Consider the following 144,179-nt stretch of genomic DNA (forward strand, 5'->3'; position numbering starts at 1 on the left):
ATATTTATTTATTTATATCAAAAGTGAATGCATGACTAAAATCTCTATGAAACAACAGTACAATATTTTCTATATCGTAATTAGTATCACATATCCTATGTTTTTTTTTTGTTTAAATATATATTTTGGTATATACCTATCATTTTGTATAAATCAAAAGGAAAGCCCGTCTGTAAAAGACATGTCTTCCCCAGAGGTTGTCATCATTTATACAATTTTTGTTCTATACTTTGGTTTAGGGTTTGGCACATATTTTTTGAGGGAGGGGTAGTTTTTGGTTATATGGATCAACGAAAACTCCATACATGGAACGTGTACTCTTTTCCTCCTTTTTTTTTTGACCAACTAATGGCGATTTTTGTAGAGTAAAATAGTCATTTTGATATTTTACTCTACAAAAATCGCCACTCCCAGACTATCTTGGTGATATGATTTATTTTTAAAATGAATTACATATATATCATAATGTTAAATCCTACATTGTATTTTTTTCGATACCGTATTATAAAGTGCTTAGTAATATTTGTATTAAAAACGTATCTATACATTTGTATATGATAGCTAAAATTTCTTCATAGAAATATTAAAAAGAGCAATATATGTATTATACAAGTTATAACTTGTATTTTCAAATTGTACTAGTTACAACAAGCAAAAATTACAAGAATGATTTCAAATAAAGTATTTACTGTACTTGGGATGAGGAAGATGCAATAATCGAATACACCATGGACATATTATTGATCTAACTTTTCACTATTTTAATAAAAATTACCAAAATTTTCGTATTCTGTAGCACATTATAAAGTGCAAATAATGCCAAGGGGTATATGACTAATAAATCCATAATAACGATGTAATTAGAATAGATCAAAATGAAATGTTCGTATCAATTAATAGTTGATAATTAGAATGGCCATTGTTGTTATTAAATAATCCATTATAAGAAGACAATATTGAAACTTTTACAATATGCTTATACAAGTTGGAACTTGAACACAATATATTTATATACAACGAGGGATCCACAAGGACTTGTATTCTTACCCTTTTGGCAACAGAGCATATGTATATACTTATTACTTCGTTAAATTTATGAAAAATAGATATTGTAATAGCCATGACGTATCAACTGAGAGTAGGGAATTTACAGCGGACAACAAAATACTCAGGGTATTTGCCATGAGCGTTGCTCGCTTATTGGTAGTTTGTTTATATGCTCGAGGATAGTGGCGCCACCTTGCGTTTATTACAAGATGTATACTTATTTGTTTATTATGACAACTTAGTACGTCTGTGCAATTCTGCGGAGATTGATGTTTTTTAAATTTCCTTATACCCTATGGCTTATATTTAATTTTTTTTTTTGAATTATTTCCCTATTTTACTAATTAAAAAAAATGCTTTTAATTGGTAAAAAGAATGGGATGAAAAAAGAGTGCACGTTTCATGTTTGAGTATTTCTCGGATAGATCAAATCCTTTCATATTAAAATATTCATTTGCTATGGGAATAGGGTATTAATAGAATTGATCTAAAGTTTAACAGTTTCATAAATGTTAAATAACAATGCCTCTAAATTTTGAAGTTCACATACTGTATAGATATATATATAGGTATATAAATGAATTAGGCAGTTAACGGATAGAGAATGAAATAATTTAGAATCTAATTAAATGCAAAGTATACAAAAAAAGAACAAAAAATCAAAATCATATCTATGGCACAATTAGTGTAGTTTTAAATAGAGAGGTTTTGTAGAAAAAGAAAAGAATATTTTTTTATATCGTTGGACGAAAAAGAGAGTGAGAAAGAGCACACAGGAAGGAGTAGAATCTAAATCCAAGGGCCATACTCCTTTTCAAGAACTTCTGCGAGATCGTCTCGCCCTGTGTTCCGCAAAAAGTTCATGAGTTTACTCACTTTACCCTCACGACTTACAGCATCATCCTCTAGACACTCCCAAAGACTCAGAACCGTTTCACCAGGTGAAGGGGATCGACTTGAAAAAAATCGATCAAATTTATCAAGGCCCAACTCTTTGGTTAGATTTTTCCATGACTCTGAGGCATCAAGAGCTGAAGAAAGGCGGCGCTTGATCCCAGAAGGAAGACGGAAACTAGGTCTTTGACTCTTGATCGTATTTTCAGTTGAGGAAATAGGACTAGGGTATCGAGAGTCCGCCTCAAAATGAATAGGTATGAGGAGCTCTTCACTCTCTTGTTTTAAAATAATGTTGAAGGAAACGGTTTTGATGAGGGGATCGAGTCGATTGAGAGAGTAGGACATGCAAATTTTATCATCACGACTCATGTTATTGGACCAGAGAGAATCGAATGAGAGCGTTGAACTTGATTTGCACTTAAAGGACCATCCCATGCTCAAATCATTAATATGAAGACGAAGTCCCTTTCCACAGTCATGAAATAAAAATGAATCGGATTTAAGAAGTCCGTAATTTCTTTTGCGGGCCCACTGGAGGCGACTTGCAAGGGAAGCTCGATTCTTATCAACAAAAAATATGACTAGAGAATAGTCCAGATTACTCGACACGGGCTTGCACAGAACAAATACATCAAATTTCTTTGATGCACTTCGTGGGGCGGAAAGTGCTGATTGGCCGACTATACAGAACCTTGTGAGGAAGTCTGTCATGATGTGAACAGTTTCTGACTCCACCACGGTTATAATTGGAGAGGAGATTGACTCTCTTCCAAGAGTAGCTAGTTTCACCCATGGATACTTGGGCTCACCGCTCGAAGAGTCCTCATTATCATCTGAGAAAAGAGAGTCGCAGTGATACACTCCAAGCTCCCATGTGTTAATGTCTTTTCGCCTATTTGCACAATGTCCAAATGAAAGTATAACCGGTTTTTTGAAAGAAAGCCTTGGAGGACCAGTGAGAATGACAGGACTCAGGAGTGTTTGACAGGATGAGAGTCTTGGACGATCCCGCCCTTCACTCATGAGTGTCAAGAATATTTCTTCGTTGTAACCCTTGTCTAGTGCTCCTTCAGGGATAGTGAGGGTTATTCCTAAAGGGACAAAAAAAAAGCATCATAGATCAAAAGTAGAGGAAAAAATATTAATACGTACCTAGATTCTCCAGAGAGATGACACTTCCATTGCTCGTTACTGAGGAGAAAGTAAATAAATCTGGATCCAACATCCCGGAGGAACTAATTGAAGATCGTCCATTTATTGAAAATGACTCTAAATTTCGACTATTGGACAAGGAGCATGGAGATGAACTGGACGAACTTATTATAGGACTCTCATCAAGGGCCTCATCATCCTCAAAACCTTGAACAATACGAGGTTGTAATAAGGATGGATCTTGATTCCAAAGGAGTGATGTATCTCCGGGGGCAGGTGGGGGAGGCATCTCTGGTGGAGGTCTTAAGTTGCTGTTGTTAATGTGCCCAAACGGAATATCATATTGATGTTCATCCTCTAATTGCTGCTGTAAGTGCAGGAATCGCGGATTAACTCTCGTGTTGATGACTGGAGATGCTTTAGGAGTTCCAAGGCTCCCATCTCCAGGAAGGATTTTGTTGTTTCCCTGAAGAAGTAGTTTCTTATCTGAATAGGGTGTACTTTGTATTGAGTCATAGCAGAGTTTTGTTAAATGAGTTGTTTCATCATCCGTGATGGAAAAGGCATTCGATGAGGATCCTCTTGTGGGACAACGAAACTCTGAAAACTTTCCCTTGTCAGATGCCTTAAAAGTAACTACGACATCTGGATCCTCGGAATATGCACAGTCGGAATGATCTTTCTTCATGAACTCACTTTTGACTGTTCCTCCATAGCCTGAAAAAGTGAAGAATTTGTCGTCAATTTTTATCTGAACACCAATGTTCTTAATATACGGAACATCAAAACATAAACAGTCTTGCAGAAAAATCATTAAAACTAATTTGATATAGGAATAAATATAAGCGGCTCAATCTTTTATGGACATATCAATTATAATTATGGTCAATTCAAAATTTATAGGATGGATTTAGGTACCTTAGAATGTTAGTTAGAGTTAGAGTATTTTGATTTATGATACATTAATTAACTTATACATATATGTGATCCGTTAACACAAAAGCAAGCTAGAATATTTTTTCTTAAAATTAAGTTTGGAATACGTTTGTATTCCTCCACAAATTATCCTTTATTTCTATCAACAAATTATTCTGATTTCCCCATAGGAGGCACTGCAAATTAAAGTTAAATATTACAAATTTTATTGACAAATAAATTATTAGAAATAGATGGATTTTACATGAAATTCTAATATTAGTATCATACATCAAATGAAAGGTTAAAACCTCTTAACGAAAAATTATTTAAAGAGAAACAAAATTAATGAAAAAATTAGCGGAAATTTGTCTTATTCAACAATGGAGAACTTCAACTATCTGATATGATTTCCATAACCGTGTAAAACAAAACTTTTTTGATTTATAAAACTTTTTTATTGCCTTTTGATAAAGGAAGTTATGTTGTATTATAAAAATGGCCTTTTAACAGATTTGAGATTGAGGACAGAGCTAGAAGTCAACCATCTTGTTTCTGCTAAAGTTTTGTAATATGTCGAATAGATTCGCAGATTTTGATGATGAAGGCCATTTCCATGGCGTGTCACACTGTCGATATTCTCGAACCGAATCCAAATTTGGAAATTGACATTCCGACATTTTTACACTTAGAGACATGGGATAAATTTGTGATTTGTTTATTTTTGTTTCACCTGTCTTTTCGTTCCGTGATGAAACTTTGTATTTGAAAATATTCAGGATAAAATTGTAATTGAATGCTCATGCAAGTTTTGTGTCCCCACTTGACAACTTGTACAGACCATACATATATCTGATCCTGTTCCAATAATTGGGCTGTTATATTATTACTGAGATATTATAAATACATTATTAATAATAAGATATGTTTGAGGTATCTTATATAAAATGAGTCTCATATTCACAGATGGTTGTGAATGTTCATTCTTAATTCATTTATATTATATTTATACTCCGAAAGAGGCTCAACTCTAACCACTTTATTTAACCAACACTTTATTAAAATACATACATTCACACATGTTCTTATAAACATGAACCACCTTCTTTTCAAATATATTCACAAGTGCTTTCATATTATATATCTTTACTTTTTATTATTGTCTTTGAAGATGGTTTAACAAAGAAAAAAAAAATTCTTTATACCAAATGGTTCTTAATGTTCACACATACATACATATGTACAGTTTATGTGAAAACAAGTAGAAAAGGATAGAAAAAGGTAGGGAAAAAAAAGCAAAAAAAAAACTGGTAAAAGAATAATATAAAGTATATTTTCATATGTTACTGCATAAAGTAAGTTTCTTGATGCCCCGATTCCCCTTGGATCCTGTAATTTAGGGGTAAAACAGTCTTTAATAAACTTATTTCTTCTCAAAACTTACTTTCTATTGGATATTCTTAAACTTTTGATAAGAACTCATTAAGAATGAAGATGAACATGAACTGGTACACAACTGATTTATGATTTGATACGCAGCCTCTTTGGTAAAAATGAGTGACGTAATATGAAATAAAAAATCGTCTTGAATTATGAACACGACGTTAACTTTATTGCATCTATCAACTTTTCATCCATAAGATGAAAGATAGGACACAAAACCTAATAATACTTATTCTTCAATAATTACTAAAGAAATATGAAAATGTGTCCCATTTGATTTTGATTTCTAATCAAAAACTGCAAAATACTATATTGGAATCCTCAAATATTTATCTATTAAAAGTACAACTCTATGTTTTACTTATAATCCTTCTTTCAAAGTGCAAATTAAGCAATGATCTGAGAAATACTTCAATTTTAAGAAGTTGTAAATACTTTAAAAATGCTGGCTAACACAAAAAAACTAAATCAGATTTAAATTCAATGTAAAAATCACTACGTCTTTTTAAAGGCGGTAACTACAGTCAATTCTGATCTTTGAATCATTTTCTGAATTTACAACCTCAGAGTAATTTTTTGGATGGGCATTAATTTTCTTCTAAAACTCAAGTATAAAATTACCTTCTTAAGCACGTTTTATTTTATAAAAGTTTATTTGATTGTGGCTTGCTAGTAGTTAAATTGAGTCCATCGATTCAGGGAGGTAATGGGTATTTGAAGTCAAAGAGTACTTCAAGAGCAACTTGAGACATATTAAGGGCTATGCACAAAGTATTTATGCAAGGTTTTGGCCTTTTTTGCCACCCCTTCTGCCCATGTTTGCATTTGGTACACATTTATTTAACACCCTTTCCTTATAAAATACACAATTTCATACCCCCTTCTTACCTTACGTCATTACATTTATTAAATCACGAACCTTTTCACTAAAAAAAAAGGTAGAAAGGCCCGAAATCATCTGCTAGTTAGCCAAGTAAGTCAATCATACAAACTGTTTTTTACCTCTGATATACTCCCGGAATATCATTGTCATATCATTACTCCAAATTTTTTAGAATGAATTACATTTTTGTATACATATATTTCATAATATTAGAATCGATACTGTATTATAATATCGCTAAGTAATATTTTACTCAAAGCGTATCTATACATTTGTATTTGTATAAGAAATAATAAGATGCTATTTGTAAAGATAGGGTCCACGGAAAATTCTTTTAAATGTTTATTAAAGTACTAATAATATAACTAATTACATAATTTGCATAAAATTAGAAACATAGGTCGAGACAAGTTTCAAAACATGTGAAATAACTTTCGTTTGAAATCGTCACCCTTAGCCTTCACCACAGCCCGAAGTATATCTGGAAAGGGCTTGTATACTGAACGCAACATGCCCACGGGGACGGAGTCCCAGGCAGCCACCAGTCGAGGCCATGAAAACATGCACTTCAGAAACCCCTTTATAAGTAAAAAGGAGAAATGGAGACCTCTTTATTATTCACCAATAAATCTTAGAAAGAGAAATATATGAAAAGTTGATCCCTTTGTGGTGTGAAGGAAGAAACCTCTCTTTATATATTTTATGAATGTCGTCCAAAAGTATGCCACGTGGTATACATGACTATGGGGATATTAGAGCCTTCGTTTCAAAAATTGATCTCCATGACTGATTGGTTGATGATGTCATCCCCTTCTTATAAAAACTTGAACAAAATCGAACTAACGATTTCTTAATTACTTCTTGTCCTCTACTCTGTACGTAAAATAAGTCCATGATTCCTACATGACCCGATAAGTTGGTAGGAAAGGAGATTTATCTTTTGGATAACTTTGGAGAAAAGGGAACCCTTGTTTTTTCTGCAGATGGCCTCAATGATCAACCTGTTGCATAGTCCTCGCTTCTACTTAGGGTAAGAGGTTTTACCTAGTTTTTATGCATTATCTACTATTAATCAAGTTCTCATTCTATGGTATTATTTTTAAAGAAACGATGTTCAGACGTATGTTTTTAAGCTTTCAAGTAATTATTATTGATTAAAAAAAATTAAAAAAATAATAATAATATTTTGGTAAAGTACCATAAAAGTGCATTTTGTTTTGAACTTTGCGAAAGGATAATTCACGTCTCAATATAGACTCTCCAAGCTGATTGATTTGACAAAATGTGATTTTTTATGTCAACTAATTCATTTTTCCTTAGTATACAAAGAATGCCCATAGACATAAATGGCTATGCATATAAATATCTAATTAAATGAAAATATGTACAAAATTTGAATATCAATTAACAGAGAAATAATAAACTTACTCAAATTCGTCATAGAGAACATGGAACTCCCTCCGCGTCCAGTTCCTTTTCGCCGTAGAAACTTGATGGAGATGAGTGTAATCACAAGAAATACAACAATGGCAACCGAAAGTCCAACCAAAAGGGATAAATCCGTCTCTACAATCTCTTGTGCTGTAATATTAAGTAAAGAAACAAAAATTAACCTTTAAATTGAAACTTTATTTGAAAATTGAAATGACATATTAAAATATTCGTTGCAGTAATTAAAAATATGAATGGGCTTGAAAGTTAAATGTTAAGCATGAAGAAAGTTTGATTTACTTTTTATTTAAATCAATGTTTTAATCAATTATATATATTTAAATAATATAACAAAAGTTTATCTTTTCAATCAAAGAATACATACACTCTGATCTTTTTTTATATATTTTTTATAGTGTATATCGAAATTCGATATGCTCAGAGCTAGAACTTCAACGTGTTTGAGTTGAGTCTATTGTTATTGAGTTGTGTGAGTCAAGTCTGATGCGTAAATATGAGTCCTTAGGTTTGATTTAGCCCTCGTCTATATTTAAAATTAATAAGAACTAAAAAAAATGGCAATTAAAATATGATAGTAAATTGAAACAAATAATATTTTAATATTTGTCAGAGTATTACTTCAATAACATAATAATTGGCATTGTATTTTATAATCTGCTGACGATTTATCTCTTTCTTTTCCTCTTATCAATGTTCTAAACGTTTCTTTTTGGACGAAAGGTTGCAAGATACAAGAAAAGTAACAACGTATAGTATGTCTCAAGTCATAATTAACTTTTTTGAATATTTTAATATCGATTTTGAGTCAAGTCCCGAGTTTTTCAGATGGAATCAAATGTCGTAGACTTACAAGTCCGAATCCTCAGTTAGATAAGTAAGATCACCATTCAATTTGTTCATCAAAATCTTATGTAGCATATAATAATTTTCTATTGCTTTATTTTAACGCATTGAATTTGCAAAATTAGTATACATTAATGCAATATGTAGTTATAAAGATAATTAGTAGAGTTTGGAAGTTTACTTTAATGGTGTATACTAAGGAGAGGGGAAAGCCATAATTTTATTATTGTTATAATAATACTGTAGTAGGGAGGCTTTAATTTACTATATATATTGGCTATTACAATATTTATTATTGTTGTCTTTTACAATTGTGAATTACTTCGTAAATATATATTTACAAAAAATACAGAACGAAAATCTTCAAATAATTGCTCCTTTCTAATAGAAAAGGATCTCTTTCAATTCCTTTCCTAAACCATCTCCCTCCCAAACAAAGCTATAAGAAAAAATAATTCTAAGCTAAACATTTTATGGACTAAGACAGACTTAGATTTGAAATATAATGGACTTGTACTTGACTCGAAACCGTAAAAACTCAGGAGTTAGATCTGTATTTGAGTCCACATTTTCTGAGGCCGAGTCCTTTTGGTTGCAAATTTAAATCCTTTAGTTTATTTAGTCTTGAATCTGAGCTCATAAAAAAATTATTTAGTACTAATCCAGACATGAACTACTATGATCTCAGAGAATTATGACTAAGACTCAGAAAAAGTTAGATTAAAATCAGAGGCATAGATATGATACTCAAACTGGGAATGAGGACCTTTATGGAATTATATGTGGGTATAGTCTCATAAATGTACTAAATTTTGGGTGGATACGAAGGGGTATTACAAAAAGTATAAAAGAGACATACCCTCACCCCCCTCCCCCTTTTTTTTCTCACTTCCCCTACAAACTGCGTCTTTGATTCAAATACAGCACTCTCCCAAAGTCAATTATATACCATTAACGAATACGTTTGATTTCAAATAATCCTTCTCAAAACTTTTCTAATTTTGATAATTTTTTGACTTTTCATATGGGCAATGGGATAACGTTTTGCAGATATTCTTAATAGGCGGCCCGCAGGCCAAGTCCAGTCAGCGAAAATTATTTAATAAAAATATTAAAATAAAATTACAAAAGCTGAATAAATGATATTCTTGAGAGACCAGAGAATTTGTTGAAAGATTTCAAAACTTAAAAAATTGTGACGGTGTACATATTTCAACTGCTGAAGTACACATTTCTTACTTGCCCTATGGTTTATGGAATTGACAGGTTCTTTAATTTGTAAAAAGTGCAAGTTGATTGACCTGAAATCAAATCATGAATTGAGTAATGTTTTGAGTACTAAATTTAGTAATGTGTTCAAATAATCACTTTCTTGTTTGGATCAACATTGTTCTAAGAGTCTTTTGTGAAACATAAATACTGTATTAAACTTAGTCATGAATACATAGATAAGATAACGAGGATTGTTACAACCAGTCTTGATGCGAACTTTAAAAAATAGGTCAGAATTCAACAACCAATTAGATTTATAATATGTGTAATAAAAAATATTCAAATGTATATTGATTTTATTATGTTAATATTATTTACTTTCTATTAGAATTAAAGACAAATTTTCATTTATGAAGCCAGCCAGATTATCTATTCATCTCATATTGGCTAACTCACAGAAACTATTGAGAATCCCAGAGATAAAATTTCTTTCAAAGATAACATTTGTCGTCAATAGAGAGAGTCATTTAGTATTGACAGAAAAAAAAACTCTGAGTTTAAGCATCATCATTGATCCGAATTTTTAATCCACCTCCTTATGGTAACTACATACATATAGGGCTGGGCAACAAAATTATTATATAATAACTCTTAGATATTGGATAGTAAAAATCCAGTTAATATGTAGTTAAAAAGTAAAGATTCTTCACTATATAGAGAAATTTAGTCTATTTACAATAGTGTTGTTATATGAGGACCCTAATGAAATTTAATTCAATTAATAAGAACCGACTCTACCGTAATCATAATTTTGGTCACCAAGGAAAACAAAATATCCAACAAGGAGATATCTAATCTCACATATGTAGACTTGAAAACTATACGGAAGCTAAGAAAGGCCTTGGGGAACACCAAATGTCCATACAAATAAATCAAGTGGCTTAATTTGTAACTACATGATTTGGCAGGAGATATGACCACCTATTAGTCAAGATCTAAATTTTATGGCCTATTTTGTGAGGAGATATCTTACAAAGGTATATCTAGTCAACTTCATCAAACAAAATATCACCAAAATGAACAAGATCAACTTGTACTTTCTTCTGATATAAAATTGAGATAATTATTGAGGTTGAAGGAAATTATTTCAACTTAATTGATGTAAGACATCCTTAACTGTTTTTTTAAAATTTTTAATTTAAATTATAAAAAAAAAATCAATATAAAACATAGTTATCTAAAGTTATTTAAAAAAGAATAAGGATTCCAAGGTTATTAAAAGGATGGTATAACAATCCCCTTTAGAAACTAAAATATAAAATTTGTCTTGTTTGAAAGTCCATTGTTTCAATATATCTTGTGAATGTTTTGTTTAAACCTGCAGGAACAGGATACTTTTTTGTTCTACAAGTATAAATAATCGCGAGTGTCTTTGCAACTATTGCTTCGACTTTAAAGTCATTCTTCCCTCTCAATTTATGAGCAATAAGCCAGTCTGACGCCCTTAAAGTTATGTTAAACCTATCGGTAATTATACTCTCCACCATCAACAATAGATAAACGATAAAATGAAAGAAGAGGAGAACAAAAAAATGTAAGTAAATTCACCACGATGTTTTAAAAACAATCTGATGCCATTTTTGAACAAAAAATATAACAGTAAACAAACAAAAAGAGATATAAAAAACTAATCAAACTTCGATTTAGGAGAAAAATATATTAATACATCTCGGTAGTCTGTATATTAAATAAAAAAGTTTTTTCTTCTGCTTAAAGATCTTTGTTCTTTTAGTAAATAATATATATTAGTGATAGCATGTACTATACTTTTTTTTTTTTTTTCGACCAGTGGTGATAAACAAAGTCTATCAAGGTTGACCAATATTTAATGCTTATAAAATACAAAAATTATCATTCCTAATAAAAGTGAACCATTTAAATACAAAAATCAAAACTTTTAAAATAACGTAACAGTGGAAAGAAAAAAACACACACAAAAACAACAACATAATAAAATAAACCACAAAAGTAAATATATATACACAAGTGTTCGGCTACGGTCTGAAAATCCTTGATTGGTCTAAGACCATTATCATTCTAACTAATTCTGGTGTGACTGGATCACGATGTTATTCAGTTGAACAACGCTGCAAAACCATTTTCTTGAACTCAATGTGTGTAGATGCGATTCCCAGTTGCATACAGGGCTCGAACATGAAATCTGCTCCATCTCTCGTATTAAAAAAACCAGCTAAAACTCCTTAATTATTAATATTTTTATTTCAAATAAAAATCAAAGTCAATTTAGGTCATTAATCTTGAGGCTTACTCGATATAATTTCCTTCAGCCTCGATCACAGTCTCAATATGGCCTCTGAAGCATGAACAAGCCTTGATGACGAGGTCCCTGATTAAGGATGTGGAGTGATCCTTAACGGCAGCCACCAGACTTGCCTTAGTTGTGTGGGAACGCCTATAAGTGTGTCCTTCAAGGTAGGGAAGAGACTTGATGGACAACTGTCAGAGTGAAGGGGGCTGCTGCCACACCCATTCCGCTCCATCACTTACAACTTCCATCAATTTTTCATTGAGCTCCGCGTCCTTGACCTTTTCAGAGTCCTTCTATGACCTGTACGACCTCAAAATAGTCCTCCAAGGGTTTTTCAAATCTTCCAGTTTCTTCTTGGTTTCTCTAGATGTAACACATTGTCAGTCCAGTGGTGTTAAAGGCATCACAGTTGCTGATTTGTACTTGATTATTCCTTAGACACAACGATGGAGCATTTCCGTTCCTCCTCTGTGAACCTAATCTCCGGCAGACCCAAGTATTGTTCTTCCGTTGAGACGAAATTAGATTGAATGAATGTATTTTGTCTGCATATTAGGCGGGATTAAAAAATGAATATACAGGGTTCGAAAACAAAACGTGGACTGTTAAGAAATGCTAATTATGTAATTAAAATAGGGAGGTTTTTTAAATTTTTCTTGCATATTCCGAATCTCCTGTCCTTTTCTGCATAAGTAAACAATAATAAACATTTCTCATTCTTTTCATCATTAGTGAGCAAGAAGCAAGAAGGCAAAGGATCTCATACCTTCTTGACGCTAAAATTGAGATGATTATGGACATTGTGAAGTGGTCCAGGAGCCTCATTTTCAAGATGGCCTAGTGCCCAAAATGAAAAAGGATGGAAAGAACCTCTCAAGGAAAGAAGGAAGTGGGGGAAACTTCTTGAAATAGGATTCTGAGTTTCTAGCGGCCCTGAAGAAGAAGATCAAGGAGGACCCCAAAAAATCAATGAATCGGCACTCAAACTAGTTTGACGTGGACGAGAGGACGATCAGGAGGCTGTGAAGGAGGACTCGGGGTTGTCCTCTTACACAAGGATCCCACGCCACCTTTTTACGGATACTCCAGAGTTACAAGAAAGTTCGTGCGTGGATCAAGCCAAATGGATCCACGGTAAAAAATTTCTCTGACAAGAAGTTTTTCACTTCTTACACCCGTCGGAACGACTGTTGGCTTGGAAGATCACCAGAGGAGGTCAGGGAGGTGTTCCGTACAAAATATCTGGCCAAAACAATGTTCCTGGGGGTTGTGGCGTCCGAAAGCAAGAATATGCCTCCCTTCTTTTTTTAGGCTTGGGAGAAAATCGGCCAGGAGGCCTACTACAAGTTGCTGAGGTTCATCGTACTGCCATGGCTATAGGCCACCTATCTAGAAGAATATGTGTGTACCCAAGATGGTGCACCCTCATACAGATCGGCCAAATACCAGATGTTTTGCGGCGACAACATGACTGATTTTTGGCACAAGGACATGGGTCCATCATCTTCGCCGGGTTTGGACCCGTTGTACTTTGGGGTGTGGGGCACTTTGGAGAGGGATACCAACTGGACATCTCATCCGAACGTGGACTCCCTGAAGGCTGCCATTGTGAAGGAGTGGAACAACTTCTCCGAGAAGTTCATCATCAACTCCGGCAAAGATTTTCCCCACCGTGTGGAGGCTGTAATTGCTGCTGAGGGTGGCCATATTGAGTAACCATTTTCACAAAGGTCGTGTCTCGAAATTTTGTAAAAAAAAATTCAAAATTATTTATAAAAAAATAAAATTATTGACATTTTTCTAAAATCAGTCATTCAGTCCACATTTTGCTTCCGAACCCTGTAGATGACTATGGTATTGGGTTCCAGGGCGCCACAAAGAGGGCGTGGATATAGATATCGACCAGATACATATAATATATATATTGATTTCAATTTCTTAGATAAGCTGTATTTCTCTGTGTACTAACATGTCTACGTGTACTTAATCGGTACAACCGAAACGCCCCAACAATATAAATTTAAATTTACAGTTTGAATTTTAGTCAGTACTGAAATATCCGCCCAGGTCAATCAAGAAAGCAATCACTTAAGACCGAAGCAGAAAAAGACTCGGTCTCGGACCAAGTCTCAACACCAATGTATATGTAGACAAGCTTATATATTATTTATTTAACTCTTGCGTTGGAGAGACAGCGTCAAAAGTTTTTTGATATTACACGCTGATGGCTTATTCTCTCTCTTCCCCCTCTAAATAACCATCTCGTATTTTAAAATCCATTGTTCGTGTATCCAAAGATGTGTATATCTCATCTACATATGGATGGAAGTAGGGGGGGGGATAAAAGAGAAAGCAATTTGGGAAAAAACACCTGCTATATGATTATGTATTGAGTAGGAAATTCAATACTGCGTATATACATACATGTGTCTTAGGGCGGCTTGTTTGTAAATTTTTCGAATTTCAATTATGGGTAGTGCAAAAAAGTTGTCATGCGGTATGAAAACAACCTATGCAAAAATTTGATTGTTATAGGATGTCATCTACAAGGTTGCACATCTTGGCATAATTTGAAAAAAAGGGAAAAGCTATTTATTTAGTCAATTAAAATCAAACATTATTCTTTATTTTGAGTTATGTACATTTTCTAACCAATAAAAATATTAAAAAGTACCGAACTGCATATATCTACCTGAAAAAATTAAAAATAATTTTAGTTTTGTTACATTTATAGAGATTTTTTTTTATGCTAAAGAGCCTTATCTTCTATTACAGATCCTGAAAAATTAACTCCATCAATACTCATTCAATCCAAAGAGGAGAAGAGATTGGGACCTCTTCAAAGTTGCCGCATCAACTATCGGGTTCAACATCTCTTGGAGCGACCACATATATAAATTTCAGAAGGCTGTGAGGGAGACAGATAGAGTACAATACTTTCTCAAGCCTGTTTGGGATCCCAACATCACACCAAAACAGATGTGCTCGAAATATGGTATCTCATCTAGAGTCTTTTTAAAAGTGGGGGTTTTCAAGGTCGAGATGGCAATCTGCAAAGGATGTTATGAAAAAACGAAAAGAAACGGCAACATCTCCCTGAAGTGTATACCACAATAAATGATCGTGGGTGTGGATTCCAAATTGGGTAGGAAGCCATTGCAGGAGCTAGTGATCTCGAGCGAGGGGGTTCAAAAGTTAAAATAAACCATCGTGTTTACAATCAAGAGCACAAAATGAAAATGTTAATGTCACGAGGAATTTTGGATGTCCTCCTCTAAATGAGTTTGTATCTCCACAAAGTGGGTCGAGGAGGGAGATCAAAATAAAATAAATAATCTTTACAGGTGTAAACACTTAATTATTATATTCAAGAAATGTGAGAAATGAGTAGCTTATTGTTAGTTAATGTTTTTCACATGATCCTTTCATGTTTATTACAAATTCTAAATATACATATATAAAAAATGTTTGAATATATATTCGGACCTCTGCTTTCTAAAAATGAAAAGCTCTATATGTGGTTTTAGCCTTTATTTTAATCTAAATTGACTTCTTTTTTTTTCAAACATACAACGAGAAGTGCGACCTAAAGATGAAATTTGCATAGGCTATATTTTTACCAGATGACAACTTGTAGTTATCGAAATTCAAGAAAAGTAAAAAAAAAAAAAAACCTAAAATGTATGCCTTATTCATAATATTCTCCATTATTAATATTATATCATGATGATTAAATTGACAGGGAATTTATCACATTTATGAAGGGTGTCCTTAATGCATCATGTAACTTGATCCAAACAGGGGAGGAGGATGTCAAAAATATTGATGGTTGTCCTTTTAAGAGTGAGAAAATATAAGATAGAAGAAGTGGTTCTTTAAGTAGGTACTATATATAAATATGGAAATATGATTAGATTATGGATATACGACGTTGGTTTGAGGATTTGTAATCTAATTTTGCTATAAGAAGGCATTATTTGAAAGGTAAACATTTGATTGATTCAGTATCCATTCCTTTTGACAATAAATATTTTGTATTTTTTTTCTTAAAAGTACTTTTTAAAAAAGGAAGAAAAATGTATATAGCTTGTCAAAAAGTGTCGTTTGCAGCCTCCGTTTTTGTTTTGAGTCCCTCTGTCTCGAACAATGATCGAAGGAGGGGGGTTCTATCAACTTTCTGTATGTCTAGTTGTCCAATAAATAATGATAATAACAATAACAAAAGGCAAATGGGATGATTCCACATGAGTAATCCTATCATGTCAATCTTCTTCCTTATATTTTTCGGACCTTCATATATCAGTATTTATTCGCTTGGCTTCATATCGAAATGGAATTATAATCTATTTTAGCTTGAATAGTTATGTGTACAACCCTTTTTTTTCAAACATACAAAATGAAAAAAATTGAAATGAGACTGTCACTCAAGGAGATAGCTTTTTAAGAAGGGGAAAAGATAGGAGGCCAAATTTGTCAGCTGGTAAGAAAAGGCATAGCTATTTCAGTGCTCAAAACTTTATTTAATCTAAATAATATTTTTATTAAACATCTTCTGAATTTTATTCCTACTGGGCAAAATTGTAAGTAAATTTACATAATATGTAGACATGATCCTTTCTTGGGTTAACTGTGAAATTCATGGCCCTAGTTGTTATATAAACCTAGGGATAAAAGTGGTGTGATTTCCAAAGGGAATGGGCTCATCGAAATATGCACGGCTCATCTCTTTCATGTTTCGTGCATTTACAAAAACAAGATAGCCTCTTTGATGATCCCGAGAATTAGTGACGCAGGAAATAATAATTCCCTCATCTTCACTGGAACGGCTGGGATTAGGGACAAAAATAATCTCGGAGGGATGCTCAAACTCATCCCCAGTTCTCCACATAGATTTCATCCCTGTTTCCATGTCCACTTTTGTGATAGAGTTGGCATAAGGATTACGTTGATCGAGTCCATGGATCCAGCTTACGACATAGGTGAAGTTGTATTTTCGATAGCTGAAAAATGGGTTGATTTTTGGACACTCCATTCCTGTTTCTTGTGTAATGAATTTGGGGTAGATACTGATGATGTCTTTATTACGTAAAGCAGTGGCCTCTTGCCATTGTCCATGATTAAGGTCCATATCTTCATCAACAAAGACCAAAGGTAGAACAAAGCGTATGACTCTTGAATTGGAACAGTTTTTGTAAAAGTCCTGAGATGACTTTAATCGTTCTATCCACATGGAATCCAGGACTTCAGGGCCGTCGTAGGTCAGCATATCAACCACAATGTGATCTCCATCCTCATAGCAGTTTACAAAGTTGAAGAAGAAGTAGGAGCGATCAGTGATGTAGTTGATCTCAATATTACGACCTGTGTTCTTGTCCACGATGTAGAAATGGTTACGCTCTCCAGGCATCCACTCCAAACAATCCTTGAACGAATTTCCTTGGCTACGATGATGTTTAAGTTTATTTACATCATAGGCCATGGGCTGTTCACAAAATATCAAATAGTTGTCTGTCATGCCAAAGGAATGGAAGTATCCAATGTGATGGGGGAATCGAGAAGGAATTGTAGCCACAAACTTTATTTCGGTGGGGAAATTGTCTCGTCTATATGTCATATCATTTGAAGGTTTCTTGAACCTGATGAAATGATATTTGTTTCCAGTCACAAAAGAGGCTGCCAAATTGAAATAATCGCCATTATGGTCCTTGAGAGGACGTCCACTCTTCATTTTGAAAAGATGAGACATATCAATGAGATCTCCTGTCTCAAGGGAATCAGGATCAACAATGCGATCATAGGCCGTTTCGTTGGTGGCCATAATCAAATTACCAAATTGATAAAACGAACAGTTGCAGTTATCAGTTGCCTCAAAGTTTCTCACATTTTCCCTGCTCATGGAACGATGTTTCATCAATGAAAAAGACCCTTCATTATGGAATCGACCGTATCTTCTTCTTGGAGCATTTGATCTGCTAACAGAATAGTAATCTACCATTTCACCAGGAGTTCCAAATTCTGTTCGTATGGGACGTCCCTGCTCCATGGCATCTTGAAAGGCATCGGATTTGAGATACTTCTTTGTGAAGGAAATATAACGCCCCTTGTCCTCAATTTTAAAGGAACTCATCACAGAGAGTCCGTCCATCCAATGATTAACAGTTTTATGCTTATAGTCGAATATTCCTGCAGGACTATTATATAGAACAATTCCTTGGAGCCAACCAGGCAACTGCTGTCCCGTTAAACGACCTTGGACATCATTGCATGTTGAGGAATTGTGGAAAATAGTTCTATTGAAATCAATGGACATGTTGACAGAAGACAAAGAGGTAAACGGAACAAGAAAGACTCTTTAACTTGATTAAAATAAAGGGTCTGATACTTCTTTACACCTTTGTCATTCTTTATATATGTGGAAATGTCTCTTTTTGATTTCCTGTCTCCTCTCTTTCTTTCTATCAGGGTCTTCGTATTATTTTGCTCCAATTCATTTCAGAATTTGTAAAAATTCATTAGATGATACTTATTCAAACTTCGACAAGGCGTGAAAAGGGCTTCCACTCAACTCATACTCTGTTTTTTCCCCCTACATATATGTAAAGTCCATAATCATTTATGACTTATTTACACTTTACACATTCATAAATCATATTTTTCATCATCGATGATTGCATACCCAATCCAAATTTTATATTTATAAGTGATTTATATATGGGGCAACTGTTGGTTGTCTATGACATCCCCAAAAATGATTTACTGTTTATTTTCATTGATAATCCTATATTTTAATACAAATCAACCTCAATATTTGCACAACCTTTTTCATTTGTTATATACATATATCAATTCCATTCGATCTTGCACGTGACGCGCAAATTAAATTAATGTGTTGACAAACAAAAATATTTTACATAAGTTTAAAACATTGTCATTATTTGCAAACAAAAATACACAATTTAAATGCAAATAGTTAAAACATCCCTGCTTACACAAATACATGTTGACAAAAGTTGAATGGATACAAATTGAGTTTCTATTTCAGAGTAATAAATTATGATTAAACTATTTTGAGCAAAGAAAAAATAATTTAAAAATTGGCTTTTCTTTTTTTGATTGTGGAGATGTACTCAAAAAATAATTTCATCTATTAATGGCTGCCCAGGTACCTACTATTAGGTTAAATGGCAGGGCCTTGGCCAAAACATCTGAACTTCTCTCTTAAAGCTTGCAGTCCATGATCTCCAAAGAACATTAAGGACCAGGTACACCTATTCGACTCATATTTACGTCGAAGTTTAAGTCAATTCAAAAACAGTGATATCACAAGTTCCTAGTTTAAATTTAAGTAAAGTTTGTGTAAATGGGCCTTTGTTATTTATGATTAAAGTATTACATATATCTTTACATGTAATTTTATGATTCCGGATCAAGTCTCTGAGTTTGATTCCAAGTCAAGGAGAGAGTCTTTTAGCTTCGAGTCAAAGTCAAGCACGAAGTCACATTTCAATAATACAATTGTATAACTCGAGCCCGATTTGTAAGTAAGAGACATCATCTTTACATACGGCTCATTCTCTGAGAATTGGATAAAAATTAACGATCATTTTATTTTTGTCCCAGCGAACTTCAAACCTTAAGTATCTTTGAAATACGGTGTTTTCTGTTCAAAACTATAAGCCAAATTGTGAAACAATGACTACGTGATTAATTTATTCTTAATTAGCCTGTCTACGAGAGTACTTTTTTCATCCACTAGGAGTACTGATGTTGCCGTGAATGCATAGATTAGTATATGTATATTGTTTGAGGGCGCTGGTGTCGTGTAAGATCAGTGCACTGTTGTATGCCCCTGTAGTATGATGTACGAGTACTTATATATATTTTTTAAATTGATGAAAAAACGAATGAGAAATACATATAAATATAGCATGAATATCCCGACAACAGCTGACGTCAACTTCAGTTGATAAGATCCTTCTCAAGAAAAACTTCGTTGCTTTATATATTTTCTATGCATGAATATTAATTTATTAATAACTACACGGTCTCCATGAAATATACCTTTTAAGTGAATAGAAATTATACCAAGGAAAAAATAACTTGCGTACGTTACGAGGAAACGCAATAAAGCAGCACGGTATCTCCAAAACGACATCTAGCGAATGAAAAAGTTTTCACACAGGCAAGGAAATCTCTTCAAGCATCCATAGATGACAAAAATTTGTGTACTACTTATTAGTATAGAATAACGAAAATAAGTGGATGAAATTTTTTCTCCAGTAAAAGAATAACATTACAATTAAACTTTGTGTAAAGAATTCATATTGTTTCATATTTAACATAGCGATTCAATTAAATAATCATTACATAATTATACTCCATTGACATAATAATTTCAATCTTTGCTGTTAATATTTGAAGTACGGGTTGATCTTTCAGTTGTATACATTTGATAAATATAAAGTCAAAATTACAAATTCCTGAACTGTTGCTGATAATATTGTGTCGGGCCTTATTTAGAATCGATGACTGTGCCCCAGTCTCACTTGATGTCCTTTAAAGAATGTAAACCCGATCCCCGTGCAAAATAAAGTAAAATAGAATACGTGGTCGTTCACTACAATTAGAACAAAATTTAATCTCATGTAGATCCCGTATGATTGCATCTCGTCCGAGTTGTTCCTGCTCATACAAAAGGTTATTTGAATAATAAATAAAATTCCGTATCTATTCATTTTGAGTCAGATGTTGAGATGGATCTGTTTACAAGAAGCACGACCACTGATGTATTCAACTAGGGCCAGGAGTAAAGAACTTCCGGCAAAATTCATTGTCTACCCCAGAAACACACCCTGGAGGGTCGTTAAGAAGCTGGAGACCTCGTACAACATCACCAAGGAAGTGCAGGACAGGTCTTAGGTAAAAAAAACAAAACAAAATCTTTTCTTCAAGACAGAATAAATCCATCAAGGTCAATCAGGGACACCAAGTCTTCACTGGCGAAAAAGTGATCCTTGCATTGCTCCACTATCAGTAAGGCTGTCAAAAGTATGGCGCTGTACTCATATAAGAGGGACAATGTCCACCTATTGGTATCGGCTATGAAGGAGGTAAGGTTGTAGCTGTGCACTAATATCTGAAAAAGCTTGACGTTGATGTCAACGCTGTTGGCTGGACAACAAGGAGACAAACGTTCCAGCCGCCTTCATATGTTCGTGTTTTATAGTATTATAATGAAAACAGCTATTTTTTTTTTTGCAAGAGATGTACGTGCAATTCTCAATTATTTATTTTAGTAAAATCTGTTCATCTTGATAAATTCTTCAGATAAATGTCAAATGGGTAAAAAACTGATTTTATGACTATATGTTATCATATTATCATAAGAGATTAAATTCTGCATACTTTTTGTAATGCCTTTATTGTTCGTCTTTTACTAGTGTCAGTAGTAATTGATTTCCCTATTTATACTTAATATGTGCATTGTGCAGTTATCTTAATATGTATCTGATATATCTTTCTTGACTTCATAAACCAATGATATTTCTTTGAAAAGTTTAAGGACCGATAGGACAGGTCATAATACTAGATTGGACCGAATAAATAAGTACTCACACAACACTAGTTTCTTTGTACTGAAATACAGAACCTTAAAATGATGGATAAAACAGTGCAACTATACCAGAAAATGATACATAATAATTCTTCTACACCTGTATTTGCAGACAATCTAAATATGTCGAAATAAAATAAATAGTGTTCATTGTATCATTCCGATCTATTTCATACTTGTGTTAAGAAGTCAGGCAATGCCAATAGAAAAAGTGACCGCCTAGTGGTGGTGACCTCTTACATCAACCAAGTTTCTATGTTGTAACTCTTCTAGATTTGGAAACTGGATATGGTCACTTAGTGCAATGACAAAACTAAAGCAAGTAGCCGTTAAACCAGGTTTCACTGTATACATAAACATAAAAACAAGGCAAAAATTTTTTTTCCCAAAAATAAGTTGTATTTCATTTGTATTCGGTCACGAATTATTAATAATTTATGTCAACATATTGTTACTGATTAATCCTTAAAAATATATTTAAAGTAGATAAAATTAATGGTCGTAATTACTAACTTAGGCATTTATAAATATTATTTAAAAAACTATATTGAAGCCTAAATAAACTTTTAATAAATTAATGGAAGGCTCTAAGCTATAGTTAAGACTCTTGGGTATCGTAAATCATGCCAAAAATTTGAATACAATGCCTACAACTGACTGAGATATGTCTAAGAAATATGAGGCCGTATGTAGAATATGATATAAAAAACAAATTGGACATTTGCTCTTTTTCTTGATTTCTGCTTATTTTTGTGTTAGTTCATATGTACATATGTAGCAACAATTATGTTTATCAGTAGCCCTAGTAGAAATGTATCAATATTTATGATAGTTGCTTGCAGGTAATTTATATTTCATACTAAGTTTATGACATTAACATTACATTAAAATGAGAGTTAAAAGTATCTTTGAACAAAGTGAGTATGAGAGCCAAATGGAATGGGCTCATCAAAATTGGCTCTAGCAATTTCGCGCATATTGCGTGCATTGAGGAAGACCAAGTAGCTTCCTTGGCGATCTCCAGAGTTGCTCACACATGAAATAATGACACCATCATCTTCAGAGGATCCAGAGGGATTGGGAAGAAAGACAATCTCACTTGGATGCTCAAACTCATTCCCAGTTTTCCAGATGGTAGTCATTCCGGTCTCCATATCAATTTTGGTGATGGAATTGGCGTAAGTGTTTCTTGGGTTGAGTCCATGCATCCATCCGACAACATAGGTGAAGTTGTATTTACGGAAGTTAAAAAAAGGATTGATCTTTGGGTTCTCCATTCCTGTTTCACGGGTAATGATTTTTGGACGGATATTAATAATATCATTTTTACGAATAGCAGTGGCTTCATTCCAATGCCCAAAGTTCAAGTCAATTCCTTGTTCCATGTAATGAAGAGGCAAGACAAAGCGCATGAGGCGAGAGTTGGAATTGTCACTATAAAAGCCAGAGCAAGATTTTAACTTTTCAACCCACATAGAATCCATGATCTCAGGGCCGTCATAGGTAAGCATGTCCACAATGATGTGTTTACCAGATTCGTAGCAGTTCACAAAGTTGAAAAAGAAATAGGATCGGTCAGTGACGTAGTTGATTTCAATGTTGCGCCCCGTCTTTTTGTCTACAATGTAAAAATGATTACGCTCTCCGGCCATCCACTCCAAACAGTCTCTGTAGGACTTTCCTTGATTTTTATTATGCTTGAGTTTGTTTACGTCATAGGCCATAGGTTGTTCGCAGAAGATCAAGTAGTTGTCTGTCATACCAAAGGTGTGAAAGTATCCGATGTGATGTGGGAATCGAGATGGAATAGTGGAGACAAAATTCGTTTCAGTGGGGAAGTTATCGCCTTTATAATTGACTTCAGGAGATGGTCTCTTGAATTTGATGAAATGATACTTGTTGCCTGTCACAACAGAGGCTGCCAAATTATAGTAATCACCATTGTGGTCCTTGAGAGGACGAACACTCTTCATGTTAAAAAGGTGAGACATGTCAATGAGATCCCCAGTCGCAAGGGAGTCAGGATCAACAATGCGTTCAAATGATGTTTCATTGGTGGCCAAGACAAGATCACCGAATTGATAGAATGAGGAATTGCAATTATCATTTTGTTCATTTTCAAAGTTGATTCTTTCCGTGTTGGAGGACCTATAATTTTCCATAGAGGATCCTTCTCTATGGGAATTTTCAAATCTTCTTCTAGAAATTTGTGTTTTATAAATAGAGAGTTGATAGTTGTTGGACTCATTCATTTGAGGACCATATTCCATATTGGTAGTAGATCTTCCTTGTATTTCGGCATTGTAGGTTTCAGATCGCAGATGTCTCTTAGTGAAAGATATTTGTCGGCCTCTCTCTTGGATTTTGAATGAGCTCATCATAGAGAGTCCATCCATCCAATGCTGTTTGGAGGATGAAGGAATGGAGTAATCCTTACTTTTATGAAGATCACCAGATGGACCATTGTAAAGAAGTACTCCTTGGACCCATGGAGGGAGTTGTTGACCACTCAAATGACCACGAACATCAGAACAGGTAGTGGCGTTATTAAATAGATTTTTATTGAATTCCTTGTTCATGGTTGATATTTTGTTGTTGAAGTGTGTTGTTTCGTTAACTGTGAAGGTATAAATTGATGAATCCTCTCGGTGTGGAGAGTGTTTTTATAGTCAAAATAAGATTCAAGTAAGTAATTGACATACGCACTTAATTTATTCAATTGTCACGTCCCTAAAGGAAGTAGTAGGTTCATAAAACCGTGAAAGGGGCTTCTCAATAATATAAGGCCATATATTTCTTATTTAATATGATAGTGTATAAAATTGCAAAAGAACGTTTTTAATGTACTGAGATTTTTTTCTAATGACAATAAATTTAATTGGGAATATTTTTATCTTATAATCATTATATCACCTTATGAGCGATTGTAAGACCTTCCTGAATGATTTGCCCCCCCAAGACAACAATAATGTGTGTACTCACACAGTAAAAAAATCTTTTTAAAAGTAAAACCAATTTCTTTGGATTCAAAATATATTTAACTGTTGAACAAGTCTAAAAAAACAATTTTACATTTATTTCTTAACTTTTTTTTGCAATATTTTCATTACTATAAAATTTAGAAAAAGAGTCTCAATATTCTTTGTCTAAATACCTAAATTTTTATATAACTCTTAATGCAATCTTTCATTTATTCCTAAAATATCGACTCATCCAATTCACAAATGTTTATTCGAAATAGAAATTACATTCATATTCGTGTCATATTTTTTTTATTTTTTACTGTCCTAAATAACCCTATGTACAGCGTATTTATGAACATGGACGTCAAAAATTTAGCTTAAGGTGAGATGAAAAGAAAAATCGTAGATACATCAAACTTAATTAGTAAAAACAAAGAAAATATTATAAAACATGTGACTCTCAGAACAATAAGGCCGTTGACAGTTGAGTAGTTCTGTACAAAAATCACGTATTTAATAACGTCATACCGTCAAAAAAAATCCTGGATTATACAGAATGGGTTCCCAAAACATGCAGCCTAAATGACAAAAAGCTTGATTTTTATGGAATCAAGAAAATACAACTCAAAATCAATTTGGAATATTTAGCTATATATGTATATATTTTTTATACGTCCTCTTTTACAAGCTATAACAGGCTCGACACCCTCGCTAACAAATTGACAGTTCTTGCAGACCATACTTGGAGCGAATACAAATATGCATGAGAAGTGCGGAAGATTTTATTCTCTAAGATATCATTTATATATATTTTTGGAGAGCCCCCCGGCTCTTTTTTTGGATTTCTTTAGGAAATATTTCAATGATTTTTTGTCTTTTTGATTTTTGTCTGATAGCACAAGTGATGTGTCTATCCTCAGTGGATGTGATAGTGGGGGTGGGGGGGTGCATTTGACGCCAAATGGAATATATGTGTCGCAATAAATGGGATGTCATTAAAAAAAATTTGGTTATTTATGAAGTAACTAGTAATTGAAATGTCTAGTTTATCTTAAAAAAAATGAGTTGGTTGTGAACCATAAAAATTGAAAAAATGACATTGGCCTTTACTTATAAAAGACCATTTTAGAAATATAAAGAAATAATACTTGAAAAACAAAACAAAAAAAACACCATAATTTATTGAAATCTGTACACAATGTATTAAAAAAAGCCATAAGATGGCTAGCTTTTTTTCTAAAAAAGGTAAGTTTAAAAACGAAACAGTATTGTCTTTAAAAAAACGACATTTGATAAATTTTACAAAACATTTTATGAAGAAAGGCTGAAACATATAATTACATTATTTCCATGTTTACAAACATAATCTATTCCGTACTGTTAAATAATTTGATGATCATAGTGTGTTTTAAAGAAAAAAAGACTGAGGGTAACACATGGTAGTGATGTACTACTTGCCTTTGTGTTAAATCATTTGAATTAAATAGTAATAATACTGATGGAAATTAATGTACTTTTTCATGAAATAAAATTTTTACCGGCATGTTATCTGGAATTGGAAATAATTATACGTAGTTTATTCCAAAATTAATAAAAAAAAACAATTTAAGAAAAGAAAAAAAGGCCTCCAAAATATATTTTTTTTTCCTTTAATATCAGAGTCATTTCATGAAGACGGAAAAAGTGAGATTTCGGACAGGAAATCTGAGACAATTAATCCCCTCTCCCCCAAAAAAAAAATTATAGCTTTGATCCTTATCTAGTAATGTAGTTCAGACGTATCTGTCGGTCCTTAAAAAAAAAGGTAAAATCTATCCTTCGTGACGTCGTTAAAAGATATTTTTTTAATTTTTTATAGGGAAAAAGACCGATCCAATGTCTGGACTAAATAAATTGGAATCAACACAATACTAGATATAAGACATAAATATTTTCATAGTTTCTCACAACTTTACCTACTAATGGAAGGAAGGAAAATCCCACAAATTATACAACCGCTCACTAATGGTACTTAAGTCATTCTATCAAACGTTTGGACGATTCTTTACTGAGCGGGAGCCGTTATGATATTTACAAGATAATATAGTTGTATTACATTTCAACAAATCAACGTATCGATCCCTCATAAGAAGCATGGGTATATACTTCAACAGATGAAGAAAAAAATTTATAGTTTTTTTTTTTAAATATAAATAAATATATTTCATACTTTTAATGATTATGAACATTACATGTTACACCATAATTATTCTGATATTGTGAATCATTTTAACTAATCTATAATAATAATAAGAAAAACATCTTTTAGCACTTAAATAATTAATTGCAATAAAATACGATCAACAATCTAGTTCCACAACTTCTAAATAATTGTTTTTCTTTTCCTGCCCCTCAAAGGGGATCACAAACAAGAAAATCTCCCATTAAAAATTATCAGAGATAGAGAAGCAGTTCAAGACATAACAAACACCACTCCTTGGTTAGACGCTATTCGTCAACAGTGTGATTAACAAAAACTATTATGTGGTTAGATGTGTGGCTCCATCTTAGAAGGAGTCCATGATTTTAATTAAGGAAGATATGCAGTTGTTGAAGTTTTGGATACACTAATATGATATGGGGGAAATGAAAGAAAAACAATTAAGAATCATTGGAAAAAATGTTATGTAAAATATTATTTTTTGGCTTGCCGTGTTTTAGGCCTCTAAATCCCTGCTCTAATAATAAATAACCTGTTTCAATTCTCGACAGTCTTGTAATAGACTTTGATTCAATTGGTATTTCTCAAAGTTATATAACAAAATGGTGAAATGCGCCTGTTAGCTTCTAAATGGTTCCGTGGCTGCAAGAATACATTTCCTCTCCAAGATGTTATTCTTGGCATTACTTAATCTTTTTCCCTCTTATGCATGTTATTTTTACTGTCCTTTGCAGAATTTAGTTCAACTAAAAGGCTGAACTCTGGGAGCTTGTAATTCCTTAAACTTAACACTAGAACGACGGTTGTATAGTACCTCGTTTCCTTTCAAGGGCTGCTGATAATATATATAACCCAGTTTTAAAAAATGCAAATTTGCATTTAAAAACTATTTTAAAATAAAAAATAAGTAATGAACCTTCTAAATTTCTTATTAGCAAATAATAGTAGATAAACACTAGAACAAAAGACTAGAGTATGAATATTCGCTGATGATCTATGGCAAAGTAAAAATGATAAATACTATCGTCGTTTTAATGCTAGCAGACAAAAAGCATTAAGTCTTCTGATCATTAACCCTTGTGTATCCTAATTTTGAAGGATAGGGAATGAATGACGCTTCTACATAAATTCCCTTTAAAGCTCTTTCTTCTGTGTTTCTTTGAGTGTTTATGTCGTAAAGTTTTAAATGAAAAATGTTAATGTATAGAATATGCATTTACCATGATCAAAACACTGTATTCAATAGTTAGGTTTTATTACTTTGTTGATTAATGATCCTCTGTTTTAGAGCAACACTTAACTCTAGGTCAAGTGAAGTATATAGGAATAACGAATGAAATAGGCATAAATAAAAGCATGTATTTTAATGGGACGTATAAACGTATTTATTTCAGTATTAATAGAATTAATAGTCATAATGATTTCACTGATATAACTAATAAAAAGTAATTCCAAAGCATTCCAGTTAAATTAGGAAACTTTTATGCTTTGGAGTCAAGTGCAAACACTACCTACTACAATGTTAATTTTTATTGTTTTGTTTATTTAAATTTATGTTAGCTTACAATGGGAACATCAATAAAATGACGCGTGCTCGGGTAAAAAGCGGCTGGGATACTAATGAATAACCATTAACCAATAAGGATGGTTCTTAGGCATCTAAAAAAATTTCTGGATAAAGGTTGTGTGAGATCCAAAGGGAATGGGTGTGTCAAAGTAAGCACGAGAAATCTCTTGCATGTTTCTTGCATTGATGAAAACAATGTATCCTCTGTTTTGATCGCGTGAATTACTCACACATGAAACTAGGACTCCATCATCCTCTGAGATTCCAGCTGGGTTTGGAACAAAAACAGCCTCAGAAGGATGAGCACAGTCATCTCCAGCTCTCCAGGTGCAGGTTTCTCCGTTTTGCATGTCGACTTTAGTAATGGCATTGGCATAGCTGTTACTGGAGTTCAATCCGTGAAACCATCCTACAACATAGGTAAAGTTGTATTTGCGGAACTTGAAGTTGGGGTTAACGACGGGGAGTTCACTCCCAGTCTCTTTTGAAATGAATCGTGGAGTCAATTTTATTTTTTCCCCTTCTTTACAGGCTGTGGCGCCATTCCAGACACCATGGTTTAAGTCTATTCCTTGTTCCTTAGCTTCCAAGGGAAGAACAAAACGAAGAATCCTGGAGTCGGATTCGTTCAGAGTGACCTCGACGTTGGAGTCACGAAGTTTATTCATGTACATGGAGTTCATGACATCAGGGCTATCATAGGTGAGAATATCAATGACGATATGGTTACCATACTCGTAACAGTTGACAAAGTTTAGGAAGAAGTAAGCTTTGTCAGTGATGTAGTTGAACTGGATTTGCTGTCCATTGACCTTATCCACGATGTAAAAACGGTTCAACTCTCCAGGCATCCAGTCCAAACAGTCCTTGTAGCATTTGCCGTCTGTTTTACAGGATTTGTATTTGTTTATGTCGTAAGCAATAGGCTGTTCACAAAGGATCAAGTAGTTGTCGGTCATGCCAAAGGAGTGGTTGTAGGCCAAATGGTTGGGGAATCTTGATGGAATGGTGGCAATTATCTTTGATTCCTTCATGAAGCTATCCCGGGAGAAGTGAGAGTTCTCAGCGGGTCTAGGGATCTTCATAAAGTGATAATTGTTGCTGTTGGTATAAGAAGAAGTCAAATTGTAGGTATCTCCATTGTGATCTCTCAATGGACGACCAGTCTTGAAATTGACCATACTGGACATATCAATTGTATCGCGGGTTTCGAGGGAGTCAAGATCCACAATTCTGTCAAAAGCTCCTTCGTTGGTTGCCATGAGCAAATTTCCGTATTGATAGAAGGAAATATTACAGTTGTCAGAAGCATTCGAAGGAGTGGATGGTGAAGAAGAGGACCGATAGGAGGAGCAAGAGGAAACATTGGTGTTTGATACGTTTTCTGTCATTCCAGGAGTACCAAACTCCGTACGAACAAGCTTTCCTTGATCTGTTCCTTCATTGAAAGCATCGGATCGGAGGAATTTCTTAGTGAGAGAAATGTACTTTCCACGTTCCTCAATCCTGAATGCACTCAACATGGCAAGACCATCTCTCCAGTGATTGACAGACATGTTCTTCAAGTCAAAAATACCGGAGGGACCATTGTAGAGGATCACTCCTTGGAGCCATACGGGTAGGAGTTTTCCAGAAAGGTAGCCCTTGACTTCAGAGCAGGGAGATGAGTTCTTAAAGAGGTTCTTATTTTGTTCTCTTGCCATTTTGGGAGTATTATAGTGGATGAAGTGTTGTAGTTGGATGTAAGCTGTGAATTGCAGATGAAGAACTGATGATTTGACTTGGAGATATTCTTGCTATTTATATGTCTTAACGTTGTATCTCTGGGTGGATTATTAAATTAGAAGAAGGTTCATTGAGCATATTGAGGGCAGAAGAAGAGGGGCTTCTTCTTCTTCATAATGATTTTTTTCATGCCTTAAATGACTTATCTTTACGTTGTCCTTGAATGAACTTTTCATTCATTTTCTTTTAAATCCCTGAGTATTGATCTCGTTTTTTTAACAACTTTTTTTATTAATAATATACTTTATCTTTTTTACATTTCTATGAAATTGATGATATAAATCTACTTGAAGAAAATACACACACTATAAGAAATAAAGTTTTTTTTTCAAAGAAATTACTTTTCTTTCAGCCCCCCTTTTACCTTCTTATTTATTTTTATCATTATTATTTGCCTTTCATCACATTGTTTTCTAGGACGAAAACTCTTTTCGAAAAGTAACAAATACTATAAGGTGAATATAAATTATTGTTTGTTAGTTTTTAGTTTCTCTTTAAAATATAGGAACTGTGAGTCTTAAAAATATGCCTATCATAGAAGATCCATTTTTAAAATCAAAAAATCAAAAATCAACATGGTAACCTTGGGAATTTGAAGAGTGCTTGGAGGAGGAGAGCTATCAATACGTTTCATTAGATCCAGGACAATCAGTTGTGACGAGGAGGGAATAAACAAAGACACACATAAGAATTACTCTGATGTGGATCCTCTATTCTACTCTGAGTCTAACAAGGATGAACTATTCTAGCTCTGGAACAAATCTTCAAGGAAACTCTCCGTCTTATATGAGCACACATGAATGGTCAATCAGGTTTGGAATATAATTGAATATAGTAGAAAAAGTGTTAAAATTAATTTAGCTATTACCAACTCAAACCAGAAAAAAACCCCCAAAAAAAACCAAAAAAAAAAACCAGGCATGCTAAAAAACACACCGAATTTTTATCACTACTTATATCTACTTATATAGCATAATATGTAATTTCTTGAACTATTTCAAACCTGTGATCCTTGAAATATAATATATAACTATATAATAGTTAAAATGATTTTTCTCAAAATTAAGTCTGGGTTTTATTTGTATTTTTGAACGAATTATGGCGTACTTCTATGAGCAAATTATTGTGAAATGGCACTTAGAGTAGTACAAATGAATGATCCTAATAAAATAAATTGGAAATTGATTTTTTTTTTAAATATAAAATTTCTTTAATTATAGAGATTTAGAGATTTCCATTCACGTATTCTATTCACAAAATAGTTTATATAATATAATAATAATTTTTTCTTCCAGAAAAAAGGATTTTAAAAAATTAGGAGAGACTAAGTATCGCGAGGTTAAAAGCATGAAGTTTATATTAGTATAGGGTACAATGGACTAAATTTTATCTTTTTATCATATGATATAACTCACAGCCAGAATAAATTAGTAATATCTTTCACAACCATTATTGGTACATATTCATATTGAATCTTAATTTATCCAAGATCCTCCTTTTCTTCGAATAGGGGAAATAAAGACGTTGGAGACTGGCTTGAGCTTCTTTTCCCTGAATACTTCTTACGAAGTAGAAATCCATTAAATGATTTTGAATGAGTTAAAGGAGAAGATCCCTTTGAAGGAGGATCCATTTGAGATTTTTACATTTTTGTCGACTACCCGATGAGTTGTTGTTGCTTTTGGCTAAGACAAAGAGCTCCCTTGTACGCTTAGGCTGTGGTTAAGACTTGGATCAAATCCTTCTCTCTTCCTTTGCCGACGTTTTTTAAATAGGTCCTTAGAGTTCTAAGTATTTCTACAACACACGTGAATTAAGGATCATGCTCTTAGTAGTGGGTGTGGCTATTAATTTATTTTTACGCCATTTAGATCTGGCAAACTAATTCGGTGATGACTCCCTCCTTTAAAGTCCCATAAACAAACACGGGAAGTTGATAGATTTTTGTATGAAAGGTAACAAATCAGAGTCGAATAATATCTCATAAATCAAATATAGGTTTTAAACTATACTATTACAATCCACACCGGACAAGACTATACAAAGATTGCAAATTTCTTAAACCTAGACAAGTTCTTTCTCTGGAGAGTCATGAAGGAATTGGAAGAGTCTGGGGTTGGTTATTAAGTAAAGTGTGCTGATCACAAGATGATGCACGACTTCCAAAGGGACGGTTTGTTGGACACTGTGTCTTGTCCTCCAAGGTTACCGGTCCTCCATCCTGTTTACTTTTTTTCTGTAGAGCACAGTTCAGAAACATAGCAATAGATCCTCTTAAAATACAAAATCTGAGCTGTTGAACGAATTCTGCAATCTGCCAAAGGAGACAGTCATGAAGACCTACTCGATTTTATTGAATATTAATATAAAAAAAACACACTAAAAAAAGAACAAATGCCATAAAATAGACATTTGTTTGATATAAATTGAATTACTCGTGTATATGGACAGCTTTCTACAAACCCCAATAACATTACTCGTAAGTTGAAAAAAACAACTCTTGCTATTAATGCAAGGGATCTATACAAGCAAATACATAATATATACTTAAAAGATACATTCCCCAAAGTAAGAAAAGACAAAAAAACAGGGGAGGGAAAGCAATCAAAGGGGAGACGAATGCTGAGGATGAAAATTAATTATCTTATAGAATTGATAAAACCATTTAAAAGAAGTAGAAAAAAATAGTAGATGACACAAACTCCTTAATAAATTGATAAAATTATCTGCCAAAAAAAAAAAAAAATAATAATAACCTAAGAATGGGTTCCCATATAAATGAACAAATAACAATAATTTTATCGTCTAATTCCAAGTTAGAGATAATTTATGCCATCCAATAAAAGAATGTTATTTTTTTTTTCCTTTCTTTACTTAACTCAGTCCATTTATAGATTTATATTGGTTACATCCAATTAAATTCCCCCTACTTTTAATATAGTATATATTTATGTTGTCCCTATCATTATTTGTAAGTAATTAGAAAGGATAAAGTAGGTAGATTAAATAATACTCATAGTAATAACTCAATCGGTACACTTTAACGAAATATAAATTGAATTACAAATTAAGGAAATGATTATAATACATTATTTATTTTAAATCTTTGAATCCACTAATCATTATGGAAAATGACATATAATCGTCTTCAAAACAGAGCATTCTTCTTAATGGACCACCATTATATATATAAAAAAAACCCTAAGTTTTACAAACCAGAACACTCATTATGAAGGATATAATGGGTGCTATTTTTGGTGGATCTGTTTTGCTTATTTTTATACTTTTACAAATGAAAGCTCTTCATTATTAATGTGCCGTAGTTGATCATTTGTTTTTATTTCAAATGTTCATTTTTCATTATGTACTTCTGTTTTGTGTTTGGATTCTAAACAAAAGTTTTTTTAGGATGACATACGTGGCAGCTTTGAAAAAAAGTGGTCCAAAACTTTAGTTATAGAAGAAAGATAATGAAGCAAAAAAGAGAAAATGTCCAGAGTATTAAGTGAAGCTGTGCAAAATATTGTCATGTTGGTTAATCAATAATTTTAGTTAAAAAAAAAAAAAGAATTACAAAAGCAAATCAATGTTCAAATCAACTGTTTCTTGTATTTAAATGTGTATGTAATAAAAAAAAGAACGATAAATAAAATTATGTGAAATTAATCCTCAGACGTTACTTTCCATTCAAATCCTAACGTGATTTTTTTTCCTTTTCCAACACAAAAAATTAAATAATGATAATTTTAGGAAAAAACTTAAAATGTATTCCAGATCAAAATACTGCATGCTACGTTCAAATCAAATATATTTAAATTGTCACCAAGGCCTCATTTTTTCGCAGATTTATTTGAAAATTGGTTTGAATTGTAATTATGAATGTTGATCTATCCGCCTTCAACATCATTCAAGGCCTGGATCTAGGCTAGGAAGAAGAAACAAGAGTTGACAAGGTAGATCCTTGGAATGTTGCCATTATCTTCTTGATGGTGGCAATCAAATAGTCTTTTGTTCGATTCAAAGTAGCCCCAGACAAAATAATGTAGGTTGTGCCCGGTTCTGGTTCAGCAGTTCTATCGGTCCCGGTCTCAGTTCTCTCATTTCAACGGTTGTGGCCTCGGTTCAGCTTTATCGCTCTCGGTTCTTTTTTATACAGGGTCAGTTTGGTTAAAAGCACTTAAAACAAGGGGCGTCGATAGAAAATTCGTGCCCCGGAAATGATATTGGATACAAACAGGGCCTTAGCTACCTTATAAACAGTGTGTGTAGTGCCCAGGTTCCAACAGGGGTGCCGAAAGTTAAGGCTACTTAAGGCAATGGTTTTCAAAGTGGGGGCTGTGAGGGGAGGGGGTGCAGGAAAATGGAGAATTGAGGATTGCTTTCAGTCTACACATCCATGATACAAATGTTTCGTATAAAGGGATCCTTGACAAAAATATATTAGTTTAGGGGCATTGGTATAATAAAGTTTGGGAAAACATGGCTTAAGAAATATTATATTTATCATATTATAGGCCCAAATAAGCTAAGTAACGTACCTGGATTTTTTTAGTTTCTTTTTGGAGAAAAGATTGCGTTATACAATAAAATTAATAACATATCTCATTTACATAAAATTATGCAGATGGAATATTAAATGCATTTTAAATATATCAAAAATACATCAAACGGAAATAAATACTAGAACCGAGACCGATAAGCAATATTTTGTGGTCTCGGTTCGACTTTGTTGGTTCCGGTTCTAGCGGTTCAAGAACCTGGAATCGCTTGAAATGCTAGAACTGCTTGACTGATGAGGGCACAACCTTGAAAGTAATCCATCAGAATAAGATCCGGACTGATACTGATGGGAGGGGGGTCATTTTTTCTTCACAATAAAGTAATTGGGAATGGTCACTTAGCCATCTCAGCGACCTGTCTGAAATGACAAGTTGCTGAGTCTTTTTTTAAGGTCTGGCGTAAGAGGACTGTCTGATTTTAGGACTCTCGATTTAAAATCTCCATGTTGGTGTGGACAAAAATTATCATTAAGGTGCATCACCATTCCATCTTTGTAAATTCAATCATCTTTATATCTGAAGCAGCTGTCGCCATGGTGCACAAAACTTGCTTATTGTTTATGCCTGCAATAAAGAGTTGCCACCAGAAAGCTGCTTCAGATATAAAGATGAGACGGTTGGAAAGAGCATAGAAGATACTAAATTTTCTACAGTCCAACAAAAATTTGGTATAAAGTTTTAATTTATTCTGATGAAAATTTTTTCCCAATTTTTCACTTCGGTGAGAAATGTCTTCAGAACAAAAAAATCCAGCAGGAAACATAATCTTAGGGGTTGTGGAGTCTGCATTCCCATATTTGTGGACAGGAAGGAGGGGCTTCTGGATAAGAAATTGCTACCTTTGGCAAGAGAAAAGTTGGGAGACAACTTTGTTTTCACTCACGAGGGATCTCCATGTCATGAACACTCTAAGACCCAGGCCTTTCTAAGAGACAACTTTCCTGATTTTTGGGACCTCAGCATGTGTGACGCTAACCCTTTGGACTACTCTATCTAGGCACATCTGGAGGAGAGGGTGTGTGCTACTCATCATAGGAGTGGAACAAGCTTGAGTCTGGCTACATAGTCAAGGTCTGACAGGGATTTGTACCTCTTATTGAGATAGTTATTACAGCTGAGGGCTTACATTTTGTATAAAAAGTTTTGTGGACCACTTTTTTCAAATGACTTTGTAAAAAAGTGTCCTCACAAAACCTCTCATTTTAATTTTACACCGCGTGATCAGATAAAACCCTCTAAATGACGTAAAACAAAGGTATTTTTTCATTTACTTGATTTTTGTTCAAGATTGTTTTTATGTCGACGCAACACATATAAGTTGTTGGTCTTTGTTTGACAAAATAAAATATGATAAGTGAAGATGCAAAAAAATCCAGGATTTCCAGGGACAGGTATACAAATTTAGGGAAATTTGCCACACTAAAAAACATCCAAACCCTGATTCTTTTTAAATCCGTAAAAATAGGGCAAAATCCATGTAAAAAGCCTTAAGAAGGGAAACTGACACTTTTACTTTCTCCCAAACAATGCCTACCTTCTACTCACCTATTCATAGCATCTCCTTTTCAATTGTTACTCACAATAGATTTTATATTTTTCCCTGATGGAGGGTAAAGGATAAACGAGGGAAAGTGTTTAAGTTTCTTTCCTTTTCTTGAAAGACATTCAGTTTATATCTTTTATATTATATGTATATATAGATACATTGAGAAGGGATGATGTGAAATGAGGTCAAAAAATATTTCATTGAGAAAAGACATCAAGCTATCTATCATTGATTTGATTTATTTTCATAGGAATGTATCACAAATCCTGAAATTTTATCCATTGAAATTATGTACTTTATATATTCAATGACAATAAATCTACATATATAGCATACTTATGAGTGAATATTCTTATTTTCTCATATATATTTTTCAACAGGCTCTCTCCTACCCGCCCCATAAATCAAGCAATCTCTCGAAAAATTATATATATTCTACTCTCAAAATTTATATACTTCATACATAGTAGATGACTCTATATTTTCATACATTTTTTCACTTGCTTTCTAGAGTCCCATCATAAATTATGAATCTCAATATATGTATATAACAACTGCTGAAGGGCCCTTCCTATGAAAACCATGTGTAAATATGTACATGTGCCATATAAAGCGTATTTTTTATTATTTTTTTCCCTTACATAAAAAAAAGAGCAATAACGGAATTAAAAAATGGTTAAATAATGAGTCTGAATATCTGTGACATAAATTTTCCAGTGCTTCTCAAATTTTTTCTTATTATCTCTGGGCGAGTTATCAGGAATGGGAAATAGTTCCTTGAATATTTTTACCAATGTCTTAGACTTTTTTTTGTGTTCATTTAAGTTCATTATTATAATACAGTGTCCTCCATAGCAAGTGGAACAAAATTTGAGCTTATATAGATCCTGAAGAATAGCATTATGACAAATTGCATTTAATAGGGTATATACTAACAGCATATTAATTTTCAATATGACCCCCATGGACCTCAATAATTACCTTAACAAAAATATTTATCTTGCATAAGCGGTGCACGAGTGGATAATATTGATTTAATAGTACAATTATGGTTATAACATAAGGAGATATTTTAAATATACACAGTTTTGAATTTAAAAAAAAATAAATCATTTGGCCCAGCTTTCCATTTGCTGTGTTTTTTTCTTCAGGGAATGAAAGATTAATAGAAAGCTTTAAGAGTTTCAAAAGATCAAAACTGTATTACGCCGTATGGTGCTCTTTGAAATTGTTGGTATTTTTAACATTTTAACCTGTTTCAACTCTTACATATTCATATTTGCCGTTATATTTATTAAAGGAGTACACACAGCCTTAAAGTTTTCTTTTTATGGAAGAAAATTTTGAATCTTCCATCAACGGTCTCACAATTGGTTTCAATTAATGGATCTGGAATAACTGGACGAATTTTGAATTCTTGAACAGCGAAGGATTACATGACACTAATTATAGCACTAGCATAATTAACTATGGAAATATTCGCAATTAAATAATTTTTAACATTTCAAATTGCAAAACACTACTTGATGAGTGATTGTGTTTCTCCATCTCGATAATAAACATGAAAGAAAATTCATTATATTAGTTACTTAACCTCGGGCATGACCAGGAAAAACTCAGCCGTGATGAACTCATACAGGATCTGGATGAGGTCACAGTTTTTTCCTATTGTAGTACACGGCCCTGTATATGGTCCACAGTGTTAAGGCTTTTGTGGAGTTCAATATAAATTAGCTTTCGACTCTAAGTCGAGTCTCGAAATATAGCTATCGAGTTCAAGCCCTGTCGCGACTCTTTGACTATGAGATCAAGTCGAGTCGCAATTTTTTATGAAAAAGTTTTGCCAAACATTTTTTTAAATTTCATTATTCGGATATAGATTATCATCTCACGTGTTTGGCACGTATCCAAAAGTTGTGGTCTGTAACTTTAAACTTTTCATAAAAAGTTAAAAGATACAGTTGAAAAATGTCCTAGTCCAAATTTGAGTAAAAAATTCCAACACATCTTAAAGATAAATGCTTTTAAACTTACAAAAACCTACTATTAAAAAAACCGTGCTGGTCCTCACATGTTTATAATCAGGAAACAACATCGTCTACTTATTAATCCTTAATTTTCCTTACTCTTAATATCTACACCAGGAGGGGTGAATTCTTAATTGTACGAATGCATTGACATATTAAAGGTTGCATGTCTGCTTTTGTTAAAACCCTCATGTTGCAATTCCTTTGGCTTTCACAAATTACATATTTTTGTCAAATATTATACAGAAACACACACAAAAAAACAAACAACATTCTAATAAAAATTACATTTTTTTTAATGAACAGATACAATGGCTTCAGATCAACACTCTTTTGATCGAATAAGCAATTTTTGATTTAATAGTTCTTAACACACAAACTACTTGAATGGATATACATTTTTTAAATATAAAATATATTTTACATATTTTAGCCTTGTTATTCTAATGATATTTTTTAAGCAAAAATTTAATATAGGAATAACTCTCAAATTTTGAACATATATCCCTTGACTACGCTAATATAAAATGTAATAAGATATAAAAAAGTATCTCAAAAAATTTACGGTTTTATGTGCACCATATTTTTTAATTAAATCCTATGAATAGAGCTACATGTATGAACGTTAAAAATACTTTATATCTAAGTAAGAATAAAGTACAATACTATCTAGATTATCATGAGCGTCGTTAGCAAAAAAAAATATATATATTCATAGAGGTATTTTATGCTTGAACTAGTTTGATTACTGTTTTGGCTTTAATTAAAAATAATGGGATCGATCAACAAACTATTTTTTACACAATCGTAGAAAAGGTAGAGTGTCCTTGTTGTAAACTGCCCATAGGACACGGTGTTGAGATTTCAAATTTTTTAAATCTGCACTGGTTCTTTGTCTGGAGAGTCAGGAAGGAATTGATAGAGTCTGGAGGATTAGAAATTCACAGCAAATCATGCTGATCAAAAGTCAAGATGAGACTGCCGGAGGGATCAGGATTCCATTGCAAATTTGCAAAAATCATTTATCATGAGCCATCCATATTTGCTAGGGATCTAAACAGTTCTGAAAGGCTGATTAGGAAGTATGTGGCATATGATTTTGTGATACAAATCATACAAGATGCAAAGAGCTCAACTTCTGACAGAAAAGACAAAAGGTTGTTTGAATTTTTTTACTTTGAGAAACTCACCAGAACTCAGCCCCATGGACTTCTTTGTGTGGGGCACCAACATATCCTCCTACAGTAAATAAATCCTGGCGGATTTACATGATTCTAGGAGGAATTCCGGAATCTTCCAAAGGAGACTGTCGTAAAGACCCTGCTCCTGTTTTCGAGGCACTTATTGATGCCAAAAGCCATGATATTGAATAATAATATTTTTTTGTGAGATTCAGCTTTCATTTGGGATTAGTTTTTATTAAAATCGGCTTATTAGTTTAGGTGGAAATACATTTATCACATAATGTGTTGCTTGTTAAATAAAGATCCTACTCGGTACGTATATGTAGGATTTGAGAGGATTTCAATTTTATTAATTAACTTTATGTCTATAACTATGAAGCCCCCCTATGCAAATTGGGTATTTCTCCCTACCTTATAAAAAGGGCTCATTAAGCCCTTTAATCCCCTTTCACCCCCCCCTTTCCCGACACCCTCCTTGAGAAGGGCTAAAGTCATCATAATTTATAACTCTATTACCTATATTTTCTTCTCATTTCTTTAATATTTATTTTCCATTGATGAAGTATACTCAGGCAGTACTATATATAAAGGTAAAAAAATGAAATTATAATAACCCTATATTAGAGGGGAAAAAAATATATTGTATTTTTGAAAAGTATAATCCCTTGAGGGTAAAATTTTCCTTTTCTATATATCTCTCTCAATCAGTGAAGACCCGGTGGGCTTACTCAGTAAAAAATAAAAACCAAACAAGAACGATTAATCAGCCATTGATTTTCATCACTCATTTTTGTTTTCTTGTTCCCTTCATATTTCATTTATATTATTTGTAAGTGGATGTTTTGAACAGCTCTTGAATGGCTTTCTAATGAGTGTTTTTCGTTTTGGCCCCCCTCCTTTTTTCTCTTTAAAGGGTGGAAAACGGTCATTAAAATTAAAACTTGAAAACTGTTTTTTTATTCCTTACTTAAACGTATTTTGTACAATGTTCCTTTAATTTGTCATATAGAGTTGCTTTAATTCAGTATAAGCAAACAGTATAGTAAGTAAAGTAAATCAGATTTGTTTTTTTTATGTGCCCCACTTTTTTTTTGGAATTGGTAATCTGAAGAATAATTTTTCTCCTGAGTAGTTAATTTTTCCTTTTCTGCTATTTTCAATTACATTCCAAACCTAATTGAACATTCATATGTGCTCATGTTGCCATGTTGATTTTCGGTTTCTTTTTTGTAATATGCCCAAAATACACAATATTTTTATCACTAATTATAATTACTCCATCAGACATAAAATTGTCTTTGAAGTCCATATAAATAATGCATAAATTATTTCTCTAGGAACGACTGTGAATCGAACTTACACACATTCAATTCAAGTTTTTTTTTTCTGAGCACGTTGCCTATTTATCCACGTTGCCCCATCACCTAATTATAAGAAATTTCGTCTCTGTTTTCGAAAATCAGACAAAATCGAAGATTTTTTATTGTTAAGCAATAAATATTGAGCTAATGGTTATCAATTGAGATTAGTTTTTCAAAGTAACTGACTGATTATTTTTGATGATGTTTACTTAAAAAAAATCCATGTAGAACCTCAAAAACTATATTTGTAATTGAGCAAAACAAATGGTTTTAGCACTTTTTTGAGCACTGGCTCAACATTGGTAGATAATAAGACAGAAATTCCCATTTCTTCAGTTTAATGATCCATTTAAATATAGTTCGCAATCACATTCAATAAGATTTTGAGGCAAAAAAAAAAAAAAAAAAAAAAATAGACAAACTGCTCAAATGGATGACTCGAAAATTCACGTATCAAATATAATCAGGAGATAAAATACTCAAGGTTGCGTGACTTATTCCATAAAATACCTGAGTTGATCCTCCTCCTATATTGAATATCGAAATTTTAAATGTGGATCCCTTTCGAGCCACCCTCATTTATCCATATATTAAAGGATTAACATATATTCTATGATATGCTCAGTCCCCTTTTGGTTCTTGTTATATTTGCCCCCTCCCCCCCAGATTCCCCTCCTTAAAAGATAATATTAATTAATAATTCAACATACACAGAAATATTAAAAGAAAAGGAATCAAATTTTTTGTCTAGGTACTCTGCATGTGACTGTCCCCGTTTTCGGGTTATTACTTTCCTCTTCCTGAAAAAGTTCGAGGTTTCAGGTCCTTATTGACTTTGTACATGCCATTTCAATTTGAAAAATAGTCTTTTTGGGTCAAAATAGGCAATATTTAGTTCTCATGTACTGGTCCCAAATGCGTTGTTATAATTAAAAAATTGTAATTTAAAAAAAAAAATCAAACATAACATCTCCGAGCTTATGTGATAGGTGTTGAAGAACAAGGAGAAATATTATCTTGTATTAAGGTGGGTTACCACATTCATTGTACGTGTACGTATATATCTTGTTAGCTTATTAAAATAAGTCTCCGTGAGAGCAACTCTTCTCCCCAATATCAAATATTCATATGCAGTGATGGCAATGGGGAGCATTTTAGGAATGTTAAAAAAGAGATAGTTGAAAATCAAAATGGTAAAACTTATGTTTGGAAGAGAGTAATTTAGCTGTCATGACATTTCATTAATTCAGGAACAAGCAGTTGTGACGAGGGGCAATACACAAAGACATAGGCATGAATTATACCCATGTCGATTCTTAATTATACTCTGAGCCCATCAGGGAGTAACAATTATAATTCTATAACAAATCCTCATGGTTACTGTTGTTACCAAATTAGGGCTTTATTCAACTATATCTACAATCTATAATGATTTAATAATATTAACAATTAATTAAAAACAAACATAATTAATATGAACAAGTTCAATCTCTATCTTATAACTAGTGCATGGTCCCCCTATCTTTAATACTCTTCTTCTATCTAGGTAATATTATAAATAACAAACAAAACAATTCCAATATTTATCATAGTTACTTTCCGGCTTTTATTAGCCGGAGACAAATGTTGAATTCCGTTTCATATAGATCAATGGTATGTTGTATGTAGTAGATAAAAAAGTTCATTCCTCAGGAATGAAATAATTATGACAGTAGTTTAGAGAAAGAAAATTAATTCTTCAGTTTGCCTATTCCAAAAAAAGGGCAAGCTAAAAAATACAGCCGGGGTACAGGGGGGTCTGCGAGATTATATATGTATTTTTTTAAAGGGGCTTGGTTTTTTAATCTTTTTTTTTGAAAATAATTTAAATATTACATTCTTTGGACAAAAACTTAAAAAATCCACACCTGTGTACAAAAAATTAAATTTTCTGTAAAAGTTTTCAAAATTATAATTTATATATAAAAATTTTTGGAGACAAATTTCAATAATTCATATCTATTGTTATAAATTTAAAAAAAAAAAAAAGCATAAATTCTTTTTTCTTTTTTTTTGGATGGGCTGGATACCGCCTGAGAAGCTTTAAACTTTGGCAAAGTCAGTTACTTGATGATCCCCGGTAGAATATGTCTTTGTGCAGGGGGAGATGTATATTATCCCGAAAACGGAGCAGTCTAGTACACAATGTACACCCATATTTAAACATCCTGGAAAGGCCATTTATTGAAGGATACTTTCATTGTTTGATATAACATACATAATATATAAGTACAAGATAAGTGTAAAGGAAGAAAATTCAAACTGAATGAGTCAGCAAAAAAGTTGTCTTATATAAGATTTGAAAAATCTTGTGTTCTTATATAATTTTTTTCGTATAAATCATCAAAAAATTTTTGCTTTAAAAAAAGAAAATAAATGTTTGTTTCAGCAAAAGTCTTTTTCCATGTTTACTTATTTTTATACTTTTAAAGCACTTTAAAGTTAAACGGATTTGTTATAACAAGGCTCTACTTGGATATATTTTTTGTCCTCGTCAAGTCAAACAAACAAAAAACAGACAGAATACTTGAATATTTGGAACTTCTTCTTGTTACCTAATACGTTTTTTTTTTATTTGTATAATCCTTTTATTTTTATCTCAAGTGTTTGACTAAAACAAACCAACAAAGAATGAAATAAAAATAGCAGATGGCTTAAATAAATATTTGCTCCCACATACATGCGTACATATGTAGGTACTTGAAAATTTATCTTCAAGTCATGTGGATATTTTATTATTAATGTAAATTATTCATTAATTACCTGAGTCATTGGCAGTGGAAGAAGCTCCAAAAAACGTTCGTTTATCTATATACAAATAAAAAAATGAATTATCAAAAAATATGATAAAATTAAGTGTGTATGAAAAGTTCACACCACTCCTTTAATTGTAAGAAAATATAAAAGTGAAAGAACCCATATCGAGTGATTAAAATCGCGTGTATTTCGCTATGTTAAAAAAACCGAAAAACAACATGGTAACCCTGACAATATACATAATTTTTTGAAGGAGAGCAGCTTAGCTGTTATGACGTTTCATTAGATCAGGAAGGAAGGACATACACAATCAAATGGGCAAGAATTTGAATATGTTTGAAAATAGTAGAAAATGAAATTAATTACTCAGGAGTGAAATAATAACGACAACCTTTGAGGAAAAGAAATTTCATTATTATGAATCACAGTATATATGTTTCAAACATATTTTCCAAATATTACTTTTTTCAATATAAACTTTCCACTAATCAAAAGTATGTGGTGAAATTGCTTTTACTCAATCCTTTGACTGGTTGGAATCCCAGCAAACTAAATTTAAGTTTATTTTAAATTTGGATTAATAACTATTTTTGAAAATATAAAAAATATGTTTGCAACTTTTTAGTATTTGAGTTTGGGACACATTTCTATAACTTAAAATCCTTATGCAGCACCCCATTCAAAACGCCCTTCCCCCTCCTACCTGCACACATAAATAGATCCTAAGAACATATATTTGTCCAATCATGAATTCATACGTTTTTTTTTAATGAAAAATCTTTGCTCAACTTTTACAAATTATCTCTCAAGTAATTAACACAATACTACTTAAAATATAAATAACCTGTTTTTGTAAAATATGGGCTAAAAAAATTTCAGGCCGGAAGAAAGTGAAAGCCCCTACCTCGACATTTCCCCTCGTTACATCCCACAAAGACACGATCCTTTCCACCACGACAGCTTTCCTCTGAACCAGAACATTTTCTTGTACGTACACGAATACAATCTGGACTACAGGCACTCCAAATGCTCCAAGAGCCCCAACTTGGCTCTATGACTACATTAAAGAAAAAGAGGGAAATTATTAGAATTATTATAAAAACACAAAACCTTTCATTGTCTAATTAATATATTAAAATATATATATCTATATATAAAACCAATTAAGAGAAAGGATTTATCCATCCTTTCCCCACCTTGTTTTTGTAAGACCTTCAGAATAAGAAATAAATATTTTATTATATAGAGCATACACAATAATATTTTTTCATTATTTTTCTCTTTTTCACAGATTTTTTTTTGATTAAAATACCCAAATATATATATATGTTACGGCGTTACCTCACAAACACAAAACTGTACACTGTACTTATGTTTGCCAGATGCCATTTTTTTTTGCTTTTCCCTCCCATTTTTAGTGTTTTGAAAGCTGATTGGTTGAATTTGGATAGACTCTTATTAAGGTTTGTGAACAATTAATAACCATTTATGTACAATAATTCCATAGGTAGGAAAAATGGCTAGATAAAAAATACTAGAGTTTGTCATCTCCCTGGAAATCGTCTATAAATGGGATTCCCGAAAATAATTTCTAAATAAAGAGATAACAAGAAATAAATGAATCCCGTTATTAAATAATAAATGCTGGGAAATGTGACATTTTTTTATATTTAGGAAGAAATATTAAACTTTAAGCTAGTATTATTTATTAATATTAGTGTACAGGACATGTTTTTAGAGACTTTTTTTAAAATTTCGTAACTTAATCCAACCCGTAAAAAAAGTTAAATAGATAGCTGATTGTTCTAAATGATTAAATGTCTAGGTAATTAGTTATTGGAGATTTCGTAAAGGTTTTAAAAATGTTGGGTTTTCCAGCATAAATCAGGTTTAAATTACTAGATTTGAAGAAAATGCATCAATGTATAGTTTTTGCATGACACCGTATTTGATGGATCCAATTTTAGCATTTCTAGCATCATTATCATTGGAGTTATTTGCGTACAACAAATTTTTCAAATTTCAAATTATGAAAACCATTTTTGTCTATTAGAAATGGAATAAATTAATTGATTTTCATATATCGACTAATGAAAACTCAATAGTTAAATTGCAGTAAGTTTTATGAAATATTATCTCAAATAATTTTTTGTCAATATTTATTTTCGTCAGCAGACGCACGTTCTTCACTACTACAGCGTATGATGGCACCCTATTATATTTTTAAGAAAACTTTAGAAGAATCCCACCCAATTTATTTTTGAAATTTTTTTCCAAAAATTTAATATTTGATATTTTTCTACAAAAATTTACAGTTTGAAATTTAATTTTTTTCTTAATTTTGAAATCTAAAAAAAAAAAAAAGTTCCGAGAAATTAAATTTTCTGTAAATAGCTATGATTTTTTTTAATTTTCTCCAAAAATTTAAAATTTGAAATTTAATTTTTCAAAATTTTTCTCAAAAATAGCTTTGAATTGTTGATATTTAAAAAAAAAAAAAATTGTTATTGTACTTTAAAAAAAAAAAACCCACAACAATCCCCTCTCCCCCCCCCACAAAAAAAAAACAACAAAAAACCATACCCTTTAGACTCCCCCTCCCCGAGTGCTATAGTATAAAACATCGTCAATCCCAATATTACTTTTACAGCGTGATTCCTACTCATTACACAAACGGAAGCATTGATGCGGCCCCCTGAAATATATACTTTGGAACTTTCCATCGGTGTAAAACCCCAGAATCCCGAGAAAGAAACACTTATTACTAATACATACTGATTTTCACTCATTTTTTCTGTTTTTTATGGGTGAAAAGTCTGCAAGAGACAATACAGAGAACAACATGATAAATATAGAACAAAAAAATTCCAATTATTTTGATTTATTTTACATCTATACTTATTAATGATATATCATAAAAAAAAAAGTGCATTATAAACCATAGAAATCTTTCATTATAGAGGGAAATTTATAAAAGTTTGAAATACAAAACTTTGAAGTTGCACACTTTGTACTAATAAGAATATCTTCTATGTAGGGCAGCTTTGTTATTGAATTATCTACAACTTGATTATATAAGGAGTGAGGCCCGAAATAGACAAAAAATAATAATAAAGTTACTAATAACAAATAAAATTTGTAAAATAAAAATATATTCTTTTGAAAGTAGGTAAAAAATGTAGATTGAGAGAAAGGAAGAAAAAGCAACTCCCGAATTTATTATTGTAACTAAATGCAAAATTTGAATTAATTTATGATCACTGCTTTTTCTCCTGCAGCCTTTTCCAAAGATTTTTGAAGACATTTATATGTATGTAGTTTAAATAACACATTCCTTATAATATTTGAGCTTATTTCTATATTTGATTTTAAAGACTTCCGTTCCCTTCTTTTTATTTATTTTTTTCCCCTCCAAGGAAAGATATATAATAATAATAATAAAAATGAGAAAAGATAAAAAAGAAGAAAAAAACAGCTTCATCCATGTATGAACTAAAGAAAAACTTTTAATTGGATCCTGTCTAGTGAATACATACAGATGTATTCTCATTTCTAAGACAGGACGTCGCAGTTAAATGATACCCCTTCCCCCCTCATTCATTCTGCTGAAATGTCTTCTGAGTCATAAATTACCAAATATTATCTATATATACGTTACTTGACGTATAATAATTTGAGATATATATTTATTGTTTTCTTAAACATAAATAAAAAATAGTTATTTGTAATTTTGCTTTTCAATAATCCAATCTCTTAATTTCTTTTATGTATGAGTCATCATTTCATCGAATAATCGATGTTAAATATCATGGAGCTTTTGTTAAGTATTATATTTGTGTATTGTACAAATAAGGCCTTAAAATATATAGTTTAGTACAAAATCCTTGCAAAAGAAGGATTGACCTGTCTTGGTTAAATATTGTTCCAAGAAGTGTTAAATGAAATTGAAAAATTCCACGTAAATTAATTTAAATAGTAAATGCGAATGTCAGTGTATTTGGGTGTGTTTATCCAGGAATCACGCAAAAACCAAAAAATGGATTTTGCTAAAATATTTATTGTAGGTTTTAAGGCTCAAGGGGTGGTAATGATAATTTTTTGGGCCTTCAAAGCCATGTCACCTTTTAAATAGCATTTTTCTAAAAATGATTTTTGACTAACAAACGACTATTACATTTATTAAAAAAAGTAACGAACGTTAAATTTAAAGAAATATTTTCCCTGCATGATGGTATAGGTCTTTGCAATGAGTTCCCAATTTATTTTAATTTTTTAATTTCTTGGGCACCGCGGGGAAAACCTACTCATGGGAACTACAAATTTCTAAGCAACATATACAGATCTGATCCCTTGTCCAATACTTAGTTTGACTTTTGTTTGGTTCAATTAAAATTTGAGCAGAGTAGTTTGATTTTAACAAAGTTTCATTTCAGTTTTTACATTAATAGAAAAAGGCTTTTCAAGATGATTCTTGATCCTGGGGATCTAGGAGGCCAAATATCCCTGGATACCCAGTCATAGCAGTTGTCTTGGAGACAATCCCGAGTCGTTTTGGAGGAGTAGTAGCTTGCAAAGTCCTTCTTCTGTCTACTGTAGATCCCTGTCATCTTTGAGGCATCATCATTGCCATTATTTAGATCCATGTTCCGCCAAATCTTCACAACAACCCACCAGTGTTCTACTCCTGAAGGTGTAATTGGCTATAAGTCTTCTGTTGTTGACTCCGGAATGTTTTTTTGGTTCTGGCCAATAAATCAATATAATAATACTTTTTAAAATGTTACCTTCCAACGACCTGCAAGGCAGCTATTTCTGTGAGTAATATGAACTTATATTTTACATTGATCAAATGTAAAAGGCCCACAGGTAGAAGTGCTACTTTGAATAATCCCAACTATTGTTTAGCCAAGTCAAAGTAATTACCTACAAGTCCCCTCATTATTCTTCAAATTGAAAATGGACAGTATCTGTAGTATGCTACTTAGCCCTCTACAAACATAGTGTCTCGTAATTGGAAGAATTACTGTACTATATTGGCCCATCATTCCTTATTGTTCATAGTTACTAATAACGGGTATTTTTTGTCCTAGTCTTTTACATAAACGGTTATGGGAGAGCATAAAAATTCTTAGATTCATTGAATGACAAGGCTTTTATATATATACAAAGAAAAAAAAGATATGAAAACACTTCTATTTTTCTTTCTTGGCTCAAGACTCTCCCTTTATTTTCACTTCTTATTCCTTCATTCTAACATTCAATAAGATTAAATAGAAAAAAATTAAATAAAACAGAAAATCGGGAAACGGTTTTTATCTTTTTTTTTTTTGTTAAAGCACTACTACCTACGCTATACATACATGTGTATTATATATATAGCATACACACCAAGCATCACACAATTTTAAGTATGGAATAATCATTGTATTAGCATATTATATATGCTAATATTCAAAAAAATGGGGCCACCCTGTACCTATTCCTGTTATTATTTTTTTACATCTATGTACCTACATATTGTACATTAAAAAAAAACTAGCTACAATCTAATATTGAAATTCGATAATTATCCGTTATTTGGTGGAACATTATTATTTGGTTTTTTTTTTCTTGCTTTAATACATACATTGAAACAAGAAGCCCTTTGTTTTACATACAGTGTTGGTAAGCACAGTTTTGGTTAGTATGATTAATATTTCTCAAAAATGTCCTTCTTTTGCACCCACCATGGCCTCCATGGATGGCCAAAAGGTCTTACACTAGTGTTCTGTCGATCTTTATTTATTCAATCCAGTCCAATCTTAGGACCGGTGCTTAGGACTGTTGGTCCTTGGAACCAATCCTTAACTAATTGATAATTGCACATATCTGGCTAAAAAAATAAATATCTACTTCATTATATTACGAAGATAATATATTAATAGTTAATTATATAATTTAGCGTATTATATAACATAGTTATTAAAAAAGGAAAACACACTTATTGAGGTAACGAGAGACCGATTTAACCATCTGTAAGGATTGACAAATAGACTTAATTTACTAGATGGTACCAGACTGGAGTGGACCGCGGTCTTTCATCCTAAAAAGGACCGACACAACACTATCTTACACACCTTGATGACGTTGTGACTGGACATATCAGCCCAATACTCCTCAAAGGAATCATTCAGGGAATCACTATTACGGTAGTGGGTACCTTACAGTCCTTCCTCTTCACGGAGACCCATATTCCATAGATGAAGCCTTGTAGCTGACATGAATCTCCTGATGGATAAGTGGCATAAAACCCTGGCTTCATAATCCTTTTATCACCTCCGAGCTGTCCAGACTTGAATTTGAAAGGCCAAAATTGTCAAGAAGTCTTCATTGACAATCCTTTTGTGTCCTCCACTTCCTGGACAAGCTGCTGTTAATGAACCTCCAGACCTTGCAAACCAGCTCAAAAGAACAGTTCACAATATTTACAACATCCTGTTGTAGAGTGATTGTCAGGGAGAAGATCTGTAATCTGTTGTCTTTATGTCTCCATTGTCATTGTTTGTTGACGTATTGTAACCAATAATACAGCATATGAAATCCGATAAATTGCAAAACAATTTTTTTTAATAAACCAATATCAATTAGGAGTAATAATGGCTTTATGGAGCTATAGCTGACCCGGTATGATATACTTATACACTCTGTTCATATGTTTTGCTTTCACTTTTAGAAAGCTACCTCGTGTGTATTTGTGCGTTATTTGGAGGTAACCCTCATATTTTTAAATAGAAAAAAACAAATTTTTTAAAGAATATCGTATTTTTCGGCATTAAAAAATACTATGAATAAATTATGGTTCCACGAAAGAGACGCAACGATTAATAGACAGGTAACAGAGAAACACCTGTTACTAACGTCTTTTTTATGGGAGCATGCACATAATTAAATATTAAATATGCATAAAAATGTAAATTACTTGAGAAATCATTACCTGGACAGAGGACATGATGCGTACATTTATTTTTTTGAATGTAGAGGCCGTTACACTCTGGGCCTCCCCAACGAGGAGATGGATTGTCACATTTCCGTGTTCGACCGATGAAACTAGAGCCACATTTTCCACTACAAGAGCTCCATGAGGACCAGTCCGACCAGCCTCCCGATACTGCAAATTAAAATTATTCATTTGTTATAAAAATAAGTGTATATATATTTTTTTTTTGTGCAAATTTGCAAATATATTAGTTATATGTACATACTTATTATATCTATTTCCGATACATTTTTTATTTTTGTACTCATATTACAAAATATTTATTTTTCCCTTAAGGTGTAGATTGAAAGATTTTCATTCATATTGATTAGAAATTCAATCAGTAAATCTTTTTATGAAAAAAATTATATCATTTTCTTACAGAAGGAGATTCTTTTTATTTCGAAATCTCCGCAAAAATTTGGGGAAAAAATTGCATGTTTAGTCAATATCCGATATAGCTCATATTAGTTTTTTTTAAAGACTAAGAACATGTACAACAATCTTGAAGTACTTTTCGCAAAATACTTATAACGTTTTCAAAAGTCCAAGAAGAAATCAATTAGCATGATCTGATTGACTAAAAGCCATTGAGAATAGTTAACAAATTGCTGTTCTGAGATGTTCAATAAATAAATATATATATATTTAAATGACAAATTACACAATTATTTCTTCTGTCCAATTATAGAACAAATAGATAAACGTATTCATAGGAATTATAAATAATAAAAATCGTTTTTGCAATTAGTTGCATTTCTATGAGGGAATTAAGTTTTGCAGAGTATTATTAAACCTATAATTAGGTAAATACATGATTATAACTTTTCTGGTGTTTTGAAATTATAATCCTTGCTCCTTTCTTAACGCAAAAATGTTTTTGTTTTTTGAAAATCGGTCAAATTCAATTATTTCTGATTTTTTTTAAATCGAGATTTTGAGTTACTTGTAAGAAATTGAGATTTAAAAAAATTCAAATTAACAAAGTGACGGTTTTTTCACATAACATCTATAAAATAAGATTTGTAATTCGTCAAATAAACACATATTTTATGTTCATAAAACTGAAACGTCATAAGTAAAGATTTGGCACAATTTCTCTTTACGAATCCATTAATTATATATTTTAAATTGAAAACATGACGTCCTTTTCAAATTGTTCAAAGTAAGGATGTCAAAACTCATGTATCAAATGAGATACGTCTGGCGTGCACAAATATTTTAGGATATTACCTAATAGGGACCAATTAACATAACTAAATTATGAAAAACATGATTTTTATTGAATTAAGACAAAACAACACCAAACCAATTTATGATATGTTTCAATACTATATTTAGCTATATTTTTCATTCAAATGTTCTGCTTCATAAGGAATACCAGCCTTGACACGTTGGTGAATAGATTCACATTTCTTGACAATCAAGGTAGTGTCTACCTCTTACCACGCTGCCATGATAGCAACGAATGCAAATTTATATGGCGAGGCCGACATTTTTCTTCAAGATGCCCCAAACTGCAAATCCCAAGGGATTGAAGTAAGGGATTGAGGGGGGTGGGGGAACATGGATGCCATATTTTTGTTCAGAAGTTTTATTTCTCCTTGTTTGTATAGGGGAGTAATGAACTCCTTGATGTTCTAAACAATCAGGGGGGGGGGGAGATGCCAACGGTATCTGCAGCCTTCTCGGGACAGACCCTGGACATTGCTCACACTTAGCCTTTTTGGTTCTCACTCCAACATTCTACACTTTGAGACATGGGATATAGACAAAACTTTTGTATTTTTCTTGCAGCTATCGTTTCTTTGACCATTGTAACCTTGTACTAAAAAATAATGGGGACATAATCAAAGTTAAATGTATTGCATGTTTTGGCTCGAAAAAGTGTAAACCTTCACAACCCATTTGCAATGTATATGAATATTATTCCATTTGTAATAGAGGTACAGCAGAGAATACAATTACAAAACAATGGGGGATAATCTATGCAAATGTCCAAGACAAAAAATATGGAGTAATATTATAATGATTTTTGCATATATGTATGTCTGCAAACAGATTTGAGCGTAAAAAAATGTAAAAACCTTCAAACCCTCTGAAATGTGCTGTGCAAAAAATATTAATGAAGTAGAAAAAATATATTTATTTTCACATACATATGTAGACATAAAAACCCAATCTGGGTTTTTTTTTTTTGGGTTATCGAAATTTTTTTTTTTTTTTTTGTATCATTTTGTGGTTTCAATTTTTTTCCTCTAATATTTAAAATAGAAATGCTATTAACTGGAATTCAACAAAACCTAATCTTTAATGAAGCAGTGCGTCTCAAACGGTGGCAGTAGTGTGTGAATAAGAGATTTGAAAATATATTTATCAATTAATTAATTAAGAACAATGAAATTTTAAAAATAATGTAATAATACAAAAAAGAAGTAACAAGATAAAATAATCCTAAAATATAAAATATGTCTCACAACAAAAGAATTTATTAAAAATTACATGATGTTGGTCTTGTTTTCCTGATGAAAGTATCATTGGTGTTGAATTCCAATCACCAGCCGATCTATAATAAAAACTATGCTTAAAAATGTCTATATTTTTTTTTGGGAGGTAGATCGTGTTTGATCAAAGAGTCTCGTTTGGTGGAAGATATGTCCTTTATATAATATACAGGATGGGGAGGATAAACAAAAAACAACGGCACAAACCTGGCTTGTAACTTTTCCAACGACTTAATCAGGTAGTTTCTTGAAGGATTCTAAATCTAAGATCCGTACATTAAGATCAGGGGGCCATAAAATTGATAAAGTTTCACCATGACCGAAGGGTTACGATCAACAATAAAAAAATTAAAATTTTTATTTAGAAATATTTAAATAATTTTTTTTTTCAACTAAAGAAGGAAAAGGCATATATATCCCCAGATATTTTATCAGTTAACTAAAAAACTCCATAACTAATTTGGAAAAAGACTATAATGTTAGATTTTTTTGGGAGATTAGACCTTGTTATCAGTTCGACAAATCTAACATGTTTATACAAAAAAATAAAATAATGCTTAACTACGACATAAATACTAGTTTTACTTTATACTTTATTTAGAATAATTTAAATTAAACTTTAGTAATGTTTCAATTTGTAACCCTCACAACAATAAAAAAAATACAAGTTAGATGCTATGTCAATATTTTTTAAGCATATTTTATTTGTTATAAATCAACTTTAACTTAATCTTCATATGAGTACAATTGAAAATTAAAGTGGCATGTCTTTCCCTAATTATTGGTCTTTTTTATAGAGTAGACATAATAGATAATTTACAAACTTATATAAAAGTCTATATAATTATAAAATTGCAAAGAAAGGGGATACATTTGCTCAAAGGATTTGTGAGTCGTAATAAAAAGGGCCTAGAAGAAAAAGGCTCAGATAAACACTGCATGGGAATCGTTTTTATTTGACCTTGGGGTTACTGGTGCTGATTTCACTACCAAAGTAGTGAACTTCGCAATTTGAAACACTAAATTGTCAAATTAATCACAAAGTATGCCCCTATCTAGTTGTTGGAATTAAAAACGGTACACCTGTCGGCAGCAGCAAGATATGCTGCCTTAACCCCAAAAATATATTCTCTAAAGGAATATATCAAGGACAAATACGGCCAATGGAATAAAATGTTCTCAATTTACCGTTTGTAATGGGATATTTTAAATTACATATTGGCATATTTCAGATTGACATTTTAGGTTATTGCACTTTCTTTGAGTTCTACTCAAAGCTGAAATTTTAAACTCGAACGTTTATATATGTATTTGATTGACGCGCATTGGATTTGTTTTATATTTATGTGAATGAAAAAAAATATACTAGGTGAAGACTCAAAAACTAGAATCCTGCAATTTTGTACTTTCGACATTCAAAAGAGCTGACAAAAAGCTACAATTTGATGTTTTGATGTGGACACACTCGTCCAAGAAGGTGCAGCATTATACAGAGAGAACATGGCTGCCTTCTGGCCTTCAGCATCCCCTGACGTGAACCCCACGGACTTCGCTGTTTGGTGTGTCTTGGAGGGAAACACAAATAGGATTTCTTACCCAAATATCTATGCTCTGAAGGCCGTGATCACAGAGGAGTGGAACAACCTGTCTTTGGACCTTATCAACGCCATTTTTTTTTCTGTTTGTCTCCGTATGTACGCCATCATTCAGAATGAAGGCGGACATTGTTGAATTAACAGCTTTTGATTTTAAAAATTTCACATAAAAATGGCACAAAATAAAAATCTGTAGAAATGAAAACGGGTTTTTAATTTTTGAGTCCTCACTCTGTACATCCTAATAAACACCAAAATCTAATAAAGGTGAGAATTTTTTGAAAAGCAAGGAATTATCTAACAATAACAAGCTATAAATATTGATAAATATTCATCAAGACAACATTTGCTTACTTTTATTTGCCGACACACCTTGGAACAATGGTAATAGTGCGAAAAAAAGAATACAAGAAGGAAGGAAGAGGGAATCAAAATGCACATTTTCATAGCCATCTAACATTACTTTTTTTTGCACTTTTTCTTCGCTAATGGCTTCTTTGTGCATACAATATGCCGTATAAATGAGGGTAGAAAACTTGGGTGCTTTTTAATATATCATCAATATATTTAAACAAAATCTGGAAATATGTTCCATATTTCCACACATTTACTTATGACTATATTTTTTCTTATCGATATAAGACCTCTTCTACAGATATTCGCTCAACCTCTATTAAATTTTTGTTTGAATTTGTTTCGAATGACAAATTTATTTCAGTTATCTACAAAAATAGTGGAGCTTCCACATTCGAATTTTTCTAAATCAAAAACTAAAGTCGAACCAAATAGTTCGATTTGGAATTCGTAAAAAGACCAAATAGTCGAATCCACTGTTAATACCTATTGGGTCGTAAACAAAATTAATTCACCAGTTAACTGCAGATCTTTTTTTAACAAATACAAATGATCTACATGCATAGTTAAAGTTGTAAAAAGATGTATTCCCAGCCAGCACTCAAAAATCTTGATATTTTGTAACTTGTAATATTTCATGCAAATATATATTTTGAAAAACAGGCATATTTTCCCCTTCTTGTTTTAATGTTGTGAAGCCATATTGGCACAATTTTTATGACTGTATTGTGTATAATAAAATCACTTAGGGGCAATTTCCTTACACTTCTAACGCATATTCTAAAGCAAAAGTTAATCTCCCAGTCTAACTGTAGAGCTTATTTTCACAAAAACTAGAAATCTACAATGTAACATCAAATCATGTGCAATTTTGGTTTTGTTGATTCCGTTCTTTTAATTTTGATTTCAAAGATGCAACAATTCTGTGAAAGGCTAACTGTCGGAAATGTGGATTAAATTATGCATGTCTAAGTGTAACTGTTATATAAGTCCTTGATTAATTTAAAAAAAAAAATCCCTACAAAAATAATGGATTTCTTTTTACTATACCTATGGTAATCAAAAAAACAATTTTTTTACAAGCCAGTTTGGTTTATATTTATAGTCAAAATGTATTAAAATACAGACACGAAAATATCGGTACCGTGACAAAATTATTAGATACAATTTTCGAATAAACTTTTAATAAGTAAATGTAATAATATAAAATTGGCATATATTTTTTTCGGTATTTCAAAATTGATGCATTTTGGTAGAAACAAAAACAAACTATATATTCTTTTTTCTCTTTGTTCCTAACATTTTCCTATATATATATTTATGTATATAGTACAAACATTAAAAATAAAACTTCTTCATTCAAATAAGTAAATAAAATAATAATATTGCAGAACGAGCTAAAATTAGAGACTAAAGGGGAAAACTATCCATGGGATTATTCTGCATCACAACCCAATTAAACTCTGAGTGAGAACAGATAGTATAAGTATCCTTTTCTTTGCATCACCCATTAAGTTTGAACATAATGCTAAATGTTTTGCCGAGACAAATAGTCTTTGTTTGGTCATGTACACACGCATTAAGCGAGGAAGGGATTGCAAATTTTTTGTTTTTGGAAAAAAAAAAAGTTAAGAAAATATTAGTCAAAAGTGCATCCTTTTTATACTTAGTGTCTAATTAGACATTTTGTAATTTCTCAAAAAGGCGGGAGGGGGAACCAAAGGAGAGACAGTAAGTAATTTTATTGTACTTTTTTTGCTCTGTAGTTATTAGTTATGCGAATGGCATCGAGACTGAACTTATTTTCGGGTTCTGTATATATTAATAGAGAATATTTTGTCTGTCTGTCTGCCTGAATATATGGAAAAGAGTCAGCGGGTGCACTGTATATAGTACTCCATTATGTATATGTGCTCCCTGATGTTAATCAAATACTTATTTATCAGAATTTACATAAAAAAAAGTTACACTGTTTATGGACCCAATACAGCATCGAATGCTCAAGTGTATCGTGGTAATATGGACGTCTAATATTTCGATAGAATAATGGAAATCACCAAGTTGGACCGGCATATGAACACTTAATCTATTGCCCAGGAACAAAAGATTAGCCAGAAAACCTTTTGGAATCATCTAAATTGGATAATCCTAACTATGTTAGTTTTATTGTCAAAATAAAGAGAGAAAACTCTGAGAACTTTGTACTTTACCTATTCAAATGAATATTGATTAATAATTTACGAATTGAACGAACTAGACCATTATCATCTGACTATGGGGCTTTTTCTGTTGCTTTTTTGAGGAGAGATTGTTTGACACAATTAATGTAATGATGTGTCAAATGTTACTATAATAATAAATAATCATCATGTTCTAATAATATTGGGTTATTTATTGTATGGGCATCAGTAATGAGTAAACATTTTTACAAGTCCTGGATATATTTTAGTTTAATTACAAACTTTGGATAAAATGTTTCTAAAATTTGAGATAATTATCTGTTTAATTTTAGTTTCGGATCTGGATGTTAAAGTTTAGGTATCCAAAATTTACTCAAATATTTACGTCTACAGATCCGAACTGACTCAGATCCGAGAAAATGTAGATCCATCCTATATTTACTCAAGATCCGATACCAATACTTTGGACTCTACTTTGAATTGCAATAAAAAGACTTTCTACCGCGTGTTCTGTATACTATTATGTGTGTTCTTGGTTGGAATATCTGGAATTCCTTCTTTCGTGGAAGGTATAAACATAATATAACACATACCTTGCTATATCATGAAGTATCACTCGTTCAAAACTATGTAGAGGGACGTCTATTTCACACTCCCTCCCTATCTTCACGTTAAAAAAAAATAAGGAATTCGTTTTCTGAATATAAATGACTTATTCATAAAATATTGCACTTCTTTCCCAAAGTAATAATGCTATCCTGTCCTTATTCTTCCCTTTTGCTCCTCTCAAGGACCCTTCTCAGAAGAGGGTAAGGGGGAGTGATCAAGATTATGGTACACTTTTTTTTTCCACATTCTTGTATGTAAATCTATATATTTTAAATCAAAGGAATTTGAAATCTACGTTTGAAAGATTTAACAAAAAAAGAAAGAAAAAAAGCTATAAATAAAACCATCAAGGATTTATGACCTTTTTGTTATTTGCTGTCGTCCATGGCTTACATATATATCAACATATTCATGTTTGATTTTTCTAACAAAGAGAGAGGAGGATTGGAGAAGAAGTGATGTGAATCTGTAATATACTTAGGTTGGAAAATTAGATAAAGGACGTTGCATTCATCTTGAGAAATCTATGATTTTGCTAAGGTTAAATATTTGTAAGGGTAATTCCATGATAAATTTTTACAATCAAACCTATTTGATTTTGAGTAGCCTTACTTGGAAAGATAATGTTGAATCAATAACTCAATCCACCTTTAGCATTTAATGATATTTTATTTATGATTTAATGACATTTATATTAATTTTGAGAGATATATCGTCAGCAAAAGTAAAGAAAGATAAGTATTAATCATAATTAAAAGTCTATTATATAGTGAATAAAAATTTATTTGACAAATTTGTCTTTGGTTTAAGTTATGCAAAAAATGTTAACCATGAGGTAAAATGATACAGTCATGGAATTAGCAGGAATAATGGTTCTATATGGAAAATTTAATAATTTCTCCAAATGATTGCCTTTATATTTTGACATACTTTTTTCTATAATAACTTAAATCTAATTTCAATTTGTTTATGCAACTTGTAATAAGTGTATTATCAGAAAAATGAATATTTAAGTGTATAAATTATAATTTCACTTTTTAATACTTGATTATTAAATGACGTTGAGAAAAATAATACAAAAAAAAAATTACTCAACTAAAATTATTCAAAAATACTTTTTTATCTGTAGACTACGTATGACAAGTAAAGTAGTCAAGCCTATTGAGTGGGGACACAAAACTGCAAGAAGCTTGACTAAATTATGAAAAACGTTATTTTTATGGATTCAAGAAAAGACAGCGTAATAACAATTTTTGATATGTTTCAATACTATATTTAGCAGCTACATTTTTTATTCAATAAGTCCTACTTCACAAGCAAAACCCGCTGTGACACGCTGGGTAATAGATTGACATCTCTTAATGATGAAGCCCTTGTCTATGGTGTACCATACTGTCATGATGGAAACTTTAAGTGAATTCAAATTTTGATGAAAGTTGAGGCAGATATTCTTTGACATGCCACCCTAAGCTGCATGGTCCAGGGGGTTGAGATCAAAGCTGAATTATGTCCACATGAAGGCATGCCAGAAGTAAGTCATATTCTTGCTGCATCATTTTTGGTTCTTATTGCCTCGTTGGACCTGTAATAGAGTTCTTGATGTTGTAAACAATCTGGATGGTGATGCCAACGGTCTCTACGGTCTTCTCAGCACTGACAACGCTGCTGAGGAGATTGTACACTCATTCCTTTTTTTGTTGTTGCACCGACATTTGTAAACTTTGAGACATGGGATAAAAACAGAACTTGTTTATTTTTGCTTCAGCTGTCATTTAGTTGCTTAATAAAACATCACAATTAAAAATAATGAGGACAAGGTCGTAATTAACTATTCGAGAAATACCTATTACGATTATTCTTGTGACAATTATTGTGTGGAATTTTTTTTGAGCTAGCTAGCTTCACCCATGGGGAAAGTTTGGTTTTATAGTAAATAGTGAATAGTTGTGTTTTTTTTTCCACCCTACCATTATCCGTGATGAAACAACTTGTCCCCCCCCCCCTCCACCAGCTGTTCTTTGGCTTAAACAAATAATATTTATACTTAATAGATAATAGATTTTTTGATTATTATTTAAAAATTTATCCCAGCACTTGAGCTTTGAAAAATAACTCCATTGGTTTCCTTTATAAATACTGATAGCAAATGGAACATTTTCTATATCAGGAACAATTTATTTAGAGCGTCTGTAGAGATTCTTCACCTCAATTTCCTAGATGTAGTCAGTCTACTTATACATCACTACCAACATGTCAATATGATGATGAGTGGATTACCATGCGTCTCCAATTTAAAAGTAATTAAGAACTTTTTTTGAATTTTAAACAGGGGAGAAGAAAAATAAAATTATACATAACAAATTTTTTTTTTTTAAATTGAGGAATAGTTTTTTTTACATAAATAATGTTATAAAAAAAAGTAGGTATAATTAAAAAATATGCAAATGTGGTGAGCATCATCACTCATTATCATAAAAGAATGTTCTCTTAAAGTATTAGTCAGGTAAAATAAATAAACAAAAGGTAATGAAAGCAGTTGAAGTTAAAAATGAAGAAAGGAAAATAAACTTTACAAAGCTTCATAATGAGGCTTTCAAAAAATATATACATATAAAAATTGTAAATATAATCCTGGCAATATGTTTAGTTGTATTTGGACTTGATTTAAGCTTTACAGATCCCTCTCCATTTCGTTTCAGTCGTTAAGAGGGAAAGTAGATTAAGCTACCGGGTGTAAATTTTATTTTGACACAAAGAAGAAATTGAATTTTGCTTATGCTGTAAATCAACATAAGAACAATTTTGAAAAAAAAGTTGTGAAAATTAGAAAATCCCTTTTAATTTTTTTTACTTTATAAGGTACATACATCCCAATATTCCATAAACATACTTAAAGTCAGTAATTGACCTTGTAATCAAATTTGAAGGATGAGTTAAAGTACTCCAGAATGTTATGTGATGATGGTTTTTGAATACATTAAATTCAATTTGCGTCGCGTCCAAAGGGTTAAGAAGAATAATTAGTGCTAAAAATGGAAGATAATTTGTCAGAAAATAAAAATGTAATCCGCACGCAATTTTGACAAAATTCATTATGGCTTACTTGTGCATGGACGGGCTGCATATTGAATGCTCAAAATTAGGAAGAGTTTACAATTTTTAGACAATCATAAAGATGTAAAAAAATGTATATTCCTCCGTTAATAATCATTTCCACTCTTTCTCTAGAGTATTTTGCATTAATCCACATAAAGTGGTTCATAATTAAACTGACACCAAGAGAACAGATATTGAGTATATCAGGGCACTAATAAATATGCTCAAAATGGCGAATAATCTCAGTCGACTATTTTAAACCAATCAAATAGGAGAAAAAAATAATGACTCATTGGTTGATACTCATGTACACTCTTTCCCTAGAGTAATTTACATACAGTGTGTCATAATTAAACTGACACTCAGAGAACAGATATTGGTTATCTCAGGGTAAGTATTGAATATACTCAAAATGGCGAATAATCTACAGAAGACAATTTTAAACCAATCAAAGAAGAGAGAAAAGGATGACTCATTGGTTGATAATCATGGTCAATCTTTCCTCAGAGTCCTTTACATTAATCTATATAAAGTGTGTCATAATTAAACTTACACCCGGTACAGATATTTTGTATCTTAAGGATGCTTTCAAATTGTTTTGTACTTTGTACTTATATGGATGGTGATTACGAATGAGTGAGCGAAGGAAGGAAAGAAATGAGAAAGGTACGTCGGTATAACTATCATCATGATTTATGTGTTTTCCTACTTTATGTTATGTACGCATTTATGGATATGGAAGAAAGGATCATGTAATGTACGCAATTTGTTTTATATGTACCTATATACATATATATTTATTTATTTAGATTATTATTAATAACAACTACATAATACAAAACTCATAACTCTGCATCCATTCATTCCATAATGGTAAGGAATGAATGGATACAATCCGCTTTACTTGGGTCACTTTATATATATATACTGTATCCCATCATTATTCCAAGGTATATTCTGTAGTGTCTGTAAAAGTAAATCTAATAAGGCTTAAAATAATTATTGGTAAATGCTTTCTTCTACAATATAAAACCTTCCTTCATTTTCGTACATTTATTTGAAATTAAAAGATCAACACAAATGAGCTTCTTACAATAATATAGAAAAACTCGGGGTTTAATCATGCTTAAAAAAAAAGTATATTAGAAAAAAAAAAAATATATAGAATACCCAGAACTGGATAATATTGATTTTTGGTTCAGTAGGTAATAGTAGGGAGGGATGTGATTCTATGAAAGTAAGGAAATTCAATTTTAGTCCTACTTTTCTAATGACTACATATCTTAATCATTAATTTAGCTGCTCTAAGCGGCACTGATGGCTTCCAGGCTACAATGGAAGGACTGACACCCACGGTGGATGTTGTCCTACGTCATGGCGTGGCAGTGGTGGCTGACAGTAGCTTTGAGGGCCTCGGTGTTTGGATGAAGGACACAGCAAGCTTTCCCCAAAGGTGTAGTTAAGGGGGTTCTCATGGACTTAAAAGGATTAGTCTGTGCTGTTTTCTTTAACTCCTCCAGACCCAGTTTGACCCTTTTGACAGAGCCATTCTTCCTCTCCTACGTTTTGGACTTGCTGACAGCCTAGACGGTGGTCCTCGATACGTCCAACTTCATAGAGTGGTCGAATGAAAATTCTTTGATCAAGTTCAAGTGTTATTTTCTCTTCTTATTCGTAAGCTAGAGAGTTCCGGTTTCGTTTATTTTTTAACTAATTGTCTATACTTTAATATCTCGAAATATAGATTAATTTCAATCTTAATTAATGATTGAATTAGTAAGTTTTCAAATTTCAATGAATCCCCCGGTAGAGTGTGAATACAACTTGGTGAATTTCTGGGTTTGGTCAGTGTGACTCCCGTCCTCATTATACTGCAGCTCACTTGACTATAGGATCTGTGATGCCTTCGAAGAGAGAGCCTTTGTTACCCATCATATGAATATGGATACTGGCTGCTCAGAAAGAAGTGGGCTGCCATATCGAAGGAATACGTGAAAAATACCTGTAAGGTTTCAGGTCTAGGATCTAGTCCATGGTAGAGACCAAGGGTAGCCACTTTGAGATTTATGTAAAATAAAATAAATATTTAAAGTATAATTGTCTTACTATTTATACTTTTTATGAATCTTAATAAATTTGAGCTTGAGAAAAATTCGTACATTAATTATACTCATACGAAATATTCTCGAGGGTATTTGTTAACTAGAAACGGGAAGGAACAATTATCACTGCCATATTTTTATTAATAAATATACAAATTGTTTATAATTAATGTGTTTTTACCTAACTTTTTTGGCGTTTTGATTCCCGAGTTTGAAAAACCCAACTATAGCACTGCTCTCAAACTAATAAAATCTCATAAAGTTTGTCAAAAATTACGAACAATATTTAGAAAAAACTCTTATTAAAATACCCATTAGTATTTAAGACATTTAAAAACTTAAGATATGTCTGCCAGTTATATCAATGTCGCATTATAAGTATTGGTAAGCGCTCTTAAACACCTACTGAACTAATTTTTATATATACTCAAGATTAGAGAAGTAAAAAAATAAAATTTTTTGTTGAGTTTCAACCATTATGAAATCATGTCAATTTAGAGGCTCTCATATTTTGATATCTACATAAATTCACATCTAATGAAGCTGTCATCATTCTTTTATGATTACCTTGAGGAAATATCTGATATAATAGATATACCAAAATGTTGTGACATCTGAAATGTCTGAATTATATTCTTTTTCATTGAACAAAAAAAACAAACAAACACACACATTTATAGGAAATGACTTCGTATTTCCTTGACGATATGAATGTGCCTAAACTTCCTTCTTTTGACGTCTATACTCAAACGTCATTATATTATGTGTTGTCACACAATTTTTTCATTATAAAATTTCTTACAAGAACATTGCTTTTTCTATTCATAGTATCATTTGGTAGTTTTCTTTGTGGTACACATTGAAAACTACTCTTTATAATTTTGTAATGAAGTTTACAACTGTTTATTTCTATTAATAAATACATTAGACTGGTTCTCATATGATTTATTTTGAAATCTTAGGTGGGCATAGCCCAAAGAGAAGAAATATAAAGTTTGAGACGTATTCATCAATGCTTGGAGTTTTCTCTCAGCCTAGGAAACTGTAGATATCACAAATATACATAAAAGTAGAATTCAAGCCTTCAAAAAGATGAACATTAGTGAAAATAGAGCATTTATATAAAATAAGTATTTTGGATTAATTTACAATTTTACAAAAGTTTTAATATAGTTTCTCTCAAACATGATTATTTTAGCTAAATACCGTGTATAGCGCGCACTTTTTTTTTGTTCTGTATCTTTAGCAGAATTTTTTTTTTTTTTTTTTTAAAGTGTTTTTCAAAGCGAAAGAATGCGAATTTTACCAAAAGAAACATTCTGAGACTTGTGAACGCTCAACATTTCGAAAAAGAAAAAAATAAGAGCCAGTCTTATAAGTATATTTATTCACTGTTAATGTTTCTTGGCGTACAAATAGTTGAGAAGGGGAGAAGGATAACCTTTCTAATCGGATTAGTGGCCCCTTTCTTAAGATAAGTTGTTGTTTTTCATTAGTCTGAGACGTCAAGCATCACACAAAACGTGTGTTTTTCTTTTTTTTTTATACAAAGATTTTGAAATATACTTAAACTACTTAAAACAAATTGAATAGTTTTAATGATTTTTTTTTTTGTTCTAATCTCTCCCTCCCCAATTTTCTAATTCTTTTTTTTCTAATTTTCTTCCACACTTTTTGAGGGTCTGATGTAATATTTCTTTTGTATATTCTTATACAATTTCATAAATATGGAAATATATGAAGTTACATAAAAATAAAATCCGTATGTCTCTAAGTGTGACAATTGAATTTGGTCGATATAATAGTTTTCCATGCAAACAAAATACAAACAGAATATCTTTTGTATGAAGCTATGAATGAAATATTTTCAATCAAAGAATTGAAAAATAATACTTATAGTTAGAAATGCAAAAATCTGCATGATTTTCATAAGAGCAAATTAAAAAAAAAAGAGTGTGTTGGTAACTTTCTAAACAACTCATCTAACTACGGAAATCACATCTTAGTGAGGACTCCCAATTTGCAGTAGTATGAATAAATTACAAATAATGTATTTTTTTTGCAATATTGAAAAGAACACTCGAAATCCGTAAGTGTATCCGTATGAATACTATTTTTAGCTATATTTTTTATTTAATCTGCCTTCCTTCAAAAGTAATATCAGTATCGAAATGCCTTTCAATAAATTGAAATCTCTTGATGATGGAGGCCGTGTTTACAATCTAGAACCGCTCTTGATGATAAAGGATACCATGGCGTACTACCCTGTCATGATGGCAGCTCGGAGTAAATCGAATTTGTACGATATGTACGGTAGACAATCTTCTCCATGACAACCAAAACTACAAAGTAAGGAAGGTTGAGGTAAGGGCTGGTAGAGGGCAACATTGAGGGTTGCAAGAAGTCAGCCATATTGTTGTTGCAGAAGTTTTAATTCTTCTTGGCTGTATGGGGCTGTAATGGCCTTCTTGATGTTGTAGGCAGTCGAGAACATCAAGTGTCAACAGTCACTGGAGCTTTCTGGCACATCAGGTACACTTAGTAACACGGGATAAAGAGAAAAGTCGTTTATTTTTGGTTCAGCTGTCGTTTGAGTGCATAAGGAAATCTTGTAATGAAAAAATACTGCGATAAAATTACAATTACTTGATGCTGCAAGTTTTGGATCCCCACTCTCTATATAAACTATAATTTTCTCCTTTTTGTCTAATACATTTAAATATACAAAATAGGGATGAATGGTTAATAAAATCACTAATGTCTTGCAGAATACCAATATACACTTTAAAAAAAATCTAAAATCGCAATAATTTTGGCAGTTACAAGTCCAACGAAGACTTATAGCTCAAAAAGTACTCCTTATTGTTACTCTCCGTCATTCATGATCATACAGACTAGTGATTAATTTATACTAAGATGTTCTCTCTTCTAGATTTAAAGAACAGGGAACAGTGTCAGATAATGTAAAGCACTGCTCATGTTAAAACACTAAAAAGTATCACAATCTTTTTGGTCATATTTTCTTCAACTCTAAAGATAGAATTATCATCTCAAGGCGTCCTTAAGGCCATTAATATATATACAAATATAAAAGGAAGGCAATGAAATGAAGATGCTTTGTTTGGTAAATAAAAAAAATCGAGTGAGAATGAAATTGGCATCATTCCACATCTTGGTATGTAGTAACCATGTTCATAATAACAATTTGATAAAAGCCCCCATTTTTGATACCTTTCCAATAATAAAAGAAAGAGAGAAAAAAGGGAGCCCCCCCTCTCTCTTCCTCACTGATATTTTGATCATAATATTTATATATAAAAACACTTAGCTTTAACAGACAGAGTACAATATGTAGATTAGAGTTGTTTTATATTCTACTTTTTTCGAATTTCGATTATGACTAGGGTAGAAAAGTTGTTTTATGTTATGCAAATTATATATGCAAGATGGTGTTGTTCTATCAGGTCATCATTAGGTCGCATATCCCCATCAAATTACGAAAAAGGGCAAACACCTTTTACTTAGTAAATAAATATACTAAAAAAGACATTTTTAGTCATTTCGTATAATATAATTTTGATAAACATTTCTAAAAAAATTAATTTATTGGAACAAAAAAATTTCGTAGAAAAGTAACGAAAAATTTATGATATACATATAATGCACATCCTTTTTTTACATTTTCAGAAAGGAAAGATTAAAACTTCCTTCTGTTATTTTTTTCTCTTTTTGCTCTATAGCGTAGCTTTAAAAAAAATATATTAATGTTTTTTATAGGTTAGAATAATACTTATCATAATTAATATAGTATTAAAACTATTTTGTTTCTAAGTTGACGAAATAAACAACTTGAGTCCCCTTTCAAAAATTGGACTAGATGTGCTACCTAAATATTAGATCGGTGTTTTTTTTTGTTTTTTTTTTTGCATAGATTATTTCCATACGATATCACAACTTTTTCAAACTATTCATAATCGAAATTTAAAAAAATTGGAAAAAAAACCCGCCCTAATGTACACACATTAGACAGTTCCGTTTTCAGTAAAATATGTTAGTTAAAAAAAAAAAAAACAGACATTGCAAAAGTTTGAGACCTCCAAACTATTTTTGGAATGGTACATACAATTTTACTTATTAGTATGAGTAGATATCTATTTATTAAATGCAAATGTCTGTGTGTATGTGAGACCTGGAATAACGGCCCAACCAATGAATGGATTTTCCAAAAAAAAAAAAAAAAAAAAATGTAGGTTCTTAAGGCTCAAAAATGGTTCTATTAACAATATTTTTGGACTTCAAGGCCATAGTGCCCTTAAAATAGCATTTTTCTAAATACTATTTTTTTTAAAATAACGAACAACTTTTAATATATCAACGAAGAAGAAGAAAAAAAAAGACTTTAAAATTTAAAAAATATTTCTTGCTGCATGGTAAACAGTACTCTAGCACATTTTAAAAAAAAAGAAGAAAATTATAAGATTTAGAGAAGGAAAAAAAAGGAGAGAATAAGACAGATGATTTTTGACAATAATATGAAAAATGAACCAACAAAAGTTGAGCTTGAATATTTTTTCATCCCGAAACCTTATCTTCCCCTTTAAAAAAACTGAACAGCTCATAATTAATTTTAATCTTTTATCATCCCAGAAAATGTCGGCCAAACCCATTCTATCTCGTTGTAAAAAAAGGGTGCAATGATACATACCAACACCAACATACATCGAGAATCATTTAAAATTTTAAGGGCTTTATTTTTTGTTTTTTATTAAGCAAAAGAGTTCATAATTAATTTTAATTTCTATATGTACCAGGTAACGCCGGGCAAACCTACTTTAGTTAGTATGATTTGACATTGTAAAACACACTAAGTTTGTAATTATCAAATAGTATTTAAAAAAAAAAAACCAACAAACAAATACTTTTTCGCTAAATTTGCTTGATAAAATTATTAAACAGTAAAAAAGATTAAGAGTATCACAAAGTTTTTGCAGTTTTTTATGAAAAATAATTTTGCTCCTGTATGTTTAACAACTATTACTTCAACTAAGATTGATTTTTGCACCGTTTTATTTGATGTAACAGGAAACTCACACATCATTGAACATATATTAAACCCCGTAAATGGTACAAAAACAAATTTTATAATCATTTTACTTATGAACCACATGCTCAACAGCTTTAAAAAGTACTTTTTTTTACTCATATAGATTTGAAACGGTACAAAAACCCTTTAAATGACCATCTTCGACACAAAAAAATCATTTTTTTTACATTAAAATGGCCTGTACCATGCTAAAAGTCTTAAAAGGCCTCAAACTTTATATATATGTTAGTTTTTTGATTGACTTATTACCTCGAAAACGGGACAGTCTAACGTACATTAAATAAAATAATTGAATTTTGAATTCGTTAAATACTCGTGTTTGTAAATTTACATACATAGATACAAATATCCATGTAATATCATGTAGAATTAAAACTTGGTAAATGAAAATAAACAACCCATTAATGTTTTTCTTTTTTATACATGTACGTATTTTCCTGTTTTTTCTTCCTGTGTTGTCTCTAAAAAAAGGGAATCCTTTTTTCTTTTCTGTTCTACATATAATAGTATTTTTGAAATATAAGAAAATAAAATTTGGAAAATTTATAGCAGTTTTTTGTTCTTCTGTTATTTCTTTTAATGTCTTTTTTCCCTTCTTGCCATATATATGAGGATAAGAAAAGGAAAGAAGAAAATACATTAAGAAAAGAGAAAAATATAACATTTTATTCCAATTAATTCTGCTGCTATAATTGACTTATTGACAAATTACATTTGTTGTTTATTTTCTCTTTCCTCCAAATTAATTGTGTTGTTCTTCTAATTTTTGGGGAAGAGAGTTGTTTTCTTAAATAAATAAAAACTAGTTTGCATTTTGATCAATTCCCATTCTAATGAAAGTTTTTATATGACTTTAAGCAAGAATACACTTTGAAAACTACGCTATTTGACACTTCATTTTAAGCAAACAATCTGTTATGTCAGCTACAGACATATAATGTTTGGGATCCTTTTCTGGGCAGTTTTGTGTTGTATACATTACATACGACTTAGTAAAAGGAAATCAATTATTTTATATTGATTGTTTTTGGTATATTAATCAAAATTCATCTCCTTGGCAATCAAAACAGTACTTGTATGACGGTCAGACAATTTCCATTATTTCTTCCACATTTTCGACCATCAGCCTTACAATTCGTGCCGTAGATCAAAATTACTCTAATAGAATCGATTAAAGCAATATTGAAAAGAATGGACCGTGACAGTATCAGCAAAATCAATCCTGTTCACATGTTTAGCTGCCTGGCTTGCGTTTTCGCCTCTATTGAAGAAAAACTTTAAGATATGACGTTTTTTCATTTTGATGTACCATCAAACAATACTGAATCAAACAATCAGAGGACTGTCTAAAATGTTTTTTATTAAGTAATCTTATCTTTCTTATGTCATCTAGTGTAAACCCATCACACTTCAAGTGTGCCTGTTAGTTACAAAATTTAAGGAAAATTTAGAAATTTAATTCTTTTAGTATTTACACAATCTGCTGGGCTTCGTTGGGAAATATTTCGTTTTTTTAAATAATTTTGGAAGGGCAGAAGAGAAGGAGTTTTGGAAGAGTTCCTTAGGAAGGCCGTTGAAATTCATGAAATTCTCAACTTGAAAGACACAATTGGTCTTGGGAGATTCACATAAAAGCCGAAGATCGAAGATAGGCGGTTAGAGATTGATCAAGCACTTAGCTGATATGATATCCCCTAAGGTATTTGAGCATATGGTTGTTATGTTAATTTTACCTTATTGGCATCTCCCATTTAAATGACAGTTCATTTTTCACCAGAATGCTTCTAGATCCTCCACAAAAACTTTTTATTCGAGCTGAAAATCTTGACAATATTGATAATATTTTTGAGAAACCATACTAAACTGGTTATCTAAAAAACCACTACTTTTCCCTAATCCTAAAATATGATTAAGATGTTCCTGCCAAAAATATTCCTTGTGCCATAGTTTATGAATCCAGACACTATTGAGAGACTTCCAAAAATCAAATTTAGAATGCATAGGCCTCCATAATCTAAATGGTTATAGATTCATTTCCACGATGCTGTCTCCAATCCAAGAGCCCAAAATTATGTCTTCTAGAGCAATTTCGAGTCTGGCCACTGTTTTTTTCAATTAAGCCGTGATAGGGACTTATCAGTTCTGTTTTTTCATGATTTATTGATAGTCCTTTTTTTTGTGGAAAATAAACTTAACGCATCCAAGGTATTCTTAATCGATTTAGGAGTTTTAAAAGCTGTTTTGGAATAGAGCATTATTAAGTCGTCGGCATAGCACAAGCTCTTCAGTTGGCAATGGTTCAAGTTGAAACCTTTGATTAGGTTTAATTATGCAGTAGCTCATCAATTCATATAATTTAAGCAATGATGACACAGGATCACCTTAACAAACTCTCCTCCTAGTATAAAAATATTCGTGGCTATTCCTTTACTGAATTAAGGTTCGTGATTTTGATAAGATAATACCAACCATGTAAACCATTTAATCACAAAACCATTTTCTGTTGAGGGTTCGTATTATATGTTGATGCGATACAGTTGCAAAAGCCTTAGTGAAATCGAGGGTCATAACTGAAGTGTGGGCGTCCGATTCTAAAAAAGTGTGCAGTGTAACAAGAACATAATCCATAAATTTTGTTTCTACAAAGAAACCACATGGTGAAGAATGTATGATTGTATTTTACACTTTTTAATACGATTTTCGAGGATATATGAATAAATTTTATAAGCGGAATTTTGCATCACAAAGGGACGTAAATTCTTAGGATACCTTGGATCTTATTGGAATTAAAAAAATTTTGTTTTTTGAAAACGAAGTCGGGAAAAATCCTAGAGCCATTACTTTTTCATAAAAAAGTAGTAAAATTGGAGCCAAATAAATTGCAAACTTTTAATAAAATTCAAACGTAAGCCCAAATTGACCAGGTGCCTTGTTCATTTTAGCATCCTTGATAGCTGACTTGATTTTTTCAATCGATATACGAGTTTCAATTTGATTGTTGTTCTCATGACCGATCACACGCTCGTTGTCCAATTCACATCTCGATTTCTCGCAAAAATTAGTATTGTATATTTTACATCTTATGGACAGAGTAGAGTTTTTACGGTCAAAACATCTGTAGATTTTCGAATAAATGGATAAAATTTAATAAGATACATATGTAAGATCACTGGATGTCACACAAGATTCCCTTGTTAAGGACCAATCAATGTTTGAGTTTCTTTTAATCTCTTGTTTTAAACAATGCAACCTGTATCTATATCCTATTTTGAGTTTGACACAATGAAGAGGATAAGCTTTGCAGTACATTTGATTTATTTTAGAATTTTTTTCTTTAGGAGATATTTCATCCTCATTGATATTGTCAATTTGATTAAGACTTTTCCGTCTAATTTCGGCTTTTTTTTTTTTTTATCCAGCGCTACGCCAAACATTTTTGATTAACTTAAGCATCTTCTTTGCACAATCGTCATCACCATTTTTTACATCAGATTTGCCTGTTTCAATTATTGAAATAGTCCTATTATAAACCTCAGGATCGTCAATTCAGGTAGGGGTGAGTTTCTAAGATGATTCATATGTTGGTATAGTTGAATTGGATTTCAAGCCTCAGTGGTATGATACCCTAGTGTCTATTACTTTATATAGCTCAAATGCATCTTTACAAAATCCATTCAAAAGAACCAGATCGATCCTAGAAGATACAGGTCTCATTTGTATGTCAACAAAAAAGAATGTATGATAAAATTTTCCTGCTACTTCCCGAGCATCAACAATTTGAAGGAAGAGATAATAAACAAGATAACTTTTGTAGCTCGAGGCATGGAAATAGCTGAGTTATTTTTATAATGGCGGCTTGATTTTAACTTGATGTTTAAATCTCCTCCTCGAACAAACACTCTGTGAGATAATATTGAGACAAGCTTGGTATTTACAAACTTTGGATCATCAATATTAGGGCCATACAGCCCGATTACATCAAAATTATCTTAAACTACTTCACATCGTGTTTTTATAAGATTTCCTTGTGAAGATTCAAACTCAAGTTTGGGATTTAGTGATTTTTTAATACACGTCTTTTAGGATTTAAAAGGTTTTTATTTGATTTTCTAGGTGAAAAGGGCCTGCCAATTTATTATTCTTCCCGCAATTCATTCTCAATATAACTGTTTTTTTTTTTCAATTGCATGTTTCTTGATCATCCTTTGATGCAAGTTTTTCTGTATACCCTTTTTTACATGTGAGTATTTAGTCGTTTCAGTCGCTTTAACGACGAGTGGGGAATCAAATTATGATCCCGGCAAACTTTATATTTCTTTCTTTTTTTTTACCAAGAGGAAATTTTTTGGACTATCCCCCCCCCTAAACATTTGCAAATAAAAACTAATTCAAGAAACATATCTATTATACAATAAAAACTCTTCTTACGAGTGCTTCGAAATACGGGTTGTGAAACAAGCCTAATTTTACCTCTAGATACAAGAAAATATTTGACATTTGGGTATAGTAGCGTCCTGACGCTATTGCCACTACTCCTGTTTCTATGTAGGTCTGTCTTAGTATACGTGTACCTAAACAAGAGATACGAGTACAGCTCTGGAAGGAACTAAACTCTCAAGTGGAGGTACGACCGTATATATTTGTATATCTAGTATTTATTTATGAAGAAGGAGTTATATATTTTTATATATGTTGTATGTTTTCTTGTCAAGAAAATAAGTGGAATCAATTGAGAAAAACCATCAAGAGGAAAGGAAGAACTCATTCCCTCATATTTGACTACTATGTACTTGACCTTCTTGTTCTATGGTATATCGAGAAAAATGTTTGTACATACATTGATAGTGACACGTCAACAAACTATTTATGTGGAAAGTTGAAGAAAAGTGAAATTGCTTTTGTTCTTAGTATCCCCTTGACTATAGCTGTTCCATATAGTATTATAAAGTATTTCTCAATATCGCTTGGACCCTTTTTGAGGTAACAATAACTTCTTTATCCTTTCACTTATTTACAATCAAACATTTGAAGATATTTGTTGGTCTCAAAAGCTTTAATAATTTACTTTAGTTATTATTCTATGACAATAAACGTCAAAGTTCTTTTATAATTTCTGAATTACAGAAGGAAGTGTACGCGTAGAATATTTACTGCTTATTGTATATATATTTATATAATTACTGTCGACTGTATGGACAATTCCACGATCATCAGATACAAAGGGTGTGTTCTCAAATGTTAAATATATCCTAAGATCAAAATACCCTCAATTTACCATGATGTTGGTAGTAATAGCCACTTATAACTGATGTAAAACAGTCTAATGCCAATGACAAAATGGATCCCATACAATCAAAAAGTATTTTGCCCTACAATGTTTTTCCACTCTTAACAGTTCCTATTTGGTTGGAAATTGGATATGGAATCAATCTTGCTTAAAAAGAAAATTTTGGATAAAAGTATATTGGTCAAAGAAACTTCGGCCTCCGACATCACCAAACTGAATCCACTTGAGTACTATGTGTAGAGCATAATTTAGAAAAAGGTCTGCACTACCTACCACGAAAGTATTACTAGCCTAAAAACCTCTGTGGAGGATCCCTTGGACAAAACGTCAACGTGGACCGTAAAGTTATGGAATCAAAAGTCTAGAAAAAGGGTGGATAGGTGTATTGCTGGTGAGGGCAAAATTTTGGAATTAATAATATCTCTCACATATAGCTTAACTAATTACAGTTAAAAAAATTGAGTATAGTTAGCATTAAAAAAGTTATTTAATTTTCTTTACGCAATACAAGTGTCCAAGAAATATTGAGGCATATTGTACGTATCATATTTATTGGCAGAAAATGCTTGAAGAACCCATCAAATATGGTTGTAGTCTTATGGTTTTGATTTACGCACTCTCAAAATGTAAAGAAAAAAAGAAAAATCTCATATGAATCAATTTTTTCCTATTTATGTTTAATTTATATTAAAAACTGTTAACACAATACGAAATTTTGAAAATTATTGCAATCAAGGGTGTCCATTTCATATATAACTTGCTATGTTTATTTGTATAATTTCAAAGTTAAAAAAAAAAGATTTCTTATACTAGAAGACGAAGAATGCTTACTTAAAAACATCACATCAAGTTTTTACTTGTTATTGAATATATAATAAGTGATATGTAATAAAAACGGTAAAATTTTAGTTTGGTAGTTACTAGATAAAGTTTATTTAATGTTTGTTACTTATTATCCTTTGACATATTATTTATAAAAGCATTATTTCTAAAACATAATGACTTGATTTTAGATAAAAATATATATTAGTACTTACAAGTATTTGCAGAATAAACTATGAAAAAAAAGTGTTGTTAGTAGCTTAAAATTAGCAAGTCAGTTTTGTTACACTTGTATTAAAAATAGGCAAAAGCACAAAGTTAAATCACTCATAAAAAAACCATTTTTCAAATTACTCAAGGATAATCAAAATATAAAATTGAGGGACTATATATTTCTGTATTAGTGTACAAGAATCATCTAAATAATATACATTTTTAGCTAGAACTGTTTGATTTATAAATGTATATCTTTAAATTAATTTAATTTTATTCATAACTTTTACAGCAGGATTTTTCGATGATTGTGAATTATGGGACATCGGAGGGTGAAAAGTAACTATAATAAATCATAAAAGTGAGGAAATTAATTACAGGTATAATTCAATTTATATTGCTACATAATTGGGGAGGGGGACAAGTGGGTTGTCTTAAGTGAAAGGGTGAACAGAGGTAGGAAGAAAAATGGAGAATTTCCTTTTTCTTAATCAAAAATAAAAAACAAAACGATGGAAATGTTGAAGAATAACGAAAAAGTGAGATTTGGTGGAAATCCTCTATAGGTACATACATAACCCCGAACAATATTTTGTTGATATATATAGCTATGTGGAAACATGTAGGCAGCTATATGCAAGCATTATTTAGACATTAGTTGACTTTTATTTCTACTATAATTATATATATGATCGACACTCATTCTCAGCAAATACAAGTAGTTTGTAGTTTTTTGATCAGCGTTTTAGCATTAACAAGGTACATGTCAGTAAATTAATTTTGAAAAGCTCAGTATATTTACAATTGCTGTGTGTCAGCGTTGAAATGTTTGTATTGTTATAAAAAATAAAGTAGATCTAACATCGCAATACTATTTTAAAGATTGAAAATGTTTAGTTTTTACGACGATAGATAAAAAAATCAGGTCAAAGTCATTGATACTTCCCCCTCTTCTCTGCTTCCTGCTTTTCCTTTCACCATATATGAAAATAATACAAGGAAATAAAAGTAAAAACATCAATAATATTTATCTGTGCAGTCAAACTTGATTAAGTCTGTTTCAACTTGTTGGTCTCTCAGTCATCATAAATAATAATCGAGTCCAAATCTGATATGTTCAACCAATAAGTTTACCAGATTTGTATCATACAAGCCTTATTCTGAGAAATACACATTTGTCTATATAGAACATTGGTATTCTTTAATTGAAAATAAAACTTGTAAATTCACAAAATTTATCAAGGAAATTTATTTCTGTAGTTAAGATTCAACACGAACTTCGGTGGAAAAGGCTTATCGATGAGCTTATTATTTTCTTTTATTTTGCTTGTTTAACTATAGAACCATAGTAAAAAAATAGATTTCATTGAGTTTATTTCAACTTCTTGGTCTCTGAGCTATCAGTGATAATTGAGCTATGTTTCTCAATGGGTATAAACAACATTAGTGATCCATTAATAGAAGGCAAAAACAATTACAGAAAAGTGTACCTAGATTGTTAAGATACCAATCTTGTTCTTAGACATATTGTTTGTATATAACATAATCTGAGATATATTAGATAATTTGGGAGAAAGCAGTTTTATGCCCTCGATCATAAAGCATTAAAAAAATATTACCACAAAATTGGGGCACTCTAGTACACACGTAACTGGTATTCTAGTGCTCATTTAATGTTCATTTAAATGAACAGATTGAGTAGACCTGATTAAGTATTAGTAAAATTTGTAGTTTTACAATGACTCTATCTGACCGAGTAATTGTCTTTGAAACCCATATACAATACGTATATGTCCTTCTCAAGGAACAACCGAGACGCAAACCTAGACACATTGAGCACAAGAAAATATCTTTATCTGAGCACATTGAGCTACGTCGTTCCACAATGTTTGAAAAATTGAGGTGGAAATGTTTTACTCGCGTCACTAGGAAAAAATGAGATATTAGTCGGAAAAGTTGATGCAATGAAATTTTTCATATTTTGTGCATAAGACAGCAATTATTCTTAAAATGTAGAATATTTAATGACATATTTTTTTAAATATTTAAAATGATGGAAAATATGAAGTTAATGTTACAACCATGCCTTTTATAAAAAAGGTCATACAACTGTTTTTTGTTTTTTTTGCATAAGATAAATTAAAAAAAAAAAAAAAAATTCCGTTCTACGAAGGAAAAATCGTAGACACAACCCTGAGTCCATACTTTTATCAAGTGTTCCGAACGAAAGCTTTTACCTCTAAACGTGAAAGCCTTACATAATTTGTAATTGAAAATAAGATGAAAATTTATTATATCTTACTTACAAGCACTAGAATAATATATTTCCCAGGACCGGAAGCATACAAATATATATCATTTATATACAAGTCTACTGCCCCTAATTTTCACTACCTTTCTCCCTAAAACTCTGTAAAGTGTAATTAATTACATTGTTTTTATTAATTACATTACCTAGGAAATTCTAACCCATAACTTTTTTCCTTCTCAAAACAAATAAATTATATACAAACAGAGGAAACGATGAACTACAATGGCACACATAATAATTAGAGCTTAAGCAGTTACACTTATTGGATCTCTCTATGTAAATTAAACTCTCCATTTTCAAAAACTGTACTTTTATATTCTTTAGTATGTGGTATATCAGTTCAAAATGTTGCGTTCCTTGTGTCTGATAATATAAGGGCTTTAAAATGTACTCAATGATTTGTAGTTGTCCTGATTTATCAAAAATAATCTTCCTCCTTTTTGTTCAACAGCTATCATTCCAACTAGTATAGGGCAAGGAGTACTAGACAGAAGGAGAATGCACATAAATAGCGAGTATACACACTAAAGATAAACCATATAAATCTATCATTTTTTATAAGATAGTTTTAAAAAATTAAAACAGTTTCATGTATCATATTGGCTGACTGGGCAACATAATTTCATTTGTAAGTATGAAGTAAATAAAAGGGCAGAATGCAATACAATAAATATTTTTTGTTTGACAGCCTGGAACCTACAAAGATTTCCGAACCTGAATGTACTGAACTGATATAACCCCATTTTCATATTAAATTATTAAATCACGTGCCTCCCTGAATAGTGAACTAATTTCGCTGTTATAAATATATTATAATTGGGAGTGCAATGCCATGCCCCTCCACGTAGAAATGTCTGATTCCGGCTGAGCCAAGGTGTTAGGAGTAAAACTTCATATTTTAAATCCTTTTTTTAGATTCACGACTATGAATAAGTTCCCATCGGCCATTTGATGTAGGAAAATCAAACATTATAAAAAAAGGAATAAACAAAAAAAAAGTGATAAATGATAATTTACTTTAAGCCTGAGTTCGTATAAATGAAAATAAAAAATGAAGAACTGCAATATCCTCCTGATAGATGTTCTTACATAGGCTTATATTTGGTATAGTAAAAATAAATGCAATATTTTAATAGATTTTTTTTATCTATATTAATTTTTCCCCCATTAATATTCATCTCCATGCCATTCAAAACCTTACTTACATGACAGTCGGACTCGACAATTTCCATCATTTTATCCACATTTTGGACAAATTGCCGTCCAAGGCATGGTGCATCTTTGACATAAGAATCACGGGAACGGAATTAACGAAACCAAAATTGTGCTTGATTGGCTGTTACAGTATCAGTACCATAAACACTATTCACATTTTCAGCCACCTGGCCTACCTTTTACCCTCCCTTGATGAAAAACCTGTAAAATATTGTGTATTTTCTGTTTGAACGGGTATATATTTGACATCCCCTCAAACAATACTGAGCCAAATAATAACAAAACTATCAAAAAAAGTTTTTTTAGTACGAAATCTTATATTTCTAACACCATCTATTTAAAATCGATGGCACTATTATAATATGAAATACACATTACTGATGCCATCTAGTGGAATGATAATAAATTTCTTTTTACTACACCCATTATTTTGGTTTGTATTTGTTTTATAAAACAAAGAAACTGGAAATCTTTTAGTTCACCGTGGATAAATATAAACAGTACAACTTTTAACTAATGGCATTATTTTTGGACGATGGCAACAAAATTAAAATGCTTAAAAGTCCTCAGAATTTGACATAGTGATTTTTTGTATGTTCACCAGCAGATAGGTCTTAGTGCAAGGTTAGCTTAAAAAAGGGGAAATCTAATTTACAATTATAAAAGCCCCAAAGAAAGTACACATTTTTATATTTTAAGCATTTCCTCAAAGAAAATCATAATAAATGGTATAAATAGAAAAGTAATAAATAAATAACTCCATAGGGCGGGAGTTTTTTTGTCTCACTTCCTTATTGTAAATACGAACAAGGCACACACATTGCTGTAGTGTATACGAAATGCGTTCATAATAAACAAACAAATAGCTTCAAGCACTTGAAAATAAATAAATAAAAAGCTATGTAGGACTTCGCTTCCATGTATGTTTCTACGTACGTATAATTTATGCCTTTTACAAAACTGGGCGGGCATATTACACAGCCGTACTAAGTATAAATATTTCAAAGCATTTTATGCAAAAACCTTATTTGAAAAAATATTTATTTATACATAAATACTCTATACAAAGTTAATAAGTAAAAAAGTTTGGTTTATTTCTGCAATCATTGTATCTAAAGTAAGGCCAATAAACAATTAAAATGTATCAGCTGACGTTGGTTTGAGGTCATTTGATCGAGAAGGGTCGGAGAGAGAATGCAAAAGGCAATAAATATTAAGTTTACTTTGCGCTGAAATTCGCCTTTCTGAAATAGCTATGATTATTGGCATATTGGACTGGTAAATTCAGGGAATCCAAACAAGCTAATTAATATCCAAATTGTATAATCACAACACAAGAGGGGTCAGGAGAATAAAAAAAAAGGATTATCTCGACCAAATCTTCACTGAATGGGTGGAATACGATCAAACATCCTCAATGACCAAATAGATTAGAATTATGCCGTCTCAAAAGTTTCGGCTGAGGTCCTATGATCACTCTCCTATTCCGTATTTAACTGTAAAGATGAAAGCCAAGCACATGGATAGGTCAAAGATGTTGTTATCAAGAATAAAAAATCGTCGATTTTCAAGATCTTCCTTGATAAGGATATATTCAGAGTCGACCTTGCCCACAATCCAAAGGATAACCGTTTTATTATTTGATTACATAACTATTCTACTAATAGAAAAAATAGCCTTTAGTTGGTCTAGAAAAAAGCGAAAAAAAAGAAAGAGTGCGTGTTCCCAGTGTAGAATATTTCTGGATGAATACTATATATAGCAGCTTTCTAATTCTCTAAATAAGAGTTGTTATTTTCTACAAAGTACGCTTGGAAATGAGTGATTCCCACTTAATTGCCCAAAGCCTACTTACCATGAACCCCTAACCGCGCAGGTGGACTCAATCTCCGATTAGCCACATTTTCAGCCACGCACGTATAATTTGCTCGATCCTTTTCTCGTGCTTGTATAATGATGAGATGCCCATCCGCAGCTTGGATGTAATTTGAGTCTCTCTCCGGTTGAACTTCGACCCTGTCCTTTAGCCAGTATATCTATAATATAAGTAAATAAATTAAATCAATTGGAGGGTTTGATAATAGTTATAAAATACTTTCTTACTCGAGGTGTTGGGATCCCTTTAGGTGGATGGCAATTGAGTTGAATTTGAGATCCTAGCTCTACGTTTTGAGAGTATGGAGGAACTTCGAATTCCTTGCGGAGATCTGTAAAGAGAGGAGATAATTAGTTATTTATTCAAGAACGACTTTAATGGCTTCAAAAATTAGAAACCAGCTCGCAGAAATGTTTAAAAATTGCATAAATAATATAAATTTTCTTTGTAATTCAAGAACTTTTTCAAGTCCCTCTTCAAAAATGTATGGTATAGAACTACGCCTGGATTTATTTCGTTTAAAGATTTGGGAAAAGCTTCTTATATATTTATATCAAATATATTTTGAACAATAAAGTGCGTGATGACAGAGCAGGAAACCTTTCTTTTTCTTTTTGGGGAAACTTAGAAGACTTAAGCATCTATGTCACGAAACAAATATATACATAGAACAGGGTGCCTATGTCATCTCACATGCCACTAAAAAGTGCATCAATAGCTTTACATCACATTTTATGTTCAATAAAATATACTCACGCCATTTAGATTAATAGCATACAAATCATTGTATACAACTAATATAATGGCTCTCAATCATTGAAACCAGTTTTTATCCTACATACAAGTACTTATATTGGTGTTATTTAAGGAGATATTTTTTTCTGAGTACCATGTGGTTAAAAACTCATTATATGTAATGATTATGTCCTTAATATTTTTTTATTATGACAATTTAGAGCACAAAATAGTTCATTTCTCAGCTTGAGTTTTTGACGTGTTCCCAAACTGCGGTTTGTCTTATGTACATATTTCAATTAAATAGCGTCTTTTTTGTTTGTGTTTCTCAGAAGGAGCCACAAAATATATAAATACTAAGCTTAATTGAAAGGATCCCTCTCTAGCCTTAGGGTTAGAAGGCCGGAATGGAAACATGTTTGTCGTAATTAAATTTGATAAGGGAAGAAAGTTCTAAGATAAAGAATGAAATAGTATTATTCTTAAATAATTCCAGGCAGGAAAAACTTTAAAGTTGAAATTGTCATATTAATTACATGAATAATTACATTTATGGCTTGTCAAATATAGATTTTTTCTACTCATACTATGTTGAACTCGAAAATTTATTTTTAGGCATGAAAAAAGTCTCTTATAATATAGTTTTAATTTGTAGGACATTTGTCCAACTACAAAATAATTTTAGCCCATCTTCCGTCCTATTTTTAATGAAACGATTGCAAGATACCATTGAATCCATTTGTATATCTACCAATACAGTGCTCGTAAGCAAATTGTATCGGTTTTGATAGTATATTTAAATTAACCTAGTCAAGAACAAATGAACATACTATCAGGAGTATTTTTTAATTATAATACACCTTAAATATCAATAATTATGTCTAAAAAGGCCCTCCCTCTGGAGCCACCATGACCTTTATTCTGGGACTGAAAGCCTTGATGGTAGGGTCATTGGACATATTTGCCCACCCCATCATAATGTTGATTCTCTGAAGACTTTACAGGCCTCAATCTCGTCGAACCATTATATTCCATAAGCCTACCAGAGCTTTGATATTTAGGGACGTCATAGTCTATTTTAAACGCAACGACCGGGTGATTAAAAACTTGTTTTTAATCACCAGATATATATTGTGTGAGTGTATGTGTTCAAATTATAAGGGAACAACTCAGTTAAATATGAATCTGTTCAATGTTGAAAAAAACCACAAACAAAATTTTTATTATCTTTTACATATTTTTCATGCAACACGAATGATAAGAAGCAAATGCTCGTGGGCTTCATTTTGTTTCGGAAATTCGTTGATTATCTCCTCTCGCTATGTTTTCCTACTTTTTCCCCCTTCTTTCCCTTTTGAAAATGAGATCGAAGCCATTTTAAGACCAACGCCAGGAAGAGGTCCCTAACGTCTATGTTATATTCCATTGTCAAGGGCGGAGCAATCCGGTTGTAAGGGAGGGGGGACAATTTTGCAGGCCAGAACTCGTTAAGATTTTCCCTATACTAAGCTTGAGTGGTTATGGCTTTATGGCCAGGTTCTGAGGAGTCTGGTTGACAACAAGTTAGTAGAGAGGCTTCAATTTTTAAGGGCACACTTGTCAAGAAGTCTTCAGTGACAATCTTATTGTGGCCTTCACTTTCTGTCTTCCTAAAGAGGCTCTCCCCGCTAATGAACCTCTTGACCTATGGGCAATTTATAATTCGAAAACCTTATCAAAGTGATACGCCGGAGAAGATATGCAATCAATTACCTTTGTGCCCCATTATCACATGTTTGTGAAAAACGGATAGAAACACTCAGGATTTTTTTAAGAATATATTATTCAGGCAAAATTTATCTTGTAGCCGACGCTTAAATACTGTCTCAATATCAGTTACTACAAATATTATCTTAATACAATATTATTTTAATACAATTGGCATACTTGGGCGATTTTTTGCGTAAAATGATTAGGTTGATCAATATATGATTCAGGTTCTTTCTACAGTATATAATTCTATTTTCTTTCCGTATATTATATTGTATTCAAATGTTTGACAAAGAATATAGACACTTTGATATTTTCCCTCTCATGGGAATCTAAGAATGGGGATCTTATCTTCCCAATAAGTAGATAAATACAAAAGGAAAGCATAACTTTTCACCGTGATCCAATATTCTCAATGAAGATCCTGCTCACAACAAGAGAGAGTCAAAAACCACAGGGTTGATTACGATGATTACTCCCCCTTACAATATATATATATTGTATACATTCACTAAACCATCTTAATCCCATTGTTTTCAGTAGATGATGTCCTCAAGGAATTCTCTTAAAAAGTGATGGGGACACGCTTTTCAAATGTAGTATTTAATCCAATAATATGGAACTTTTCTTTCTAAAAACCACAAAATGTATATTTTCTTTGAATATCAAGAGGAACGAAGGGAGTCTTTTTTCTATTTTTTTTTTAATTATTCATGACAAGGTTGATGAGTAAGGTAAGGTTAAGTTTCATTTTTTTCCATCTTCTTTTCCTTCATTCGATGAATTAATATATCATCTACATACTTACACAGAACTTACATTCCCTTCAATGCCTCAAGGCTCAAGTTTCATCTTTCATTTATTTTTTTATGTTGGTATCTTTATTTTTCGTTTTACTTTTTACTCTATTTGTAGTTGATTCTACATTCATTTTTATGATTATCTTATGTCAATGTATGCCGGGTTATGTATACATATAATATGTATACATAACATATGTAAATATCCAAAATATTTATGCATATCTCTGCTCTTTGTTTGATGGGTGCACATTTATATCTTTCTTTGCCCTTTCTTACTCCTAAAAAGTACATACGTGGGTGATCTGTAAAGTGTCCGACCTCAATGTGAATATGGCAGTACTCATAAATTAAAGGTAATCTCAATTATTTTTTTTACAATATGAACGTAGACGTCTGTTATGGTGGAAATATCAAATTACCTTGAAAATGGACTAAAGTTATTCAACAAGACGGTGCATATTTGATGTAAATAGGAGAATCCTAAGTATCTTGATTTTATTGTCAAAATAAAGCGGGAAAAAAACTCGGAACTTTTTACTTCATATGTTATCCCGTTGAGTGCAAGGTGACACACCTGTGATTCCCTGTCACTTCAAATAGAGTGAGGTTGACCCACCGGCCAGTCATTTCAAAAATTTAAGTAACTTTAAAAACATTATATAAAGTATGGAATATTAATTTTTTCACCTTTACTTTAAAAAAAAAAAATTGAGTATATATTTGATTGAAAATAATCGGTATGAATCAAAATTCCATCAATAGGGCACTCACTACCTTGAATAATTTCAATATATACGACCACTGACATTGTGGAACCTATAAACTCCAACAACGCAGGATATACCTATCTATCGACCCTTGCATGGAGCATATATAGGTAGTATATAGCAAGAACATAGGCATTAGACAAGAATGACTTCGATGTCGATTCTCAATTCTATTTTGGGTCCAACAAGGACTTACAATAATAACTCTGCTACAAATTCTCAAGTTTACTCTTCCTCTTTAATGAGCACAAAAAAATGTTCAATAGGGTTTGGAATGTAGTAGAAAAGGAGATTCACTTCTCAGGAGTTAAATAATAATGACAACAGCTGTGGAAATGAAAATTCATTCCCTAGATTACCAATTCCAAAAAACCGGGTAAGCTTCAAAATACAACCGATTTTCATCACTACTAATATCTATAGATGAAAATAATATTATTTCGGAAAGGGGCTGCTTTTTTGTATTTGGTACCTCAAGATCTGTTATTATTATTCTTATGGTCTTGAAAAGAGAATAAATAAGCATAAAGTAATCATTTGTGCGTCAGAGACGCATAAAGACCTTGAGGATTTCTTGACACCGTATATGTGAAAGTCCTAGTCATACTTGGAGTAATTCCTGCAAATATCATTTAAAGATTCGGAGTGGGGTGTGGATTTATTTCCTTAATCTCATAGCTACTCGCAGTTAATTTAATGAAACGTCATGACACCTAAGTGGCTCTCCTCCCAAACATTTTTTTCCAATTACCATGATGATCACGTTCATTAAAAAAATAACATTCTGGCTATAGTATTATTTTCAAGGCAAATATTTCATCGTAAGCTTGCGTCCAAATTAGGAGATCTCAGTTAATATCCCTTTAGCTAGTTCTCCAAAAATGAAATTCCAAGCGTTATCTCAGTTTATTTTCAAAAGATAGTAAAATAAAGTAAAAAAGTAAAGAGTATGTAATCAATTTATTGAATGATTAAAAAAAGTTTCATTCCAAGTGAATACAAATAATGAAAGCTGATATTATGGATAATTTACTTGAAGCTCGATATTAAATGCCTTTTGTCAAAAAAGTACAGGGAAATGTTTTTTTTAAATTGCCCGCACTGAAGGGATTTAAATGCATTTTTTTCTAGTTGGGCAGCACTGTCTTTCATTACGATGTCAAGTTTGACTGCGATGTGGTGACCAGTTTGCTTGCAATAATAATTGGATAAGTCAGTCTATCTCACAAGTGCTCCACGATTTTTACAATGAATGAAATTATTGAACAAAGAAAGCTTTTGCTGAATCAGTTTCATCAAAAACTCGTGCATATTAAAAAATACTTTGTGCTGGTAAGGGGGTTAGATAAATATTTTACAAGTGATACATTACTAAAAAAGATTGAGAATCCCAGCACTTGAACGCAGTTGCCTGATAATTATGTCCAATTTATTGGTAGATGTATAAAAAGCTTTTTATAGGAGTGTGATTTCTTTTTTGTTTTGTTATGTTTTAGGTTTAATGTACGAGTTCAAGTCCACATTGTATGCGAGATTCATGATATAAACGCCATTATTTGTACAGGGTACAAAAAATGGTCTTTTAAAAAATGAAACTTATTTTAAAGACAAAAGCAATACCAACCGTTTTTCCTTTTTTTATAATATAGCCATAACTTTATTCTATAAAATGTCAATCCCTAATTATATACAAATATAACTTTATTTTGAAGGCTCTAAGTCCAAGGACATGCTGAAATATATTAAAAAAATAATAATAACAAAATGATCCTAATCTATATTGGATATTAGACATGTACTATGTACAGAAAAAGGAAAAAGAAGTCAATCATTTATTGATTGACAGAAATCATTTCTTAAACCAGGGGAAAAATGTGACTTGGATTTCTTAAAGGATTATTTATGTGAAATGCATAGATAATTTAATTAACTGAGTAAGAAGAAAAAAAAGTCGAATCATTCCACTTATTTTAGCTAATGGATTCTTTATTATAGTTTGAGTTGTAAATTCTAAGCATAATTTAATCTAAGTTACAGTCCAAAAAGTCCGTACGTCATTTGAACTACCGGCTGGTCCATTTAAATCTGAACACTTATTAATTCAATAATGAATAAAAGTTGAGTGATTGAAATTAATTCATGTTTCGATATATTAAATTATGAACAATTATTTACAAAATAAATAAACCTGAGCTCTCTAGGTTACGTACTCGTCGAGAAAATGACACTTGAATGTGATGGATGATTTTCCATTGGCGGACTGCAAGCAGTTGTACAATTCTAGACTCACTATCTACGCCCTTAGCACGTCTGTGACATTAGAGAGGAAGAAGGGCTCTATCAAAAGGGTAAACTTGACCTGGAGGAGTTAAAGAAAACAGCCTAGGCTAATCTCTTCAATTCTATAATTGCCCAAGTAAGAGATCTTGGGATTTCACTCCAGACGGTCCAGAGAGCTATATAAAAAGTGGGTGGAAAAAGCCTTGTGAGGGTAGTGAGGGGCCACTTTTGACACCAGCAATGAAAGAAACACATCTCCCCTTTTGCAGGACTCTTTTGAATGAGGCTTTAGGGTGATTTGGAACACTTTTTTAGCAATTTTGGCTTGTACAGCCCTGATACCAACTCCCTCTACTACACCTTTTGGGGGCATGTTGAGAAGAAGAATTTAGTGTCCGTCATATAAACACAGAAGCCTCCTAAGCCACTATGACAGGAAACTACATCTGCAGTCGATGCAAGGCTTCTGCCGCCGACTGGAAACCATCATTGCTGCTAAGAGCGCCTACATTAATGATAAATAGAGCATAGATACATATCCATTTATAATATTAATTTTGTTGAAACTATATCCTTGATTAGTAAATTTTATCTCCTTGAAGTTTAAAATTCAATGTGTTCACAATTTATTTTTTGGAGAGTAACACATTTCGTCATATTTAAAAATTGTCCAACTAGACCAAATCAATGTTATATACATTGCTAAACTATTTTCATTACAATTGTCTCGAAAAATATAGTACTTTACCCACACCTCGACCATTTGTTAGATCTTAATATTCCAGAAGACACCATATCCATATCGAAAAAGAAAAGAATTATGTGTAAAGCTTTAAAAAATATGACATGAAATACATGTGATATTTTTTGTAGTTGCATTGTATTTTATTTTTCAATTCTAAAGAAAGAACATCTAAATATTTAGTAATCACTAGTGCGCATGCTCAGAAAAGACGAAAAGTAATACTGAGGAATAGTTAGGGAGTTCTAACAAGTGTAAGTATTCGTTGGACTCAGAGTGAAATTGAGGATCGAGATCAGAATAATTCCTAGTCACTGAGAGGGATTTGTGTCTTTATTTATTTTCTCTTATGACTTCTTTCAACTAGTTAAATAGTAATTCATGAGAACTAAGATGCTCTCCTTCCAAGCAATCTACAATTTGGCAGTTTGATCTGATTAACTTTAGGTTTCTCTTTTCTTTTTATATACCAAAAGTGCTTAGGATTTACAGCTATAATTATAGAAAGAATATGGAAATACCCACATACCATTTCAAAAGCTCTTTCAAATGCAATGAAATGCCCTAAGTAATAAAAATACCTCTTATTCAAAAAATATTTATTTGATTATACGTATTTTTTTCTCTTTTACAAAAAAGAATAAAAAAAAGCAATTTAATTTATTTTTAAACGTCAATTTTAGTACAATTTTATGTATTCGTACTCTTCACCTGTCAAGTACCACAATAACAAAAATAATTATTATACATTCAAAAAATATATATTTATGTATGTATGCCAAAGAAATAATTTATGAATGTATTTATACTGACAACTCTGTCACAGCTCAAAAAATAAATCCTATTAACAAGTAGTAAGTTATCAAATGCTTACAAAACACCATTTGAGGTTATATAAAAAAAAATGTTGTTCATTTGTTTATTTAAACATTAATTAGAAGAAAAAAAGAATTTTGTTGATTATTTTTGACAAAATTAAAGACACATTGATATATTCATTAAAAGGGAATGACTTTTTTTTCTCAATTTATTACTCATAATTAAATATGTCAAAAAAGAGGGATTCCCAGCGTGTACGAAATATTTTTCTTCAGATGACGTACAAAAAGAAACCAAAAATTAACTGAGTAACCCAAACAATTTGAAGAATATTTGGGAAGACGACAGCTTAGCCGTAATGTCTGCTTATTTGATTAGCTGGAAGCAGCTATGATGAAAGGGAATATACATAAATCATACTCCCTGATCTGTAGGAAGTACATAGGCAGGAATTATCCTGCCTTATATTGTTGCGATTCTCAATTATTCTCTGAGTCCAAGAGGAACTGAGACCTAACACTACACTACAATTTGTAAGCGGTATTCTCCCTCATTCAGGGGAAATGATACTATCTTTGGAAAATTAAAAAAAAAAATCTAAAAAAAGCAACCAAGGTTAATAGAAATACAAGATAATACCATACTACTGATGTTTGACATCCTCCGCACTTCTTAATTTTGATGTCAGAGAATATTGTGCGTAGAATAGAATGTTCTGTATTTTGCGAAAATATGTATGTCTTGCCCAACAGTCGGTACGATACATCAAATTAAAAATTCTAGCCCTCCCAATTTTTATAATGGTCAAACCTTTTATTTTTAATAATCTTGGTAGTGACTACAAAAAGCCGGACCCTCTCCATTATCATGCTACCAATAGTTTTCAGTCTGCTCCGTTAATTAGATTAGCTTCAAGGAGCTATAAGCAAAAGTGAATAAATGTAAGTACCAGTCAATAATATCTAGAAAATACATCGGCTTATATCTATATTCAATTCTACTCTGAGTCCAGTGGAAAATGACACCCATAGCTCATCTACAAATAAAATGACCAGCGTTATTCTCCGTCATTCATGAACACACAAACCCTTGGTGTCACTTTATAATCATATGTTCCCTCCTCAATTATGAAATAACAATCTTAACAGCATTAGAGAGACAAAAACTCAGACTGTTAGGTTGCCGACTCCATCAAAAACTTGCTCACTAAAGTATATTTGGAATTTACAATCCTACTAATGACTAGGGATGCCACTTTTTGAAAACTTTTAGCTGACAATAGCAGCAGCCAATTACTTCAGTTCCAATATCAGTATCAAATACTGATTTGTTACTTTAAGGCAATATTGTGGTTACGCCGATATCGAAATTCGTCCCAATTTGAGTTTGTTATCATTTTAAATGTATCCCTATCACAATAACACTGTATTACCACTATTTGGAGCAACACTAGTTTGCACATAAAATTTATGAATTTATAAATGAATCATAATTTATTAAGGAATATTTTAGTAATTATTTCTTTAGTGTATATTATTATTAGATAAGTTATTATGCGCTTATTTTTAAGCGTCCAAGGATACAATTATATAATTGACTTGCATGTTGCTTGAAAAATTGTATGCTTCTATTTTCACTTCTGTAATAATTAAAATTCTTCTTTCGCTTCATTTATATTAATTTTAACATCCAAAGTTTATATGACGCTTCATTTATATTAATTTTAACATCCAAAGTTTATATGAACTGTGCCTATATTTTCTACCACAAAACTTTGACCAAAAAGAGATAAAACATAACATAAAGGATAATAACTAATAGAATATTCAAGAATGAAATGAAGCAGACTATGAATAGAATTATGAAGATAAATCAGAAACTATTACTGAAATAAGATAAAAAAATATAAAATACATATCTTTCGAAAAATAGTGGGGGTAATAAAGACCCCAAGAAAATAACAGATAATTGATAAACCGAGTATCCAATGGATATTCATTAATTGTATAATACATATCAAAAGTAACATTATAACATTTGCTATTGAAAATGTTTCATCTCATTTGCTGGTTCAATCTGTACAACTTTCTGGTAAAGTTGTAATTAGTATAAAATCCCAACTTGTACAAATGAAATATAAAATATGATCCTCATCAGTTTGCCTTTAAGCCCTTTTTAAGTACATTTTCTTATTCAAATTGTGTAAATTTAATAAAAAGGCAGGAGAACATTATTACACATATATACAGATCATTTATCATTTAAAATGAGCTGTTAAATGAAAAAAATGTATTATACTCCTTCCTTCGGCACAATTTCCGCTTTTTCTCTACTTGACAAGATTATTTATTCATTTTTTATAATGTCATATCATTAGTTAAATGAATAATTCATATCAGAGTTCAAAGGTTAATGACATATACTGTTGGAGTTGCCTTTTCTAGCGAGGTAGTTTTTTGTTTTTTTCCAGATTTTTTTAGTTTTAAATCCGAACAGTGTTTTTTGTTTTCCAAAGCTGCTATCATTCTCAGAGGAGTCAGCAGATGATGGGTTGGAGGGTCTGTAGCCCCCGGCCCCAAAAATAAATTTTGCTATTTACTAAAAAGTTTAATATTTGATTTTTTTTCCATAAAATTAATATTTGAATCGAAATTACTTTCAAAAAATTTAATTGCTGTAAACAGCCGTGGATTTTTGGACATTTTTTTCCTAAAAATTTAATTTTTGAAATTTTTTGCAAACAGCTTTGGATTTTTTGAAATTTTTTAAGAATAGCAATGGAATTTGTATCTTTTTTCAAATTTCATTACTTTTAATTTTGGAAAAATAAAAAGATATAGATTTTTTAAATTTTTTCCAAAAAATTTTATATTTCAACTTAGAATTAAATTTTTAATTTTTGTCACAAAAATTAAAGCCACTACAAACCACTTCTTGCCGACGACCCTGTATTATTATCGTTATGGAACTTCTAATTTTTCTGAAAAAAAAAATCAACTAAAATGCAATTATAATAACATAAATATAGAGAAAATCTGTACGTTAGGAAGTAAATGACCCCATTTTCAGTCCTTATTAGACTGGGAATAGAATTTAGGGTCTACATTGGAGTAATTTTTTACTCCTACCTTGTTAAATTCCCACTGGGATTTGTGATTATCAAAGCCCCAATAACTAATTTAATAAAAGCCATGACAACCAAGCAACACTTCCCCAAACATTCTTTAAATTTGAAGAATTACAATGTGTGTTTTTTAAGTTTTATTTGTTTAACATATCAAAAGTGCTGATAATTTACAACTTTCTCTAGTATATGTATTACTAACTAAAGCAAGTTAATACTAATCATTTATTTACAGAGAGAGAAACAGTTGCCAAGATTCTTGGAAGGAGAAATGTATGTTGTGTACATACTGCTTAGTTATAAACATAATAATAAATTTAAGGTGCTTACATTTTATGGCTGTTGAAATGAGCTCTAATGGGCTTCGACTACAGTACTAATTAGCACTAATAACACTCCGATGATAAGTATTATTGTGTTCTTGCTATTTTTTTCTTCATTGGTTGTTTTAAGAGAGAGAAAGAATAAATAAAAAATATGGTAACTATAAATTACTTTGAAATATTCTCTAATAGTTAGCAATGACTTAGCAAAAAATAATACCCTCAAAAGTTGAACTATTAAAGGATTTAGAATAGATACTTCAAAGATTTTTTTTTTTTTTTGCAAGGATCAGTATTAGCCATTTACATATTATATCCTCAAAAGTTTACATCCTTTTTTACGCATAAAATATTGTGTAGAAGTTGCATTTCTTAATGTATTAAACATTAATTCATCTCCAACTTTAATGATGGCTCCATAAAGTCCTTATTAATTGTTATTTTATTAGATATAAATTGTTTTTAAATTCATCAGCTTCCATACGCAGATTTATTGGTTGCAGTACCAACAAAAAATGGCAATTGAGGAAAAAGGCAACGGATTGGAAATCTTCTCCGCACCCATCACTCTATAAAGGAGGTTGCAGACATTGTAAATTACTCTGTTGAGGTTGTCCGTAAGGTCAGGAGACTCATTAAAAGTAGCAAGAGATATTACAGGAAGTGGAAGACTCAACAAGATTGTCACTATAGACTTCTTGACCAGTGTGGCCTTTGAAATTGAAGCTAGTATCTGGAGTCCAGGAGAGGATGAAAGAGGTTGTGAAGCCTTGGTTAAGTACCAAATACACAGAAGTGTGTTATTGTTAGCAACAAGCCTCAGCATCTGGTCATTAGGACATAAAAACTCCAGTTTAGTTCAAGTAAAACGTAATTGCTTTCTGACCTCCAAACATTTGGTCCACTTCATCACCAGGTCTAGACTGGAGGCCACAGTGGCCGTAGAAGGAAGATATCTTAAGAAATATTTGATGATTTAAATTTTACTATCCAAAACAGTATGATTTGCTTTCGCACACTGTACTCGTATATATTTAAATTATTTTATATAAATATTGTTAAACTCATGCGTAAGGGTATGCACATTCTGCCCATTGAATTTCATATGTAAATAAAACAGGGCTGTAATCACCGAAGGCAAGCGAGGCACAGGCTTCCAATAATTTTTGCATTAGAAGTATTGATCATCACTATTAATGGTGAGTCATCTTTATCCAATGAAATCCGTGACCCTAATAACCAATCGTGATTACAACACTGTATAATGCTATATAAAAACATTATACATATATGAAACATGGTACTTTTCAATTAAGCCCTACTTTTTTAAGACAATAGTATTCCTCGCACTATCCGAAAATAAATTTTTATTGGTAATCAACAAGTAAAGTCAAATGCTTTTCCTTTAGATGTTAGTTATCCATTACGTCATACTCTACAAATATTTTTTTGTTCACACCCAATCTTTCCATTCAAACAGTAAAAGAAAAATTAAAAGAAAAACAAATTACCAAAATTTTGTTGATATATAGATATAATATAATATATTTAAGGTACCTTCGAAAAAGGGAAGATGTATAAATATCCTTTTCAGTTCATAAATACGTAGAATAAGCTACACTGCATAAGAAAAAGTCTACTAACAAAAACAGCTGAAGTGAAACTACACAGTGCATATCTTTGCTAATCCTGAAAAATTAATAAATATATCAAATGTTTTTAGAGTATCTAAAGTTATGAAACAAAGTGACAAAACGCGCCTTGAGTAGATTCTTTGTCCTACTAATATATTTTTCTACGCCAGATGTCATTTTTTATGATACCACATGTGACGTAACTGGATCATTATTCGTCCTTTTCCCTTTTGTTTCATGCAACTTATTTTCTTACCTTCCCAGAATTTACTTTGTAAATTCAGTTAATAGATTGAATTTATGGAGGCTCCATTGTTAGTTATACAGTAATATCCAACGTTCCTAGCGGTAAAAAAAGAATGTGATCACTACCTCGTACAAGTATTTTTCATGTGTTTTCCACTTTGTTTATAGCTTGAAGGGTTCCATTTCCAAGAAATTACTTCTAACTTGTACAAATTACATAAATGAATTATACATTTTCAACATGTATAGAACATATAAACATTGCACAGAGCCAATTGTTTTAATGTTAGAATCCAAGAACTCTACATGAATTACAATTTATGAAAAAAGTTCCTCTACGAACTGATAGTTGACTCACACTTCATAAAAGGTGTCAAAAACTTATATAAATTGTATAGGAAGGAGTCTGTATGTATTCCGTGATGAAAACGATACCAATGGTGGTACACCATTAAATTATTAATCCCTTTCTGTAGAGTTTATTTTTTCTTTCCTTGTGGATTAGGATATATGTTATATATATAACCATTTTCATAAATGAACCATTATGATATTTTTTCTGGTTTTATGTATAGTATATACATATATACCATATATTTATTTAACAGTACCAAGGAAAATAAAGAAAAAAGAGGAATTAAGTAGTCAAAAAAGCAGATGTGAAATAAAATTATATATATGTATGTATAACAGAAGGGGGGAGAGGAGAATATGGTTCTTTGGTTGGTTGAGATGGTGAAGAGGAGGGGGGGGGGAGCAATTAGTCAAAATTGCCCCAATTCCATTTTTGTGTATTTTTACTTTTCAATAATGATTTTTTTGTAAGTTATAGTGGTTCTTAAATCATTTTGCTTCGAAATGTTAAGGGAACAGAGACCAAAAATCTTCCTTAAAAAAAAATAAAGAAACATAATATTAGATCCATATTAATCAATGTTTAGAAGTTGCACAGAGCCCCTGAAGTTGTTCCTTTAATTAGTCTGATGGAATTGTACTGATTAAGTATAAGTACACATTTTAATTATTACAACTACTCCATCTGGGCTAGGAATCGTCCTTGAAGTCCTTAGATATTAAGTATAATTCCTTTTCTAGGAATGGCTAGGGTTCAAACCTACGAGCATCGAGTTCAAGAGATTAATTTTCTTCCAAGAGAGTTCTCTTTTGAGCTATGCCGATTTTTTCTCCCTATCTACAGGGTGAGTTACACCGGTTCCTTTATTTTTAATGATAAATATCACCACTAGTATAAAAATTGACGCTTGGCAAAATAACAATGATTAAGTGTTTCAGTTTCAACAAAGTTTGTCCCATTTTTTTCCATCGAATTGACAAAAGAAATAATATTGAAGCTGAAAGATTAGAAAATAAAGTCTTGATCCTTCCCAAACTTTAGATTTCAAACAGTAAGCAAATCAAGCAGGAGGTCTATTTGGCCAAGGCTATGGAGTCCATTTTACATAACTTTTGTAAATTCTTGTTTTGCATACTTTAATCTTTAAAACTAATTTGTTAACTATGTAAATTAGCTTTTCTAGATTTGGCTACTATTACATTTACTATAAGGTCATCCTGTAGGTATAGGAGATTGAAAAAAGGATTTCCTTTTTTTAGGGTATTGCTATAAGAGAAAGGTAAAACCATTAAAAATGGTTATTTATTCTTTACAAAACGATGATTCCATCATCACTGCTTAGTAACTTGCTCAGCAAGGAATGCTTTCTCGAGAGTATATTTCTACAAATATCAAATTAAATACAAGGTTTTAAAGTCATGTCCACATCATAAATCTCTCAAGAAAGTTTTTTCTTCTTATTTATATACCTCTCTTTGTATATTGTACCTTTTCAATAAACAGCTGGAGAAATAAGAGAGTGAAAGAAAGGTGCAAACAAAAAACAAAAAAATCATAATATATTTGTTTTTGCAAAAATGCAATCTCCAGACAACAAATTCGAAATTAAAATAATGAACCAAACTTATTTATGGGTAAGTGATTTACGAAGGAGTTGGAGAGATTTTTTTGTTTTTCAAGCATATATTACATCAGAAGTATACATTAAAAATACACACTCATTCCTGTATTAAACGGTCATGCCAGGGAAATTGAAAAAAAAACCGACCGTTTTCTGCAGTTGAACTTTTTACAACCTGGTTTCCTTTTTTGTAACAATTCTAAATTTGAAAAATGGATATGGGTGGCTAGTACATAAAAGAGGTGGCCTTAGACCAAATTGACTTTATTATATAGACTTAAGTGCTGAAAAAATTGTACGATTTATATTATAAAAGATGAATTTTGAACATATTAAAAGTTTAAAAATATTCATAAGGGGGGAGTCAAATCCAAAGAAGATATAAAATTTATTTTTAAAGAATATAAAAAGTTCCAAATAACCAATATTTTTTATATATATACTGGGGGATATACTTATGGAGTCCCAAGTGAAAATCGTGTCATTGTACAACTCTTGTCAACTCATACGCTTTATAAATACTCCAAGGACTATATCAACAGAGTAATTATTTTTGAGATACGTATTTATGCTAATCAAATTTTTTAGTTAATGTTACATTATTTGATTATATTCATATTTTTTTCAATTGCACAAAACAGTATTTACCTTATGATTTTCTCTGTAATCAAAATGGGGATTGATGTAAGAATTGAAGGAAGGAGACTTTCACTCCTATGTATGTAGTTATATTCAAAATACTCTTTGAGTCCCATGAGTGCATATACAACATATGTACGTACAATTGAACTCTACAAAATTGAAAGCATTCGATTTCTATGTAAATTTTGTGAAATAATTTATACATACATTATATATCAATTTAATTCATTTTAGAGAGAAAAAATTGCTGTTTCGACTATGAAATCAAATGTTATTATATTGAAAATAAACGTAAAGAGTGAACTAACTCTAAAAGAATGTGACAAAGTATATTTGCATTTGCTTTCTCTTCCATTGAGTGATTATAGGTTTTTGTTGTTGGACATATTAAAACTTTGAAACCTATTCTGAATCCTATAACGTCCATTTGCTTAATCGGAGGTCATAATTTTCCGACTTCTCTAAAATAAGAATCTTTGTCCATTTTTAGGAACAAAAATATTTTCTATTTTTTTATATCTGTGAAAATCCCAGATTTTTGATTTTTTTAAATGGAAATTTTGAGTATCTCGCTAGAAATGGAGATTTTTTAATATTAAAAATAATTGATCGACTGTTCTTGATGATGCTTATATGAATTATTTTCTATATATATTGCATCCATAAAATTCGATCTGTAATGAATAAAAAAATAAGAGATTTGAGTGCTTTTTCGATGACACAATGCGTTGGTATCATTAGAGGAAATAAGGATTTTTTTTTTTGTTTATTGATCTTTGATTCTTTATTCATAATTGTACCCATCAAGTTTTTGAGAAAAAAAAATACTCAATACGATTATTTGAAAAATCGAGTATCAAATATAATACCTTGGACGTTATAGAACGAGTAAAATATATATTTTCAAAAGCTAGTGTTAAATATAATTGACTTTATGACCTAATGTATTACAACTCGAGATGTCTCAATATTCAAGCACTGGAAAGGTCGATTTAAGTCAACACATAATTGACTAGCGTCCTCTAACTTGGGTTTACTTGTAATTATAAAAGTGATTCAAGTCATGAATTAAACGTATCCAATAAGTATGTTATTATAATGTTTGTAATCGACTTAAAGAGGATCTAACATGGTCTAACAAATTGGCATTTATAGATGTATTTGATGTACATTGCTCCACTGAGTATTTTTAAATTACAAATCTAAATCTTTGCATTCAAAGCCAGACTTTTTTTATTTTAAGTTTGTTGATTCAAGACATCATGCTTCCATCTTCAATTTTTTAATTCTGGTGACGTCATACACTGCTAATGTTTCACTAATTTATAGGCGGAATAGAGTAAACAAATACGACATGGGTAAAGAATTATTGAAGAAATAATTCTCTTTTTTTATCTAATCTAGATAAATGTAGGTAAGTGCTTGACCTCCTAAACTACTTCTCATCAAGCACAACCTTCTCAAATTAACGATATATAGAATAGGTATAATAATTTTTAGCTTTGATATTGAGCTAATTTAATACCAAGTAACTTGTAGGAAACCACGTTCATAGAAAATATTCTACATACTATTTGACTAATGTAGGATTATATATCCCTACTTAGGCCGGTTTTTGTTTTTTGTAGACTTATCTAACCCAAATCACAAGGTAAAAGTAGTCTAATTCACAGAAAATCAAAAATTTTGTGACATTTTAAAATGAATTGCAATGATATTATCAATATTCCTATTCAACATAAATGTCTACCTCATGCTTACCCGAATCTTTTTAAATCCGAATGAAAGAAATACAAATTGTTATAGAAACGTTGACTTGTGGACCCCTGAGCCTAAGATTTCAAGTAATACTATTCGTAAAACAATTGAAGATTTTTAATTTCAGTCTCCACCACACAATGTTAATAAAACCAAATTATAATGGGGAATTTTTTGCTTAAGCAATAAGGTGGTATCTTAAGTACAACACTTCAAATGAAATTTTTCCCATTTTGGTCTGTGATTAATAAAATATGCTACCAATTATTGTATCTATGCGTATGTTTATTTATAGATAGATATACGTGTGTATCAATGTACATAAAACTGCACTGTTATGGAGTTAATGTTTATTCCTCCTGCACAAAAACTTTCTTTGTTGGGACAATCAAACTTTCGCCATGCTTGAGGCTTCTTTTTGTGTGGTACAGACCAGCTAGTTGTCGAAATATGAGAATTTTGGATCAAAATCGGTCATTTTTTGGCCTCTTGTAACAGTCATATATGATGCTTAGAGATGAAATTTGTGTAAAGCGCGAGCAAAAGGTGTGAGTGCAACATACAGTATTACTGAATTAATACCTTTGTTAGTATCAGCTGCCTATTATATGATTTTGGAAGTAGAAAGTGAATTACTGTAATGAAAAACCAGAAACTTCTGCGTTTAATTAGCATTAGTGCAAAGAAAATATTAGAGTTATATTTTAATTCATATATTATGCATTTTTAAATTAATTTACATCATAGAGGGTAAAGGAATCTTCTTTTAGAGGGAGATGTTAGCAACCCATGACTTCTTCAATAATAAGCAAGAGAAAGAGCAACGCTCTTCGTATCTAATTGATTATTTTTTTATATTTATACAGATCCCTTCATTAATGATGTTTGAGTTCGTGTTGGGACAATTAATTGGGACAAATTGGAAAATCGGGATCGGTATCCGTCTAATAATTTTTAATTTTGATCATTCACGTAAAGGGCATCTACAATACCTTGATGGCTACCTTGTGAGGTATAAAATCCCAACCCTGAGCCAAGGTACACAAGTCTGATCATGTAGAAGACGGTACAAAGTGACAAGGGTATGGAAATAAAAGAATATGATATAGTTGGATATACTGACGTATCAAGAATAAATAGTCACATAGCTACTGGATGTGCCTTAAAACAACATTACTCCGTTATTGGGGAATGTTCATTAATGCTTGATGATACAAACACGGTATTCAAGATGAATTTGAAGCTATAAGAAATCTAGCGAGTAATCTGCTGTTTCAAAAAACGAATGATAAGGGAATATTAATATTATCTAATAGCCTGTCCGCTATAGACAGTTTAAATATAAAATCAAGGTGCATATTGAGAGAAGAATTTTTTTGGCTATAAAAATGCCCTCAAGAATTCCGAGATCAAGGTCATAATAATAGCACAGGGAACGAGTTAGAAGATGCTTTTGCTAAGGAGGGTGCAGAAGGGGGAACGCCAGTCTTTGTCCCAATTCTGTGTGCCAGGTTAAGAAAGCTCTTTGAAAAGCCATTTTGAATGATTGGCAAACTATCTGGCAACCGTTGGATAGCTGCCGCTGATCTAAGCAGAGTATTGTCAAGCCATACATTGGAACAAAAGTTGAAAAATACAAGAGACATCAAATCTCAAGTATAGTTGGTATGGTTTGTGGCCACATACAACTTAACATACATATTTTTAAAATGGAAAAATGCTGACCTCGATTTGTCGACTCTGTGAAGAAGATAAGGAAACACCATTTCATCTTATCTATGACTGTGGCCGTATCTTGCAGGAAATGACTGAACTTACTATGGAGTCTGTGGAAAAGAAAATATCAATGGAGGAGGGACTTTTGAGGATTTTTAATATCATGTGTAATTATGATTTATTTTATAATAATAAAGTTAGAAACTCATGGATGAACATTTATCGGATGATACCGGATTGAGTTCCGGTATGGTGGGGTGAATCTAAGAGCTAAAGATAAATTTTTAATTTGCGATTCTGATTTTTATTTATTATTTTTATAAGTTATGAAACAAAAAAAAAAAAAAGAAAGGTCATCTACCCACCACAAAATTAAGAAATTTTTAATTTTTACTAGAAAATTAAATTTTTGAAACTATGTTCCAAAAAAAATTTCAAATTTTTTTTCAAATAAATTCTAAAACCCTGCCCAAAAACAACAACAACTAAATAATTATGTGGATGCCCCTGATAGCAAAATGGTATGTTTTAACTATTATTTAAAATATTAAATAATCGGAATCAGCATAGGGAATTTTCACTAGAATCGTATCGCAATCGGTATCAGGAGTTTTTTTTTGAAATTGTCCCATGATTACTATAAGTACAAACTTGGTACTTTATATCCTTCTTAGTTATTGGTATATCCTTAAAAAATATGGCTTACCTTGTTTTTAATGATTCAAGTGTTGTTCAAAGATGTGCAGAAGGATTTGTGGTTTATATGTTTTATCTAACGTAAAATAGCCAAATTGAAGACTAATAGAAGTTATTTTCGATAAACCCAGTCCTAGTGGTCCCAAACTTTGGCAAAATCAGTTGTTTTATTATCCCCAGCAAAAAATATTCGGCGCAGAGGGAGAAAACGAACCCAAAAAAGGACTAGTGTAATGTTCATTAGGGTGAGGCTGGTACAAAATTAATGCTTAAATTTTAAGAGATAGTGTTTAACTTTTTGTTGGTACTACCTAATAAACATATCTGTGCAATTTGATTGAAATATATTTACATTTTTCTTAAGAACAAAGCCGATGCAGTATTGGAAAATTGACACAAAACGTTAAACAGCACTTTTTTAATGTTTTAGATGAAAATGCACTAATTAGGAAACATTTGTCAGGAAATATTTGTATAATTTTTTGAAAGCATAATATTAATCGCCAAAAAAAGGATGATCAAAAATGTAAATATTTATGTGCTTCATTGACTTTGCATAATCAAAATACAGACATCACATTTATTACCGTAATTGATCATAAAGGAAAAAATATCAATGTATAAATACAGTTTCAACGAGCGTAACGTAATTTTTTTTTTGTCCTTTCCAACAATAAGGGCGGTCCTATCTGACATTGGGACCGGTACTTAAGACGATCGGACTCTCATTACTAGAACTGATTTAAAATTGAATAAATGAAATTGTCTGACGTCAATAATGAACGAACTTTATAAGTTAAATCCGTGCCAGGTGCGATAACATAGGTAATAATTGCTCAAAGTCTGGAACACAGTAAGAAGTTCGTTTGCAAGGGAATTTGAGGCTTTTAAAGGTGACTCATCTCCCTGTCACTCCTCGAAAATAAGTTTCAAATGGCAAGACAATTTTGACAACTTTATATCACCAGACATTTAGCTTTCAAACTCACCGAATCTGAAGGGTTTTTTGTGTAGCGTGCGATCGAACGATAAAATAACCGAACTCTCTGCAATACAATATGCAATATGAAAGACAAACTAATCAGTCAAAACAAGAAGGAATTTCAAAATTTGGAAGAAACTAAGTGTCAAAGGCCTGCTCGTCCACACAGACTTTAATTGATGCTGGATTTGAATTTATACAATAAAAGAAAACAAAATCCATCTAGCTTTCAGAATCTGGTTTCATTCTTTTAAGCTAAAAGAGATAAAATTGCATGGTCTGTATTTATGACTGAAGACTGTAGCTCCATCCAACTTAGTGTAGGTCCAATCCAGTTCAGCTTCGATCTGGTCCAGTTTAACCATGCATATCAGACTTTTCTTAATATTGGGAAGTGCCAATTTGTCAAATGATTCCATTGTTTTTTCAACCGCCTGATGTTTGAACAGGCTATCTAAAAAACAGATGCGAAAGTGCCCGTTTTATGCCCAAGAGAGCACATCAAAGTGGAACCATAGATAGCTTGTGCACCCTCTACATATTCAGTGCATTCATGTTCCAACATTCTAAGTAGACATACAATCGCATCAGAAACAAAATGGGTAATTGAAACAATAAAATAAAATTAGTTTAAATAGTCAGCGTCTAGCTATAAAAATAAGTATGTACATGTTTGTTTGCTCATACAAACATGAATAGAGAGGGGATTCAAACGTACATACATTTATATGGATATGAATGTGGAAAGGGATTCTAAATATTTGATCCACACAGAAGAAGAGAAGCATTTGTACAAAAAAAAAAATTGTTTGTGTAGGGGGATGCTGTCGTTTCATTTCCATCTTCTCTTTATGTCATATCAATTATTATATTTTCTCCAAGACGAAAAAGAAGAAAAAAACATTTATAAATATATATATATGTACACACAATGTGACAATGAGATAAATAAAAAAATAATCGGTTAGATTTGCTTTTTCCCGAAAAATTAATTCTATATGAACCCACAAAAGGGACGTTTTCTCTCTCTTTCTCCTATCTATTGAATGGACTGTCCTTCAATTGCAGATATACATGAGAGAGAAACCCATGTAAGGAAATAAAAGTAATAAAACCTAGATATTGATGCAATTGAATGTAACTGCTACCAATAAAGGTGGCTATATATATTTTTTGGCATCCCTTAATCAATAAATGGTATAATAATACTAGTAATAAAATATGACCACTAACGCCCTCTATCCCTTAATCTTTCAACTACTTACATGCCATCTCCACTGTTGCATTCCTGGACGATACCTTTCCTCTCTCATACCAAGCATCGCAATGACAAATATAAGTCCCAAAGAACTCCTCTACCGAAATGCGGTTCACAATCAAACTTAGCGTCTTTTCGTTTTCATTCCATTCGTTGAGTCGATCCTTTTCAGAGTGAAACTCTGATACGCCCATGGCTTCTCCATTGCACACAAAGTAAGCCTTTACAGAGCGAATGACGGAGCAAGTGAGTTTGACATTTTTGTTACGGATAATGAATGAATCGTTGGGATGGATAATGAATTCCGGAGGGGCGGAGGAAGTCGTTTCTGGAGTAGGGGAAGAGGTGCGGAGCACGGAGTTGGGGTGTTGATGTTGTAGGAAGGATGTATTGCTGGTATTTTGTAGAACTTCCTTGCTTATTATCATACCTGAAAGAAGGATAAAAAATGACATTAAATCTAATTAAGTGACACTTTAAGCACAAATAATTAAATTTTGAGGTTAACCATTCATGTAGAAAATCTCATCATCAAACATTCTCAGCAGCTTTAGCAGTATGATTGAGAGCTTGTTACTAAAAAATAAACGTACTACCATTCCATTGATGAAAAATATTAAATGACTAGACACAAAAAGCAGAATGAATCTCTTCTCAGTATATTGGATAGGCATTTTTAGCTCATCTAACAAGGAATCTCTCATAACAATTCTAGACATCAACTGTTATAATCCAAAATAAGCACTCAAAGTCCTTACCACGTTCTAAAAAGTTCCTTACAACACCATTTATTATTGTGCAAAACCAACTAGAAAACTGAGTGTAATTTTAATGCAAGGGCCATTCGAACATTTTTTTCAAATTTCTGGCACAAACATAAATTAAATCATACGATTGAAGTTTGGTTTCCCATTTAGCTTTTTACTGGAGAGCAATGTACTTCAGATGTATAAACCCTGTTTAATGACTGAAATCCTTGTCAACCCTTTTCTTTTGGGTGCCTACGAAATAAGCCCCCTATTAGCTAAAAAAAATATTTAAATAATAAATTTAATATTATACATTTGAAAAGTATTGACAAAGTAACTATCAATCTCTAATGAAACCCCTAATGGAGGTAGGTAATGATGTTTTGGAGAGGTTTAAAAACTTTATCGTCCCTCTTATTATGAAATAAAGGTGTTGTTTGCCATTACAGAGGTAACTGCCATTGATAGATTACGAAATAAAAGTATTGACCCTGAACTCCTTCCTTCTTTTCAATACTATGAAGGAAAAAAAATGTAAATTGTGTTTTATCAAAAGTCATCAATTTTTTTATCCATTGTAAGTGAATGAGAATTAACATTTGCAAAAGCTTTGTTTATTTTTAAGGGTAAAAAGTAGCAAAGTACCATTACTAATTTTGGTAACGTATGGAGTACACAATATTAGGCTCCCTTTTTTATTTTTGCAATGAAAGTTATTTTCCAACATCATTTAAAACCACCACTGGATTAAGAACATATTTTGTGCCTCTTAGGCAGTATAGTTTTATTAACAGTTTTTTCTGATTGATGTAATATGAATTTTTTGACAAGTTTTGTATTTATGCTAAGAATACACTATAGGTAGATTATTAGCAGAGCAATTTGTAAAGCCGAAACATGAACAATTCCCATTTTCTCCCACATACCCCCCTCCCATTACAAAATCCACAAAAAAAAAAAGGATAATGGTGAAGGATAAATAAGGCAATGAGGCATAATTCTTCTTTGCCCTTTACTCCACCAAAAATTGACCTAAAGTGTTTCCTTTGGTTAAAAGCAAACCTGTTAAAAATTAGACATATCTTAATTTTTGCGTATGTTTGAACAAATACTTTGTTTCCTTTCTGACAAAAAATATTTTTGTTGGCTTGACGACAGGATCAGACTATCCTTTTTATTACTAATTTTTTAGCAATGTCTCTGATTGACTTTCATATCAATACATGATACTATTTAGAAACACTTTTTTAGTTTGTATTCCATTGTTCAGAAAGCAAATATCATGCTTTTCAATAATGTTAGCCAAATCGGCAACAATGTAACAAATTAGGCATTCTTAATCCTTCATACTACTTCTGTTTTTCTAAGCCAAGTCATTTATATATATTCATTTAAAAGAAACACTTTTGTACATAGTGATGGATGTTAGTCCCTTTACATGTATATAATTAAAATTTAGCTTAAGTTTTGCGCACAGCAAAGTTGTGACAGTCAAAAGCTCTCTTTTCTGATTGTAACATCCCATAAATCTACAATTTCTTTTTCCTTCTGCAAACACTTCCAACCCCCCTTCCCCTCAAGAAAATGTTTTGCTTTTTACATGAATATATATATATATATATATGTATACTTAAAGACATTCCTCTCTTTTTTCCTATAAAAATGGTTTATGAGAGCCTATAAAACGCTCATTTATGACGTCATTATGATTCACTTATGACCCCATCATGATTACTTGAATGAGTAAGAAGAATTATTTATATCCACATATTATAAGCATTTATTTGTGTTGTACTCAAATATACTCTAACTCGGAAAAGCTCGAATTGATTTGATAATTTTCTCAAAAATACTCGCCTTAAATATTTTTTTTCCCCTACCAATTCGACTTCTTTGAACTTGAATCGAATCGAACAAATCAAAAGATTCAAGTAATGATGGTTAATCTAATTTATAGTATAAGTACTAACATGGATGATGGTACATGCTACAGACAAGCAGAGTTAATATTATATTAAAAAGTAAAAACCACAATACTTAATATGTAGAAATTTGTACAAGCTCTAACTTGACCAAACTCAAATTTTTGAATACGTATCCAACACTAGTGTTTATGCAATACCTCTTTTAAGATTTTTTTTTTTTTTTTTTTCATTTTATAAAATATTTTCCCAAATATTCAGTACATTTAAACTTATAAGCCACTCCAGCAATCTATATAACACATGGACTGAAAGGTCCCTTCCTTCACAAAGAAAACACGTTCCGTTTCGTTCAAAATCGGATTTTTTTAAATTATTATTTGCATTATGGAGCGGAGTCCCCAAAACACTTTTTAAAAGGTTGCTTAGCTCAAATAGTATTTTTTCCAACAAAAAACAGTCTCAAAATTAAAACAGTAAATTTTTTTTGATCCATTGTTTTGGAATTAACAAAAGTAGCGTCACAATTATCACAATAAGTGTGACGAGTTAAAGAACAATTAGTCATGAAATTTTGAAAGCTGTCTCTTGAAGGCTGGCACTAACTGAAAATGAGGTGACTTTAAAATAAAATAGTGTGTGAAGCCCTGGACTTTTCCATCCACATCTTACAAAATTTATTCGTCTCTTTCCATAAATTTAACAAAGTAAATAAGTTGAAATTTTTTTTACAACAATTATACCTGTTTGTTGTCTATATGCTTTTAAAAAAATGATTAATTTGAGATACTGGAATATAAAAATCTATCTCTTTTTCCGATGTTTGAACGTACAATGACATTTTTTATTAAATCTTGAATAAGTGCCCAACAGGTTAACTCCCCAACTGATTTTTTACCATAGTGTAGCTGATGGTATATTAATTTACGAAATGGTAACTTTTTTCTGCATGAACTGATTTTACAAGCATACATTTGTTTTTTAGGAATTAATATACTTTATTTAATCCATACTCATATTTGGAACATCATTGGGATAAAAATTAAATAAGATAATGATATTGAAGTGAGAGTCAAATCATATGTCGGTGCCTATTTTGAGAAATATATATATATATTTTTTTTTACTAACTTGATACTTTTATATCTTGGAAACTAATGATTCAATTGATTTCAAATTTTTAGGATTGTCGTGTCTAAATGTGAATTATCACATCTATTGTGCGTATACGGGTATACACACATGCATGATATCGGGAGAAGTGTTGCTCTAAAGGAGGGTTACCATATCTATCGTGCATGTACACGTAAAAGGGTATATATATTTATATATATGACTGATATCAGGAGATGAGTTGCTCTCACAAAAAAATTCCTTTGATCATTCATAAATATATAACTAAATATACACTGAGAGGAGTACACGCACGATAGAGGTGGTAACTCGCCTTTAGAGGAACTCTTCATACATGTGTATGTATGTATACTCACAATAGATGTGGTAACTTACATTTATACACGGCAATCTTAACTTCTGTGGTCTTCTATTTGGCGAGGAATGACACTAATAGAAATGAAATATTTTTTCTTTAAAATGTTTACCCAAATTTTTAATACATTTAATTTTATAGACCACTTGAGCAACCTGAGAAAGGTAATAAAAAAGGCACAGTATTTGTCCCCTCCCATCATTTTTCCAATGACACTCAATCTTTATGATCGTGTCTTTTAGATTCTAGATTTTACGTAGTGCTATGGACATACATACATTTATATATATATATATATATGGCCTATCTTAATGGGTTTGTCCTTGAATTGAAAGCTTTAGGTTATTGTTATAGTTCTCCCCCCTTTACTTATACTTTTTCTTTTCCTTACATCAGATATAGAGGCTCAAATAGGCAATACATCTTAGTTATTGCTTTGTATATATGTGTTATAAGTAGTTAGAGTGTAGGAGAATTGAGGAAATGGATTTAGTAGAAGTGTTAATTTATTTTAATGTCTCCCTTGTCAGAAATGGTCGTCAAAAGGATTGGAAATGAAAATAATACATAAATAAGATTTATATTAAAGCACATAGATAGGTTTGTTCCCTTGTGAAGAGATGATCACTCCGAGTATAAACTATCTCAGTCAATCGTATGTGAAATCCTGTCAAACACCTGTAGTACATTAATGTATACATATATATGTGTTGTTGTTTTTTTTACACAAAAACATTCATGAGCAAAAATTAAGAAGGAAGAAATGTCTAATATATATTTTTACATCATATTTCCAGGGAGGGGCTCATAAAATGATTGTAAATTTATAGCCTTTATCATAAATTATCTATTGGGCACGCATAGAAAATTAGAGATAATTGGAGCGTACTTTCTAGAGCTTTTCATAGAAGTGTTACATATGTCGATTTAAGACGATTAAAGAGGTCGTTGGCGTCTTGGAAAATATGCTTTTTCGAATCCAACGGGATTTCTGGGATAGAAAATGGAAAGATGGAATTGTTAAACGATCCTGGGGCATATTGGGAAATGGATTTTCATCCAACATTTTCCATAGGAAGAATTGATTAAGAACTTGGGGTTGATGAGAAAACAAAAGTCCGTCATGTTACCAATCTTAGCCTAAAGTTGAATGTACAAAGACATGAGCCCCTTTTACAACTCCAATGACTCCCAAACATAATGTTCAAGGACCTTTTGAAAAACAGATCCTTGGATAAGGAGAAACTTTTCCATCATTAACAGAATTAATGTTTTTTTCTCGAGTTTTTGATAGGAAGGTAGAACACGTCATCCAAATGTTGACACTCTGAAGGCCCCCATTTTATAGGAATGGGCCTTAATTGATCTATAAAAAATAATCTGTGTCCCCCAGATTTCAGTCTCATTTGGAGAAACAAGTGACAACAAAAGACCAAGAATTTAATTATTCATTAATAATTATTTATGTATATTTACAATTTATGTTTCTAATATTTTCAATAACTATTATTAATTAATTAATTACAGTACGAGTATGTCATTTTTTAATTTAATTTATTAACATTTTATGAGCCGTACTCTGTACATACATATTTTTGCCGTGCATTCAAATTTATGGGATTATTTTAGATACATAAGAATATCAACTATAGTTTAAAACCTTCATTTGATTTATATGAAGTTAAATAAAGTCAATACATCATTCAACTTAAATTCTACTGATAAAAATGTGTGCATAGGTCTGAGTATACACATATATATACTTAATATTATACTCGAGTTTTTGCAATATATGTATATGGTTGGTTATTAGTATGTAGTAATTAAATAGGAATCGAATGCATCTATAGAAACTTATTGTGGATGTTTAATATTTATTACAAATTAACATATAAAAATTTGAATGAAATTGAAAATTGACTTTTTGATTTTTGTTTTTAGATCAAATATTGACCTTGTGGGTAAAAACTCATTTTGTTGGCTTATACAATAAAATACAACAAAAGAATAAAACAATTATGTATGAAGTGGTTTTTAAAGTAGATCAATATCTTCAAAAAAATTCCATAGCAATTTAAAAATAGGGTAGGTGGTGTCGAGCCCGAAAATTTAGAAGCCTTTAAATCTTGAACCGGGAACAAAATGGCTGAAATATTTGAGTTCTTAACAAATATTAAATTATCGTCCAAATTTAAAAAAAATCAAGGATGGGGCGGTGAAAAATGTACTTAATTTAATTGCTTTTACTTGGAATCACCCAGATAAATCATTTTTTTTTATTCTATTAAGTTCATCTACTAATAATTATTAATAAAAATTTCCTTATACTATTTATAAACATGTCAGAAGTGGAGGTTGCTTAGAATTTATCCTTGAAATTAATATTATCATGGACAACGCACTCAGGAGAAATTTTTCTCTTGAACTTAACATGTGTAGGTTCGCGCCCGGCTGATTCCTAAAGAAAAAATTATACCTTATGTAACTGAACTTAACAGAAGATTCCTAGGTTAGATGGAGCAAATCTATACTATAATGTTTACTTATACTTAATCAGTGCAACTCCATCGAACCAATTAAAAGAACATTAAAAAAAATAATATTAAAACTATCAAGTTGTTTTCTTTTGCAATTCATGTCTCTCGAGGATGGATGAAGCTGCAAATTATTTTTTAATTACAATCCAAGTAACTAATAATATTATATTATAATTATGATAAGTTCGGGAAATATCATAAAATATCAAAATACACAGCTTTCTTGTTTATTCATGACATAAATTTGTACTTTAAATGATAAGCTAATACATGAGCTTAATTTGTTTAACAATGAATTTGATTATGTAATTTGTCTAAGCAATGCAGAGATCAAACATATGCAATCAATGTGTGCTAATATTTCATTTTAGGTAATTGACAAAGTTTTATTAGTAATCGAAAAATAATCTGTAATTGCAAGGGAGTCGAAATAACAAAAAAAAAAATAAAAAAAAAAAAATGGAGAGACAAAAAATATTTCGGAAGGGGAATGAAGGTATAGTATAAAATATTAACAACCTTTGACCTGAAATAATAGTATATTTGGAGAGGTGTAAATCCTTCTGATTTAAAAGCTCATTTCTGTCTGTCCTCGATTATTCCTTCTACAAATAGGTAGCTGGTGTTAAATAGAATCTTAAGCATATTTAAGATATTTGCAATAACTTATTTGATATTGCAATTAATGTAAGATCGCGGATATTTGGGGCTTCAGAGAATGGAACAACGTAAATATAAGTAATATTATTAAAATTATGTCTAAACTCTTACCTAGGTCATGCAATGAAAGGGGATGAACAGAGCAAACAAGGCAAAATTAAGAATCATTGTGGTTTCAACAGGAAATGTGGTTTTATGGACTAAAACTTTTGCGGTAGGTAGAAGAAGGACCGTGATTTTGGGTAGTCATAAGGTGATTAAAAAAATTGTAATTATAGTGGCACATAGTTATTTGGATATTTTTTCAAGCCTGCATGGAAAATTGCCTTACAGGAAATTAAAATTGAGAAAATTGTCATTGGGGAAAATTGCCGCGGAGATAATTGTCATTCGGAAAACTTCCAGTCAAGTACAAATAATAACCTAAAGCCTTGCCCCAAAACTTATTTTGTGCCATGGGACGGGCACCAAGCAGGTTAAAAACCACCGCCACCACTTCACAATGTATTTAAACTCCCTCAAAATCCAATCCTATGGGTTTTTAAAACAACGACAGGGACACCATTAAGGATAAAAACCAACGCCACTACCTTATAAAACTTTTAGGCTCCTCCAAATGCTTCAAAATAAACCATAGGTCCATGGGTTGATAAAAGCTACGGCAAAGACATCAAGCAGGTTAAAAATCATTGCCAACACTTGGCAAAGCATTTTATATACCTTTTAAATACTTCAAAATGAATCCCAGGTCCATTGGCTGATTAAGACTCCAGCAATAGGGGGACTAAATAATTTGAGACATGTTAGCAGTGGTTTTAACCTGGTGAGTGTCTTGGCCGTAGCCTTAGTCAGCCCATGCGGGAATCCTTTCCGTAGAATCTTCGAATTTTTTTGGAGAGGGATTGAAGTCCTCTATACAAAGCCATCCAAGTAAAAAATTACATGATTCATTTGCTTTTATTTCAAAAGCTTATTTAATTACCAGGCATTGACTTATATGATTATTTTTGGAATATTTTTATATTAAAAGCTATGGAAAAACAATATAAATAGTGAACAGAATGATAGCTCAAAGCCCTGATTCCATTCGTGACTGACCTAATTTGAATATTTTTCATCTAAAAGGAATGTAATGGGATTTCTTATTTTATTTGAGTGTAAACTTTATCAATAATATGTTACATAATAAAAGAATGATTGAAACTTTTTGTTATTTTTTAATTAGAGATTTTGAAGTTACAGCCCCTATTGTTACTATATCTACTTTCTCTTTCTAGATAGTTACCACCCTACAGTATAAACATATATATTTATATAGAGCGAGAACCATTCTTTTGTTCCATTCGGCATAAATATGTAAGCATGAACGTATGTATGTATATATAGAAAAAAAACTTTTAAAAATTGATAATAAAACTTTTTTTGATATGTTTCAAATATATTTGAAACAATTGATAACGAAATGAACAAAAAAAACTCATTTATTTGAAACAAAAGAGATCTAAAAAAACATTCATCATAAAATGGAGACTCTAATGTCCTTCCCCCATTTCAAATGATTGTACAATGTATTGAAGAAGAGCAGCATACCAAACTAGACCCAGTGAATAATCTTTATATTTTTTTAAGTCTCCACATTTGGTGGTGTAAAGAAAAAAAGAACCAACTTTTTTAAGATTTAGTTTTTTTTTTCTTCTTCACATAACTGTTTATTCTTTTATTTCTACAGAACATATTCTTAAGGGAATGTCTTGTAAAAAAGGGAAAAACTACAATACAAAAATTATAAAAACACGCAAAGATACATAAATATGAAAAAGTTTTGTTTTTCAAACGATTTTCTTGTTCTATTCCCTTGTCTTTCTTTTTGAAGAAAATTGATAGGAAAAGGTTTTGTATGTATACATACTTGAAATTTGTACAGATATATGATTCAAGACGGCTCGTACCATTAAAAATTTACAATGATATTGGCACTTATCCTTGAGTGTTTTACGTTTCATATTATTGCTTGTATGTAAATAGATATTGCTGCTTAAAGTTACCCCTTGGATGTATTTATTTTAAATTAAATTATAAAAATGTCCAACTCTTCAAATTGGTTTTTCTGTAAAATACGATCTTCACAAAAAAAAATTCCTATTAATTTGTAATATACAAACAATCACTTTTTTTAAGAAAAAAACAAACAATTTAAGATTTTATTTTAGAGAAAGGAAATTTCAGTTTTAGATCGGGGTTTGGAACGAAATTATAGGGCGAGTTTTAAGACTAGCTATAATTATCCGTAAAAATGTAACAGCTTAAACTGTTTGTCCACAATCCCAGCTTTTAATGGCCAAATATGTAAGGAGTACATATCATAAGCCCCAGCAAAGAAACTTACAACTTGAGAGACCTAAAATATAACGAGTTCTGCTGACAGAATATGTTAATTTAAGTTTCAGCTGCTGTTCTTGATTGGCATGGAAATCAAGCCACTTGTATCAATACAAAGTTAATTGGTTTTGCCAATATATTGTTCTTTTTGGATGTAGGTAAATTGTGAATTTAATTGATATAATGATAATAAAAAGAAAAAATGAAGGATCAAAATGCAACCTCAACAAAATATTGATGGATATACAAAGTATTAAGTGTCTTATATAGTGTTTTCTTGTTAACTGACACTCAGGAGCAATGGACCGTAATAAAGGTACAATCTGCAATTTAGAAATGTTTGTACTTACATCTGCATATTTCGAATTTTGATACTTTTGATCCATAATTGCAACTGCTGGATTTTTAGATATTTAATACGTCACTAATACACATATCCTCAGTGTCGTACTTGTGTGTTTTTATTGAGGAAGGAGTGTTTTATTTGAGTGATTATGGATGACTCAACAGTAGCTGAGCCGATAAATATTACAAGTGGTCAAATTATTGGGGGTGGTTTGTCCTTTCTTTGCCCCCGGGATTACAGCCTTGGTAGTATACACATTTTCAATTTAAAATTTAACGTTTCCTCCTCTTCAAAATTGACGAACACTCTACACCCATTAAGACTAATGAGCCAGTAATCAAATTAACATGTAATTTTGTACATGCCAGATAGTTTTTTGGGAGCACTTTATGGATAATAATCATGCTAAAAAAAAGCGAAAAACATTGCGTTGCCCGACTCCTAGTTCTTGCTGACAGTTTCATATTTAGGCCAATTTATATCCAGATGGAGCAACGTATCTCAATGAACAACGTGCACAAGAGAAATGCTTATCTAGAACTGAATGTGCGTAGGTTTGCATCTTGGTCGCTCTTTAACACTGTATTATTTATTTGTACTTTATCTGTGCATCTCCATCGGACCAATTCAAATAACATTTAAAATAAATAAAAACAAATTTTCAATTTAATTAAATGACCTATTTGTGTTGATAGATTTTAATCACCTTTTGTTCTTTCGAAATCCTTATTTACTGGAATGTTTTTCCGTTTAAAAGATCAATGTATGTAATATTCGTGACATTGTGGGATCGATATTTGATCCCTAGAAAGACTATGAAAAATAAATAATCTTAATGACAAAAAGGGTTAAGAGGTCTGAGAGCAAATCCTGAAAGCTCCCTTCTTTATTCTTTTTATGCATATATTTATGGATATATGCACATATAGATTTATCAATACTCACTTCGTAATTTCACGAAATTTATGTCTAATTTATGCAATTTCAACTATGTCATTTACTTTTATATGTATATGGTTGGTTGTATTTATATATACTAGTTTTTATAGCTGGAAATGAAGAAAAAAAAAAGGAGTAACAGATCCACCCACCTTTGATTGAGGCACTATACAACATTGTATGTACATTAAACTGGTTCTTAAAGTTGTATTTTTTACTTAAAATATTGAAGGGACATGGTCTAAAAATGTTGTTGATGTTAAAAAAGAAGAAAACTTTGAAAAACCCTCTTCGAAAAAGTGTATATGCTATTCTTATCATTAACGGTAAAAAAAGTATGCGATATACGCAGTACAATAATACATTATTCGTCATTTTTGTATATTAATAATCATATTAGGGGAAATCTATTAAATAGTTTATGAATAACTGCATATTAATCTAAAATAGTTATTTCTCGTATGTTGCTCTACTTTGACTTTTATAGAAATTTAAGAGGTAAAAAATATCTTTTTTTTTTTGGATAAAATAATTAAATTTAAAAGCTATAAGTTCCATGCTAGTGATGGGACGATTAAAAAAAGATATCGATTCTTTAATATTTTTAATAATAGTTTCAAAAAGATATTTCATAGGATTATATGTTTTTTTTGGAGGGGATTGGGGTATTGGTATTTAGAATTTTTTGAAAAAAATGCAAAAACAATAAAAAAATTTTGGGAAAAAAGTTTGAAAAATTAACTTTCAAATATTAAATTTTTAGGAAAAAAAATTTCAAATATACAATTTGATATTTAAATTTAATTTTTTTTCAAAAATCTGGCACTAATAAAAAAAATCAAACTTTTTTGGAATTTTTTTTTTTAAAATCAATGATTATTGTCAAAAAATTTCAGAAAATCCACAGGTGCTAAAAAAATTAATTATTTTTGAAAGAATTTCCAAATCTAATTCTAATGTACATGTGTATATACCAATTACAAAAGGCAATCCTTCTAGATTGTGAGGAAGGTAATTACAGTATGTAAAACTATTTCTACTCTTTTTTTTATGTGCTCCCTCCTTTATTCAATAAAAAAGCCAATAAATCTAACGAACAATATTTAATTGAGAGCTTTGGAGAGTAACAGATGAAAAAAGGATAACTATGTTTTCTGAATTGTTAACCTACTTTATATAATAAATAACACAAGTTAACAAAAAAATACCTTTCAGGCTCTATATTTATAATTACATTACACGCTAATTACGGATTTATGAGAGAGTTTCCTCCCTAGCAAATCTGAGTTGTAGATTATTAATCAGAGATTGAGCCTTCTGCCCATATTTTGAATACTTACGACTCAACATAATCTCCCAATCAAAGACTCGTGACTTGACATGGAGTCTATGGGAAGTTCACCGTGAAATAAAAAAGAGTCCGAACAGTATGGACTCATTATTTTAACTATGGAAGTGAAATAAACTCAAAATGGGACACGATAAAAATATTCAAGGGCTAAAACAGAACTCGATTTAAGGGCTCGGACTTGTGAGATTCAGGTTTGAGACTCAACCTCAGCTTGTAATATAGGGACTTTTTTCTACGTCTGGTTTTGAGGTTAGATTTTGGAACTATTTTAAATTATATGTTAAAATAACAAATAAATAAATGCAAGACAAATAAAGTAATCTACAAAAGTATTATAAATTGTTATTGCATCAACATTGATTAATTTTGGTATCAATCAAATTAAAGTTAAATGATTAATTATGTTGAACTAAGAAAAAATATCCTCCATAAGGAATTCCATATTCGAACTCACATAAGCTGGATCTAAAAAGGCCGACAAAATTTGTTCCTATTTTTTTTAGAAATCCGATGTAATACAGAGATGGTGTGAGAAAAACAATACGCAAGTTGTAACAAGAGAATTAGGTATTTCTTTCTATTTTAACAACTATCATTTCATGTTCATGTATAAAAAAAAAATTAAAACATTACTTTGTGAATAGTTTTTAATTTTTGTTCGAATTGAATGTTTTGTATCAACCAAATAAACATCCTACACCTTGGATAAATATACTGAGACTTTAAATAATGTGGCAATATGCATTTTAAAATAATATTAAATAAATCACATATAACTAAAAGTACGTTCACTCATTCACACACCCTCGATCAAAAAATGAAAAGGGATGGGACAGTAGTAAAATCCAAGGATATAAACCGTAACATTTATCTACAATAACCCCATCACTATCAATAAGATAAGAAAGTAGATGAATATAGCACACTTTATATATTTTAAAACTATCAGAATTCTTAGTTAGAAGTTTTTTTTTCTTTGATAAGTCTGTCGCCTCTTTCTTTAGAGTCTCTTAAGACAAGTATAGATTATATGCGTTCATGGTATGAAGTCCTCAAGTATTAAGATAGTCGATGTGTTAGTATTATATAAACAAGTTAATACTGATATTTTTTAAATTTTAGTATTATTTAAATCAGCTGTAAAAAGTTACTTTTGATAGGAAAAATAATACAAAAGGAAAAAAACTTTATTTGCTATAGCGAAAATCAGTTTTAAATTGATCTACCCAAACGAAGATTATCATTATATACTACCTATTCAGAATTAATTTGTGACTTTCAAAATGTCTACTATAAACCACTATGTGCCTAGAAACGCAGCGGCGGTAGAGTTTAAACTGTATTTCGGTCCATTACTTTACATGTACAACCTGAGAGCCGGAGTGATTTGAGTATAACAGAAGGTTTGTTTGGTGCTCAGGGAAGCAACTGCGGAACTGCAAGTTTGGCATCTGACACAGAATAAAGCAACTACTTCCTAATTGCGTTAAAAAAAGGATATGCCTACTCATACTCATAAAAACAACATGAAAATAACTCTTATAATTTTACCGTTTTTATTTTATTTGAAGCAAAAGAGCTCAGAATTAATTAATGTTCCGGGCAACGCGGGGAAAAGCTACTCTAACTCCTTTAAAAAAAGGGTGCCAAGATACAGCGATAATCATTCTTAAAAATTTTCAGTCTTTATTTTTTCTTTTATATTAAACAGAGGAATACTTAATAATTTTCTTAATACCCCGCGCAAAGCAGGGCAAATCTACTTTATTAATATAGAGAATCAATGAATAATAAGACAAAATTAAAATCAATTAAATATTTTCGCAGAACTAAAGACCTTTTAAAAGTAAATTCTCTTTTGTAAATGAAATACTACTTTAAAAAAAGCCCAATAGGCATACTTTTATTTATAATACTGACAAAAACAAATATTCTAACTTAAATGGACTATATTTATTTAATAAAAAAAAGTAAATAAAACAAATACTTCTACACGTCAATGCCCATAACATTCAGTACCCGTGTTTGGGGAAAAAATGCAAATCTATTTTCATTTTCATTATTTATTGACTGATTCTTAAAATTATAAATCGATTAAAGGCTTTCTATTGAGAAATGAAGAAGGCTTTTTTTATACCAAAAAGTGATTATAAAATTCATTATCACTATCGTTTTTAAGATCAAAATGAGAATGTATTCATTTTTTTTATATTGGAGATACGTTGCTTAATGGACAACACACTTGAATGAAATTATTTTCTTGAACTCAATGAACATAGGTTCGATGCTTAGTCGCTCTTATGTAAAGAATATATATGAATATTATGTACATGGATTTAAAATCAAATCCGGATGTAATGCAAATACTCTTAATGCTCATCCTTCTCTCGACCGATTTGTATTACATAAAATACTTCACATAGAAGAAAAACTGAATAAAAATCCGCATATAACCCACTTTTCCCCCTTCTTAAAAATAATTCTTTGGTGCCAACATTTTTTATGGGCTTAAAATTTTGAAAAATATTAAATAGCACTTTCTTTTTTTAAATTAATTGAACATTGCTTTTTAATCCATACAGATTCATATCACGAGTTGCCCAAAAAAAAAAAAAACACTTACCCTGAAAGATAAGCAAAAAAATATCAATGATCTGTCAATTGAAGGATTTAATCAAACATTAGTTACTTCGAATTGGAGAGTTTCAAAATTACTATAATCATAAGTAACCAAAAATTATGGCTTGTTTACTTCAGATATAAGAAAAATCACGTTATAGTCAACTTTGCATCTAGAAAATGTTCCTTTATCCACATTTGACTATAAATATATAATAAATATAGTATGTTAGTCTTAGATATTAATAAAGAGAAATGACAATAATATCTTAATTAATTTTCAAAAATCAATTATATTATATGAATACAGAAGAAAAAATAATTCCAACAAAATTAAATTGGTCAGAGCAAAATGGCGTCCAATATTGTATTTTTATTCAATCTTTGTTATACTTAAGTCTATTTAATACATGTTTTTTCTTGACAGTTTTCACATATTATATGAATATCAAATATTACTTAACATGATATGACCTCAGAAAAAAAGACAAAGTTTGTCCAACAGTCCTTGGTTTACATATATGTATGTATTATTTATATATTATAAAGCTTTCAAATTGCGTAACACTCAATTTAGTACGACTACCCTTCATTTCACTCCGAAGAAATGAAAAGATTATTTTCCCATTAAATTTCAAGAGCTTTTAAATTGCTTTCCAATATCCTTCTCACTATATTTTTTTTATGTAAGGAAATTGCATAAATAATTTTGAATCTGAGAGGATTTTAATTACCTCATTACACTTTCAATTTGTTTATTAAAAACGCCTACAGAAACCTTAAGCCTTCCCTCCTCCTATACCTTACCACCTCATTAAAGTCATCATCATACTTACATACAGCCACGTAATTTGTGAATTAATTCTGTCTTAGAGTTGTTAATATATGACTCGAGGTAGGTAAGTATATTTATGACTATATGAGAATTAATATGTCTCTCAAGAGACACATTTTTTTTCTACAAGTTTCTACCTTCGTATTATATCCTAAGAAAAGGAGGAGGGGGGCAGGGTATATTATCCCCATATTTCTTCTTATAATACAAAGATGCATATTGAATTGTATTCCCTTCAAACATACCTCAGATTGAATTTTTTTAAATTGTTATATTTTAACATTTTTTCCTTTCTAATTAAGATTGTTTCGAATATAAGACCTTCATTTAACAACAAAAACGAATTAAAATAAATGGATTTTCTTTCTAAACTAATCATCTGATTTTATTATTATTTAATATAATCTCCTTTGACGTTATTAACGGGTTTCAATCGAGCTCCGAAACAGTACAAGGCCTTAATGACAGTCTCCTTAGGCATATCATGGAATTCCTACGTAATCCTAGAACTCAGTTCGGATTTTGTGTTGCAGGAGGACATATTCTTGTGTCACTCAACTGCGCTCCACATAAAAAAGTTCATCAGTTTGAGGTCCGGTGAGCTTGAAGGCCAAACACTGGTTCAAATAAAGTGAAAAAAAAAAATAAATCAGATATTTACTTCCACTGTTTCTTATTACTGTTTCTTAATAATCTCCTCCAGACTTTTCCAGTTTCTTCTTGACTCTCTAGATGAAGGATTTGTCCACGTTAAAGAAGATTGCAATCTCAACATTGTCTCGTCTGGCGTGGTTTGCAACAAAGACACTCTACCTTTTCCATGATTAAAGAATAAATACAACCTTGTTCAATGCCCTTTTTATTAACTTACTCCAAATCTTTCCAGCTAACCGCCTAAACAACAAACAATGTCCCACCTGCTCATGTGCTTGAAGTTCTTTCTACATAACGGCTGCACACACTATATACAGTAAAATCTGCTCGAACCATTTGTTATTTTAAGTATTTTACAGCACTGAGCGGCATTATCCATTTTTCAAATTTTGAAATGTTACAAAATAAAAAATCTGGTTTCAGAGGTTTCCGGCACTAAGTGGTCACTTTTCCTGTTCCCTTGCTTGACCGTTTAATATAGGTTAGACTTTATACACAATAAAATCAGGTATAAGGGCCATCTGATTTAAGGATGTCTCCCTGTCCTGTAATCCTTGGTCAGCTGCCACACCTATTATAACATAGCTACTGTATATATTTATAGATACCCCTGATTTTAAGGATCACTTTGTTAAATATAAATATGTTTTTGAGTTAAAAACAAAGAAAGAGTGAACAGCCATACACAGTCTCCTCACGAGTAAATAAAAAAAATATTCATACATCCACATAAATCAATGTTTTCCAATATTTTTGTCTTTCCCTCTTTCTCTATTTAAGAATGAATGTTATCTCATTACTGCCTAGACGTAAATTTTATCCTTTAAATATCCTTTGGTTTTAGCCACTATTTTCAACTTTAGAATTGTTTCAAAATATGAAACCTGGGATACACATAGCAGTCACTTTTTTAGTTTCACTTGCATGACTGCTTAATGCAGTTTTGGACGCGTATCTAATCATCCGTGAAATTATTATGTGGGGCCAATGAAATATATATATTTTTATAGATAATTTAACCATTAGTTATAGATACAACTCAATATATTATTTACCTATTTCACTCAATTATAGTTTTTGTATTCAAAATTATAGAATTGGTTGAAATATTGAAGAATGTTATATGTATATAATTACATTAGAGCCATTCTTTGATTTATGTGACTTAAGATAGGCTTAATACGGCATTTCAAATTAAATATATCAATTTATAATTTTTTATTGTAAAAATGAACTACGTACTAATTTGTTGATTTAAATTGACATTAATTTGTCCAAAGAATACAAATATAATCGAGACACCACTTTCAGGAAGATCGTTATAGCTTGATTTCGTATTGGAATACTACAAATATTATTGCCTGAATTTCAAAGAAAAGATTAAGGGATGTCTTAAGCAGTTGTTGATTGATCTATGACATGTTCTATTTTTAAAGATTGTTTAAATATGTGTATCAACAAAAACCAAAAAGAAAGTTGTTGTGGTAATAAAATGAAAAATAGATTCTATTGTTTCGTTCTCACGTAGATGACAATTAGGGAAATTGGATCAGTGAATGATGTAGAGCTTTTTAACTGTTTCAAATGATACAAAAACCATCAGGATATAGTTGAACTATACTTTTGGGTAGGAAAGTCTACTGTGGTACAATGGAAATGATCCAAGTTTTTACTAAAAATAGCAAAGCCGGACTCATCCAATATACGGTTATCGAAATCAGTACATATTTTGATTATATATATATCAACAAAAACAAATCTTACCTGGATCAGCTGAGAAGGATGAGGCAATCCAGGATGTGAACAAAAGAAAAGTCACATGCATGGGCTTAACAAGTTCCCACATGCCGGGAGATCAAACTGCTTAGCCCCTATACTTATTTAAACAATAGTGAATGTATGGTTCCTTTTTGTCTATATTTAAATATAAAACTATAGTATATATTTTGATGTTATGACGTCATCTTGGATCATGTAGATTTGACCTTCATTTTGATAAATGGATAATTGAATCACTTCTTTACAAGCACAATAACTCATATGGAAATATAATAGAGACACAGATAGAAGAGAAAGGGGGAAAAATGACTCAGAGTTTCCCTGAGAAAATCTCGTCGTAAACTGGTTTTGATATTTGGAAATTGTAGAAGTAAAAAAAAGAAGAACAGCGCGGAAATTGGGGGGGGGGGGCTATGTTAGTAAGAGAGGGGAAGCGTTTTCTCTTTCTTTTTCTTTCTACCCCCTCTTTTTTTATGTATCGTTATTGAAAATATATGAACGCTCTAACAACGACCCCATTTTTATGTACCATGCACGTTTTAGCTCGTTTTTTGTAGTGGTGCCTAATAATAAACATAAAAGGTATTTTGTTTCTCTTAGAAAGTCGTTTTAAAGCAGTTGTTTTGACGTAGGATTAATGATATATTCATATCATTAATAATGGAGTTGAGATGATTTAAAGAAATTAATTTGATTTCATTTTTTTACATCCACATGCAATTAAATTTATTAGTAAGTCTCTTTTTTATTTAAAACATAAATACTTAATGCCTTAATTTATATATCTTTTCATCAGCTATATTCTCATGTATATATATTAAATAATATAACTCTTAATTTAATTAGTAGATCATCAATTCTTTTTCTAACATTTAAAGTTCACAAAATTTAAATGGAATATTAAAAAAAAGACGGAAAATTAAATAACAAACTTTATGCAAAGATAATGAAAGGAAATGTGAAAGTCAATAAACTAATTAATGCATATACAGAATATAATATATTTCAAAATACAAGTGACATCCATTTACTGATTATTAAGAATTTTTCTGCCTCTTTTGAAGATATTTAATTACTAGAAAGCAGTGAATGGATAGTTATTTTCATTACAATTTGTTTTTCTCTCTGATTGCATTAAAATTGTCGACACTAGATTTTCAATATGTAACCGTCAACAAAACATCAAGCTAGAATGATTTTTCTAAAAATAGAATGTGAATTAAATTTGGTTTCTTCGACAAATTATCACAAATTCATACAAATTTTTTAAATTAATCCTTTGGATGCACTACGAATTGTATTGAAAGTAGCCATAATTGATTGTCTCAATAAAGCAATAATACATTGGCTTATTCTATTTGGAGCACCATATCGAAGCCACTATAATTCTTTAAAATCAAATAATGGTTCTAAACTTTAGCTACCATTCTTCGGTACTATTACTGATCCCACAAATTTTAATACATAGCAAATAATTGACGCAAATATGCATATGAAGTATTAGGCTGTACTTATATATAAAGTAAAATATTATACTTGAATTTTCTCTATTTTGTTCAAAAATGGTTTTTATGTTTATGCATAAAGATTATAACAACAGGAAGACAAGATTACATTTATTTTGTAAGATTTGTTTGACTAAAACTAAATCTTTTTATGAGGAAATCAAAACGTAACTTTATATAATTCAAACCCCGACCAAATTTAATAAAAAGAACAATTTCGGCTGACTTTGGCCCAAACAAATGAATTTAAAGTTTAAAGTATGTGTAAGGATAGTTAACTGTATTCCATATATATTTCTAGATTACACTTTATTCTAATTTGCTATCACTTCAAGAATGAAACAAAAATGATTTTAAATAAAAAACAATGTTATATTTGCCATCATATCCAAACTTGCACGCTAAAAAATGCTTCATACTTACACCCCCACTCATAATTCCATAATAAATCCTCAAGGCCGTCATTTATGAGGAAAGGGACTAGGGTATTCATTATACCATGGTGATCTCTCTTTATGAATAAAAGAATAAACCAAAAAGCATTCCACTCGTCTAAGGTAATATTTTTTACAACACTATCTATAACATCTGTTGGTCGGATTTTCCTTCAAATTTAAAATACAAACTGTAATAAAGGCAATACAATGGAACCTAATGGTTTGAATATTATCTGTGAGGGTAGTAGTATTTATTTGTTTGTAAACAAAACATTATTTAATTTTGTCAAATGGAGAATAGGAGGGATATCTGAGTTCCTAAGGCTTCAATCCTGCATTTATGTATATATTAATACTTAATATGTATGAATAAGTATAAACGTCAATTTAAAAAGATTTAGAACGAAAAAATAAATACTTTTAAGGAGGGATTTCTTTCAAAAAACTACATAACACTTTCGTTTTTCGAAAAAGAAGAACAATACTGAATATAACAAGCGATAATTGACAGTTTCATCATGATTGCAAAAAAGATCATAATTTAATAACACCACAGAGTCTTGCAAAAATAATATATCTATCTTATATTTGATAAGGAAAGGAAAAACATATTGAAATTTGCATATGAAAGGAATTATATTTATAACTAAAAAAGAGAAAGATCACTTCTTGATGAGATTGCAGCAATTTTGAAGCTGAGCTTTCAAATTATTGTACATATATTTATTATAAATATATGTACATATAACCCATAATGCAAGGAAAGTTAGACAAAAATTAATTAAACAAATTAAATACCACTATCTTAAAATTCGATGAAATTATAGATATTAGTTTTAATCTTAAAAAAAAAACAATGTAGGCAGAAGGATTTTTTGGTTAGAAACACAATCAATAAATCAAAAGAAACCTGTTAAACAGATTTGGAAATCTTTTTGTAATTTGAAATAATTGTGACTGTGAAACCCAATTGTTGTTTTGTTCGATGATTTGTATTATTAATAGACAGATTTATTTATACAAAATACTTTTTGATGTTTAAACTTTTTCATTATAAAGGAACTGTGCAAATATGACGAGCAGAAAATGCAATAACATGACATTATCTTACCGAACCCAAGACAAATTTGGATGCACGGATATAAATATGATCCCTAATTTATTAATTACTAATCTGGCAGAGTGTTAGGCATGAGGAAGTTTTCTCTTTTATGCACCGTGCGTCATTTCCTCCCTCTATTCTTCCCCATTTACAGCTATTTGAATCTTTTTATCTTCTGTATCTAGCTATTTATTTGGATATTTAGCAAGCTATTTGTTATTTAATTCAATTTCAGACACTATCCGATAATATGAATTTGTCAATTATTCAGTTCATATAATCAGATTGCGAATATTTTGAAAAGTATGCAGCAAATAAATAAAATACTTATGTCAAGCCTTCTATGTAACTCAAATATAAAAATTTGGTTTGAATATAACCGAATGGAGACGAAATGTCTTCTCATTTTCACAAACTAATCTAATCAATACTAAAGTATCGAATTTTAACTACTAATTATTAGATCCTTGAACTTTAAAGTTTTGTTTCTCAAAAATTCCACCATTAATCAATTAGTAATTTTACAGGATTATTTAGAAGTGTGAAAAAATTGCATAACAATCACTTTTTTTTTTTGAAGTACTAAAATATGGTTACGGCGTAACCGTTACGTGTCCGACAATTTGGATCATCCGTCGATACGTACTTACTCTATAATTAATTTACTCACATTAATTGCTCATTTGTGATATTTTAGTATCAAATAGACTCAAGAATTATGGGGCAACTAATCTAGTTATAAAGTGAATAAGTTTATATATTTAGAACTCATAACCTATATCAATGACGTCATAATAATTCTGGATGTACGCGGAGGGATTATTCTTCAGGTTGTTCATGGGCTTTTTAATTTGTGATACTTTATTTTTCTTCTGAATTTTCCTAATTTATTGATGAAAAATAAAAAATATTATAAATAGCATTCAGATTTATGGAGATAAATATACTTTTATTTTTTTTAGTGAATATCCTTTTTCTTTCTTGAAAGCCTTCATCGTTGTTATTTGAAAATAAATTGGATAACATTTGTGTTTGCTTATTGTTTAAAAGAAAGGGATAAATTCAAAACATAAAAAAGGAACAGAGAGAGGAAAATAATAAAAGATGTTATGTTCGACTTACGACTTTCTAGGCGGGGCAAGGGACGAAGTTGATGATTCATAAATATGCGTACATAATAAAAAAATCATTTTGCAAACTGTATAAATAACGTTGGCAACGAAGTTCTGGAGTATATATATATATTTAATAGATGAATAATAAACTCATAAAATTCTCTAAATATTATAATAAAGTTTTACTAACTGAGTCTTTTTCTATTTCTTTGAGGAATTATGACACCTCATACGAAATTCACCCCTTTCAAAACATGAATTTGTCTTCTTAATAGCTTTTGACTTTGAGTAAAAATAAAAGTATAATTTATTTTGTACCATCATTAAGGTTTTCACACCTTTTTTTATAAGTTGTATACAAAGTCCTGAGGGTGGGATTTGACTCAAATTTGATAAGTGATATTATTGACAAAAAGAATAGAATACATAAAAATGAAATTTTATTTCTTTATCTCAATCCAACTCTAAGTTTTGAGTTTAATTGAGTTTGATGAAAATTAGCATTTTGATGAATATTTGAAGAGTGATATATTGTAAACTAAAACAATGATTGAATTGTATGTAAACCTGTATTCAATTGTGGGGAAAAAAGAAGGAAATGATCAGTAGTCTCCAATATACCACAAAAAGGGCATTCTCCAAGTTTGTCTTCAGGAAATTTACTTCAAATTCCAGGGTACCGGATAATTGAGGATAAGTTAACCAACTTCTTGCTAAAGTTAGAAGTTTACTACTAAAAGCTACGATAACTTTATGTATGTTTTCTAAAAAAGTACATTGATTTGTGTTTAGTTATTGAGATCTTAATTTGGCATATTTGTGAACGAGCAGGATTCGTCTTTTGAAGGATGAATTATTCTTTTTTTAAATCTCAAAATGGTGTTAAATGAATCTTAAAAATTAAAATATATATTTTATTTTATTTTGAATATTTGAAATTGTATTTACTTCAAAAATGAAATTAAATAAAAAAATTCTAGTAAGCATTGCTAACATAAAGGTCTTTTAATTATATTCACTTTCAAATATGATTCCCTTTGTTTTAATAGGTCATAAGATAAATTCATGGATTGAAAACCATTGAAACAGTGCCACAGTAATAAATAGAAAAAAGTATACGACATTGTTGTTTTTTATAGATATTTTATTTGGATGGTTCTTTGATTCAGAAGATATAATAGACGTTTAAAAATTCCACTCCAAATAGTAGAAGCATCTCTCCATATTTCGGTAACAACTCATGAGAATGTAGTTTCATTTTTTATTACAAGTTTATATATCTCATAACTGCCTAAATATACCTATTTTTATCGTTAAAAATAGTTTTTATCATTATAATTTATTGAAATGCCTTAGTTACTGCTAAAATTTTTATTAATATTATAAGGCTATAAAACAAAATTCTGGTATTGGCGAGCGTAATGGCTGAAATTCACATTTATTTTTGTTCAGTAAGCCGTTAAATACGAAAATGACCATTAAAGCCTTTTTTTTTTTTTTTAAATCCAGTTTGTAGGATATACCAACGATTCATTACATAAATGAAAATAATATTTAAAGAGGGCCAGTTCTTGTTAGTTTCTACCCAAATATTTTTTTCAATTCGGGAAAAGCTGTTTTCCTTGTTTATTCATTCTTGAGGAAAGAACATACACTAAAAATATATTTTTTGTTATATATTATCAAGTGTTACCACAAAACTTGAAGTAGTTCTAGACTAAATCAGCTTTTTAATATAAATATATAATCAGGAAAGTCTTATACAAAAGGAGATAAAATAAAGCATCAATCATCCGCCATGAACAGCTGACATGAATCAAGTAAAACTTTGTAACTCAATATATTCTGTATGAGATGGACCAAACGAATGGACTAAAAATAAATGATAAATGTAATTTGGGAGATTGATAAATACCATTTATTTTGATGATAAAATATAATGTAAAATATCATTCTACATATAAACGTTTAAAACAAAATTGAAACACAAGAGGACGCACAAATTAGAAGGATAAAAAACAAAAACAATTTATGTACCTACTTCAAAACTCGATTTATCTCCTTTTTTTCAATTAATTTTCTTTTCGATCCAAATTTAAATCGTATTATTGATCATTTAATGTCATAAAAAGTATTTTCATTTATTTGATGATGCATTTAACGACGACAACAAAATGAAATGAAAAAAACTCTATTAAATAAATGCAAATATACTTTTAATTTATTGTAGATGTATGTACATATATTAGGATGTCCCGTTCTTTGAATTAATATTATTTTCCATTGTAAAAATAGATTTTTATCTGAAGGGAATGAAAAACTTACTTTAGCAAAGTCTGAAGCCTCTCCCACGTCGTTTGGACTATAAATTTTGAAATATATGAGGTTTTTTGTATATAAATTGGTCGTTCTATATCTCTTCTTAACAAGAGACCAGGTTATAGAAATGATAACCGATGGTCCTAATACTCCAGATACATATATTTTTTCTTGTTATTTCAGCACCCAATGAGGAAACATTCATGAATTGCTGGAGCATTTTATAAAGAGCCATTCTGATCAAAATATGAACGTAAAAAAAAGAAACTTAGAAATTATTTTTCTTTTTTTTTTTGGAATGCCAGATATATGGATATTTAACTCCTGGCTTCGATTGCAAAAAGAACACTATCACGATGAACATCCTTTAGAAGGGAATATTGTTGCGCACAAATACATTCAAAATAGGAAAAATGAACCTGAATTAGGAGGCAGTACTCTTGGAGAAGTCAATGATAAAAAATTTGAGCTCAATACATTTATTGGAGGGACGATCAAGTGTCCCAAAACAAACTGGGATTTTGATAGCAAAAGTGCACCTGAAATTACGGCACACTGAAGGAAACACACGCAAACTTGCAAATGATGTCATTGTCGAACACTCTTACTCAAACCTCTGCGTTCATTAATCATACCTCAATGGTGCATAGAGATAAAAGCCCCTGAGTTGGGGAAATATATGGAAGCAGAAGCTTAATTTGAGGCATTGAAAGGACTTTTAAAGGTATCTTTACGTAAATTTAGTCAATATTAAAAAGTTGTTTTACAAGTTAAAATTTATTATTAGATACTTCTTTTTATTAATATAACTAAATATAGATTACAACTAATCTAAAATAATAATAAAAAAAACATCTTTTAGCACTTAAATAATTAATTACAATAAAATGAGATCACTAATCTAGTTCTACAACTTAAATATATATATTTTTTCCTTTTCTTGCCCTTCAAAGAGGATCAGAAACAAAAAAATATCCCATTAAAAATTTTCTGAGAGAGAGAAGCAGGTCAAGACGAAACAAGCAACGCTTCTCGATTGAACACTATTCGTCAACAGTGCTATTACAAGAAATATTATGTGACTAGTGGTGAGCCTCCACCTGAGAAGGAGTCCATGATATTAATTAAGATGGACACGCAGCTTCGGATTTCGAGTGGGGTAATTCAATTCGTATGTTTCGTCCCGTAGAGTACTTCCTGGACCTCAAAACAATGTTCTCTTTTTCGAGGTATTTCTCATTTAAAGGAGACGTGACAACAAGCCAATCCAGCTGGGTGAGTCTCTCCGTTGTGCTGCCATACTATAATAAGTGAAGAAGTTCCTTGGATATAACGATCTGCGTCAAAAATCGTACAGTTTTGTATATTAATTAGGATTTAGCTTTTTTAAATGTTGTGCACCTTGTTCTTAATAATTTAAGGGGTCTAAAATGTGCTCAATGATTTGTAGTTTCTCTGTTGTATCAAAGATAAAGAACAGTAATATCGCAAAATTTGAGACTATATAAAAAAGTGTTGGATCGGTCCTTAGTCTTTTTTTTCTTCCCATTCATTCTTTTTTTTTATCGGTAGGATCTTTTTTACTACTCAACAGTCCTAAGGACAGATACGTCAGTCCTTTTGTCTCTCGAAAGAAGTTATATTGAGCAGCTGAAAGGATATTGTACATAGTTAGTAACTAGTTCATTTGAGCTGTTATAGTTACAATAAAAGACTGATAAAGACTATGCCAATCCCAAGTACTTGAATTCTGATTTTTTTTCATATAATTATGAATCAACTAAAACATAACAAAAACTTTATACTTTAAAATTGTCTGAGATACCTCAAACTTTGACAAAAAAAAACGTTCGATTTTTTTGATATGGTAGAAAATATCAGTTTGATATTTAGCAAGAACACATATCAAATGGCCGTGCATGTTCCTCTGATATTTTTTGTGGCTTTTTGAATATCGTTAGCAGCCTTTTTTTAACTGGATTAAACTTCATTGTCCTTTTCCTTTTTTCTATCTAAACAAACTTTTAAATTAATTTTTACCCTATCAAGAATCTATAATATAGTTGATTTTACCCCATTCGGAGCCACTGTGCCCTAAAACTTGGTTGACTCTGGTTTTTGTACTTTGTAGGCAAATTTTTGTCTGGAATTAATGTCATTTTACTTGTTGAATTTACGGATTACAGTAAAAAACTTTTCATCAAAATAAATCATATTAACGTTCTTATGTACTCCATGTCAGTAGTGTAAGACTTTGCTTGTATCCTTCTCCTTGTAATGGCACCCTTTGACAAGAGATGACGATACTGAATTTTGTAAGGTCTGACCACAAAGTCATCTTTATCAATCTTGATCATAGTGGTTCTGCTTACATTGTGATCCTGGCCAGCTTTTGTATGGATCTTTGTTGATTTTTCCGAATTTTTTCACGGACAGCCTTGTCCATCTTTGGAGTTCTCACAGTTTTGGTTGTTCCAAAACCCTGACCTTCTATCAGACTCAAATTGACTCTTTAATCGTTTACTGCACCTGCAAACAATTTTCCGATTGACTTTGGCAATCTTCTTGATTGACTTGGAAGTGTACCCAGCTTTTAATAGAGTTATAATCTGTTTTTTTTTTTTTTTTTTTTTTGGGGGGGGGAGGGGATTTTTCCTTTTTTTTCTTTTTTTTCAATATAAGTCTATAAAATATCAGACAATTTTAAAAAAAAGCATCCCTGTAATTATATTATGGTTTGTTAACTTTTGGGCCCCCCCCAAAAAAAAAAAAAGCAAGCAACATTCCTGATTCCCACCAGAAAAGGTGTTTGTGCAGTGAAAAAAATATTATCCCAAAGACAGGACAGCAAATCGTATATAGATATAGTCGGGCCAAAATAAATATATAAAGCTATACATATATTTACTGAGAAAGAGATCTCCTTGATTGAAAACTAACTACACAGCATGTAAAAATTAAAAAAGGAACCCAAAGGCAGAAGACACATCATTATTTTTTATTATAAAAGTTACCTAATTAATAAGAAAAAGATTACAAAATTTTAATAAATATTAAATGCTGTTAAAGTAACTTTTTACTTAATTAATGTTTTTTTACTCTCTCTGAGTTTTCTTCTTATATATAAAAAGGTGTTGAAGTTTACACCATTTTTGCTTCTTCAGCTTCTTCAAAGTATTCTAATTATTTTATCATATGGGATTTTTTTTTATCTTAGACCTATAAAAACTACTACAAAATCATTCATTCGAAAATTGGTGATACTCGAAAGTTTTAGATTTTTCTTTTTATTAGAGGCTTTTGAATTTTTGCATAGAATTTGAAAATATTTTTTTTCCATAGTGACCAACTTTTTTTGCCTATGTTTAAAAAAATGAATCTTTTAAATTTATAAAACACCCATAAATTTGCTTTGTAATTTTACTTTAAATACATTGTTTTAGAATTTTCGGTAATAAGACAGTAATTCACTATTTTCTGTTTATGATTATATAATGGAATTGTACCTAGAAAGTTGAGAGCGAAAAATGTCGAAGTGCTCAAATCGAGAATTGCAAATGTCATGTATTAATTAGGATGCATATATCGATTTAGAATTAAAAATCAATATAAAAATGGTTTTCTCACGTAAAAAAATAAAGATACCCCACAAAAACTATGCCTACAAAGGTTATTTTTTTCAAACACAAAAAAGTGTCTTAAGGTACATATTTATTATTGGTATTTTTCTTAGTAGTTAATAAATATGTTTTATATGTATATATTGCAAAATTAGACTTTATAATTCATATAATTGATTATTACTTTAGAACCAAATAAAAACTTCCTGGAGGCCCATGTAAAATAAAAATAAACATTTCCGTAGGAACCCTGCATAGCTCGTTCTTTTTTTCTTTTTCTCCCTTCTTAAATTGCACCAATCAGTAATCAGTTATACAGTGTGTTTTGTCATTCCTTATTTATTCATTCCAGTCTTAAAGCCGGCCCTATTAGTTCTTAAGATCGTCGGCCCTTCTGACTTACAGTACAAGAACCGATTAAAAAAATGATGTTGATGGACGTAATCAAGGAATAAATTCTAAAAGTCTCAGGACAGATATAGAGAACTTAACTAGACCTGACTATGACTGAAATAGACAGCACTGAGATTGAACTAGACAGTCTTCAGTCCTAAATAAGGACCGACTCAACATTAGTTATAGATAGTAAAAAATGGAAATATTCGTAAAAATGATAGTAAAAATACCCCACCATATTTAAAATATGAAAAAATACTGTTGCTATTAAGAATAAAATTGTGGATAAGAGTCCATGGAAGCGATTGCATCGGGGGCTACGACAAAGATCCATTTCATCAGTAAGTTCATCTAATACAAATGGCTCAGGTTGTGAAACACGTAGAAATCCGTCGTCATGTTATCGATCTTAATTTTTTAGATAAATGACATTTAATCAATGACAACATAGCATCAAAATTTTGTAATAGTACCTTTAATTTGAATTGTAAATGATGCCCCGCCATAATTTAGGCATGATTATAAATAACACAGAAACACAAATTTTTAGAAATGAATGATAGGCAATGATAAATTTATCTTTAAGCACAAAATCGGTTTTTCTTTCAAAGAAAGATTTTTCTTACCATTCACTCAAAATATAGTTTGCTTAGAAGGATTCGCATAATAAAAAAATGTGCATCTATAAATTTCTGATAGAATGGAACGGTTGAATAGGTTAATGTCAACTTACACGTCCTCTTCCAGACATTATAATTGAGTAAAATAAGAGACGGATAGTTATTTAAATGTAATAAGGTAAAATATGTACTACTCACGACTATCGTAGCAATGAATATATTTTATCATAAAACTTAACGTAACAGAGAAAATATTTGCTTAGATGTATCCATTATTTATCAAAGACGGTAAAACTTTCATTTTCTTATGAATTAACACAAAATAATATCTACCAAGAAATACTCAAATTTCGATATCCACTGGGAGTAAAGTCTACTCCTTCTTTTGGTAGAAACGTATCAATCCATACATAAAAATGAATTAATTATAAGGTTGAAACAATGAAGAGATCCATCCACTTTCTGTTTTTAATAAAAGTTACTGGATGTGAAATATATAAAATAAATGTGCTATTGGGTCGAAATACAATATGAAGCTAAAATCATAAAACACAAATATATATAAAAACAACACGTTTAAACTGAACCAAATTTAAAAAGTTTTCAGTTAGATTTCTAGTTATTTTATTCATTTCATTACACATATCAAAAGTATGAGTTAAAGATAAAGGAATTATTTATCACACCCATAAAAGTTTCAACGAAAAGAAAGAGCAATTTTGTACAATTAAAATTATGTTAATATTTTCTTCTAAATAAATTACTGCTATTAAAATTATCTACTACGCCCAAAACAAAAATTATATTTTAAGTACGAGAAATATTCCTTATGTTTTTAAGTATAAATATACTCAGTTTAGGTGCCTCAAGGTTCCAGGAATATAATGTTTTTAGTCATTTTTTGGCCAAAAAAAATAATAATAGGAAACTCAAAGTTTTTATAGACTAAAAAACCTTGTCTAAGGCAATATTGACTTTTTTCATTTTATAGTTTCTACTCATACAACGATATTTGAGTGTAAATAAAAAGGCAAACTAATATATGAAAATGGATGTTTATATTATACCTATAAAAATATGAGGACTTTCTAATACTAGCGAAGCTTTATCAAATAACTGAAATAAAAAAGACTTAATAAATGGAAATATTTTCAATCCATTACTTTTGTTTACAATACATTAATTTAATTCATCGGGTCAATGCACTGCGTAATTGAATAATTTATCAAATTAATGGATTTAAATATCAAGTTATTTATTTAACAAATAAAATTCATGTTTTCATTAAGTATGTTATTAGTAAATAACTCAAATAATAGTCACATGACATCAATAACATGCATTGTCATCCATAGGTTTGGATGCACTTAAACCAATATTTATTTTGCGCACTTACAGGCAAAATACTAGTTATAGTTTTGTTATTCCTACCTTTCTAATAGGTATTAAACATTCTTTCACTTCTGACGTTATAGACAAATAAAAAATCACATATTTTGTAATAAATCATCTTTAGAAATAAAATTAATCCATCTTTCTTCACTTACTTTTTTTTTGACTAACTATTGCAATTTCTTAGAATAGAATAGTTCTAAAATGAAATAGATAATTTAATTAAGCATTCAATGAATCATTATTGTCTCTTGGAATTTAAATATTTGTTAGGGGTTAAATTTGAAGGGGTTAGGGGTTGAATTATTCATTTTATGTTATCAGTATAATCATTGATAAAAAAGTTACTTTAATTCATTAAGAAATTCAATACAGGATTTCATTAATCTTTCATTATACAAATAAAAAGTAGCCTTTAGGCGGTCAAAAAAAAGAAGGAAGTGAAAAAATATGTCTATGTATCATGTATAGAGTATTCTGTGCTTCACTATAGTCTTTTGACAAAATTTTGTAATTGTAGAATAACCTTATAGTTATCACAAATAATAACATCCTTTATCACGTTCAGGCCTAAAAAAGCTAAATATCCACTAACTAGTGTCATCTTTACTGAGTTATCTTAAATTGATTCAGGGCTATACAAAATCAACCCAATCCTGGGCATGGGTTACTATCTTGCCCATACGTCATAGTTTATTTCTCTATCTCGACTTTATGTATAGTACAAAAATGTACTCCAGTAAAGAAAAAATGCGCTATATTTTACAGTTCTACTTCGATAAAGGCGAAAAAAAAGGTTAGGTGGCAGAAATTGTCAATAGTATTTATGTTTATGTTACTGCAAACACAAATCACGTACAATTTTGGTTTCGTGATTTCGGTTACGGCAATCTTGATGTCAAAGATACACTTCGTTCTGGAAGGCCAATTATCGAAAATATTACTAAAATAATGGAAATCTTCTTGTGGGACAATCATGTAAGCACTGTTTTGATTGCCAAGGAGATAAATATTATTGGATTTTTTTTTTCATACATTAAAAATAACGGATTTTTATGGACTACTGCTAATATTATGTTTAATGAGATGTGATTCTCCTCTGGAATTATCTTTCAGTTCCCAGATCAACTTGTCTATAGTTTGCCTATAGTAGAGATACCACCATTGCTACTTCAAAACATGATGACATATTCATAAAACTGGTCTATCACAATCTTTCTATCTTTATTACTCAGATCTTTGAGTTACATTTTCCATATTGAAATTTTATCATTGTCAACAATATTAAGAAAGAGAAATTATAATGTATGGGCAAGATTGTAAATCGTACCTCATAACTTCCATGTTAGAGTGGACGTTTCTTTAATATTCATTAAAATTAGTTCATATAAATTGTGACCCAAAAAAACAAGTTTTTAGGGTTAGAGTGGGAGGGGAGAGTAAGATATACTCATCAATTACTTACAGACTTTGAAGTAGGCAAGAGAGGTCAGAAACAGGACATATATATGTATGTACAAAAACCCTTTGTCTATTTAAGACATTTTTCTCTTTTGCTTCATGTAAGTGACATGATTTTTTTTTGTTAAGAAATTGAGTAATAGTAGCAATCAAATACATTGTGAAGGGTACCCAAACGTAAGAATCTCTTTCTAAAGGTCAAATAAAAGCTAGGTAGATAACTACTTTATAAAATGTCCTTTTGATATAAAAAAAAAAGCTATTTTATAAATGTTTTTAAAAGATGGGAGATTATTTTATATATATTTTTATCAAAAATAAAAGATAGGACATATCGTTAATTAAAAAGGCAGAAAATACCTAGAAATTTCAAATAAAAACTTGTCAAGAAATATTGACAAAAGTACTATACATATTTAAATACATATAAGGTACTTATGACTTTAAAACAAGGACTTAACCTATTATGAGAAAGTTATTAAATATTCGTACACATTGAATGTATCGACAATTTGATTTGTTTTTTGGTTTTTAATTCACTCAGTGTTTTTTATAATTCGGTTTTTCTTTTTACTAATAAATGACATTAACATTTCATTAAAAATCATTGTTCCCAACTCCAATTATTTTATTTATGATATTTCATGTTTTCGTGATAGTTTTCCTCACACAATGTATATTAATATTTAATACGCTAGGCGTATGTAGAAATTTGGTTTAGTTTTATGTATGTATTTAGGTAAACTCAAAATTGTTTCTCATAGTGTAAAAACTGAATTGGAGCCCATATGTATTATTCCAACCGCCCCCCCCTCATATATCTAAAGGAAAAGAAAGGAAAAAATAAAGAAGAAAAACTTTATCAAAGATTTGGCAGAATTCATTAAAAATTAAAAAAGTATTTTAAGCTTTTCTTATACATACAATATCTAGACGTTTCTTTCAACGCCATCATATTTCTCCAACTCTCACTCTATCTTAATGAAGCAACATTTATATCTTAACTAAGTATTTATGTACTCAAATGATATTTAAATCAATCTTTTATAACAAATATGAGTGTTCACAAAGTTTATCGTTCTTAAGGGATGAAAAGCCGAGTATCAAATACGCAAATGAACAAAATGTTAATTTTCATATATATATCTTTTAAATTCTTTGTATAATTTGAGAATTAATAAGAGCACTTTTACGAATCTGCAATTATTTTTTTCATATCAAATCTGGTTTGTGATAATATTTGATTTTGTTTTTTTCTACTATTCTTTTATATACAAGGTTGAGAAGCAAAACGTGGACTGTTAATAAATGCTAATTATGTAATTTAAATAGAGAGGTTTTGTGATTTTATTATTCATATTCCGAATCTCCTGTCTTTTCTGCAAAAGTAAACAATAATAAACATTTCTCAAATCTTTCCATGAGTGAGCAAGAAGCTATAAGGGAGATGATCTCAGACCTTCTGGATTCCAACATTGAAGTGAAAGATATTATGCACGTTGTGAAGTGCTCCAGGAGCCTCATTTTCAAGGTGGCCAAGATGAAAAAGGCTGGAAAAGACCTGTTAAGGAAAGAAGGAAGTAGGAGACACAACTTGAAAAGGGATTCTGAGTTTCTGGGGGACCTGAAGAAGAAGATCAAGGAGGACCCACCAAATCTATGAATCGCCTCTCTAACGAGTTTGACGTGGACGAAGGAACAACCAGGAGGGCTGTGAAGGAGGACTTGGGGTTGTCCTCTTAGAAAAAGACTCCATGCCACATGTTGACGGACACTCTGATGGAAAGGAGACTGTTCGTACGTGGATCAAGGCAAATGGATCCACTGTAAAAAAATTCTCTGACGAGAAGATTTTCACCGTGGGCCAGGTCTACAACCGTTGGAACGACTGTTGGCTTGGAGGATCACCAAGGAGGTAAAGGGGGTGTTCTGTACAAAAAATCCGGCCCAAACAATGGTCCTGGCGGTCGTGGCGTCCGACAGGAAGAAGATGCCTCCCTTTTTTCTTAAGGCCGGGAGAAAATCGGCCAAAAGGCCTACTACAAGGTGCTGAGGTCCACCATACTGCAATGACTCAAGGCCATCTACCCAGAGGACAACTATGTGTGGACCCAAGATGGTGCACCCACACACACATCGGCCAAATGCCAGAAGATCTACGCCATCAAAATTGCTGATTTTGCACAAGGTCATATGGCCATCATCTTCGCCGGATTGGAACCCGTTGGACTTTGCTGTGTAAGGCACTTTGGAGAGGGAGACTAACCCGACATTTCACCCGAACGTAGACTCACTGAAGGCCACCATTGTGAAGGAGTGGAACAACTTGTCCAAAAAGTTCGTCATCGACTCTTGCAAGGCTTTCCGCCTCCGTGTGGAGGCTGTGATTGCTGCTAAAGGACTATATTGAGAGAACATGTTCAAAAAATTCGTTTCTCAAATTTTTGTTAAAAAATTTCAAATTATTTATCGAAAAATAAAATTATTGACATTTTTCTAAAATCAGTCATTCAGTCCTCGTTTTGTTTCCTGACCCCTGTATGTCTATATTTTACAATATTAGTTTAAAAAATACATCATCAGAAATTGAGTAATTACATTTATTAAAAAATTTAGATAAATAAAAAATAACTTTACAAATAAAAATACAAAGTTCTATAAGTTTGTTTGTCTATAAGATTAATAAAAAATAACAAAAACGAATTGGAAAATAAAATAACCAAAAAGTCAGAAATAGGCACCTAGGATTCATCTAGGCTTTTTCAAATCAAATTTGGCGGTTGATCATTTAATGAGTATCTTTTTTCGAATTCAATGTATTATATGGATTTAGCTTGAAAAAGAATAACCCCTGGGGTTTTCCCATGGTTCTTACGTCAAAAGAGTTAAAACTTAGAGTTTCATTTACAAAAGATAATTGAATTTAAAATGATTTTTTTTTCTTGTATTGTACTATCTACAAATTGCCCATTAAATTCACTACTTTAAAATGTTCTTTATTGTCCTTAGAGTCAGATATCTATTAGTTATGTCCTTATTTCTTCAAATATTGATGCATACGATATATTCAATCTATTTAACAACTATATTATGGTGCATCAATTCAAAAACAATCTTGAATAATAATAATTAAGCTGAACGTACCAAGAAGACTCTTGAGTGAATTTTTTTAATTTATGGATAAGATATTAAATTTCTTAATTTAAAAAAAGTATATTTGAATTTTTTTATGTAATATAATTAATTGATATAAATAAGAAGAGGAATGGACTTATAATCAAATATTCATTGACATATTTGCGTAGTTGTTGTATAATTTAAAACCTAAGTTTGATTTATAAGACTTTATAAAGCTTCAATATATAAATTTCATCCATCATAAAACCCATGTCCCATCTCCTACTTGCCTATAAAGAAGAGCCTCCAAACTTGCAGTAGCATTAATACATGCTGAAAAACGTATTTTTACTGGAATCAAACAAAGACAACTCTAAATCAATTTGTGATATACTAAAATACTACATTCAACTATACTTTTTATTCAAAATGTCTTTTTTCACAGCCTCTACAAACCAGCTAACAAATTTGCAGCTCTTGGCGGTCGTGCCTATGGGGGTACCGCACTATCATTGAAAAAAAATTCAATGAGAGGTACGATATTCTCCAGACACCACCCTAAAATCGGGGGGGTGAGGTCGGTGCTGGTGGTGGGCTAATGGAGGCAGACAAGAAGTAAAACATATTGTTCCTACGGAAGTTTTTGATATACTTGCCGCCTGTATAGGACTGTAATGCACTTTTTGATGCCGTAGGTAGTCCAGATAGACATGCCAACGTTCTATTTAGCCTTCTTGACATAACACACGCGTTACTTTTTTGTTGTTACTCAAATATCTTTACACTTGTTTTTCTTTTGGTTTCAGCTATCATTTGGTTCAGTAATGAAACTTTGTCATTAAAAATAACAGGGATAAAATCGAAAACTAAATTCTGCTGCAATTTTGGCTTTCTACTTTGTATTTACATTCTACACAGTTCTTAACTATGCAACAAATTCTAGATTCTAAGATAAACCATTTTTAAAATAATATCTTATCAGCAGTTTGATATAATAAGTAGCGATGGAAACATGTGTCTCAATGTCTTTTATTAGCACTCGGAGCCATATTTAGTAAAGTTTAAAAAAAAATGTAAAAAAAGCATTTATTCTTACAAATCTCTATTTGAATCTAGAAATTTCTTCTAAATCCCTTGCATAACGAAGTATTATGATGAACTTTCTAAAGATACATTATATTCAGTGATGCTAATCAGGACCATTTTGACAACTCTGTTACAGCTCAAAAATCATTCCTATTAACGGGTTGTAATACATCATATGATAACGTAACAACAAGTGAGCTCAATTTAAAAATTGTTTTATTCAAATAAACATAAATTAGAAAAAAAAGAAAGCTTCTTAGTCATCAAACTCTGTTTTGTCAAAAATAGAGATATATAAATATAATTTTCTTTTTTTTAATAAATAGGAATGCCTTCTTTCACCTTATATTACTCATAATTAATGATGCCAAAAAAAGGGATTCCAAGCGTGTAAAGAAATTTTTCTCAGGATGATGAAAAATAGACCCATAATTAATGGAGCAACCCTGACAACTGGAAGAATGCTTTGGATGAGAGTAGCTTAGTTGTCATCTCATTTCAATAGATCATCTAAAATCTGCTATGGCATGGGGGGGGGGAAATAAACAAAACAAGGAAACGGTAAAGAATTAATCCAATGTTATTCCTCAATTATACTCGGAGACATGTAAGTTTAATTCTGTAAAAAATTCACAAAGTTACTCACCGGCTTTTATGAGCTCAAACAAATGTTCAATCAGGTTATGAATATAATTGAATGTAGTAGAAAAGGAAGTTAACTGCTTAGGAATTAAATAATAATGACAACAGCAGAGGAAAAGTTGCATACGTCATGAGGAAAAATGACGAAGTGACGTCAATAAAGGAACATTTAACGACATCAAAGGAATACAAAATAAATATTTTACATTTTCTGAAAAGTGTTTTAAATGTTGCTTACTCTTAGGAACATTGGAGGTTGGTACCAAATTCTTCATTGACCAGAAGAGTATTTGCCCGCTTCGCAATTTGGCGGGCGACATTAACAACCCTATATTCTGGAGTTGTGGGCTTTTGAAAGAGTTTTATGAGTAAATCTCACTAATTCTGCTCACTAGTTTTGGGCTGTCACTGATCAAGTTAAATTTTTAGGACAATATTGTGGGAGGAAGGAAAGCAAGATTAACTCCACATAATATATGCAGGAAAAAAAACAAGATGAAAAAAGCCCCCAACCATAATGTGAATCATCCTCGCTATAAAATAATATAGTCAAGTTATTAAAGAAATTTCACTTCTTCACTAAACAGAAGACTCTTTTTCTGGTTACGTTATTTTATTTTTAATTATTTTTCGGTTATTTTTATCTTTAATTTATTTTTTGCTTTTTCTTATTTGTATCATTGTTTTTAACCTATGATCTTTTATATTTCGATTATTATTCATGTTTTACATGTATAAAAATTTGTTTGCTTGGTTGCTAAACTTTTTGATTTGAAGTATGTATACCAGATGGTCCATTGAAATCTGAGCACTTACTAATACAATAATTAAGGCTGAGTGATTGAAATTAATTCATATTTTGATAAATTAAAGTATAAATAATTAATTGCATAAAAATAACAAATCTGAGCTCTTTAGCTTAAGTAATTTAGTCAACAAAATGACTCTTGAACGTGATCAACGAATTTCCATTTGCGCACTCCAAGCAGTTGGGTGTCTGAAGGACCCCGTCTACGCCGACAGTAAGTCCTCGACGTTAGAGGCCTCTGTCAAAAATGCCAAACGTGACTTGGAGGAGTTTTAAAAAAAACCTAGACCAATTTGCTCAAGTCCACGATGGCCTTGTAAGATATTTCATGATTTCACACTAGTCTGTTCAGGGAGCGATTAAAAAGGTGGGTGGAAAGTGTCTTGTGAGGGTAGAGAGGTTACTTTTGACTCCAGCAATGAAAGAACCCCACCTACTCATCTTTTTAATCAGTCTTTTAAGTTCTTTTGAACTCTTTTCTAACACTTTTGCACCCCCCCAGCCCTTACTCCCTCGACTACACATGTTGGGTGCATGTCGAGGGGAATGCCTAAAGTGTCCGTTATCCAAGCACCGATGCCCTGAAAGCCACTGTCAGTCAGCTCTGGAACGCCATGACAGAGGACTACATCTGAAGCAGGTGCCCGAGCTTTTACCGCTAAGGGAGTATACATAAATGTTGAAGAGAGCTTAAACACATGTCTATTTATAGTATAATTTTGTTGGAAAAGTAATGGACGGTAGATGTTTATATTTGTTTGAATTAAAGTTATGCTACCTCCGAAAAAAACAACAACAGATGATGAGACGTGATATGTGGTATCATTAAAAACAGCATCTTGCGTGGGAAAAAGAATTTCACATAGAAGATGAATCAACTTAAGCTAACAGGTGTGTTGCTCCACTTGGTTTTTAGCTTTGAACCATGTATTCTCTTATTTTGGATATTGATTACTCATAAAAGTTATATTTATCACTCAAACAAGTACACGAACATGTCCAAGGAGAGAAAAGTGTATTAGTTTATCTTATTAAACTTTTTGAAAAGAAAAGAGCAGGTGTTTGGTAAAATATTGATACAAAATGATTCTACGTATTACATTATACATATTAAATTCGTACTTTTAACATAATAAATTATACTAAATGTGTAGTCATACATAACCTTACCTCATAAAGAACAAAGGTTCAAAGAAAACTCCTTACGATTAGTATCTTTTTTTAAATTGACAAAAACAAGAGCAAACTAATAATTATTAATATAATACCTAAAAATGCTATAAAGAAAGAAAATATAAAATAAAGTTTTAACTGACAAAGTTAATTAATTATTTTTATTTAATTTTCGTGAAACCTTGTTAATGTTTAGTTTCTTCTTACACATGTCAGTTTAAAAGTTTGGGTTCTTTATTTTTACCTTACTCTTTTTTTTTTTTTTTTAAATGTCTTCCTTTTATTTAAATTACTTTGTTAGTAGTTAAAGGGAACTACTGGTGAATAATGGTTTGTACAAATGGGGAATGCAAAGAATTTATTTAAGACAAAATAAGTATATCTACATGGTTTAATTTGTGGCTTTAAATATTTTTTTGACTATCTTGTTTCATACATAAATATTGGTTGCTGTTTGTGACATACATGAACAACTGATCTAGGCTCGATATTGTATTAAAAAAAGAGCCAATCTTTTGTAAAGTTCTTACATAAAGTTAATTAAATATACTATGTTCATATTCGATATTTATTAAATTATACAAACCAAAAATAAATTAATGAGTTGATCAAAAATAATGCTTTATATCATAGCCATAAAGGATACAGTCCTATGGATAGACAGTATCAAATCTTCACGGAGTAGCTGATTTCTTAAAAAAGGATGCAAAGTGTAAATTTTAAAACTAATTTTTTTAGGGGGAATTTCGTATCATGTTTTTATTATTTTTGAAAACTAACTTTCAGATCATCTTTCAATTATGTGCCCTCTGAATTATGATAACCCTTTGAAATATATTTGACGGTCCCTCAAAATATAGAACTTTTTACGGATATTGAATCTTTTTTTTTTCTTTTTTTTTTAAAAACAATTTCAGTTCTTTTTATCTTCCTGCATCGCCATAAATTTGGTAGCCCTTTGAAATTTTGCCACCTTTTTCATTGCGAGGGAGATGGGTCACAAACCTCTCCCTTCCAATCCTCCAATGATCCCGAGGACCATTAGAAATAATCATTAGTTAGGGGACACTTTTTATAGTTTGCCCAAACGTCATATTTTATCTGTCTATTTAATTATCCGAATTACCGTAAATGTCGAAGTCCCCCTCTTTTTCTCTCTGCTTTGTGTACTTGTTTCCTTATTATTAAAAGGTTGCGATAATTAAATTTCAACTTTCCGCTGTTAATGTCTCCAATTTTGAGATCTAAAGAGAAAGTATGACATACGAGTAAAGTTATATATTTAGTGTGCCTATTACTGATACCAATATTTTATTAACTTCAACAAAAGTGGATTGAAGACTTTCTGACATTAATTAGAATGCATGAAAATACTTTTTACATAACCACATATGTGGGTTTCGACTTGATATAAAATCATACCTGTCAAAGTATAAGTAACCAATAAAAATATATTTATTATTTTTCATAAATAATTAAATTTTAAGGTGAGCTTCTACATCTATTAGACGTGAACACCTATTTGGGAATGTAGAATAAAAGTTGTAATTTATGCTCGTATTTTCAAAATTAAATTTATCGTGACATTTTCAATTCTACAAACAAGACATATTTAAATAAAATAGCCCTTTCATTTATTAAAAAAAAAAAAAAAACATAATTGTTGAAGTTTGAGGAAAATAATATGCAGATTCCTTGGAAATAACCTATTGATTTCCATACACGTGGCATAGGCGTACACATCTGTTGGATGTTAAAATTCACATGTATTTTTTAGAATCGATTTTTCCACAGATCTTTGTTTTTGTTCTAGACTGGACTGGATCGAAAAGTTAGGGATTCACGCAAGATTACTTAAGTATATTGATACTACTACATACATTTGTTGCTATAAATGAAATAAATCTTCTGCCCTTTTCTTAAATATAAAAATATTACTATTTGTGTCTAGTAGATCAAGGAGTACTACTGAAAAAGAGAGTGCATATAAATTGGATTAAACAACCTCATTTCTTTTTTTTCTTTTTTGAAGAGTTAATATCTTATAAATAAAGAATAATAATTTCATACCTAAGCAAAAAATAAAGAAAATGCCAAATTTCAATTAAATAAATATGTGGAATACAACTTGGGGCTTACGAACATTTCAGACACTAGATTTACTAAGTTCATATAACTATATATTTATATTACATTATTAAATCACGTCTCTTCCAGAATGGTTGACTAATTTCACTATTAAAATCATTTGTGATATATTATAATTGGGTGTATTATGACATATTTCTCTGGACGCCGGACTAATGATATTAAGATAATAAAATTATCTATTTTCAATCGTTTTTTCAAGTGACGATTCTGAATTAGATTCCTATATGACTAAATGATGGAAGAATGAAACATTTTGACACACGAAGAAAGGCTATTTCTCAATGGAATCCCAAAGTTAATCCCTAGAAATTGGTATAATATAATGGATACAAATTATTAATTGATCCTCCAGAATGGATTCATCTCCCAATTTTGCAAGAAATAATAATTAATAATGATAACTGTACACTTGTTACATAATAATACAAAGAAACCAAAAAAAAACCCAATGAACCATCAAGTACTTTAGGCCTGATTTCGTAGAAATGAAAAGAAAAAAGGAGGAAATGATTTGTCCTTCATTTTGATGTTCTTAAGTAGGTAAAGGTAGATTTGAGAAAGGGGAGTCAAAGTAGTTGGATTGAAATGCTCAGAACTATGTATAAGTATATTCACAGAGCAGGTTTAATTGAATATTTCATTAGGCAATGAAAGAAATTTTTCATCAAT

At 31.1% G+C, this 144,179-nt stretch overlaps 4 protein-coding genes across 4 annotated transcripts; all 4 read right to left on the reverse strand.

Annotated features, from left to right (window-relative positions):
* Positions 1–1,357: 1,357 nt before the first annotated feature.
* Positions 1,358–120,930, reverse strand: LOC121119624 (netrin receptor UNC5C). The gene is made up of 10 exons (XM_040714339.2): positions 120,552–120,930; positions 102,315–102,737; positions 80,285–80,388; positions 80,037–80,217; positions 50,748–50,921; positions 44,679–44,831; positions 43,781–43,825; positions 7,766–7,918; positions 3,097–3,813; positions 1,358–3,035 (listed from the first exon to the last, which is right to left on the reverse strand). The coding sequence occupies exons 1-10, from the start codon at positions 120,631–120,633 to the stop codon at positions 1,837–1,839; spliced, it is 3,231 nt and encodes a 1,076-aa protein (XP_040570273.1). The 5' UTR covers positions 120,634–120,930; the 3' UTR covers positions 1,358–1,836.
* Positions 16,673–20,963, reverse strand: LOC139905858 (beta,beta-carotene 15,15'-dioxygenase-like). The gene has a single exon (XM_071889638.1). It carries the CDS (start codon positions 18,481–18,483, stop codon positions 16,825–16,827), a length of 1,659 nt encoding a protein of 552 aa, XP_071745739.1. The 5' UTR covers positions 18,484–20,963; the 3' UTR covers positions 16,673–16,824.
* On the reverse strand, positions 22,619–25,570 carry LOC121119625 (beta,beta-carotene 15,15'-dioxygenase). The gene has a single exon (XM_040714341.2). The coding sequence runs from the start codon at positions 24,363–24,365 to the stop codon at positions 22,683–22,685; it is 1,683 nt and encodes a 560-aa protein (XP_040570275.1). The 5' UTR covers positions 24,366–25,570; the 3' UTR covers positions 22,619–22,682.
* LOC121119626 (beta,beta-carotene 15,15'-dioxygenase) lies at positions 28,311–30,784 on the reverse strand. The gene has a single exon (XM_040714343.2). The coding sequence runs from the start codon at positions 30,217–30,219 to the stop codon at positions 28,609–28,611; it is 1,611 nt and encodes a 536-aa protein (XP_040570277.1). The 5' UTR covers positions 30,220–30,784; the 3' UTR covers positions 28,311–28,608.
* Positions 120,931–144,179: the final 23,249 nt, after the last annotated feature.

Source organism: Lepeophtheirus salmonis, chromosome 6 (genome assembly GCF_016086655.4).
Source record: "Lepeophtheirus salmonis chromosome 6, UVic_Lsal_1.4, whole genome shotgun sequence".
Classification (NCBI taxonomy): domain Eukaryota; kingdom Metazoa; phylum Arthropoda; class Copepoda; order Siphonostomatoida; family Caligidae; genus Lepeophtheirus; species Lepeophtheirus salmonis.

Bases quoted from the DNA above. Each gene is read 5' to 3' on its own strand.
- LOC121119625 (XM_040714341.2), bottom strand. From the start codon at position 24,365: ATGAACAAGGAATTCAATAAAAATCTATTTAATAACGCCACTACCTGT.
- LOC139905858 (XM_071889638.1), bottom strand. From the start codon at position 18,483: ATGTCCATTGATTTCAATAGAACTATTTTCCACAATTCCTCAACATGC.
- LOC121119626 (XM_040714343.2), bottom strand. From the start codon at position 30,219: ATGGCAAGAGAACAAAATAAGAACCTCTTTAAGAACTCATCTCCCTGC.
- LOC121119624 (XM_040714339.2), bottom strand. From the start codon at position 120,633: ATGTGGGAACTTGTTAAGCCCATGCATGTGACTTTTCTTTTGTTCACA. The intron at 102,738-120,551 runs GTAAGATTTGTT...TCCTTCTTTCAG, and splicing joins ATCCTTCTCAGCTGATCCAG to GTATGATAATAAGCAAGGAA. The intron at 80,218-80,284 runs GTAAGAAAGTAT...CTTATATTATAG, and splicing joins AAGGGATCCCAACACCTCGA to ATATACTGGCTAAAGGACAG.